Below are 102293 nucleotides of genomic sequence, written 5' to 3' on the forward strand. Positions count from 1 at the left end.
CAACGGTCCAGTCCTAAACTTGCCGTGTGTACCTGTGCTACCTCACCCACTCCTTCCTGCGAAAGCCCCAGTTAAGGCTCTGGGCCACGTTCTCTTCACTTCTGCTTCTGCCTCCTGACCCAAACCGATGCTCCTGACGTGGTGGCCCCTTCTCTTGAGAAATGTGAATAATAAATTCTTCCTTCAAGGCAGACGTAGAGAATGGACTTGAGGACACGGTGTGGGGGGGAGGGGAAGCTGGGAAGAAATGAGAGAGTGGCATGGACATATACGCACGACCAAATGTAAAAATAGGTAGCTAGTGGGAAGCAGCCGCATAGCACAGGGAGATCAGCTCGGTGCTCTGTGACCACCTAGAGGGGTGGGATGGGGAGTGTGGGAAGGAGACACAAGAGGGAGGGGATATGGGGATATATGTATATGTATAGCTGATTCACTTTGTCATGAAGCAGAAACTAACACACCATTGTAGAGCAATTATACTCCAATAAAGATGTAAAAATAAATAAATAAAAACTGAAAAAAAAAAGTTCTTCCTTCAAAGGCAGTTGTCTCCGTTTCTGTCATCTTACCATATCTGATTAAAACAAATCCTGGGCACAAATTTTATTTAATTTAATTAATTAATTTATTTTTTATAAATTCATTTATTTAGTTTTGGTTGCATTGCATCTTCGTTGCTGCGCGCGGGCTTTCTCTAGTTGCAGCGAGTGGGGGCTACCCTTCGTTGCAGTGCGCAGGCTTCTCATTGCAGTAGCTTCTCTTGTTGCGGAGCACGGGCTCTAGGCACACGGGCTTAGTTGCTCCACGGCACGTGGGATCTTCCCGGACCAGGGCTCGAACCCGTGTTCCCTGCATTGGCAGGTGGATTCTTAACCACTGTGCCACCAGGGAAGTCCCCTGGGCACAAATTTTAGAACAAAGGTGCAGTGCTGCTCAGGAATGCCAGGAACGTGGCTCTAGAAGCTGGAGGCCAGCAGCCCTCGTGGAGGGAATGTGGTCCCGCCCACACCTTGAACACGCGCAGGGGCTTCTTCTATGGAGACAGGGGCTATAACGCCAGAGCGGTGGGGACAGTGGGGCCCTGGGCACAGATGGACACAGGCACCACAGGGAGGCCATGGGTCCATGCAGTCGCCTGGGTTCACACAGGGCCTTCATCTGCCCAGAAGGTTTTGTAACATTTGCTAAATGAAGACAAAGTGACCACAGCAGTTCCCACACTCTCTCAGGTCCCCCATCACACTTCCCCTCTGGCGGGGGTGGTGCCGGGGGTGGCACTCTCGAGATCCGGCCAAGGGGAAGTTAAGTTGCGGGAACATGGGTTGGGGGTCAGTGGAGAACACCATGCCCTCCCCAGCCACTTGGTTAGGAAGTTACTGCCAAACATCCTGGCGTAGAAAACAGCTTGCAGGAACTCCCATGGCAACTAACCAGGAGGAAGGAGTGAATCACCCTAACTTGGAAAAGGATTAAACATCCGCTGATTTAACCGGAAACGCTGACATTGACAAGATAACGTGGACCCTAACAGCCAGTGTGACAAGGACATGATGTAAGAAGCTTCGTCAGATCAGCAGGGACATTTTAGATTAGTCATGGCCCAGGAAAAGCACACGACCCTGAGGCTTCCCAGCTTATGGAAGAAACTTGACGACGTTCTCTCCAGCTGTGACAGTAGTCCTAACAATGTATGTGATACAACCAGTAACTAGTTGTCAAGCAGAAAGTCTTGTAAAATAGCAGTGACAATTTTTTTCAATCAGTTATGCTGGAGGGACTAAATTATCTTTTTCTTTTCTCCCTGGACAATGATATTGCAAAATTGTTATAAAAAGAGACAACTTAAAATGTAGATGAGGGAATTCCCTGGCGGTCCAGTGGTTAGGACTCTGGGCTTTCACTGCCGAGGGCCCGGGTTCAATTCTTGGTTGGGGAAATAAGATCCCACAAGCCACGCAGCAGGGACAAAAAATTTTTTAAGAACGTGGATGAAAAAAGAATCACAGCGGAGTAGCAGGCAGTTATGAATAAAAGGTGTGGGCTTTTTCTAGATTTTGTGATGTTTGTGCCATTTATCGATATTTTTCATGCTTAATTTGTTGTGATTTTTTTCTCTCATTCTGAATAAGTGTGTTTCTAATTTTATCAAAATAATTCTGCATTTTTTCTTAAAGAGAGTCCCATTGACTTCAGGCTGCCCCACACCTGGGCAGGCCCAGCCCCACATTTACCTGGTGGTACATCGGACAAGTGGAGACGCGCCTGAGGCCGCACAGCACACCGCCCTCTTCCTGAGACTCGGGCATCTTCGCCGTCTCAGGGCGGCAGGTGCTCGTGGAGCAGGGCTCAAAGGCCCTCCCCAGAAGGGAAAGGGCTGCCCAGCTGGCCGAGAGGAAACAAAGGAGGCCTTCACCAAGAGCCACCGCTGAGCGGGTGGCAGGACCAGCCAGGTGTGGGGGGGATGCAGACACGGTCCCTCCCAATATTCACGGAGCCTGTCTTTGCGAGTCCGCCTGTTCGCGAAGACCCGCTTGTCCCACCGTCGTCAACGCTCGCAGCGCCTTCGAGGCTGTCCGCAGATGGACGTGCACGGAGCAGCGGCGACGGGCCCTGCCTTCTTGCTTCTGCTCACCCGTGAGCGAGCCCTCTTCCTGCCCCTTCGGTGCCGCGTTTCCGCTCTTGTGCTTTCGGTGGTGATTCTGCGGCTTCCGTGGCCCCCGGCCCAGGGCTCGTCACATCCAGAGTCCTGAGCGCGGGAGGCCGGGACGTGCCCTGTGGAGGAACCCGTGTGCCGGGCGAGCTCCGTCCAGGCCGAGGGACAGCGCTGTCGGCCGGGTCGGTGCTTAACGAGCCAACGACGGTGTCTGTTCACTAAGTGGTCTTTTTGTGTTGACTCATCGGGGAAAACGCCGTGACGAGAGGCTGGCAGGAAGCAGCCGTTGTTTCCCCAGGAGCCGTGGGTGAGAGTTTGCGGAGACCACATAGAGCATGACTTTGAGAATACTGACAATTGACTGTAACCAATAAAAGAATCACCTCCAGAATACATAAAGAACTCCTGCAAATCAATAAGAAAAAGACACTCAATAGAAAGGTGACCAAGGGCTTCCCTGGTGGTTCAATGGTTGAGAATCCGCCTGCCAATTCAGGGGACAGGGGTTCAAGCCCTGGTCTGGGAAGATCCCACATGCCGCGGAGCAACTGGGCCCGTGAGCCACAACTACTGACCCTGCGCGTCTGGAGCCTGTGCTCCGCAACAAGAGAGGCCGCGATAATGAGAGGCCCGCGCACCGCGATGAAGAGTGGCCCCCGCTTGCCACAACTAGAGAAAGCCCTCGCACAGAAACGAAGACCCAACACAGCCAAAAATAAATAAATTAAAAAAAAAAAAAAAAGAAAGGTGACCAAGACATCTAACCAAGCCTCACAGGAAGAGCTGCAGATGACAGACAGATCCAGGACGAGCTGCAGGCCTCTCTCCCCACCGCCGCTGGACAAGAGCCAAAGCCACACAGACATCTCTGCATCCTTACCAGAAAGGCTGAAATTGTGACACTGTTAGTGTCCAGGGTTGGCAAAAGTCTTCCGCATTGCTGGTGGAAGTATGAACTTTTATTTTTGTGTGGATTCTTGGAAAGCTGTTTGGCATTATCTTCTACAAGTGAACATAGCACGTCCTACTTCAGCAGACACAAGGACATGTATGTGTGGTATCCAAACACATGGACGAGAATGTTCCCAGAAGCATTTTCCATAACAGCCAAAGTCTGGCACCAACACCCAAGCCCGCTGGTGCAGAAGGACTGAGAGGCAGGACCCCAACAGCGGACCAGACCCTTACATGCCCGTGACCTGAGCAGCAACAAAAAGACCCTCAGTGGAACTCAAGACAAAACGTTGGGTAACACAGGCCAGTCACCAAATAATGCAAGACTGGCTGTTTCTGGGCCTTCCAGGCAGGCTGGCAGGTCTGTGTGTACATTAGTTTGCCTGGGTTCCCACACAAAGCACCACAAGCTGGGTGGCTTAAACAACATTGATTCTCCCACTGATTAATATGCTGAAACTCTAGCCCTCATGTAATGGCATTTGGAGGTGGGCCTTTGAGGATAATTAGGGTTGGATGAGGTCGTGAGGGTGGGGCCCCATGATGGGATTAGTGTCCCCACCCCCATGTGCCAGCACAGCCAAAACATGGTGTCTGCAGGCCAGGAAGCGGGCCCTCACCAGAACCAACCACACTAGCACCCTGATCTCCAACTTCCAGACTCCAGAACCAAGATAAATAAATGTCTGTTGTTTAAGCTGCCTGTCTGGAATTTTGTTATGTGTCCCAAGCAGAGGTTTAGATTTAAGCTTCATCTAGAAGCTGCTAATTATTTTAGAAGGTATTCCAAGGAGGTCAGGGGACGGTTTGGTGGAAGTATGTTTGCCATTTTAGTTACTATGCTGGATCAGAAAGCAGTTAAAGTCTGCGGAAATGGTCAGACGTGGATTTTTCTTTTCAAGATGTTTTTCCTGGACTCCACTTTCTCACAAATGGAGAAAGATATGTCCTGAAATCCTGCATCCTTAGAAGTCAGCTTGTTTGGATTATGGGGAGTGGGCTTCAATAGAAACCTCTGCTTCTTACAGGCACCATGGCTGGGTCACAACCCTCCCGGGGCCAAGAAGCAGGTTGGCCTGGGGCTGGTTGGGGGTTGCTGAGGAGAGGAGGAGGAGTGTGGGCAGTCAGGGCCCTGTGGCCTCAGGGCGTGGGGAGGAGGGAGGGGGCTGGCAGCGAGCTAAATGCTCCAGGGCGCAGGGGCCCATCTGGGGAGCCCCAGGCGAAGGGATGTCCTTGCCTTTCCAACATCACTGCCCCAGGGCTTTGCACCCCATTTCCCCTTTTTGGATGTTTGTCCTCCTGGTAGCTCAGTCCTGGCTCCTTCCGTCCACGGCCAGGCACTGAGATACCAAGTGGCGTTTCCCGCCTTATTTTTCAGTTTGCTCTTGTCTGTCTGCCCCAGAACTCAGCCCCAGGGTGGGCAAGGGTGCCAGCCCAGCGCCCCGGTGCACAGCCGGTGCTCCAACAGGATTGGGGGCTGAGTCCCCCCCACCCTCAGGGGTTGGCTCCGGTCTTTGGGCCCGGCCCCGGCCCCGCCCTCTCTCTCTCCTGCCTCCGCAGCTCCTCCCAGCAGGCCTAACACACTTCCAGGCATTTCCTCCCTACTACGCCCTCCCCAGGACAGTATCCTCCCCTGGTTGTGTCCCCTGCCCCGTTCTCCTCCTCCTCTGGGGCTCTGCAGCCCCTGCTCACCCTGCCGTGTCGGGGCCTGTCTCGAGGGAGGGCAGCCCACAACGACGCAGCAGGGATCAGGCAGGTCCCCCGGCAGCGCCTTGGCCCACGACGCCCGGCTCGGCGACGCGCATTACAATCCGCGGTCAGGCCCACAGGGGCGGGGACCCCGGAGCGCTGTCGGGCGATGGGGCAGGGTGACCTGCGTGGACGCGACCCCCACACGTCCTCGAGACAACGCTGGTGGGCAGGGCAAGGGCTGGATTCACTGCCTTCCCTGGGAGTGCGGTGGGGGCGGGTCTTTCACAGCGGGGAAGGGTCCGGGAGGCCCGGGGTGGGGTCGCTTTAGGTCGCCCACGAGGTCGGGGCCCGGAGGGAAGGATGCCAGCCCCTCGGGCTTCCCAAGTGAGAGATGATGGGAGGGAGCTCCTCCTGAAAGGAACCACCCCGTCTGTGGTGAGGACAGGGGCCGGGCGCCTGGGGTTGCTCGCGGCGGGGCAGGGTCCACGCGTCCGAAGACCCCGCAGACTGAGCCGCCCATGCACGGCTGGTGGGAGCACACAGGGCAGACAGGCCGTCCCAGCCCCAGAGCCATCTCCATCGCCTTCCTCCTCCACCATGGACGCCCAGACTGGGGCCCAGAGGGCCTGGCTCCTCCCCGGACCTCACCCTGGGACCCCCCCCACCCCGAGACCCCAAACCCTTCCCCGCCCCTCTGACTCCAGACGGGGGCTCCCGAGGGCAGGGCCTGGCCTCCAGACCCCACTCTGGGGACCTGGGGCAGTGCCGCACGTTTGCCGGGTCGCCCTGAGCAACCGCGGGCCGCGAACGGGATCCCGGTGCCGCGAAGGAGGCGTCCGTCTGCGCAGGCGCGTGCCCGGGCGCCGCAGGTGCAAACACTTCGCGTCGGTGTCTGCAGGTCGTGTGCCTGCCTTGTCTGGCCACCGGACCTCGTCGGGCCACCGGACCCATCCACCTGCCCGGGAGGCCGCGGAGCTCGGACCTCGGACCTCGGCCCACCCACTGCTCCGCAGGCCCGCCCCGCTCGTGCCCCGCCCCCACCCCGCAGGCCCCACCCCGGCCCCGCCCAAGGGCCGGGACCCCGCCCCAGACCCCGCCCCGCGGGTGCGCGCCTGCGCAGTGACGGTAGGCGCAGTCGGAAGCACGGCGCGGACCGCGGGGCACAGCTGGGGACGGCTGCCCCTCTTGCCCGCAGCGCTGATCCCGCAGTCGTCCTCCACTGGGGCTCGGGCTGCCCTGGCCGGGGATGGCGGCGGCGGCCGAGCCCGGGGCCCGCGCCTGGCTTGGCGGCGGCTCCCCGCGCCAGGGCAGCCCGACCTCCAGCCCGGAGCTGGGCGCCGGAAGCCGCTCGCGGTCGGGGCCGGGGTCCGGGCCAGGGTCGGGGCCGGGGTCCGGGCCAGGGTCGGGGCCGGAGCGGGCGGGCGCTAGGCCCCTGGGCCCCGCCGCGCCGAGTCACAGCTTCAGGAAGGTGACGCTCACCAAGCCCACCTTCTGCCACCTCTGCTCCGATTTCATCTGGGGGCTGGCCGGCATCCTGTGTGACGGTGAGCGCCCGCGACCCCATCGCAGACCCCAGTACCTGGGCCAGAACGGGCACCTCACCCCTGACCTCTGCACTTCCAGCAATGGCCTCCCCAGGATAGAGCCCCTTGCCCCTCGGGGCAGGGGTGTGCCAGGCCCAGACCTCCCCGTGGAGGTGATGTGGACCAGCTCCTGCGGGGGTCTGGGGGCGTCCAGTGGCCGCGGCCCCTCCCCCAGGACGGTGGAAAGATCTGCTCCCTAGACGCCCTCACCTGGCTTGGGATCCAGTGGGGAAAGAACGTCGCGGCTGCGCAGGGCAGGTGCAGTGACTGGGGATGAGGCCAGCCAACCCTGAGCAGGTGCAAGGGGCAGCAGTGTGGCCAGGCAGGGCTGGCCTCGGCCACTGGCTCCCCTGGGCTGGTGCTGGTCCATTCTCTCCTGGGTGCACACTGCTGCCCACAGGGTCTGCGTGCTGGCGCTGCCCAGGCTCAGACTCCCAGAGAGCTGGGCCAGGCCCGCCACCCCGAGTGTGACATGCCCCAACAGGGCTCACACCCCGCTGCCAAGCCGGCCTGGCTGGGTGAGGAGGCCCTCCCTCCTCTGGCTCCTGGGCAGCTGACACGTGTGCTTCCAGGGTCGGCTCTTCTAGTCCTGCTCATTTCCGCAGGGGACGGGGCGGGGAGCCTCTGCCCTGCTCAGGGAGACAGGCCTTTGGCTCTGGGGACAGAGGGAGCACTTAGGCTGGATCCTACAGAGGAGACCGGGCGCCTCACACAGGATGCCTTCTGCCAGGGGAAGTGGCAGGTCCCCCTCGTGGGTATGGCCTCTTGAAGGTGCGCACTAGGTCTGAGGGGCGAAGAAGCTCATGGAAGGGAAATGGGGGTGATGTGGAGGCCTTCACTGGGCACCTGTGCGGACATTCTCCCCAACTCTGGAGAATGAGCTGGTGACCTCGGCAAGCAGAGGGGCCTGACAAGGGCATGGGAGGAAGAGCCCCTTCCCCTGCCAGGGAGCACCCAGCATGTGGGGGGAGCAGGGACCATCTGCATGGGCCAGAGGAGGAAGCTGGGTGCCGCCTGCCCGCAGCCGAGCTGGGCTGGGTGCCTCACCCGGACCCATGCCTCCCCAGGATGGGTAGGGTGCCCCCTTGCTGCCCCTGTGGGCCTTGTGAGCATAGCTCACCACTGTTGGAGCCTCTGGGCTGTCTACTCCCTGGGCAGGGGCAGGTGCAGCCCTCACTGGGCCAGCCACCCTGCCTGCCTCGGGGGGCTGGGGGGATCCTGGTCTATCACAGACTGGCTGTGGTCTGGGCAGGCACATCGTACGTGGGAGGGGTAATTAGGGGTGTATGCAGTTGTGGGGAGTGAGGGAAGGGTGTCCCTGGTGAAGCTGGTGTAGGGGGTAGGTAGAGGTGCAGGAGCTGGCCAAGTGCCCGCCTGCGCCCCCCCCACCAGCAGAGACTTGAAAGAACTGGGCCTGTGTGTGCGTGTGTGTATAGGGCACTGGACGGGGGACTCTTGGGACACCAGAACACACCGTCATCCAGGACGGTCAGAGCCACCAGGGCCCTGCTCCCCGCTCTGGGCTCTCTGGGGTGGGACAGAGGGTCAGGTTGTCTCCATGCCCTCTCCCTACCCCTATGACTAGGGTTAAGGTTAGGAAGTTTTGGGAGGGTGGGCCCACTGTGATAGGCCATCTGCCCCATCACAGAATGCTGGCACCCTACCACGGCCCTTGGCGGTCCCACTGGCTGCGGCCTCCCTCCCGCGTGCCAAGACCTGGGGTCTTTTGATTCCTGGGCAGGACAGGGGCCAACTCACGGGGCTCTCATTCCCATAGTCTGCAACTTCATGTCACACGAGAAGTGCCTGAAGCACGTGAAGACCCCGTGTACGAGCGTGGCACCCAGCCTGGTCCGCGTACGTATGGAGCTTGGGCTACTGCACCTTCGGGGGGAGGGTGCGGAGGGTCAGGGAGGCCAGCTTTTGTGGTGGGGAGTCAGGCCGGCATGTCGGATGGGGTGGGCAGTGGCCCAAGCACTGGGGGGCTGGGGTGGGAGTGTTCCCTTGTGCTGGTCTGGGTCCCTGAGCTGCAGACTGCATCCCTGCCTGTGAGCCCCTCCCAGGGCAGCAGCTGGGCCTCACTTCCCGACGGTTCTGACCCTGTCTTCTCCAGGGTCCCTGATACCCAGCACTGCCCCTCCTGCCTGTTGGTGGGCCTCCTCCACCTGTACTTTATCCGGGTGGCCCGAAATGTATCACGGAGGGGAATAGGCCTGGGGGAGTGGTCAGCACCTGTGCAGCTGGATCGGGCCTGGGCAGGACCAGCTGGGGCCTGAGCTGCAGAGGGGGCTGTCTGAGATCACGGCCCAGGCGGCCCTGAGTTGGTCCTGCGCAGGGAATGGGGAGGTCAGCATGCAGGGCAGTCCCCAGCAGGACCCCTTGGGAGCACCGAGGGGCTGAGGCACACACAGCATCCTGTTAATCGTGCTCGGGAGGACTGAGGGGTGTATAGCGGTCAGGCAGGTGGCCAGGGCTGCTGATGGGAGCTCCCTGGGACAGAGAGGAAGTGGGGCTTGGGGACCCGGTTGCCAGGCCTTAGGGCCCAGGCTGAGGCCGAGCTCTGCTCCTTCCAGGTCCCGGTGGCCCACTGCTTCGGCCCCCGGGGGCTCTACAAGCGCAGGTTCTGCGCCGTGTGCCGAAAGGGCCTGGAGGCACCCGGGGTTCGCTGCGAAGGTACCGCCAGGAGCCTGCCTGGCTCCTCTGGGGTCTAACTCCCTCCTCACCAGGGACCTGGCCTCTGCTGCCCAGGGTGGCCCAGCCCTCCCTGCGGTCAGGCGGTAGCTCTAGGGTGGGGTTCGGGGATTCTGGAGCTGCCCGCGCGGGGAGGCGGGGAGGCGGGGAGGCGGGTGCAGGGGACCGCAGGGGCGCAGGCTGCGTGTTGAGGTGGGCCCGGAGGGGAGAGAAGCGGAGAAGCTGGTCCCCATCACGCCGAGGGAGGGGGGACTGCTCCTGTCTCGCACGTCGTACCCCAAAAGGTTAAAGAATGTGCGGTCAGGGGAGGGGCGGCCCCAGACGGGAGCAGAGAGGCCGGCGAGAAGGGGTCTGGCAGGGTCGGTGGGCAGCGGCGAGAGACCCCTAACCCTGCCCGCCCCCCAGTGTGTGAGCTGCACGTTCACCCCGACTGTGTGCCCTTCGCCTGCAGCGACTGCCGCCAGTGCCACCAGGACGGGCACCGGGACCACGTGAGTGCGCTGGGCCGGGGGCCAGAGGGCCGGGGAGGTGGGAGAGGCTGCGCCGAGCCTGCTGACAGCCCTCTCCGCAGGACACGCACCTCCACCACTGGCGCGAGGGAAATCTGCCCTCGGGCGCGCGCTGCGAGGTCTGCCGAAAGACTTGCGGCTCGTCCGACGTGCTGGCCGGCGTGCGCTGCGAGTGGTGCGGCGTCCAGGTGGGGCGGGGCGGAGGCTCTGGGGGCGGGGCGGGAGAGGCGCGGGTCCGCGTGAGGCGGGGGCGGGGGCGGGGGCGGGGGTCCTGGGGGCGGGGCGGGAGGGAGGTCGGGGCCAAGACCTGTGGGGCGTGCTGCATCGTCCAGTGGCAAAGCAGGATGGGGGGGCGGGGGTCCTGGGTCCTGGGGACAGCTCGTTTGGATCGGGATGTTTTCCGGCTTTTGGGGTGGGGTTCGGTTGTGCAGGGGAGGCTCAGGGCTCTCTGGTTGGGGGTGGCGCCACCGGCGCGTGGGAGCTAAGTGTGGGCCCCCGGGGAATCACTGAGGGCCGGCCTGGACCCAGGTCCTCTCCTGTACCAGGACCCCAGGCTCGAGCCCGTGCCCTCTCCCCCAGGCCCACTCGGTCTGCTCCGCGGCTCTCGCCCCCGAGTGCACTTTCGGGCGCCTGCGCACCATGGTCCTGCCGCCGGCGTGCGTGCGCCTGCTGTCCCGCAACTTCAGCAAGATGCACTGCTTTCGGATCTCCGAGAGCACGGCCCCAGAGCCGGGTGAGCAGGGCGGCGGGGAGCGGGCGTCTGGGGTGGGGGCCGGGCCTTGACTGAGGCCAGCTGTGACCGTCCCACAGGGGAGGGAGATGACAGCGTGGACGGAAGCACCCCCGCCGGCCCAGGTAGAGAGGTGATGGCACTAGAGTCCAGTAAGTGCCCCTTAGCTGTGGCCAGCCCCCCATCCCATGCCCCGTTCCCCCATCCCGTGCCTTGTTCCACGAATTTGCACCCACTTCCCTGTGGCCCAGGCAAGCAGACTCTGAAGATCTTTGACGGCAACGACGCAGTGCAGCGAAACTACTTTCGTGCCATCACCGTCTCCCGCCTGGCCAAGAGTCAGGAGGTGCTGGTAAGAGGGACCCCGCAGCCGCCTCGCAGGCCCGTCCCTGGGGGGCTGCGGGGACCCACGGTGGCCTGGCTCCGCTCACGCCCACCCCCACCCCCCCTCTAAGGAGGCGGCGCTGCGGGCCTACTACATCACGGAGGACCCTCAGGGCTTCCAGCTGCAGGCGCTCCCCGCACCCGCTCTGGCTGGCGACACCGGGGCCTCGGGAAAGGTCTGGAGTGGTGGGACCACCCAGGAGGAAGGCAGTAGAGGCCCAGGGGCCCGAGACGTTCCCAGCGCCGTTCGCATTCCCGAGGCCTGGATCATTTGCGCTCTGCCCCGCACCCAGGAGGTCCTGAAGATCTACCCTGCCTGGCTCAAGTGAGACCCAGGTCCCCGGTAGGGTCCGCGGCGGGAGGGAGGGGTGGGGGCTGTGCGACCCCAGCTCCTGAGCTTGTCCCCTGCAGGGTGGGTGTGGCCTACGTGTCCATCCGTGTGACGCCGCAGAGCACAGCCCGGACTGCGGTGCTGGAGGTCCTCCCGCTGCTGGGGCGCCAGGTATGTGTGCTGGGCCCGCCCTGCCTGGCGCGGTGGCCCCATGTGGGTCTTCGGGAGGCGGGGGTGGGGTGGGGTGGGGTGGGGGGGGCGTTAGGGCTGGTCCAGGCCTGATGCCCTGAACTCCACCCCAACAGGTTGAGGGGCGGAAGAGCTTCCAGCTGGTGGAGGTACTCATGGGCAGCAGGCAAGGTGAGCGGGCAGCCTGTAGTCAAAACCCTGACCAGTCCTACCCCTAGGCGCCCGGGGTCCCAGGGCAGGTGCTTTTGGAGGTGGCCGCAGGGCCTGGGGCTAATAGTGGTGTCTCTCAACTCTGCAGTCCAGCGCACGGTGCTGGCGGACGAGGAGCCCTTGCTTGACCGGCTTCGTGAGATCCGGCAGGTGAGTGGGTGTGGACACTGGCCCCTGGGGAACGGCTGGCCTTTGGATATGGCTTCTACATCGTAGAGAGGGAGTCTGTCTGCCCGTAGGACACAAGCCCATGCTGGCGGGCAGCTAAGCGTCCCGGCCAGCAGTGCCTCCCCTTTGCAAGTTCCCCGTGTGTCCTTCCTCTCCTCTCCTTTCCCATCTCGGTGGCGTTTAGCCCGGGTCGTCTTCCCTTCGGCCCCCTTTGTGGACGGGGGCGGGGGGTGGGGAGGCCCGTCCCCTGGTGCTCTGCTCAGCGGTCCCCCTCCCCGCAGACGTCCCTGCGGCAGATGAGCCAGACGCGGTTCTACGTGGCTGAGAGCAGAGTGGTGGCCCCACGTGTCTCTCTGTTCGTGGGTGGTCTGCCCCCCGGCCGGTCCCCCCAGGAGTATAGCAGTCTGCTGGACGAGGCTGTGGCCAGCAAAGGTGCGACTGCCTGGGCTGGTCCGGGCGCTTGGCCGGGTGGGGGGCAGGGCGGGCGTCCTGAGGGCGGGTGTGCGGGCTGGGCTGCGTGGTGCCCGGGCTGCGTCCCACTGCTCCCCCGCGCCCCCCAAGCCCTGGCTGAGCCTTTGCCGAGCTGGTTCCTGGCCCAGAGGGTCTCTGTCCTCACCTCTGGGGCCCAGCCCCCATCACCTCCTCTGGAGTGGGGGGGGCACTTCCTGGGAGAGCTGCGCTGTTGGGTGGTGTGAACTCATTCCTGGCCTGGGAGGCCGGGTGGGGCTGCCTGGGGTGGCGGCCCTGGGTCGGGGTCCTGGGGGGCAGGTCCCTGGCGTCCGACCGCAGCCTGCCGCCCCGACCCCCCGTCTTTGCAGCTGGCCTCGTGTCCGTGAGCCACGTCTACTCCACACAAGGTGAGCCGCCCACGGGCTGTGGTCAGGTTGGGTCCAAGGTCACTCCCTGGAGTAGGTGGGGCAGCTGTGCCCTCTTGCTCCGCCTTGTTTAGGACCCGTGGGCCGGGGAAACGGTGGTGTTTCGTTTCCTGGTTCACGGCTGTGATGCTTTTGCTAAAACGTGACTGAGGTGCAGAGAATGCTTTCTCCACAACCTCTTGTGCTCATGGGTTCCGTCTTTTATGGCGGGAAACGTCAGATCTCCCCAGTGGGAGAACAGTACCGTGAGGCCCGACTCCCCTCTGTGGGTCCATAGCAGTTACCAACGTGCTCCGTGCCTCTCGCGGGTCCTGGGGGGTGCGTGTCTGCTCCACCCTGCCTCCAGGTGGCCTTGCTCTGTTCAGCCGGCATCTCCTGTCTCCGAGCCCGGCTGTCCTTGGGGGCTCCCCCCGGGGGAGGGAGTCACGCACTGCGGGGACGCCTTGGGACGGGCTGGCCTGAGGTGGGCCGTGGCCACAACGGGGGCCATTCGGCCGCGGGAGGAGGCGAGGCCCCAGCCCAGACACCGTGTGGGTGGGGGCAGGACAGGTAACCGAGCTCACGGCCCACCTGCCACAGGTGCCGTGGTGCTGGACGTGGCCTGCTTTGCGGAGGCCGAGCGGCTGTACATGCTGGTCAGGGACACGGCTGTGCACGGCCGGCCGCTGACCGCCCTGGTGCTCCCGGACGTGCTGGTGAGTGGCGCCGGGGCGGGGCCTGGGGCCATAGCTTCCACGGCCAGATTGTCTAATACTTGGTCAGCTGGAGCAAAGTCCGAGTCTGTGTGCACGGCTGATTCACACCGAGGGAGGGGCCCGAGGTCCGATGGTGAGAGGCCTGCACGCTGGCTGACTGGCCCTGCAGCGGCCGCCTCTTAAGGGCTGGCCTGTGTTTGTGACTGTGTGTGCGGCCCTCGCAGGGTCGTGGGCCCTGGCCCCGCTTTTCCCGCCCTGGAGGCCTCCGGAGCCCTGCTCGCACCCTGGGCCTCCTCCGGCCAGTAGGTGATGCTCCCTGACCGTGGAGGCTGTCCCGAAGCCCCAGCAGTGCCCCAGGCCCCGCCCTGCGCTGTGTGCCCTAGTAGCAGCTTCTGCTCCTTGGCCCTGCTGGCCCCCCAGGAGCCCCCGAGGTGACTTGACCCCAGTTCAGGCCCAGCAGAATTAGAGCAGAATGAGTTCAGGGTCTGTGCCTGGGTGGGCCACGTCTTCGGGTTTCTGCTGCCCTGTGCTACCGTCCAGACAAGGAGGCGGCCACTGCAGGTCAGGGTCCCCCTCCGCCGGCTCCACGGGCAGAGACGGGTGGGTGATGCCGACACGCACTTTCTCTCTCCCGGCAGCTGCCTGCCCTGGGGTGAGCAGGTAAGTGGTGACCGCAGGCAGCTCGGCCCGGTGGCTCACACGTCACCCCAGTGTGTCCTCGGCCTTGAGCCACGGCCGAGCCCGTGTGCGGCCGCTGCCCGCTGTGTCTGCGCCTGTTTGTCTCCTGTCACCCAGCACCCCCCATCGCGGGGACCCCAGCCCCCGCCCTCCCCGCGTGGGGACCCTTGCTCCCTGCCCACTCTCGTGGGCGCTGTTTCTGCCGTTGTGTCTGGGGGCGGCTTTGTCCCGGGCCCAGGGGAGGCGTGGGGCTGCTCCTCCTGACTGCCGTGCGGGTGGGCGGGGGCCGGGCAGCGGGGGGCTCTGAGAGGGGCAGGCGGGGTCCTGCGTGGGCTTCCAGCCTAGGCTCGTGGGCCACGTGGGTCTGGCGGCGGGCGTGGCCTGAGGACACGTGGCGTGGCAGCTGCGGCGTGGCCGATGTGCTCAGAGCTCCAGGCTGGCCACTGGCTTCCTGCCCCACTGGCCAGGGGTCCGTGGGCGCCCCTCCTGCTGCGGGATGCAGCCCGAGCAGGCAGTGGGGAGGTGGGGTGGCCGTGTGGCCGTTCTCTGGAGGGGCCGGCCCCAGACTGGCTCAGGCAGGTGGGCTGAGGGTCAGGGGCTGCCACTGCCAGGCCGCGTGCTGGGGGAGGCCCGGCTCTGTCTCCGGGGGCCGGCCAGCCCACCCTAACGCAGCCCCATCTGTCAGCACCTGAAGCTGCCCCCAGACTGCCGCCCCCTGCTGGTGTTTGTGAACCCCAGAAGCGGAGGCCTCAAGGGCCGCGACCTGCTCTGCAGTTTCCGGAAGCTGCTCAACCCCCACCAGGTCTTTGAGCTGACCAACGGGGGGCCGCTGCCCGGGTGAGCCTGCCAGAAGGGGTGCCTGCCCGTGCCCGCACCCCGGCCAGCAGGAACAGGTTGGGGTTCGGTGGGTTGGAACCCTCGAGGGCACCCTGGGTGGGGATGAGCTGTGGCCCCTTCTGCCCCGGGGGTGACCTCCTGTCCCTGCTTGTTCGCGGCCGTGGCCAGTGCCAGGACACGTCCTGTCTCCCTGCCGCCAGGTTCCACGTGTTCTCCCAGGTGCCCTGCTTCCGGGTGCTGGTGTGTGGCGGGGACGGCACCGTGGGCTGGGTGCTCGCCGCCCTGGAGGAGATGCGGCACCGTCTGGCTTGCCCAGAGCCGGCCGTGGCCATCCTGCCCCTGGGCACAGGTGGGGCCAGCTGGCACGCTGGGGGATGGGGCCCCGGGCTTGGCGGGGCGTGGGGTGGCCGTGGAGAGTCAGCGTGTGTCTTGCCGGTGTCCAGGGAATGACCTTGGCCGGGTCCTCCGCTGGGGGGCGGGCTACAGTGGAGAGGACCCGTTCTCCGTGCTGGTGTCAGTGGACGAGGCGGACGCTGTGCTCGTGGACCGCTGGACCATCCTGCTGGACGCTCATGAGGCCGGCGGTGGGGAGAACAGCGTGTCAGACGCAGAGCCCCCCAAGGTACCGGTGTGCCCGGGAGGGGGTGTGGCACCCGGCGGGTGTCTCTCTACCACGTCCGTCCGGGTGTTCGTCCTCGTCCCAGCCATGCCTTGGCGTTGGCGCCAGCGCTGTCCCCTCGTGGACACGGGTGCCGGGCCTGAGGATGGCCGGCTCAGAACCTGAGTGTGGGGCAGTCACTGGGCAGAGCAGCTCTGTGACAGGAGGCCAGGCCCACTGCGGGGGCGGCGGGGAGCATCTGGTGGGGGCCGACCGGGGCCAAGGGAGAACGCGTCTTGTTCTCAGATCGTGCACATGAGTAACTACTGCGGGATTGGCATCGACGCGGAGCTAAGCCTGGACTTCCACCAGGCGCGAGAGGAAGAGCCCGGCAAGTTCACGAGCAGGTGCCATGGGGCAGGGGTGGGCGCGGGGCTGGCCCTGGCGACCCTGTACTTCCTGGGGGTTCACCAGCAGTGGCCGGGGGCTGGGGCGCCCCGTGACTGTAGGTCCCCCGCCAGGTTCCACAACAAGGGCGTGTACGTGCGGGCCGGGCTGCAGAAGCTCAGCCATCCCCGCGGCCTGCACAGGGCGCTCCGGCTGCAGGCCGAACAGCAGGAGGTGGAGCTGCCCAGCATCGAGGGGCTCATCTTCATCAACATCCCCAGGTGCCCGCATGCGGGGCTCCCGGGGCCCCGGCTCCCCTCCAGCCTCCCGCCCGGCCTCCCTCTGACCTGTGTGCCCCTCCCTCTTGGTGCAGCTGGGGCTCGGGGGCCGACCTGTGGGGCTCCGACAGTGACTCGAGATTCGAGAAGCCGCGCATGGATGACGGGCTGCTGGAGGTGGTGGGGGTGACGGGCGTCGTGCACATGGTGAGCGCGGGGGCGGGGGACTGGGGGGCTGGGCTGTGGCACCGCGGCCCGCTGAGCTTGGCTCCCCCTCTCCCCAACCAGGGTCAGGTCCAGGGTGGGCTGCGCTCCGGCATCCGCATTGCCCAGGGGTCCTACTTCCGTGTCACCCTCCTCAAGGCCACACCTGTGCAGGTGGACGGCGAGCCCTGGGTCCAGGCTCCCGGGCACATGATCATCTCGGCCGCGGGCCCGAAGGTACGCCCGGCGTGGGGTGGGCAGGGGGCTTGCTGCCGGCAGGCCTCGGCTGCGCAGAGCGGCTGGCATGGCCTTGGTGCCCGGCAGTCCTGCTGCGGCTGGTTCTTCCCTGACTCGGGGAGGTCATGGGGCTGGATGAGGCCAGCCAGCCCTTAGGGAGCCCCTTCCCCACAAGCCGCGGTCACAGCACGCCCCGCTCTTTCCCCTTCTGTAAGATGGGCTGAGATGGCAGCAGCCGTCCTAGGACCCGGCACCAGGTGGCCTGCAGTATTGCACAGCCCTCAGACCTTGCCTGTCTCGGGACAGGTCCACATGCTCAGGAAGGCCAAGCAGAAGCCCAGGAAGGCGGGGACCCCCAAGGATGTGCGAGCAGATGGGGCGCCTGCCCGAGGGGGACTCCAAGTAGAGGCGGGTCCTGGAGCAGCGCTCGCTGGTGGATGTACTCGCCCACAGCCCTGACCGTCCCCGTGCCACACAAACTGCTGGGTGGGCAGTGGGCACTTCCCCTCTGGCCTTCGTACCAGTGACGGGTGGGCACGGGGCTCTCCGGGGCCCAGGCCACTGTCCTGGAGGGCACGCACTCCTCCCCGGGCCCCTCGTGCTGCCCCTCGGGCTGCTCCTACAGGGCAGCTGGCTCCCTGGGCCCTGGGGTTGCCCGGCACAGACACGGGACACCCTGGCCACGAGCTCTTTGGCCTCCCCTCTCCGCTGAGGGCTGTCCTGGGGGACATGCCTCTCCAGGCCCGGGTGGTGTCTGGCCGGCCCAGCCGGAACCTGGCTGGTGGCCCCGGAGCGACAGGGCTGGGACGGGAGGGCCCCGAGGAGGCCAGGTGGTGCCCAGGAGGTAGCAGGAGCCTGGCTGGGAGCCCAGAGGAAGTGAGGAGAGCGTGCAGCGGGAGCGGCTTTCATCAGCAAGGTCGACGCGGCACACGATCATCGCGGCACTCGGCCTCCCACTCGCCGAGTCAGCACACGGGTGCCGTGTCCGCTGCTGGGCAGACGGGACTCGTATGGTCTCCGTGCTTCTCCACGTGGAGACTTGGCGACGCAGGATGCAGACGTGGCTGTCTGGCGGGCCACTCGCAGAGCCCCTACCACAGAGCCCCCGAGTTTAGCCGGCCCAGAGTCCCGACTGGGCCCCCTGAAGAGCCCGACCCCAGCTGCCTGGGAGCCCCCAAAGCCCCAGAGAAGGGTCCACAAGCCCCTCTCCTGATTGTCTGGTCTCTTTGCCTTTGGCGCTGTCTTGCCGCTGGGCTCTCGCACCCTGGGTGGTGGCCTTGCCCTGACATTCGGCCTCAACCTCGGACACGGCCCTGCCCAGCCTTGTACCTGCCAAGCTTGTGCCAAAACTGCCCAGACACGTGCATCGGAACAGCCGTGGGTGGCGGCCCGTCCTCGCCACGTGCCTCTAGTAGCTGGTGTGTGTCCCCCAGGTTTGCGTCCCCGGGGGCGGCATTAGCTTTTGCTTTGCGGGCCCCGTTGGTCGATAGGAACTGTCTTGTAAATTGTGGTTCAGGTGGACGTGTCCTCTGTGAGTAAGCGAGTGTGTGCGCCCGGAGGGGCTGTGCGCGCTCTGCACCCCCTCCCTCACGTGTAACTTATCACCTGAAGGTGACCGTAATTTATATCTGGGACAAATATAGTCTGGGCATCCTGTCCTGCTGCCGTCTCCTGCGTCTGTGCCTGAGGCCAGTGTGTTGGGGGAGGAGGGCTGGGATGTGGGGGCCGGTTGGGCAGCCCAGCAGCTGCCAGGGCCCTCTGCCCGCGGGACGTGGGCTGAGTCGCAGGACGTGCTGCCTGTTGAGGACCCGGGGCCACGTCGCACACCCACACCCACCACGGGGCTGCGGCCCCAGCTGCCACGGAACCACCCGCCGCCTGCGGCCCCCCGCGGCTCATCTCCACTTGGTCGAGGCAGACAACAGGCACGTGGGACACAGTGACGCTCCTGCGAGACGACTCTTTGCAACAGTGGAAGACAATCTGAGGGGCTGAAGTAGAGCATGAAACTTCACAAGGAAGACAAAACCCGAGGCCGGGCCACCCGCCGGACACTCGGACCTCAGGCGGGGGCCGGGGCTGCGCTAGCAGGGAGCAGGGAGGAGCGGGGACTGCGCGTCGTCCGCGGCCCCCGGCACCGGCCGGGCCAGACCCCGCAGGCCCCGCAGGCCGGCCAGCGCCAGGCGCACCAGCAGTCGCAACACGAGGAAGGCGAAGGGCACGGCGATCTGCATGGCGTGGAAGATGGCCGTGCTGAACCTGCTCAGCACGCAGGTGCAGGCGAAGGCCAGCAGGCTGGCGCAGGGGTACAGCACGAGCTTGGCGAACATGAACGCGTGCTCCCGGCCCCCGAACCGCGCCGACGGCTGCAGCGTCTCCCCCTCCTGCAGCAGCGCCGTGGTCCAGATGGCGAACTGGAAGATGCTGGCGAAGAAGATGATGGCGCAGCTGACTCGTACGCTCTCCAGCTCGTCGTGGGGCCGCCTCGCGAAGGCCGACGTCTGCTGGTAGGCCAGGGGCAGGCCGCCCACGAAGGCCAGTGAGAGCGTGTTGAGCAGCCCCATGGGCTGCGTGGCCTTGCGGATGTGCAGGAAGAGCGAGTGGTGGGCGAACCAGAGCAGGCCCACCGTGGCGAAGGAGCCGAAGTAGGCCAGGAAGTGCGGCCCGGACGCACCCAGCGCCGCCACTAGGCTGCCGCGGAACTTCTCCTTCACGTCCTTGGAGTCCGGGACGTTGTCCTCACTGAGGGGTGAGACACACAGCATCTGCAGCGGCCCCACCTCGGGCGTCCGTTCCGGGCTGCCTGCCCCCACCCTGTCCCAGCCCCTGCGCGGGCTGCTGGCCCCCCGCACACTTGAACTTCAAATGAACGAACGGCATACACTGAGATTCCGCGGATCTGTGTTCACACACACAGCGCCGTTCACCTGAAGTTCAAATTCAACTGCAGCCTGTGTCTTCTTGGCTGACCGCAGCCCTGCCCGCCGGACCCCGGGCTGGTGAGCGGCACGGGCCCTGAGCCCGCAGCCCCTCTGGCGCCCACGGGTGGGTGCTCCTGAGGCCTGCCCACCGTCCTGCAGCAGCCCGACCGCTTCGGGAGCGGTCCCACCGACCTGAAGGGCCTTTGCCTTCGAGGTCCTCAGATTCCTGGGCAGAGCTTTATCCTAAGGAGCGATTCTAAGGCACATCCGGCCCAGGCTTCTCCCCACTGAGGTCACAGGGCTGCCGCCCTGCAGCCACGCAGCCCAGACACACCTCTGTGCCCACGATGGCAGCTGCGTGCATGCTGGTGGGGCTGGGGGCAGGAGACAGAGCCTGGGGGCTTCCTGGGGATCCCCACCTGGGTTCTCGGGGCTGTGGCTCTGGGTGGAGCAAAGAACCCTGACCGCCCCCCCGCCCCGGGGGTTCCCAGCCATAGCTGGTCCTTGCTGCCACCCAGCAGGGGACCCAAGCCAACAGGGGACCCAAGCCAGCACGGCCCTGGCTGCAGGGCAGAAGCAAAGCCAGATCGCCGCAGAACCTTAGGTCTAGGTCTCAGAGATTGGTACCAATGGACATTTGCTCCCAATTTTTAAAAATTCACATATTACAGTAGGAAAAAGCTACTAAGAGAAATTTAGGAGCATCAAGACCTTAGGTGAGGGACTTCCCTGGTGGTGCAGTGGTTAAGAATCCGCCTGCCAACGCAGGGGACACGGGTTTGAACCCTGGTCTGGGAAGATCCCACATGCTGCAGAGCAACTAAACCCATGCGCCACAACTACTGAACCTGCGCTCTAGAGCCCGCGAGCCACAACTACTGAGCCCACGTGCCGCAACTACTGAAGCCTGTGCGCCTGGAGCCCGTGCTCTGCAAAAAGAGAAGCCACCGCAATGAGAAGCCCGCGCACCGCAATGAAGAGTGGCCCCCCGCTCGCCGCAACTAGAGAAAACCCGCGTGCAGCAACGAAGACCCAACGCAGCCATAAATAAATAAATAAATAAATAAATTTATATTAAAAAAAAAAAGACCTTAGGTGATCAGTTACAGAACATAAAATCAGAGCATTTTAACGTTAACGAAATAAGAATGTGCTGAAGTATGACCGAGGAATAAAAGGCTTTAGAAAAAAGATGGAAGACTCGAAAAAGCAGATAAAACACTGAGAAACAAAATGACAGCAACGAAGGCTGGAACTGTGACAGACTGCAGAGGCCGCCCGGCCGGGCAGAAGAGCAGCAGGGAAGGGAAGAGGCGGGCTCGGGGCAGGAGATGGACGCGGGGGGCTGGGGGCTGCCCGCCCTGCGTGGGCAGCCCTGGGAAGGAGGCGGACCGGGCCCTTCTCAGGTGGGTTCTCAGGTGGGAGCCCCTTGGGGAGGGTGGGCCGGGGGACCTTGGCGCCTTTGTGGGGCTGGCGGAGGAGTCTCGGCCCGGCGGGTCCTCACCAGATGTCCAGGATGAGCAGCGTGGCCACAATGGCGTAGACCCCGTCGCTGAAGGCCTCCACCCGCTCCTTGCTGAGCGGCTCGTGCAGGTCGAAGGTGAAGATCTCCAGGCTGCGAGCCGGGGGCTCCCTGGGGCCTGTGGGAGGGGCGGCCAAGCCCTCAGGGCCTCGGGCCAGCTAGGAGGCCCCGCGGGGACGCCGCCTGCCTGGCCCGTGCTCTGCGCCCCCCGCTCCAGCCCCGCCTGGCACCTACCCACAAGCCTGGCTCTGCACCAGCCGGCGGCCTTGCTGACGTAGGGCAGGAAGACGACTGTCGCCATCAGCAGGTACGACTGCACGAGACAGGGCACCGGGCACGTCAGGGCGCGTGGTGCCTCCACCGAGGGGCCCAGCCAGGAGTCCCACCCAAGCCACCCGCCCGGAAGGGACTGCGGCTCGAGCAAGAGGAGGCGAAACAGGTGAATCATCCGTCATCAAGACGGAAGCCTTCTGTGCACAGAAGGACGTCACCGGGGGATGAAGAGACATCGCACAGAACGGAGATGTTTGCAGGCCACACGCCTGATAAAGGGTTACTATCCAGGCTTCATAAGGAGCCCCGACAGCTCCACGACGGAGAGACAGGTAAGCCAACTGAGAAACGGGCCACGGACCTCGACTGACATTTCTCCGGAGAAGAGGGACGCGGCCCCGACACGTGTGGGCAGGCGCTCAGCACCACTAGCACTCGGGGAAACGCCAGTCACAACCACGAGGAGAGCAGCGCACACCGTGGGACGCTCCCAGCGGGAACAGGGAGCGGCTGTGCTGGGCCGGGGTGGGGGTGGAGGGGCGGGGAGGGGGGTTGGGTGGGTGGGGGGCGGGCGGCCGGAGCCCTGTGCGCCGTCGGTGGGAATGTAAATGGCGCAGCTGTTGGAGAAGTGTGGAGGTTCCTCAGAAACTAAACGGGGAATTGCCACAGGACCCGGCAAGTCCACCTCTGGGCACACACCCGAAAGCACGGAAAGCAGGGGCGCACCCACGCTCACGGCAGCCACCAAGTGTCCGTGGGGGGTGATGGGGGTGGGTGATGGGGCCCATCCACGCGGTGGGGCACTGCCGGCTAATGAAAGGGAAGGGAGTCCTGACACCGACGACGTGGATGCACCTTGAAAACATGCTGAGTGAAAGAAGCCAGACGTAGAAGCCTCCTATTTCATGATTCCATTTCTATGAAGGAACCAGGATAAGCAAATCCCTACAGACAGAAAGCAGACTCGCAGTTTCCCGGGACTGAGGGGTGGGGAGACAGGGAGTGGCTGCTCATGGGTTCAGGGTTCCTGTCTGGGGGGGATGAAAAGTCCCAGAACCAGCGGGAGGTGATGCACGGCGACGTCAGCGGTCAATGCCGCCGAGCTGCACACCACAGATAAAATGGTCACAACGGTCAATTTTTTGTTACGCGGATACCCAGTTATTTTAAACAGGGAGGCCGGCGGGCCAGGCATGCTCCCGGGCCCGAGGTGGCCGCAGAAGGCTCCTCGCCCAGCCCTGTCGCCTCGGCCGGTGGCCCCCCTCAGTGAAGGGCTTCCACCCCGTCCTTCACAGTCATGCTTCAAGGTCACCTGGCACCTGGCCTGGTGAGGGGACTCAGGAGACAACGGGCACCTCGGGGACAGACGGGGGCGGCCAGCATCACAGCTCTGCTTACGACCTCCGGTCTCCACACGTCAGAAGACCACACCATACACGTCACTCAACACACACATACCAAGGAGGGGGAGTGTCCCAGGTGCCTGGCAGGTGAGCGCAGAGGCCCCGGGGGGCGACGGTGGCCACACAGGATCGGCGCGTGTGGTGTGTGTGCACGTGCGCTGCGGGGTAGGAGGGGACAGAACAGCCCGAGGGGGAACCTGAGTCCCGGGGCGGGGGGAGATCTAACTGGCCGTGGGGACCTGCCCAGGTCCGGAGGAACAGCAGGCACAGGGTGCTGGCGTGGGAGGCCCTGGGCCCCGAGTGTCACCACGGGAGGAGGGCGGTCCAGAGGGAGGTCAGGACGGCCCGGGCCAGGGCAGCGAGCAGTGGCTGGCCCTGGAAGGTGGGCCCCACACGGCGTCCTGGGGTGGGCCCCACACAGATGAGGGAAGGGGCTGGTGAGGACGGCCGGAACGATGGCCGTGGGCTCGTGGGGAGGCTGCGGGGGGGGGGGGCCTGGGGGCCAGGAGGCTCTGACATGCCTTGTCTCACAGGGGACGAGGGGTCAGACCCCCACCGTGGGGAAGGAGGGGGAGGGATGGAGAGGAAGGGGCAAAAAACGCAGCACAGAGAAATGACCGACCGCCCCCTCTGAGGCCGCAGACCTCCCAGCCCCACCGAGGACCCTCCTCTCCCCAGTGTGGCGGCCCAGCGCCCGCCTCCCACTACTGCCACCCCGTGAGGGTGTGCCCACTGCCCAGGCTCGTCACTGCCCCCGGCAGCACGCTGGGCCCTGTCTGCCTGCTCCAGGCCCGGCCAGTGGGCACGGCCCCCGCGGGCCTCAGCTCTGCCTGCTTCTCCTGACCCAGGCCACACGCACCACATCCCAGCTGTGCCCTCCGTCCTCCATGCGACGACCCTCACCGCCCCTCAGCCCCTGACCTCGTCCCCAGAGCCAGCAGGGGCTGTCCCACCGGAAGCCCGGACGCAGCGGGCCCCTCAGTCCTGCCCTGCCGTCTCTCCGTGCCGCCCCCTCGCCAGCCCCACCCTGGGACACCCCGCCTGACCCCAAGGGGCCCCGCAGCATCCCTCCCGCCCGAGAGGAGCGGGGCCCACCCGAGAGGCGCAGCCACTGTACGGCGAGGGGACAGAGCAGAAGCCCGAGGCCAGCCCCCACCTCACACACCAGCGTCCACCCTCCCCTTTACCCACCCGTGGCCTGACCTGGGGTGCCCTGGATACTGGACCCCAGCCCCCAGCTCCACCCTCCAGGGCGCGGCTCTGCAGGCCTTGCCATCCTGTTTGTTTTAAACTTGGAATTCTCTTAAAACACTTACTAGGTGTTTAAAGTAACGTTAACCGTTCATTTTTTCACACGTCTTATGATGCTTTGGGTTTAAAGATTCACTTTACTTCACTAGCGCTCAAGTAAAGGCAGGAGCCGTGCATCAAGCTTCTACAACCAGCTCTGAGACGGCGGCTCGTTAGGATTTACCTTCCTTCCTGGATGATGGAAGCTCCACCAGAACAATATGCCTATCAAGTCAGCTGTGGGCTAAACACAGGGTGTCAGCCGGCTCAACGCCTGCAGCTCGGCTAGGACGGAACCCCCGTATACACTATTGATACCACGTATAAAATAGATAACTAACGAGAACCTACAGGGAACCCTACTCAATGCTCTGCGGTGACCTAAATGGGAAGAAAATCCAAAAAAGAGGGGATGCATGTGTATGCAGAGCTGATTCACTTTGCTGTACAGCAGGAACTAACACAACAGTGTAAAGCAACTACTCTCCAATAAAAAGGAGAAAATAAATAAGTAAATTTTTTAAAAAGAGCACAACCTGCAGGCTCGAGGGCGCCGTGGATGGAGTCCCGCCCGGCTCTGCCCGCGCGGCCGCCGTCTCTCCCTGGACGCTGGGGGTGCGTCTTCCCGGCCCTGGCCCAGCTCCACCCATGCCTGCACCTCCCTCTTCTCCACTCCAGTCTCTCCTGCTCTGGAGTTTCTCTCTTCACTTTCTCTCTCTTCCGGCGGCTCACGTTCCTACGCAGGCACGTCTTTAGAAGGCGCATGGCCTCCTGGGCCCACTGGGCGTGTGCCATGTTCACCCACGCGGGCTCCTCCCTGCAGAGCAGCCCCCCGGTGGGCCCCCCACCCCGACTCACCACTGGGTAGAAGAAGAGGGAGAAGCCGGCCGCAGCCAAGCACAGCGCCGGGCCCCGGAGAATGATGCCCACGATGTGCTGCCGGTAGAGGGCCCGGTGGGCCGAGCGCTCGATCTGGGGGCTCAGCAGGTGGGGGAAGTGGAAGGCGTAGACCACGATCAGCGCCTGCGGGAGAGGCGGGCTGCAGGGTGCGAGCAGGGTCTCGGGTGGGGCTCGCTGCACGATGTTCTGGGGGTGCAGAGTGGACGGGAGCCCTCGCTCTGCTCTGGGGGTCAGGTGTGGGTCTCAGAGAGCCCCGCCCGAGGGTGCCGGCGGCCCCATTTCACTCTCTCTCCACGTCGGCACAGGAAGCCCAGGCCCCGAGCGTCTCTGGCTTTGTCCTGCTGCAGCCCACGCGGGTGCCCCGTGGCAGGCGTCGCGTGGCGGGTGGCGTCTGCACAGCTCCCACCACGGGCGGCCCGGGCACGCGCTACAACTCCTGCTCCACGAGGACGGGGTGTGGGGGCGGGGAGCCGGTGTCCTACCTGCACGGCCCCGACGGCCATCACACACACACAGAACAGGAGAATGCCCAGAGGCACCTCGGGGAAGGCCACCATCAAGGAAAACTGCAGCCAGAAAACCCCCAGAATCAGGACCCGCAGGGCCGCAGGGCCCGTGAGCCCCGGGCGTCAGCTGGGCTCTGCCTGGTCAGCAGCAGAGCTGTCTTGGGTGGGAGCGGCCTGAGCCCTGGAGGCGTCTCTCTCACAAGAGCCATTCCACCCAACGCTTGAAGCCTTTAAAGCTGCAAGCTTATCAGATTCATAAAGACTCCCCAGACCCCAATTCTCTGCGATGTGCTCCGTACCCAGAGCCCCGCTCTCTGTCAGAATCAGAGGGAGCTGCGGGGTGAGGAGATGGAGGGGTCACATGCCGGGGACGAGCCCAGGTCGGCCAGGAGGCCATGGGCTCTGGGGTTCAGGCAGGAGCCGAGAGCCTTAGGGAGCACGGAGAGGGCGCCCCTCACTGCGCCCTCGGAGGCCAGGCTGGTGTCTCTGCCCCTGAGAGCCCTGCTTGGGGCCCTGGAAGCCTCCCCACTCCATCCAGCCCGGAAACCCAGGGTCGCCCCTTCCCCCGGAACCTTCTCTCCTCTCTGCAACCCCGTGGTCCAGGCCCTGGACCTCCCAGTGGTCTGAGAGCTTCTGAGAAGGGAGCATCTTAGGGTCAGAGCCCTCCTGCCCAGTGGAGGGCAGGCTGGACCCCCAGGTGGAAGTGGGAGCGGAAATCCCTGTGACTCACTGTGAACGGCAAGAAGGTGATGGTCATCATGCAGGCCTGGGAGGGAGGGAGGAAGAGGGGCTGAGGGCGGCGTGCGGGGCCCTGGGAGTGGGCGCGTCCCAGCCCGCACACCCAGGGGCACCGGGGAGCTGAGCACAGGCAGAAACCAAAGGAGAAACTCACCAGGTTAAGCAGGGCAAGCGTATCGTCTATTTTCCCAACAACTTGGAACAATCTCAACAATTTAAGGAAAACAGGAAAAGTCATGCTGTCAGTAAACATGGTTCTAACGGCATCAAATACAGACACTCATACAACAGAGCCGGTTTCACACCGAGACGGGAAGACGCGGACAGAAGCCTGAAAACGGAGTCAGGAAGCAGGCAGAGCTCCCGAGGCCCCAGCCCCTCCCTGGCCCCCACACGGTCCCCTCAGGGTTCTGACCCACGAGGACGTGGCCTTCTCCCCCCATTGGGGAGGTCTGCACCCGGCCAGGGGCCAAGGGCGGCCAGGAGGCGGCCTCAGGGGCCAGGCACTTCTCTAAAAGTCAGAGGTAGGGGCTGTGGCCCCGAGATGGCAGCCGAGCCCCAGACCCAGGGCGGGTCTGTGCCGCTCTCAGAAGGCGGGACCTCTGGCAGAGGGGGGTGGGCTCCGCTGAACAGCCCGCAAATGAGGCCCGTGCGGCCCTGTCCACTCTGCAGGGTGGGCGGGGCTAATGGCGAGCCGGCCACGCCAGCGGCCCGCACGGCCGCCGGCAGGACTGGACAGAGGTGGCTGTGGCCCCCCTGACTCTCGCCAGCCCTTGGGTCTCTTGCTTTCCGTGAACAAGGAGGCAGGAGAGGAAAGCCTTTAAAGAGGGTCACGTGTCCCCACCAGTAACAGCCACTTTGCTGAAAACAAGTACGTGGTGTATAAATGTTCAGAGACACTTTTAACCCGAGGGCCGCTGCCTTGTAGGCTCCTGGCTTCCTGCATCCCCAGCAACCCACTGGGGAGCATTTTGTAACCGAGATGTCAGCACCCCAGCCCATCCCCACCCATCTCCGGGGGCCCTCCTGGTCCTCCCACCCCATCGGGGGCTCAGGTGACGCCCACAGCTCTGGGGCCCTGTCCCCCTTGGGTCCTAAGGAACCTTTTCCTCATTAACAGAGAGCTCGGGCCCTGGAGCCTGTGTCCCGAAGCCTCACCCTCCTCACCAGAGTCCAGGGACCAGGACGGAGGGGCCGTGCACAGCATGTGCGTCACAGTGCAGCAGAGGTGGTCAGCCCACAGCCCTGCCCTTGCCCTGCCCGGGCTCACAGTGGCCCGAGCAGTGCTGCACCTGGCACCCCATTCATCGTCCTGGCCCTGGGGTGTAAGCCCTGTTGCTGCAGTGTGCAGAGGAGAAAGCAGAGGCTTGAGGGAGGACTCGGCAGGGAGGGCTGGGGAGGGGAGGGGAGGGGACGGGGAGGGAGGGGAGGGGAGGGGAGGGGGAGGGGGAGGGGAGGGAGGGGGGGGGGAGGGGAGGGGAGGGGAGGGGAGGGAAGGGGAGGGGAGGGGAGGGGAGGGGAGGGGAGGGGAGAGGAGGGGGAGGGGAGGGGAGAGGCAGCCCACTAACGTGACCCCTTGTGACTCAGCCCCGGAGGGCGGGGCTGCCATCCACCCCGAGGACAGCTCATCAGCACTGAGCGCACCCCCACTGCCACCCTGACCCTCAGCCAGGGCGAGGACACACCTGCTGGGCACACACCCAGCCAGCCACAGTGTGGCTGCCAGCCCGGAAACAGGCCCCAGCCTGCCCGTACCTCGTATGTGCCGCCCAGGCCGCGGTCACGATGAGGAAGGTCATCAGGTACACAGCGATCCTCGTGGCTAGAAGTTTCTGGACACTCTTGTCAAACTCCTGGAACAGAAGAGCATCAGCATCAGACGGAGATTCACCCACGGCAGCCGGCGGCCCCGCCCCCGGGCACCAGGCCCCGGGGGGCCGGAGAAGCACCTGGGAGCCCTCACCTCCCCCCACCAAGGCTCAGCCTCAGTCCCGGGCTGTCCCTGAGGCCCCTCCGGAGGCTCCCCATCTTCCCAACATGGCAGGCCCCCCGAAATGCCAGCTCTGGAGGCAGAGAGGATTCGTCGAGCCTCTCCCAGGATCCCGGCGGGGTGGCCACAGGCCATGCAGCCACACGAAGTCACGGCGTCGCCGGGTAAGTGATCCCAAAGCAACTGCGAGGCCTGGCGAGAGGGCCGTGGTGTCTGGACGCCAGGTGATGGGCTGCACAGGAAGCTGGGCCCCCAGGCCGGGGGAGGGTTTAAGCTTTGTCAGCAAAAACTCCAAATGCAAAACCGGTGCCTTGCCCGTGTCTGCTGGTCGTCTGAGACCACATGAGCAGCACCGTTTCCAGATCCCTGGGTCCTCTGGCCTTGATGAACCTTCTCCTTCGTGTCAGGAGGGTCCTCGGCGCCTTCCCTGAAGGAGTCTCCCTGCCACTGCGGAACCTTCTGGCTCAGAGCCCTCTCGTGGGTCAACGGAGGTCACGACCCCGACCGCAGAGAGGCAAGGAGCTCCAGGCCCGCGCATCCCATCACCCCCCGCATCTCACGTGCACACCCACCACCCTGTTCTGAGACTGGTGGCACCGAGGGCCCCAGAAGGTTCTGGAGCAGGCACAGCCAGGAGAGCGTCGAGGCCCCCGGCGGGCACACGGCTTTCCTGAGCTTGGCCGGAGTGCAGCCCCCAGGCCCCCTTTGGGGAGGGGGTGCCCCGGAGCAGAGGAAGCTGCACGGGGCCCTTTGCTCACCGCGCCAGGTGCCAGTTGCCAAGGTCAGGCTCGACCATCATTTCTGTTTAATTCTCATCCAAACCCTACGAGAAGTAGCGATATCACCTCCCGCAGATGACTCCCGGCAGTGTCCAGGCTAAGTGTGCTGGTTGGGCTGCAGCCAGACCACGGCCACACGTCCTGGGCCAGCACTGCGCATCCTGGAGCCCAGAGGTGACCCGTGCTCGACGTGAGGGGCCCAGAGAGCTGTGCTCGCACACACACACGCCCACGAACTCCGAACGTCTCCCGGAATCACGTCCGGTTTCTGAGGTGCTGCGACGTGTGGCTATTTTACTTATAAAATGGAAATATTCCAAACTGACTAGCAATGGAAAAACCTCGTTTCCCACTCACCTCCCTGCTCATGGCGCAGGCCCACGCCCGGCAGGCCGGCCACCCTCTGCTCCCCAAGCACCTGCTCTGAGGGGCACGCCAGCGTGACGGACAGACAGCCCAGGGAGCTTCCCCGCGACGCCTGCCGCCACAGTCCGCGCCAGCCTCCAGGCGCTCCTGCCTTTCTCAGGGCTCAGCGCGAGGGCACCGGGGCTGGATGGCATCGCTGGGGGACGCGGCGGACGGCCTGGCCCTCCCAGCCAGGTACGCCCGAGCGGAGCCCGGCCTCGAGCTCGGGGCCTGCGCCTCCTGGACCCTCGCCCGCACACCAGACACTGCAGACTGTCCCAAGTACCTGTTCCGGGGAGATCTCCGTGTGGGTCACAGGCAGGATCTAGGAGAACAGACACAACACGAACCCAGGAACACTTCTTGGGCTGGGCACTGACTGCTCCCTGGATGCCACGTGCCGGGGACTCAGGCCAGTCCTGGGCTGCTCCTCCCCACCCCCAGCAGCCTCGGGGCCCCGGGTCAGGGCCCGTGCTGGGTGGGGCCCCGCACGGACCATCACGGTGGCAATGATGGACAGAAGCGCGTCGCTGAAGCTGAGCATGCGATGTGAGTGCTGGGTCCCGTCGGCCATGTCCTCGTCCTGTGAGCCCGGGGGGGAGGCTCCCTGCCCATCCAGGGCCGGCTCTGGGGTCCGGGGCCCAGACATGGTGGAGCCTGGGAAGAAGCACAGGTCTGAGCCCGTGGGGTGCTCCTGGGGGCCATGACACAGGGCAGGGGGCCCTAGGAGGAGCCACCCGCTGGGCGGGGCTGGGCAGAGGGGCCCTGCCGCTGCTTCCTCTGCCCCGTTCTCCTCTCCCAGGCAGCCTTCTAGAAGAGGGGCCTGTGACCTGGGAGACACACCCTGTGACTGTGTCCCCTCTAGGGACAGGAGAGGCAGGCGAAGGCACACGGCACATATGGTGGGTGCTCCGGGGCTGGGCGTGACACTCTTGACCCCAACCAGACACCGCCGTGTCCCTGCTCCCATTGCACCCTGCATCACAGCCATGATGCGACCTTTGGGGGAATCAAGACCCTGCGTGGAAAGCCAGCTGCCCCAGCTGCCCCGGCTGCTGCCCCGCTGGAGGGCGCGCTCGCTCCTCCTGTTGGCAGGCGGCCTGGGGGACCGGTCGGGCACCCGCCAGCGAACCCCCCATGGCAGAGCTCCCTGGACAACTCAGTATCAGAGGTGGGCTGGGAAGACAAGTGAGGTGCCAGCTGGCGGGGCTCCGGGCGGAAGAGATGCCAGAGCCTCCTGGGAACGGAGTCGGGGCCCCGCAGCGGGAACTCCAGGGGGGCAGGCCGTGGCCCCGGTGAGGCACCAGGCTCCTTGCTGAAGGCGGAGCGCGTTCTCTGCCACGGAGCTGTGCCTGGGCAGAGGGACGGCATCGAGAGGTCGGGAAAGAGGTCGGGGCTGGAGTCACCCGCAAAGGCTCTCCGAGAGGACGAGACGCCCCGCGGTGGCGTGGGGGCAGGACTGCGCCGAGGCGCCCGGGAAGGAGCAGGAGGCGGGTCCAGAGCGCAGGACGCCAGGGCTCCTCCAGGACGGGTGGCCCGCGCGGTGAAGCCCCCGAGAGGGAAGACTGGAAGCGGAAGGGTGGCCCGGTCTCCCCCTGCAGAGGACACTGCTGACCCCGGCAACGCGGCAGGAACCCGAGCGAGAGCGAGAGCGAGGAGGCGCTCCGCGGTGCAGCCGGGCGTCGGAACTAAGAGCACGCGAGCCGCCCGGGACAGGACGAAGACAGAGCCCCGCCCCCCGGGCGGAGAAAGGAGGCTCACGGGGATTTCCGGGCAGGAAGAACGAAGTGCGGACGCACGTGTAAGACACTCGGCAGCCTGGGAAACGCAAAGGAAACCGACGCGAGGACAGTCGGCTTCGCACAAGTCAGGGAGTTAAGAGGCGGCGAGGGCGCAGGCGATGCAGAAGCTGGCAGGGAGTGCAGGGCACCTCAGCCACCGGGAGACCACTGAGCAGCCGGGCAGGGCTGCGGTGCCCACCGCCAGGCGGCCAGCCCCAGGGCGCACACGAGGTGGGGACTGCGGGCCTCGTGGAGCGGTTCACCTCGACGATGAAAGTCACACACGTTCTGACTGACTGACAGGCGGCACATTATTAACCACTAAGGGAGCTGCTACCAAGGGCTGTGGACTGTTTGTGCCCCAAATATGCACGTGTCGCATGTCGAGCCCCACCCCGGGGGATGGGACAGAAGGTGGGGCCTCTGGAGTTGACTAGGGTTAGAGGAGGCCGGGAGGGTGGGTCCCAGGGTGGGATGGGTGCCCTGATAGGAGGGGACCAGCGTGCTCCCTCCCTCTGGTGTGTGTCTGCAGGCCAGGACGTGGCCTCACGGGAAACTGAACTGGCTGCCACCCTGATCTGGGGCTTCCAGCCTCCAGGACTGTGAGAAATAAAGTTCTGTTGTCTAAGGTCCCAGTCTGTGGCATTTTGTTGTGGCAGCCAGAGCAGATTGAGACAGTAAATGACAACAGATGAAACAACTCACATGCAAAAACTCAGAGGCACAACGCTGAGAGGGATGGATCAAGTGCAGAAAGACACACATCGTGTCACACCACTGATGTACACACATACACCAGTAAGAAAGAGCACAGTAACACCAACAGGACAGCACTGCAGTGACCCAGGCAGGGCGGGGTGGAGGATGGGTGAAGATGGGGCTCTAGCTCTCATCTGCATCTCTAATTTATCTCTCACTGGATTCACTTTGTAAAGTTTACACACAGGAAGGATCACTCCTTCTGGTGCCCAGCACTGAGATTTAGACAAATGCACAAGGTGTGTAACCATGGCCCCAGTCACAAAGCAGTTCTGTCCCCGAGCAGTCCCTTTGTGGGCAGGCCTTCCTCCACCCAAACCCTGGCCACCGCTTGTGTTTTCTGTTACTGTCACTTTGCCTTTTCCAGATTGTCCCATAAATGGACTTGTACCCCAAAGAACCTCTTGAGTCTGGCTTCTTTTACTTAGCACAATGCATCTGAGATGTACCCATGTCTGGGGAGTATCAGTAACATGTTTTTTACTGCTGTGTAGTTAATTGTACTGCATGAATGTACCTGTTTATCCATCCACCAGTTGGGAAACAGGTCATTCACGGTTTTAGCAGTTAAGAATAAAGCCACTATAAAGATTTACACACAGGTATTTGTGTAAACCTGTTTCATTTCTCTTGGGCGAATACCTCAGAAGGGGTCTGCTGGGTCATTCAGTAAGTACGTGTCAACTCTACAAGAAACTGCCGAACGATTTACCGAAGTAGCTGCACCGCATCCCAGCCGCAGTGTGTGAGGGCTGCATCTGCTCCCCACCCTCGCCAGCACTTGGTTTGGAGGGTCTTTTTAAAATTTAATGAATTTTTAATTATAGCTGTGCTGAGAGATGCGCTACCTCACTGTGGTTTAATTTGCACTTTCGTATTGACCAGCTGGGTATTCTCACGTGCCTACTTTTTAACTGTACATCTTTTGTGGCAAAGTGTCTGCTAGAATCTTTTGTTCACTCTTTTGAGGGGTTATTTGTATTCTTACTGAATTTTGAGAGTTTCTTCCACATCGTGGTTAGAAGTCCGTTGTTAGATATGTAATTCGCAGGCATTTTCTCGCAGTTATGTGGCTTGTCTGTCCTTCTCTTACCAGTCTTCAGGAGAATGTCAGTTTTAAACTCTGACGGGACTTCCCTGGCGGTCCAGTGGTTGAGACTTCACCTTCCAATGCGAGGGGTGCGGGTTCAGTCCCTGGTTGGGGAGCTGGGATCCCGCGTGACTCAAGGCCAAGAAACCAAACGTAAAGCAGGGGCAGCATTGTGACAAATTCAGCGGAGACCTTGGAGATGGTCCACATCAAAAAAAATCTTTAAATCTGGATGAATTCCAACTCGCCACCTTTTCATTTACGGATCATTCTCTTGGTGTCATATCTAACATTGCTTTGCTTAACCCAAGAGCACAAAGATTTTCTGTTTTCTTTTAGAAGTTTTAAAGTTTGAGGTTTTACTTTTGGTCTATGATCAATTTTGAGTTAATTTTTATATAACATACAAAGTATAGTCAAGTTTCCCTTTCTTGCAGATGGACGTCTGGTTATTCCAACACTTCTTGTTGAAAAGACTGTCCCTTCTCCACTGAATTGCCTTTGCACACACCTTGGTCAAAAACTAACAGACCACATTTGTGTGGGTCTATCTGGGGAGTGTCCATTCTGTCCCACTGATTATGCATTTATCCTTTGCCAGTTTCACACTGCCTTGATTATAGCTTCATAGTAAGTCTTGATATCTGCTAGAGTCCTCCAACTTTGTTTTTTTTCCAAAACTGTTTGGATTATTCTAGTTCCTTTGCCTCTCACTCACATACTCCTGCTTGTTGGGGCCCCCTTCATAGTTGCTACAGGCAGAAAGACGGGGTACAGCAGCCCTCACTGCCCAGGCCCACAACTGGGAACTGGCCTAGGGTCAAAGCCACGAGGAGGAAGAGTGAAAAAATGGAAAATTCACACGTGTGGTCACTGATTCAAGTTTTGACTGCCCTTTCCAACCTATTGCCTTTTGCATACTTTCTCTTTTAATATTTTGTCCAGAGTTTTTACCTGTAATCAGCGGGAGAGGCAGCCGGAAGGGGGCTTCCTCATCTTGGCCAGCACTAAACTTAATACTTTTTTCTTTTAATTTTTTAAAAAATATTTATTTATTTATTTATTTGGCTGCGTCAGGTCTTAGCTGCGGCACGAGGGATCTCTCGTTGCAGCGTGCAGGCTCTCTAGTTGTGGCACGTGGGCTCAGTAGTTGTGGCACACAGGCTCTAGAGCGCTCCGGCTTCGTTGTCCCGTGGCATGTGGGATCTTAGTTCCCTGACCGGGGATCGAACCCGCGTCCCCTGCATTGGAAGGCAGATTCTTAACCACTGGAGCACCAGGGAAGTCCCTAAACTTAATACTTTACAGAAGGGAGGGAGAGAGAGGAGCCGAGAAGAGCAGGCGGAGGGGGCGAAGGGAAAAGAAGACCATCCTGACAAAAATAAGACAAAAGGTAATGTGTTTCTTTAGGCATGGGTTAATCTGGGGAAACAGATGTCCATTATATTGCTTTCTACACTTTTTGTATGTTTAAGTTTCTTTCAATTAAATTTTATTTTTAAAAAGTCAGTAAATATCAAATATAGACACAAAAATCCTCAACAAAATGTTAACAAATGGATTCTGCAACATATAAAAAGAATTATATACCATGCTAAGTGGGATTTATTCCAGGAACGCAAGGTTGGTTTAAAATTAAAAAATCAATTACTGGAACACACCATATCAATAGAAAAAAGACAAAAACTATCATCTTAATAAATGCAGAAAAAGCATTTGACAAAATCTAACACCTCTTCGTGATAAAAACTATTCAACAAAATAGGAATGGAAGGAAATTTCCTCAACCTGATAAAGGGCTAATATCACACTCAATGGTGAAAGACTGAAAACTACCCCCCTCAGATCAGTGACAAGACGAGGATGTCTGCTCTCAGCACATCTATTCAACACTGCTCGGGGTTCTACCCATGGCAACTATGCAAGACAATGAAACAGAAGGCATACAGCCTGGAAAGAAAGAAGTAAAACTATCTCTATTTGCAGATGATGTGATTCTGTATATAGAAAATCCTAAGGAATCCACACAAGAAAACTATTAGAACTAATAAATGAGTTAAGATCAATATACAAAACAACTGCATTGCTATTTACTAGCAATAACCAATCTGAGAATAAATTTAAGAAAACAATTACATTTATAATAGCATCAAAAATACTTAGGAACAAATTTAACAAAGGAGTACAGGGACTCCCCTGGTGGTCCAGTGAAAAAGAATCCGCCTTACAATGCAGGGGACGCGGGTTCGATCCCTGGTCAGGGAACTAAGATCCCACATGCCACGGGGCAACTAAGCTTGCGTGCCACAACTACTGAGCTCGCGCGCCTCAACTAGAGCCCGTGTGCCACAACTACAGAGCCCACGTGCCCTGGAGCCTGCACGCCACAACTAGAGAGGAGAAAACCCGCACGCCACAACTAGAGAGAAGCCCGTGCACCACAAGGAAATATCCTGCATGCCTCAACGAAGATCCCACATGCCGCAACTAAGACCTGATGCAGCCAAAAATAAATTAAATAAATAAATAAATAAATAACTAATAAATAATCTTTAAAAAAAGGAGTACAAAACATTGTTGAAAGAGTGAAAAGACATCCTCTATTCATGGATTAGAAAATTTAATATTGTTAACATGACAATACTTCCCAAATTGATCTACATATTCAATGCAATCCCTATTAAAATTCCAGCTGCCTTCCATGTAGAAATTTACAAGCTGACTCTAAAATTCATACGGAAATTTAAGGAACCCCTGGCTATTTAAGGAGTAGCCAAAATAGTCTTGAAAAAGAACAAAGCTGAGGACTCACACTTCTCAATTTCAAAACTTAGTGCAAAGCTATGGTAATCAAGTCAGTGCAGTATTGGCGTAAAGACAGATATATAGATCAATGGAAGACAATTGAGAGTTCAGAAGTAAACCACTATATTTACGGTTAACTGATTTGCAATAGGGTGTCAAAGCCATTCAATGGGGAAAGAATAGTCTTTTCAACAAATATTGCTGGGACAACTGGATATCCACATGCGAAAGAATGAATTTGGATATCACCTCATGCCACATACAAAAATTAACTAAAAATGGATCAAAGACCTAAATGTAAGAGCTAAAACATTGGAGAAAATCTTCGTGGCCTCACATTTGGCAAAGAGTTCTTAAATATGACACCAAAAGCACAAGCAACAACAAAAAATAAATTGGAGTTCGTCAAAATTTTAACTTTTGTGCTTCAAAGGATGCTATTAAGAAAGTGAAAGACAATCCACAGGATGGGAGAAAACATTTGCAAATCATGTATCTAGTAAGACTCTAGCGTCCAAAATATATACAGAACTCTCACAACTCAACAGTAAAAAGACAACCCAATTCAAAAAATGGGCAAAGGATGTGAAAAGACATTTCTCCAAAGAAGATATTCTAGTAGCCAATAAGCACATGAAAAGATGTTCAACATTATTGGGTTGCGTTAGGGAAAAGCAAATCAAAACCACGAGACAGTCACCCTCCAGGAACGCCATAATACAAATAAATGATGGACAACAGCAACTCTTGGTGAGGATGTGGAGAAAATGGAACCTTTGTGCACTGCTGGGCGGGAATGTAAATGGCACGGCTGCTGTGGAAAACAGTATGGAGGTTCCTCAAAAAATTAAGCAGAGAATTAACATAGGATCCAGCAATTCCACTTCTGGGTATATACTCAAAGGAATGGAAAGCAGAAACTCGAAGAGATATTTGTACACCAATGATCACAGCAGCATTGTCTGCAATAGCCAAGAGGTGGAAGCAACCCCAGTGCTCATCTACAGATGAACATCTGAACAAAATGTGGCATCTGCATCTACGATGGAATATTATCCAACCTTAAAAAGGAAAGAAATTCTCACATGTTATGACATGGTTGAATCTTGAGGACACTATGCTAAGTGAAATAAGCCAGTCACAAAAGGATAAATACTGTATGATCCCACTTACATGAGGTCCCTAGAGGAGTCAAATTCATAAAGAAAGAAAGTAGAAGGGTGGTTGGCAGGAGCTGGGGGAGAGGTGGGAGTTACTGCTTAATAGGACCAGAGTTTCAGCTTTGCAAGATGAAGAGTTCTGTGGACGGATGATGGTGACGGCTGCACAGCAATGTGAATGCACTTAATGCCACTGAACTGTGCACTCAAAAAGGGTTAAGATGGTAAATTTTGTTATGTGCATTTTACATGGCTAAAAAAAAAAGCACCTGGCACATAAGTGTTCAAAAACATGTCAGCTACACCTAACCTTCATCACACACAAGTTTTTAAGGCTCATGGTGATGAAGGAAAGAACATAAGACTGAAGGCAGAGGAGAGTGGAGTTGAGAAATGATTTTTCTTAAGATGGAAGAGACTGAAGAATTTTTAAATTCCGACGGCAGGAAGAGGGAGAAGTTGAAAATTCCTGTAACAGAGAGGAGGTAACTGAAGGCACGTGACCCTGCAGAGCATCACGCAGGGTGCTGGCTACGCCTCAGGGTGCGGTGGGGCAGAGGTGTCCTGGGCGGGCTCAGTCTGGGAAAGCTCAGAACGGGAAATGCCAGAGTGCTGTCTGGAGATATTTATGACAAAATGACAATAAGAACAATATGTGACATCTGTCCAACATTTACTAAGTACTAAGCATTGTTCCAAGTACTTTATATGTCCTGTTTCTTCTAATTCTCAAATAATGCTGTGAGGATTATTGAAAGACAAATAATGACTCTGTGTGTATGTGTGTGTGTCTAATAGTGAGAGCTCGGTGTGCATCAAAGTGCAAGGAGTTTGATAAGGCTGGAGCACAGGCTCAAATTGGGAGGTGTACCTGAAGTATAAGGCAGGACTAAATCACAAAGAGCCTTGTAAGCTCCTTCAGGAGTGTGGAAATCATTGGGAAGATTATGCAGGGATTGTGTACTTTTCTTTACATACATACATATATATAAATATATATTATGTATTATATTCCGTATACAAGTCCATTATCAGATATTTTCTCCCAGTATGGGCTGTCTTTTCATTCTCTCAACATGTAAAAAAAAAATATATGTTTATATATTTGTGTATATATATACACACACATATATATTTAAATCAACAGACTTTTTTTTAGCAGTTTTAGGTCTGCAGAATAATCGAAGGGAAAGTACAGAGAACTCCCATATACCCGTTCATTCCCCCCCCTTCCCCCACCATTAACATCTTACATTAGTGTGGCACAGTCAATGAGCCAACACCGACACACTGACACACCATTGTGTTGTAGTTCTATGGGTGTTGACAAATGCATGACTTGCATTCACCACTATAGTACCACACAAAACGATTTCACAGCCCTAAAAATCCCCTGTGCTCCCCCTATTCATCCCTCCCTCCCCCCCCGAAACCCCTAGCAACCATGGACCTTTCCACTGTCTCCAATCTTGCCTTTTCCAGAAGGTCATGCAGTTGGAATCTAACAGTATGTGTCGTTTTCAGACTGGCTCTTCTCACTTGGTGATGTGCTTCTAAGGTCCTCTGTGTCTTTTTGTGGCTTGTAGCTCATTTCTATTTATTACTGAATAATACTCCATTTTATAGATGCACCACAGTTTATCCATTCACCTACTGAAGCACATCTGCAACAATGTATTTTGAAGTTCTTAAGTTTGATGAAGTCCTGTTTATCTATATTTTTAAATTTATTTATTTTATTTATTTATTTTTGGCTGTGTTGGGTCTTTGTTGCTGTGCGCAGGCTTTCTCTAGTTGCGGCAAGCGGGGGCTACTCTTCGTTGCAGTGCGCAGGCTTCTCATTGCAGTGGCTTCTCTTGCTGCGGACCACGGGCGCACAGGCTTCAGTAGTTGCAGCATGCAGGCTCAGTAGCTGTGGCTCACAGCCTTAGTTGCTCCGCGGCACGTGGGATCTTCCTGGACCAGGGCTGGAACCCGTGTCCCCTGCATTGGCAGGTGGATTCTCAACCACTGTGCCACCAGGGAAGCCCGTTTATCTATTTTTTATGCATTGTACTTTGGTGCCATATTGGAAATTCTCAGATTGTTTTCTAGAAGTTTTATGGGTTTTTTCATATATGATGCAATGTATGGATTAACATTCTTTTTTTAAACATATGGGGCTTCCCTGGTGGCGCAGTGGTTGAGAATCTGCCTGCCAATGCAGGGGACATGGGTTCGAGCCCTGGTCTGGGAGGATCCCACATGCCGCGGAGCAACTGGGCCCGTGAGCCACAATTGCTGAGCCTGCGCGTCTGGAGCCTGTGCTCCGCAACAAGAGAGGCCGCGATAGTGAGAGGCCCGCGCACTGCAATGAAGAGTGGCCCCCACTTGCCGCAACTATAGAAAGCCCTCACACAGAAACGAAGACCCAACACAGCCATAAATAAATAAATAAAATAAATTAAAAAAAAAAAAAAAACAAAAAAAACATATGGATATCCAATTCTTCCAGCACCGTTTGTTGAAAAGACTATCCTTTCTCCAATTACCTTTATTCCTTATTCAGAATCAACTGAACATATTTATACTCATGGGCCAATTTCTGGACTTTTTATTCTGTTCCATTGATCTACTTATATATCTTTATACCAACACCACACTATTTGGAGCACTATTTGGAGTACTATTTGGATTACTGAAATTAGATAGTGTAAGTCATAAAAATCTGTCCTTGTTCAAACTTGCTTTGGCTATTCTCGCTCTTTTGCAGTTCCAAATGAATTTTAAAATCAGTGTGTCCATTAAAATAAAAGTCTGCTGGGATTTTAATTGGAATGGCATTGAATCTATAGATTAATTTGAGGCCCTAACGATCCTGAATTTTCTAAATTAATGAATACTGTGTATCTTTCCACTTATTAAGGTCTTTAGTGTCTCTGAGCAAACCTTTTTAGTTTTCAGTTATAATTCTTGCACGTCTATTTCAGATTTATCCCAAAGATTTGGTATCTTTTGATGCTCTTGTAAATAGTGTTTTTTTTCTAATTTCAACTTACAATATTTGTTGCTAGTTATTTAGAAACATGCAATAACTTTTAACTTATTTTGCATATTAACCTTGTATCCTGCAACCTTGCTAAAGTCACTAGTTCTAGTAGCTCTTTCTGTAGTTTCCATGGATTTTTTACCGAGAACAATGATTCTCAACTGAGGGCAATTTTGCCCCTCAAGGGACATTTGCAATGCCTGGAGACATTATTTTTCCTAAGATTTTTTTGATGTGGACCATTTTTAAAGTCTATTAAATTTGTTCCAATATTGCTTCTGTTTTATGTTTTGGTTTTTTGGCTGCGAGTCATGTGGGATCTTAGCTCCCCGACCAGGGATCGAACCCTCACCCCCTGCATTGGAAGGCGACGTCTTAACCACTGAACCACCAGGGGAGTCCCTCCTGGAGACATTTTTGGTTGTGACAAGTGGTGTGTGTACTAGTATCCAGGGGGCAGAGGTAGGGGTGCTGCTAAACATCCTACAGTGCACTGGAAACACCACCCCTCCACTCCAATGAGGAATTATCTGGTCCACAATGTCAGTAGTGCCAAGGTTGGGAAACTCTGACATGGATGATCATGTGATCTTCAAATAAACAATCTTCCTTATTCCTTTTCAATATGGAAGCTTTTAATTTCTTTTTCTTGCCTCATTACATTGGCTAGAATTTCTAGTACAATGTTGAATAGAAATGGTGAGACCAGATACTTGTTCCCAATCTTGGAGGGAAAAAAAACATACAGTCTTTTATCATTCCATAGGTCAGCTATAGGTTTTTCATAGATGCCCTTATTATGTTGAGGACGTTTTCATTTTATTCCTAGTTTGCCGACAGTTTTTTGTTTTTGTTTTTTTAATCAGGGAATGGATGCTGGATTTTGTCAAATGCTTTTTCTTTTTTTAAATTTTTTTTTTCCAGCTGTGCCATGCGGCATGTGGGATCTTAGTTACCCCATCAGGGATCAAACCCGTGCTCCCTGGAGTGGTAGTGTGGAGTCAACCACTGGACCACCAGGGACGTCCCCATCAAATGCTTTTTCTATGTCTATTGAGATGACCCATTTGGTTTTCTTTTTCACTGTAATACTGTAAATTACATTGACCCATTTTTTAATACTAAGCCAACTTGCATTCCTAAGACGAACCTCACTTGGTTATGTTGTATTATCCTTTTTATATAGTATTGGATTCAGTTTGCTAAAAAATGTTTTAAAAGAATTTTTATATCTTTGTCATGAGGAACATTAGTCTGCAGTTTTCTTTTCTTGTAATGCCTATGTCAACGTTCGGCATTAGAATAATGCTATCCTTATAGAATGAGCTGGCATTCATATTTCCTTCTTTCAATTTTAAGAATCTATATAGAATTGGTATTATTTCTTCTTTAGTTTGGTAGAATTCCCAGTAAAGCCATCTAGGTATGGAATTTTCTTTTAGGAAAAGTTTTTAACTACAAATTCAATGCTTTAATAGTTATAGAGCTATCTAGGTTATCTACTTCTTCTGGACCGAGTTTTGGTATTGTCTTCCAAGGAATTTGTTCCTTTAGTACAAGTCGTTGTATTGGCATAAAGTTGTTCATGTTTTCCGATTACCCTTTTAGCAATGATGTCATCACCTTCATTCATGATATTGTTAACCTTTTTTTTCCTTGTTCAACCTGGCCAGAAATTTCTCTATTTTATTTATCTTCTCAAAGACTCAGCTTTTGGTTTCATTGATTTTCTCTATTGTTTTTGTCTTCTATTTCATTGATTTCTGCTGATATTTATTATTTCCCTTTTTGTACTTAGAGTTTCATTTGCTCTTATTTTTCTAGTTTATTAAGATGAATGATTTGAGACCTATCTTCTAGTAGTGTTTTAGCCACAAATTGTGAAATGCTGCATTTTCATTTAGTTCAAAATTTTAATTTCCCTTTTGATTTCTCCTTTGACCTATGGGTAATTTAAAAGTGAGTCAGTCAGTTTTCAAATATTTGGATGATTTTCCAGATATATGCTATTGCTATCTAGCTTAATTCCATTGTGGTCAGAAAACATATTTGCCCAGAATATGATTCATCTTGGTAAATGTTGTTTATATATTTGATAACGTGTATTCTACAAATGTCCATTAAATCAAGTTGCTGGTGTCACTCAACTCTACCATACGCTTGGTCATTTTCTGGGTATTTGTTCTATCATTATCTGAGAAAGAAGTATTGAAATCTCCAACTACAATTGTGGGTTTGTCTATCTCTCCTTGCACTACTGCTAGTTTTTGCTTCATGTATTTAAAAGCTTTATTACCAGGGGCAGAACTGTTTAGGACTGTTATGTCTTTTCATGAATTTACGCTTTCATCATTATAAAATAATCTTCTTAACTTCTGACTATAGTCTTTTGTTATGAAATTTACTACAAAGGGACAGGTTTGGCGATGAAGACTATAAATTCAGTTTTAGACATGTATATATGGCGATGAAGACTATAAATTCAGTTTTAGACATATATATATGACATGTATACATGAGCTATCTCATGTATATGAGAGATACCTAAGAACTAATACCTCAGAGTTCAGGAGGGAAGTGTGTTCTGGAGACACAGATCTGGATTAAGATGGTGTTATTATAACACCTAGTGCAGTGTCAGTATAAAAAGTGCTCCATCAGTACGAAATACAAAGTCTGAATAGACTCTTGTCTCCAAAGTAATTACACTATTAAAAATCTCCACCCAACTGTAGGTCATACCAGAATAAATCCATAGCCTCCAAACTCAAATGAGCCCTGGACTACATCATGCTTTCTAGTGAGTTATTCACTAGGTTTTCCACAAAAGCTATTTTAGATCTTTTCCACACTGCTCAAATCTTAGCTTTCTTACCTCCCTTCCCATTTTCGGGAGGTGTTTTCTTCTCCTTATTCACAGTGAAAACAGAAGAAAACAGAGAATTCCTTTGCTTTCAGTCCAATAAACACATAAAGTTACAACTACAACCCACCTACCTCCGTTCCTTTTACAATGAAAAGTGATTTTCTTACATCCAAAGTGAACACTTCCCTATGCTCTGGATGGCATTCCCTCCTACCTTCTAGGGGACCACTTTGCACCTGTCCCTTCTTTCCCAGCAGACACTGACTGGCCCCCTCCCATCAGCTGGAGGCTGCTCAGCCATCTCCCATCCTGCAACCTCTCGACATCCATCGTAACTCTAGCTCCCACACTTTCTTCTCCATAGCCAAACTCACTGAGTTACCTCCACTTACCATCTCTCTCTCCATTTCTTTATTCTTCCACTCAGAGTAATGGAGAGTTTTCAATGAAACAATTTATTCTTGGCAAGGTCACCGAAGATCTCTTTGTTGCTAAATCCAACATACATCTTTTACTACTTTTCCTACTTTTAAATGACATTTGACACTTTTAATTACCACCCCCCCCAACATCTTTCTTTGGCCCGGTGACACAAAACTCTCTTAGTTTTATTCCTGCTTCCCTGGCTGCTCCTCGCCTCTGAAGACTGTACCCTCTTTCTAACTACGGTGTCCCCTTGGTGCGCTCTTCAAGTCAACTGCCACCTACATGCTAGGGACAACCAAATACAGCCTGGGCTCTTTCCTGAGCCCCCAGTCCTTGTATTCCATTTACCAGACGAACACACCGGCTGAAAAAGCCACGTAACTTGTGTGGACTTCTAGCTGTATCACTAGCTATATCAACAAGACCCTGGCCACCTGGCCAGGTAATGACACTGCTGAGCACATTTTGCACCCAAAGGCGGGGTGTGGGGTGCGGGATTAACTATACTGTGCGTTCTCCAAGATAATCTAGGATCATTAAGGCGAACACTTATAAAAGGATACGGCAAGCAGTAAAGCACTGCATGAACGAAGCTGCTTTATTATAAGGATAACGCACGTTAGCCCGTCTGGAAAGAGATTTTTAGTAGCTTGAAATTCTAGGCGGGTTAAGATGCTGCCTAGGGCTTTCAGCTCCAGTTCTCAGTTTGGGGATGAACGCTCTACACCAGGACCTACAGGAAGCAGCCGGGCACACAAGCGAGCCAAGGGGTCAGGCGAGTGGTGATATCTTACCTGAGGGGGCAGCTCTAGGTGATGGGTGACACGCGGTATTCTGGGTCCAATGCTGCCAGATCTGACTTTTCTACAGAAGCTACAAAACTCGGTTTCTAAAATTAAGCTCTTCAGTCTTTTAGTAGCAACCAACTCGTTAAAAAGACGGATACTGCGGGACCCCCGGCGCTCCGCGGCCCGCTCCTCCCGCCGTGCGGCCCAGCCCCGGGAGCCCCCGAGCACCAGCCTCCGCGGAAACGGCCACGTGGGGACGGTTGAGCGCCGCACCGGGGGCCAGACCACCCGTGGGCAGCCCTCTGCTAGCGCGACACCCGAAAACCGTTCCGAGGCCGGCAGCACCGCGCACGCGCACCAACCCCCCCACCCCCGCACCCCGCCCTGCGCATGCGTGGCCGCTGGCGCGGCGGAAGTGAGGCGCCGGCGCTCTTCCGGGCGGCGACGCGCTCCCGCCCCTGCGTCGCGGCGTCGGGCGGAAGTTGGTCCGGTTCGCGGCCGGCGGTTGCCGAGTGGACCCGGACGCGGCTGGACCCCGAGCCCTCTGTCCGGCGCCCGTCGCGGGCTGCCACCATGTCGCTGCTGCAGTCTGCGCTCGACTTCCTGGCCGGCCCGGGCTCCCTGGGTGGTGCTGCCGGCCGCGACCAGACTGATTTCGTGGGGCAGACGGTGGAGATGGGCGAGCTGCGGCTGCGGGTGCGGCGGGTCCTGGCCGAAGGTGAAGCCGGGGCCGGTGGCATGGACCCGGCCGGGGGAGGGTCAGGGCCGGGGGAGGATGGCCGCGGCGGCGAGGGTCACGGCCGGCCGGGAGGCCACTGCTGAGGGTGAGGCCGGCCTAGGTTTGGGCACTTCCTTGTCGGAGGCTTGGGGTCAGGCCGGGGCAAGGTAGTCTTGGCGGCAGGTGTGGGCTGACGCGCGGCCGGAGCGGAGGCTGTGGCGGCGGGAAGGAATGGTGGGCAGGCGGGGCCTGGCGCGAGGGGCCACAGTAGGGGCGGAGCGAGGGGGCCCCGCACGGCTGAAGGCTGGAGTCCGGAGGCGGGCGGTGCGGCGGCGTGGGTCTAAGTCGTGGCCCTTCCCTCGCATGGAGGGCGGTAGTGGGGCAGTGGACGTAGGGCTGGCCCTCCTCGGGTGACAGGAACTCCGGCGTGGGTGACCGCAGTCCTCCCCTCCTTGGGTGTTGGGACAGACAGCGCAGTGTCCGGTAGCCGGGCTTCCCTCTCTTACCACCTGAGCGTCCCGCTCCCCGACCTCTGTGTGAGATCCCACGGAAGTTACTGCAAGCTGAGCCAACAGGTGTGATCGGAACAGAACCTTGCAGGCTGGGCTGGTCCATCTTTAGTCGGCTGTGTTTCCGCGTGCTCTCTCTAGCTTCCTGAACGTCCTCTCCCTTCTTCACCCAGAATTTATCACCAGTGTTGGCGCAGTCCTAGTTCCTCATCTGGGTTTTTCTGTTTTTTTCTGGCATGGCAGATTTCCCTAGCCTTGGTGCTTACCAGCTGAACACAGTTGGCTTTGGGGCTGGTGCTGAGGCAGAGCTGTGTCCCCTGCATTAGCACTCGTGCTGCTCTTTGTGCTCCGTTGGAGGTGGGAAACTGGCTGACTGTTCTGGTGCCCTCATTCCTAAAGGCCTGAGGTGATGTTCTGGCCTCAGCATCATAACACTTTTCCTCCACTGTCAGCAACAAAGAGATTTGGGGTGTGATTTAGTGAGAAAACCTCAGGCTCTTCTTTCAGAGGTAGGGGCCAGTATCTCTAGTAATGAGAGTTCCCCCAGATCAATTCATTTATTCTAAAAATACCAGGCAAGTATTTTGATTCTTTTAAGAAATTCACAGTGGACGGTACATGGTTTCTGCCTCGTGGAAGTTCAAGTAAGACACAGGCTTTGATGACCAAAGGACAACGCAGCGCAGGGGATCCTCTGGATGGACAGACAGCGGGCCCAGCTGAGGTGGGAGGGTGAGGACGCACCCCTGCTGGGTGCAGTGGCAGGGCCAGGGGGAGGAGGGGTGGGATGGGAGTGGGTCACGGAGAGAAGGCAGCTCTTGCCTGTGGCTTAACACCCAGGATGAAGAACAAGGAGAGGGGAGCAGCCACTGTGGCTGTGCAGAGCACCTGTTACCTTTGCTCTCCAGGCACGTCAGGAGCTGAAAGTCACCACTGCGATTAGGAACTGTAGATTTCCTCCCCTTAAACTGAACTGGCGGCTCACAGCTTCTAAAGCTCGTGAAGCCTTTTTCTGAACTGGAATGGTAAGAAACCTGTATGAAGTCGTTCACATAAAATAGCAGCCTTAGAACATAGGCTGTGGGAAATCAGGCTGTCTTGCATAAATATGGGGAAGGTCCCAAACCCAAAACCCTTGGGTGCCTATGTTGACAATTCCGGAATTCTTCACGTTTTAGAAAGCTAGTGTGTATCCTGTGTGTCCTGGGATACTGCCGCAGGAGTTGGGAAAGCGTCGCATAATCAAGTGTGTTACTATATCTGTAATTAAGTAAGTAAGCATCCTCACTGTGGGATAATTAAGTCTTCAAATAGCCTCCCATCAGTTCATGTCAGGTGTTGCCCCAGATGAGTTTATAATAGATCAGGTTTTGCTATCAAATGATTTAGGGAAAAAACATTGGTTTTCATAGCTTTTTGGAATTTGCACTTGTCTGAAATGGGTTGTTGGGCAGAACTGTGGGTTGGGTGATCCAGATAGCTTTCTAATCTTTTCAAAATTTGTTCTAAATTTTCACTTTTTTAAAGCAAATTACTGGGAGTCCCCACAACGTCAGAGATGCCCAGTCCAAGTGGACTTCAGGATGCGTTCTGCGTTTCTTCTTGTTTTGGATTCTGCATGCTCATGCTTCCTTCTGCCAGAAAGGATAACGGGGATGGATCGCTACTGCTTAGGAGCATTTGGTCCCTCGGGCAGCCCAGCTCTGTAGGGCTGCTTTGCTCGCTGGACTCACTCTCGTGAGGTGCGCTCTTCTCTGCCAGGGAGGGTTCCGAGGGGACCTTTCCTCTTCGGACACTGCAGAGCACGGCTAACCAGGATCTCTGCAGTGGGGGCTTAGGCTCGGTGGTGGGTTGTGGCCGTCGGGACGAGGTGGCCCACGTCTTGTGCCTGAGTGATCGCCCTCTCAGCTGGCCCACCCGACCCTTCACTGGCACATTGGCAGCTTTAAGGTCAGCCTTTAACCGTGGTGACAGCACCCAGCATAAAGCAGTAGTAATCACCAGAGCAGTACTTATGGGGTCCTGGCTACTTGCGGGGCACAGTCCCTGGTGCTTCATGTGGATTGTGGTCGTGGCGGTGCTGAGGTCGGGGCCGTCGGGAGCTTGCCAGTGCCCCCAGGGGGTGATGGTGGAGTCGGGCGGGAGCTCCAGGGAGGCTATGGTCCCAGGAACGGCCTGGGTCGTCTTAGGTGTGTCCCGGAGGGATAGGTGTCCAGAGGAAATCAAGGTAAAAGAAGCTGCTGGAGCGGTGCCGCTGGGGGGCCAGGTGGGAGCCGAGTGCGGAGGCCGCCACTGGCTTTGCCCTGCCCGCTGGGCACCTGTGGTGCCAGGCCTGCGGTACTTCTCCAGTGCACGTCTGTCTGCTGGCGCATGAGCGCCTGGAGCGGGACACTGGGGAGGTGGCCCTGGGGACGGACACTTAGGGGGTGTCTTCCGGGGAGGGTCCTGGGGAGGGGACATCTCCCTGCGGGGGGGCGCTCTCCTTCCTTCCTCTGCCAGGCCTGCTCGTCTCCAGAGACACCGCCTGCCGTCTGCATGGGCAGGCGTCTCTGTGTAGGGTAGGTAGTGATCACGTGTGTGCAGTGGAGCTCCTGGAATTCTGCTCCGTAGGAGTGTCTGCTTCTTACCAACAATGCTGAGAGAAAACGTGTTAAGATCAGCCGACCTGCTTCCCATGCTGCTGCACCCCCTGGCCTGTGCTCGCTGTCCTGCCCGCCACGCCCCACCTCACCCCGCCCCTGTCTGCGACCCTGCGCCGTGGGAGGGGCCGTCACCGGCCCCCTCGGACGCCCTGCCGGACTCCAGCCTCCCCACATCGTCCTCACTGTAGTGGATAAAAGTGGTGTCTGGTTCTGTTGGTTTGCGCTGCTCTGATGGGTGAGGTTGAGCTTGTTTCAGTGCCTCTCAGCCGTGCTGGCTGCCTTCAGGAATTGCATGGTCACATGCTGTGCCTGTTTTCTTTTATTAAAAATAATGTGAATTGCATCATTCACCTGGGGTGAAGCAGACTTTAGGTGCTTTGACAAGTGCACGCACCTGTGTAGCAGATGCCTGTGCAGAAGGCTGTCAGCCCAGAAAGCCTCTGGGTCCCAGTCACCCTCCCGGCCAGGCGCTCGCTGGCTCTGAGTCCCCTCTTCTGGGACAGCGTGTCTCTGGTGTCGCGCCCGGGTGCTCTCACCGGCGGCTTCATGGTTTTGAAGTGCGGTTCCCTTTTCTGCTGCAGTTTGCTGTGCCTCGCCTGCCACGGACCTTTGGGTGTTCCCATTTGGGGCTATTGTGAATAAAGCTGCCAGCAACATTTTTTATGAGGTTTCTGTATGTTTTCCTTTCTCTTGGGTAAAATGCCCAGGAGTGGAGTGCGGGCTTTTAGGTTGGATGTAGGGTTAGCTTCAGATGAAACGGCCAAACCCTCTCCACTGTGGCTGCACCAGCTTCCGCCCCACCAGCTCGTGAGTGCCTATTATCGTTGTGGTTATACCCGTTCTCGAGAGGGTGCAGTGGTCGAATCTGCATTTTCCCCGTGATACTGTCCAACACCTTTTCACCCGCTTGTTAGCCAGTCGTGTATCTTTCCTGTGTGTGAAATGTTTGTTAAAATCTTTTTTCCATTTTTTATTGGGCAGGAGTTGTGGGAGTTTCTTATTATTCTGGATCTGAGTCCTGTTTTTATATAATACACGCACACGCACACACACGCGCGCACACACACACACGTGCGCGCACCCCCCCCATATGTGGGGAAGAGGAGGTCAGCCATTTCCCGATTCCAGAACATTCACGGTAATGACTGCGTAGGGCACTGTCTTAGCAGTGCCCAACATGGCATTCCTTCGTGCGTTTTATACACTAGTGTTACTATTTTTACGTAAACTTTTAATTTTGAGGTCATCGTAGACTTGTGCAGTTGTAAGAAAAGATGCAGAGAGGTCTGCGTACACTGCCCGTTCCCCCTGTGGCAGCATCTGGAAAAACTGGAGTTGTCATCACAACCAGGATTGGATGTGTCCATCCCCACAAGGATCCCTCGTGCCTTTCACAGCCAGATGCCCCTCCTGGACCCCTGGAAAGCACTAATCTGTCCTCCTCTCTAATTTGTCCTTTGAAGAATGCTGTATAAATGAAATCACACGTCGTGTAGCCTCTTGGAATTGGCTTTTTTCGCTCCGCATGGTTGTCTGGGGATCCATCCAGGTTGTTGTGTCTGTAACTAGTTCATTTTTATTTCTGCAGAGCACTCCGTGGTGTGGACGTTCCATGGTTGGCTCAGCCATTCACCCGCTGAGGGACATCTGGGTTGTTCCAGGTTTTTTGGTTATTTGAAATAAAGCTGCTATAAACATTCGTGTACAGGTTTTTGTGTGGCTGTGTTTTCATTTTTCTGGAATAAATGCCCAGGTGCTGGGTCACATGGCAGTTGCATGTTTTGTTTTTTAGAAAACTACCAACCTGTTTTCTAGAGCGGCTGTGCTATTTTCACATTCCCATCAGCAGTTGGTGAGTGTCTTAGTCTGCTCGGGCTGCTGTACAAACTGCAGACAAGGTGGTGTAAACAACAAATTCATTTTCATGATTTTGGAGGCTTGGCGTCTGAGATCAACGTGCTGACAGGGTCTCTGGTGAGGTCTTTTCCCTCAGCTGTTCTGGTGTCTCTTCTTCTAAGGACTCTAGTCCTGTTGGGTCAGGGCTTTAACTTTATTTATCTCCCTAAATGCCCTCTCTCCAGATACAGTCACATTGGGGGTTAGAGCTTCAACACGTGACTTCTGGGGAGACAAAGCTGAGTCCATTACAAAGCGTGATGAGTTTCTCTGAGTCTTTGCCAGCATTTTGTGTTGTGTTTTCATTTGATCATTCAGCAGGTGTGTAGTGATAGCTCATTGGGGTTTTCATTTGTGTTTCCCTAAAGGCTAACACCGTGCTTATTTCCACCTGCCCATCCCCGTAGGAGAAACGTCTCTTTGTGCCTTCTGCCTATTTTTGAATCGTCTTTTGTTGCTGAGTTTTGAGAGCTCGTTGTATATTGTAGATATGAGTCCACTGTCAGATGTGGTTTGCAAGTGTTTTCTCTCAGGCTGCAGCTTGTCTTCCAGCCTCTGAACAGGGTCTGTTGTGGATCCAAAGTTTTAACCTTCAGGAAGTCTATTCTATCACTTTTCCTTCCTGAATCCTGCTTTTGCTGTCAAGTCTGAGAACTCGTTGCCAAGCTCTGCATCTCCAGGATTTCTCTCCTATGCTGTCTCTTGGTTTTGCGTTTGTATGCTCCGAGTTGACTGTCGTGTAAGGTGTAAAGTTTAGATTGAAGTTCTTTGTTTTGCCTGGAGCTGTCCAATTGCTCCAGCACCATTTATTGAAAAAACAGTGCTTCCAACATGGAATTGCTTTTGCATCTTTGTCAGAAATCATTTGGGCATATTTGTGTGGCTCTATTTCTGGGGTTTTTCTCTTTTGTTCTGTTGCTCTGTCCCTCCACCAGTGCCACATGGTCTTGATTACTGTAGCTATACAACAAACTTTGAAATTGGGTTTCTTTTTTAAATAAGAAAAATTTGAAAAATGCAGAAAAGTAGAAAGAATAAGAACAGAACAGACACCTTTGTCCCTGCTATCCAGAATTAATAAATGTTAGCTTTTTTAAAAAAAGAGTCGTATTTGGTTCCAGACTTTTTCTGAACAGTGGAGCATCACAGATGTTGTTAAAGGTTCTGTTGACCCCCTGCCCCCTGGTTGCGTTTCTCTGCTTCTCTTCAGAGGCAGCTACCACCATGAATTCAGTGCGTGTACTTCCTGCTCATCTGTTGTTTCCTCTGCATGTGCTGTGTTCACAGACAGTGCATAGCCCTGCTTTTGGGGGTGTTAAATATAATACAAGTGACTGTGTTGTTGTTTTTAATTTCTTTATTTTTGGCTGTGTTGGGTCTTCGTTGCTGTGCGTGGGCTTTCTCTAGTCACGGTGAGCGGGGGCTACTCTTCGTTGCAGTGCGCGGACTTCTCATTGCAGTGGCTTCTCTTGTTGCAGAGCACGGGCTCTAGGCGTACGGGCTTCAGTAGTTGTGGCTCGCGGGCTCTAGAGCGCAGGCTCAGTAGTTGTGGCGCACGGGCTTAGTTGCTCCACAGCATGTGGGATTTTCACGGACCAGGGCTTGAACCCGTGTCCCCTGCATTGGCAGGCGGATTCTTAACCACTGCGCCACCAGTGAAGCCCGTGACTGTTTTAATAGCTGAAGAGTTTGTCGTCGTGATCTCATTTGCTCAGCACACATTTCTGATTGCCCACTATATGTCAGACTCTGTCCTAAGTGCTGGTGACACGAACAAGCTGGATGACATTTTTGCCTACTGAGCTTGCAGCCTAGTGGGAGAGACAGTAAACAGGTATCCAAATGAATGTGTAATAGAGCGTCAGGTATTGGAAAGTGCTGGGAAGAAGGAAGAGCGTTGGGGATAGGGCGTGGCTGGGACAGGACTGAGCCAGGAAGGTGATGGGGAGCAGAGCCTGAGTGGCGAGAGGGGGAGTTGGGCCAGCATCCGGGGCGAGGGTGCCCGTGAGGCGAGGGTGCCCGTGCAGGGCTGTGGCGAGTGGAATGGCCCTGGGTAGCAGTGGGCTTGGTGTGCTCGAGGAAGCACGGTAGTGTGGGTGCGGCTGCAGCCGAGAGGACCAGTGCTGGGGCTGGGCAGAGGCCAGGAGATGTTCCAGAGGACCTGTAGCCTTGCTGCGGTGGCCCTTTGGTCCTGGAGTTTTTGGTAGTGTCCTTAGGATTGTTTGCTTTACGGTCTTAGCATCTGCAAGCAAGACCAGCTTTAGTTCTTCCTTTCTGACCTTTCTGCTCTTTATTTTTCTAGCCTTCTTTAACTGATTAGGCTCTCCAATAGAATGTTGTATTATGCTCTGAGAGCAGCAGACATCCTCGTGTTGTTCTTGATCTTAGAAAGAAAACACTTTTAAGTCTCGTGTTAGCTGTCGGTTTTTTGTAGTTGCCGCTTCTCAGATTGAAGAAGTTTCCTTCAATTCCTAGTTTGCTGAACTTTTTTTTTAAATTTTACTGTTTTAAAAAATCATGAATGGATTTTGCATGTGGACAAATACTTTCTCTGTGTCTGTTGAGGTCATCTGCCCTCACTGTCTGTTAATAGTGTGTACTACAGTGATTGCTTTTTCAGTGTTGAACCAACCTTGCATCCCTGGGGTAAATCCCACGTGGTCATAATGTACTATCCTTACCATGCATTGTCAGAATCACTGCTGGTATTTTCTGATGATGTTTGATTTCTTTGTTAATGAGTGATTTTGATCTGTAATTGTATGTTTATTGTCTTCTCTGCCTCAAAAAATATGCCGGGAACTATGTTCTCCTCTTATCTTAGCAGGGATTTTGTACGAGGTGGTTGTACTTTCTTCACTTAACTATTTGATAGAATTCACCAGTGAAGCCATCTGTTTTTCTATTTCTGTTTTCTGGATTTCCATTTCCTTTCATCTATTTTTTTATATTGACTTATTATTTAATTTTTTAACTGCTACATTGAGATAAAAGTGACGTACAGTAACTCTGCATATATGTCAAAACACTTTAAATATGTCCCGTGTGTGTATATATATATATACATATATGTGTGTGTATGTATATGTCTACATAGCTGTCACTGTCATCAAGGTGGTGAACAAACCCATCACCTCCACAGTTTTCCTCCTTCCCTTACAGTCCTCTCCTCCCATCCTCAACCTCCAGGCCACCGCTGATCTGCTTTTTGTTACTGTAGATTAGTCTATATTTTCTAGGGTCTCCTATAAGTGAAATCATGTGTACATATACATATACTCTTTTTTCCTGATTTTTGTCCTTCAGCATAATTGTTTTGAGAGTCATCCTGTTGCTGCATGTTAGCAATAGTTCCATCCTATTTGTTGATGAGTCGTGTTCTGTGCGGGGATGATTGGTTTATCCATTCACTATTGATGGACATGTGGGTTGTTTCCAGTTTGAGCAATTACAGATGGGGCTGCTATGAACATTCGTGCACAAGTCCTTGTGTGGATGTGTGCTTTTATTTTTCCCGGATAAATACTAGCAGTGTAATGACAGGGCTGTAGAGTTGGCGTATGTTTAACTTTTAAAGAAATCTCCAAACTGTTTTCCAAAATGATGATACCATTCTGCGTTCCCATGAGTGGTGTATAAGCATGCAGTTGCTCCACACCTTAATCACTATTTGGTAGGTCGGTTTAAGAATTTTTAGGTGCTCTAATAGGTGTATAGTAGTATCCTTGTTTACATGTGCATTTCCCTGGTGGATAATGACATAATATTTTTTCATATGCTTACTTGCTAGCTGTTTATCTTGGTTGAGTGTCTTTTCATATATTTTGCTCATTAAAATGTTGTTGAACTGAACTTTGGATTTTCTTTATATTTTCTGGATAGAGGTCCTTTGCCAGGTGTGTGATTTGCAAAGTCCAGTTAGGGGCTTGTCTTTTCACCCTCTCAACAGTGTACTCCAGAAATCAGTAAAACCATCTTTAATGAAGTACATTTATCATATTTTTCATTTATGGATCATACTTTTTTTTTATATCTAAGAAATCTTTGCCTAACTTAGGGTTTATAGAAATAAAGTTGATTTTTTTGTATGTTGCTCTTGCATCCCACAACCTTTCTATACTCATTTATTACTGATAGTAGCTTTTGGGGTGTAGGTATAAGCTTGTCTACATTGACGATCCTTTGTCTGCAGAGGAAAACATTTTACTTCTTTTCAATCTGGATGCCTTTTATTTCTTTTCTTGCCTGATTGCACTGGCCAGCACTTCCAGTGTGATACTGAATGGCAGTGGTGAGAACAGACGCGTTTGCCTGTCCCTGATCTTAGAGGGAAGCATCTGGTCTTCCACCGCCGAGTGATGTTTGCTGTGGGTCTTTCAGAGATGCCCTTCATCAGGTTGAGCAAGTTTCCTTCTGTTCCTAGTTTGCTGAGAGTTTTAAATTTCATGATGAAATTTTCCACTGTAGGAAGCTAGAAAAAAGTAAGCAAATTAAACTAAAAATAATTGAATTACATTGATTAAACCAGCTCTGCTTAGTTGTGATGTATTATCCTTTTTTACATGTTGTTGAGTTTGATTTGTTAACATTTTATTTTATTTAGAATTAATGATTTGTTAAGAATTCTTTCATCCACATTCATGTGTGGTACTAGTCTTTTATTTGTTTTCATAGAACTGGCCTCAGTTGTGTTGATCTTCCCGCATTGATCTCACTCCTATGTTCATTCTCTTCCTTCCTGTGAAGCAGGGTATTTAGAAGGCAGTATTATATAAATCGGGGCCATCATTGTTGCAGAAAACAAACTGCTATCCACAAGTCCAGTTTGTATTTTACTTAGTAAAGATATTTTTAAAGCTTAATGTTAAATAAAATCACAGCACTGAACTGACGTATATTTTTCTAATTTTCAGGAGGGTTTGCATTTGTGTATGAAGCTCAAGATCTGGGAAGTGGCAGAGAGTATGCATTGAAGGTAATAAGGGGTGACAAACGTTTTTGTGGGTGTTGGTGTATTTTAAAGGAAATAAGTCTCTAAGTGACAGTGTTTTCAGAGATTTATCCCTGTTCTTTAGTTTGTTTCTTTTTTGCAGTCTGTATCTATTTGTTTTACTTGTTTCTTCTGATGGTGAAGCCTCAGCAGTTTTAGAGGACTGTAAAGCTGTGGTTTCCAACTTTGGGGCAGAGACTCAGCAGGCGGCCAGGGGGAGGGGAGTCAGAACTGCCAAAGTAAGGGTTCCACGAATACCAGGAGTTTGAAGGCCACTCGTGTAAAACAGCGTTCACAGTGTATCTATAAATAAGGGTCACGGGGGTGGGGTGGGAGGGGGCGTCTGGGCCACTTGGGGTGCTGGGCACACGTGCTAGCTTGTCCTGAGACTCGCAGAGGGCCTGTCTGCTGTGGTGGCAGTGGCCTGTCTCGGGTGCGGCCGAGCTGGCGGTGTGCACTTGGACTCTGGCATCCAGAACTGGACCCACATCTCTCATTTTCCTCTAGCCTGTTTGGAGAAAAGCCTCCTATTTTTGGTTTTCCTTATGTCCTTGGATCATAAAGGACCATTTCCAAGGGTCTGTAACCTTCTGTCAAGTTTCTCTGCGGGTCAGATGTTAAAACATAGGCGGGGGAGCCCTTAGATGCGTTGTGTTTGTTCTCTTGGGTACAGAGCACAAAGATAAAGCCTCTACTCTTTGCTCGTATGTTATTTCCTGATACAGAGATTACTGTCCAACGAAGAGGAGAAGAACAGAGCCATCATTCAGGAAGTGTGTTTCATGGTATCCTTTTCCTGGTCACGTGGGGAGGCCTGCGTCTAGCTGTGGTTGACCGCGGCCGAGAGGCTGCTCAGTGATGCCCTCTCCGTGTTTGCTTCACTGGACTTAGCTGTAGCACGTGTCTAGTAGGAAGGAGTTTTCTTCCTTCTTCTTCACTCTCAGGGTGATGATAAGAGATTTGTAGCCTTGGGAGCGTTGTCATTCCTGCTGAGAGGTCTCCAAGCCGGGGATGGGCAGCCCCCTGCCTCTGCCCTTCTGCCTGTCCTTCGTGACCTGTTGTGGCCCACGGTGCCCTCGCCAGGCCTGGTTCCCATGGGCCTCTGTGTCGCTTCTGATCAGCCCCCCGAGTCCCGCTCGCCCTGCCCGGAGCACTCGGGCCCTGGGCGTCCGTGCGTGGAGCGTCGGTCTGTGGGGCTGGTGCTGGTCTGCTCTCCACTCCCGCACGTGTTCTCCTGGAACTGGGGTCTTGCCCTTGGCTGTCAGAATCTGTTCTCTTCCGTCTCGAAGCTCTGTCCACTGCGAGCCTGCCGGCCGCCTGGGCCCAAGCGTCCTCACCTCGCGGGGTTTCCAGTAGCCTCGTTCACCTCTCGCAGCCTCACACGTGCCACGCCCTCCGCCTGCTGTCCCGCCCGGCCTGTGGTCAGGTGCGTGGCCAGCGTGGTGGGGGTCTTCGTCCCCACCTTCCCCGCCCCTTCCCTCTCCTTCCTGCGTCTTCCTGCCGTCCTGGCTGCCCCCCACCTGCTCCCTGTCCTCTGCCTGCTCTGACGCGGTAAGATTGTAAGCTGATTGGATTCAGTGTTCTGACCTTAGTGTCTTAATAGTATGTATATATTTGTTTTTAAACGTGCAGACTTACGCATTCTCCTTTAACAAGACACCTGCAGAAAAAACTTTCAGGCCACCCAAATATTGTCCAGTTTTGTTCTGCAGCGTCAATCGGAAGAGAGGAGTCGGACACCGGGCAGGCCGAGTTCCTGCTGCTCATGGAGCTCTGCAGAGGTGAGGTTCCAGCGGCTCGGGACCGCCCAGCAGTCGAGAGATGCTCCCGGGGTCTTCTCTCCCGGAGACACGGTGGCTGTCACGGAGAGAGCGTGGCTCCCTGTCCGGTGGGAGCTCTTCGAGAGGCTGCGTCCCCCCCTCGTCCCCGCGCTGGGCCTGAGGGCAGAGCTGGGTCCAAGAAAGGGGTGGAGGCATGCTGTCAGGGCTCTTGGGCAGCAGGAAGCCGCCTCAGTCGGGAAGCGGTCAGATGAGGCCGGGGAGGTGGGATTGAGCGGCTGCACCGGCCCCGAGGCTGCGACCTCACCCGCGTCGAGGCGGTCACACTTGCACTTGCTGTGTTCTCAAAGGAGGACTCCCATGTCCACTGACGGCAGCGGGGAGCCCATGCCTTCCGGAGAGTTCTAGGGGCAGAGCGGGAGAGTGAGTGGGCTCAGCCTCTGTCTGCGGCGGAAGCAGGCCCCCCGCCTGGAGGGTCGGGCTCGGCTCGTCCTGCACTGAGCGTCTGCCCCATGCTGGACCCGTGTGGGCAAAACAGCGGGAGTGAGGTGGCCGGAGCCCGTCCCGGGGCTCGTGGATGGAAGGGGCAGGGCAGGACTTGTGAGGCCCGGCGGGCGTAGAGGATTGGCTGCGGGGCCTGGAGTCGGGGCAGGGGCCACCAGACGTCCTGCTTGTCCATCGGTCACAGGCAGCGCGTGTGGGGCCGCCACGACGCCAGGGGAGAGTGGGGGAGACTGAGGCAGGCGGCTACCCAGGAGGGAAGCAACCCAAGGGGTCACTGCCCCCAAGGAGTGTCCCAGGAGGAGGGGTGGGGGGCCGTGAGCGCAGTAGTCATGCCGCGAAGAAGAGCAGAGACGGGGTGTCAGGGCTGCTAGGGGAGGGGGTGCTGCGGACTGCAGCCGGGAACCAGGGTGCACAGGATCCCCGCCCCGAGCGGAGGGGGACCGGGGGTCTCGCCGCCCAGAGTGGAGGGGGACAGGGGTCCCCATCCTGAGCGGATAAGACAGAACCTGGGGCGCACAGCGCTTTCCGACAGGGTGGCATGGGAGCTCCGGGCTCCGGCAGGGAGCGGTGTTCGGGATCCAGTCACGTGCTGGCTCCTCGGTTCCCACAGCTGGCGAGTGCCGACTCGCCCAGCTCAGGTCTGGCGCCCGGTTCTCCCACTTGATGGATGGTTGGCGTCGCTGGTTTTTACCTGCAAGAGGACTCGTGCTCGCTGAAGACAGCTCTACGTGGGAGCTTGTGAAGCAGGGTCCGTTCCTGTGAGCCTGCTGCGCCCGCGCTGGTGCCCCACACGTTCACACGCGCTCTCTGGAAGGCTCTCGGTGCGCGGGGCGGCGGGGGCCGCGTGGGTCCCACAGGGCCCTCTCTGGGCCCTTGGTGTCTCCAGAGAACCGAGGTTCATGTACAGCGTTCCCCGCCTGTCGTTCAGCTGCTCGCTGCGCTTTGGCGTCGCTTTGATCTTGGGTTTGGAGGCCGTGGGTGCCTTTCAGGAGTGCGGGCCTGTGGGTGGTGCCTGAGGCGGGGGCGGCCCCGATGCAGCGACCTCGGCGAGTGTGCCAGTCATGGCGGTGCTGCCGGGACCACCCGTCTGGGCCAGCGCACGAGGCCCAGGTTGAACGCTAGGCACGGTGGTCGGTGCCAGCACCAGGCGCCGCAGGGTCTTTGGGAGTGGTGGGGGAGGGGCACGTGGGCACCAGTTCCGCTGAGGGTTGGTCTGGCTGTGGCCACCCTGGATACACGCCCCAGGAGCCCCCGCCCCTTTCTGGGACCCCCGCCTTGTCCTCCGCGGTGCCCTCTCAGCCACTGTGCCACCTACAAAATTATCCTTAGAAAGACCGCTCTTGAATTCTCATTGAACGTCAGAGGCCAGTGAACCCTGACCTCGTGCATGCACCGTCTCGTCCCCGCTCCTCCAGACAGCCTGGCGGTCGCTCTGTCATCCCTGCTCCAGACCCCTCGGCAGCACCTCGTGGGGCCTGTGCCCTGTCTGCATCTTGGGGGGCTGGCGGTCTGTTCCTGAGGGCCCATCACCCCTTGGGGCCCCATCGCTACTGTGGGCCCCCTGCCCCCGCTGAGGGTTAGGGTTAGGGTTAGGGCACGGCACAGACAGAGCCCAGCCCGAGACCAGAGTCGGGGTGGGGAAGGGCTGCGCGGTTGTGCTGGGAGCTGCAGGAGGGTGTGGCAGGGGCTTGGGAGCTGGCGGGTCGGCAGGAGGCAGGGTCGCAGGGCGAGGGGCCGAGCGCCAGTTGACTGTGGGGCCTGTAGGTGTGGTGGCGCCCTTGGAGCTGCATCGAGTGCGACCGCGGGCCCCAGCGTGCGAAGCTGAGCTGCGGAGCATGGCAGCCGAGGCAGCCTGAGGCCTGGACCAGGGAGGGGGCGGCCGTGGAGGCCGGCCCTGCAGAGACGGCACGCGGCACACGGTCGTGGAGGGAGCTGCCGCGGAGGGGGCCGGCTGGCTTCACTGGTTTGGGCTGCGGCCAGTTACAGCAGGACTGGGGCCTGGGCCTCAGAGACAGGAAGGAGCAACCTTGAGGTGGGGAGCCCTGATGGTGGCGTCCTGGGGCCTGGGATGGGGGCCCAGAGCCTCGCTCTCCACTTCTGTGCTTTCCCCACGCCGCACTCCTTGTTGTCTGCGTGTTCAGTGTGGAGATTTCTCCTTAACAGCGGAGGACCGTTGTTACCTAAGGAAACACGGTGATTATTTCCTTAGAGACATGCGCAAAGACATACGCACTCGTGGTGGGTTTTCTTGTAGCTGCCGCGTCACGATGGGCTCCCTGGGTAAGAGGCCTCTGCTGGTGTCTGGGCAGGCGCTCCCACGCGGGGCTCTGTGACTCGCTGTGGCCCTGACGGAGGTCGCACTCTCCTCTGCGGGGCTTGGTGACCGCCGGAGGGAGGGGCAGCGCCCCCCCCCACCCCCGCGGTGGGCTCAGGACGGCAGCGGGCCTGGGGCGGGCGTAGCATTTACGGCTCCGTGGTGATGTGAATTTAATTGTCTCTTTTAGGGCAGCTGGTGGAATTTTTAAAGAAAATTGAATCTAAAGGTCCGCTCTCGTGTGATACCGTCCTGAAGATATTCTATCAGACGTGCAGGGCGGTGCAGCACATGCACAGACAAAAGCCGCCCATCATCCATAGAGACCTCAAGGTACCGCCTTCACGCTCCCGTTGCGGGACAAGAGCCCTCCGTCCAGATGAAGCCCCTTTGCTCTGCTGGGTGTTGTCGCCTGCGTGGGTGTGGCCATGGGCACCGGGACCCAGAGTGGAGCCAGGAGTGGGTGACCGCTCCCCTGGGCTGCGCTCGCCGCCGCCTTTGCCGCACCCGCCTTGGGGCAGGAGCCCTGCTGCCTGGTGCGGGGGCGGGGTGCTGGCATGCCCATCCCAGTGCACACGCGGGATCTGTGCGCGTGGAGCTGCCCTTTGTCACGTTGCCGCCTGGTCGGGGGGCTTCTTCCTGGTTTTGTCTTTTCCTGATTAATGATGTTGAATGCTTTTGCCGTGTTTATAGTCATCAGTGCCCTTATTCCCCTTATTCTTCAGTTAAGGGGCTGTTTTTTTGCCATTTTTCTGTCATCTGTTGGTTTTATTTATTTATTTATTTACGTTTGGCTGCGCTGGGTCTTCGTTGTTGCTGCGCGGGCTTTCTCTAGTTGTGGCGAGCGGGGGCTACTCTTCGTTGCGGTGCGCGGGCTTCTCACTGTGGTGGCTTCTCTTGTTGTGGAGCACGGGCTCTAGGCGCGCGGGCTTCAGTAGTTGTGGCGCGCGGGCTCTAGAGCACAGGCTCGGTAGTTGTGGTGCACGGGCTTAGTTGCTCCGTGGCACGTGGGATCTTCCCGGACCAGGGCTCAAACCCGTGTCCCCTGCGTTGACAGGCGGATTCTTAACCACTGCACCACCAGGGAAGTCCTGTTGGTTGGTTTTTGTACATTCTTACAACAGCCTTTTTTAAGTTACATGTGCTGCAAGTATCTTCTCCTGGTCTGTGGCCTGATTTTAACAGTAATCCAACATCCACAAAGCTAGTGCCCCAACTCTGACCATGGCTCAGGGTAGCAGCACACCAACCCCTTTCCCCACCTTCCCCGCCCTTCCCCAGTCCTACTTGCTAAAAACACTGTAAAGCAGACCCCAGACATGCCATTTCCCTCCCAGAAACCTCTGTACTACTTCCCTCATGTCCCGTCGGTAGCCAGCCTTCCCGGTGTCCTTGCTGGTCTGGAACAGTGCCGTCCTCAGGTGGGGGCGGGGCAGCTGTCTTTCTTCTCTGTCTCAGGAAAGTGAAAAACTAGAAGGAGGACACTAAAGAATCCGTGTCCGAGAGCTCAGCCTGGGTCGGACTCCTCAGTGCCCGGGTCCACGGCAGCCGGCCCCGCTGGGGGGCTCCCTGCAAGTGCTCCCCGAGGATGGGAGTCCTCAAGTGGCGCCCTGTGGAGGGGCAGGAAGGACACAGGGATGTAGCAGACATGCGTGTCACACCCAGGGCTGCATGTCACCCGCTGGTAGCAGTTGCGCGCTTGCGTCCTCTTCAGTGGGACTTGCCTTTTGCTCTTTGGGGCGTCGTGGGAGTGGAACCCCACAGTCCATTTGCTCGGCGTCAAGGCTTTGAGGCTCGTCCATCTCAGGAGCCCACACCAAGCAGGGCCACGGCGCTGTGCCTGGCCGTCCCTGCGTCCGTGCTCCTGGTGAGAGCGCCGCTCTGCACCCCGGGTGGCCCTTGTCCCAGGACACTGTTGTCCCTGGGTGCTGAAGGGTGCGTGTCTTTGCTATGGATGTTCCCACTGCAGCTCAAGGCGGCCCCCATGCCCGCGCTTGGTCGGCCCTTGGTGTTTGGTCTCAGCAGTTGTGTGGGTTCCACTGGGCTTTCTTTCTGATGACGGGCTTTGTCCTGTCTTGTCCTGTTCCTGGGGACCTGGTGTCCTGTGGTGCAGCCCCGTGTCAGTGCAGGTGGGGCAGACCTCGCTCCTCCGGCTGCATTTTCACCCTGTTGGTCATTCCTTTGTGTTTGGGGGTGAGTCGTCCTGGGCTTGTCGTGGGGGTCTTCAGCACCCTGGCCGGGTGGCATCCAAGGCCCCTTCCCACAGCGCCGCCTCGTGGGGGGGCTGTCGGTGGGTCCTGGCCCTGGTGCTCCTTGGCCTCTGTACCAGAGCTCACGATGGGCAGGCGCCTGGTCGCCTGGGACCGTGGGGCTCTTGTCAGCTCCTGGTGTCTCCACCCAGGCGCCAAGGAGACACTGCGGGCTCAGCTCCAGCCCTGTGCAGTGAAGCGGGGACTGCGGCGAAGGGGCCACTTGGACATTTTGGTTCCTAGCGCATCTAAACGTTACGTTTACGTGACACTGTGGTCTATTAACGTGCAACAGAGTTATGCCCAAAAGACAGTGTCCATCCCTTTAACTAAAAATGTTTTGTTGTTAAGAAATGCTAACCATTGTCTGAGCCTTCAGCGAGTCTCAGCAGTAACATCAAAGACCACTTGACCACAGATACCATAACAAATACAATAATGAGGAAAAGTTTGAAGTATTTCAAGAATTACCAAAACGGGACCCAGAGACCCAAAGTGAGCAGATGCTGTTGGAAAAAGGCGTCGACAGACTCGCTTGGCGCGGGGCAGCCACAGACCCTTCTGCGTAAGAAGCTCAGTAAAGCGGGGTCGGCCTGTAAAGTTTTGAATCAGTTTGTCAGCTTCTGACTGGAATTGCCTTGACCCTGCCCAGAGTGGGGCTGGTAGACTGCGCACATCCTGGCTGCTGGGTTGAGCAGGTGTGGCTGGGTCAGTAAAGCTGCTCCTCACCTGGGTCACGGAATCCCGATCTTCTGAATTTTCTTGACCATTCAAAAAATAAAGCCACGCGTAGCGTGTGGGCTGGTGGTGGGACCTGGCTTACGGAGCCGTGGGTGGGTCTGTGCCTTCCTGTTAGGAGTGCAGTCTGGGTCCCTGTTTGTTTTGGATTTAAAAATTCGTCTCATTTATTCACAGTTTCTGAATAAGAGGTCTTTTGTGTATCTTTAGTTAGATTTCTTCTTTAGTTATTGATGTGTTTGATTACTTTTAAATGCTATGTTCATTTTTTTCATGTTCTAAGTTTTTTAAAGGCTTTCATTGTATATCCTACGTTACTAGGTCAAGTTATCTTTGATTTGTCGTGGATTTTAACTTCCGTTTGTTTCTCTGAGCATCCCATTTCGAGGTACATGCACCGACTTTGCTCAGAAAGAAGTGTCCCCAGGCCCGGGAGGCCTCCTGGCCTCTCTGCCTTCAGGGCCTCTCCCCACCGGGCGCCACGCCCCATGCGTGTCCACGGTCCAGCCTGCACCCCGAGTTCATAAAGACCGTCTTTGGAACTTCGCAGGTTGAAAATTTACTGCTCAGTAACCAGGGGACCATTAAGCTGTGCGACTTCGGCAGTGCCACAACCATATCGCACTACCCGGACTACAGCTGGAGCGCCCAGCGCCGGGCCCTGGTGGAGGAGGAGGTGAGCGCGGGCCCGGGCCGGGGGGCTCGGGAGGCCCGGGAAGCACCCTCACTCACCGCACCCCACCCCTGGCTGTTTCTGCCTTGCCTTTTCTTGTTGTAGCAAAAAATGTAACATGAAATTTACCACCTTAGCCACTTTTAAGCACGCGGTTCAGTGGCCTTCAGTGCTTTCACGTCTCCACAGCACCTCTGTCCTCTCCAGGACTTTTTCATTATCCCAAACGCAGCAATTTAAAAAATCATGTAAAAACCTACCTTCAAGGGACATTGGGCAGCTCCCACAGGAGCCGCAGGGGAGACGGGTGGGCCGTGGCCGGGGTGGGGAGGGTGCCACCGTCAGCCCATGCACGTAAGCAGCCCACGGGGGCCGCACAAGCAGAGAGAGCGATCCGAGATGGAGCCGGGTCCTGAAGCGGAGCGCTGGGTGGAGGCTCCGCCAGGCAGGTGTCTATTCCTGGCCGCCCGCGCCCTGCTGTCCCTCGGGACCTGCGCTCCCAGTGACGCGCCCACGTCTCGGGGCTGCAGACGCGTTCCCTGCCAGGTGGTGGGCAGAATTGAGGGGGCGGAAAGCCTTGGCCGCGTGAGCGGGGGCCGGGCTGGAACCGCCTGGTGGGGCTCTGAGTCACGTTTCCCAGGGCGGATCCGCAGAGCTGCGCGGCCCCGCCCCCGTCCCGCTCCCGCACCTGGTGCCCTGAGCCCCACCTGTTTGTTGTTGACGAGGACTCGTGGGCGCCGTTCTCTTCACGGGTCACGGTTCTGTGTGTCCCTGGTTGCTGTGGCGCGGAAATGCCCCAGACATGCTTCGTGCTGGCCCCCATGTTCCTTGACCCCCTCCCGGCGGGGCCCAGCCACAGAGCCGCTCGTGGGACCGCCCCGGGCCAGGGCTCTTGGCGGGCGCCGACTGCCGTGGTGCAGGGACCACCGTGCAACGTAGCGGCTATCGCTCGCCTGTGACTTTTCCTCTGATACGTTTGTGTCCTTTCTTTAGATCACCAGGAACACGACTCCCATGTACAGGACGCCGGAGATCGTGGACTTGTACTCGAACTTTCCAATTGGCGAGAAGCAGGACATCTGGGTAAGCCACTTGCCCGCAGTGCGTGGGCAGCCCCGCCACAGCTGGCACAAGGCCCTGGGGCGCAGGCTCCAGCGTGCTGGTCCCCTCAGCCTCCCTTCTCTTTTCCTCTTTGCTTGTTCTTCCTTTTTTTCAACGGCGCTTGTGATGCTGTTAGCGGAGATGTGCTGATGGGGGTGGGGTGGGGTCGGGGGGTGGGTAGCAGAATGGGTGCAGGTGCTGCGCGGGCTCTGGGCCTGAGACAGGTCGCTCCTGCACCCTTGGGCCTGAGCTCTACTGGTCGGAGCCCCTTCACGGGGCCGGGGGTTCATGAAGCCACAGTTCACGTGGCCAGATAGAGGACCTCCCAGATGGCCTTGCAGCTATATGCTGACCTGGTGATGGCCGGAGCGATGGCCGGGCCTGATGCCTTGCAGGGGGTCTCAAAGTGAGGTCAGGCCACACACTTGGGGTGGCCCTTCACGTCTCCTGGAACAGGTCCCATCGATGGAGGGCAGTCCTTGTATGCGGTGAGTGTGGGGCCTGGCTGAGCGGGTATCTGCTGACCTCTTGGTTCAGAGTCAGGTACAGAGCTCGGGGAGCATAGCGCCGAGCACAGGGCACTGCTCCTGCCCGTCTGAGGTGTCCTGCGGCCTCCCTGGTGTCCCTAAGAGCAGGAACAGATGGCCCTGAACCCCCGCGCCTCGAGGCTTATGGTCTAGGCCCATCAGGCCCGAGTCCGGCCTCAGCCCCGCCGTGGATATGAGTCCCTGTCCTGGGGGTAGGTGGAGACTCTTTGACACACATGAGCTGGTCAACCCCAGGTGGGCGCCCTCAGCCTGTCCCAGCCCAAGAACCACGTGCACGCACACACGCGGGAGTTGGAAAGCGGGTCTGGAGTCGGCGCCGGGGCTTGGCCTGGTCTGGGCCCAGAATGGGCTGCTCCCCCAACACACTGGTCGGGTTTGGTTCCCCACCATGCTCCCGTGGCTGGTGCTGTGGTGGAAACATGGCGGGGACACTGACGTTTGGGTTCAGGGCCGACGCCGTGGAGCCTCGCCAGCCCCCAGATTCATCCCCAGCGCTCACGTTAGCCCAGAGAAGCATGGCGGGGACACCTTCCTTGCAGTCGCCCGGCCACGTGCCCCTCCGCACAGCCGGCCGGCCGGTAGATCCCCACACTGGGTTGTAGGAACTTTGCATCTTGGAAGGACCTTTTGATCAGAGCGAAGGGTTGGAGTTTGTTGGCCGCTCTGACCGGGATAGTCTCTGTGCCTGGCAAGCGTGGACTGCAGCCAGATGGGCGGGGGCACAGATCAGACCCGGCAGGCCTTGCCCATCTCCCGCAGGCCCTGGGCTGCATCCTGTACCTGCTCTGCTTCGGGCAGCACCCGTTTGAGGACGGGGCGAAGCTTCGCATCGTCAACGGGAAGTACGCGATCCCTGCCGACGACACACGCTACTCCGTGTTCCACGGCCTCATCCGTAAGTCCCACCTGCCGGCGTCCCCGGCACCCCTGTGAACACTCGTCCCGAGTGGCTGCTTCCGGCGATTTTGTTCCTCACGTTGTCATCCCTCGCTTGCTTTTAAAATCAGTAACGTAAGCAAAACGCGGGGCCTCCGGGGTCCCTAGCCCCTGCAGAGCAGGTGGTGCTTGCCGCCCAGGACCCCGGCCTCGGCGCCCACGGGACGAGCACACGCTGCCTCTGCCCTAGGTGCCATGCTCAGGGTCAACCCCGAGGAGCGGCTATCCATCACGGAGCTGGTGAACCAGCTCCAGGAGATCGCGGCCGCCCGCAGCGTGAACCCCAAGTCGCCCATCACCGAGGTAGGCCTCCGCGTGCAGCTTGCGGTCCCACTGTCTCGACGCCGCTTTAGAGCCGGGTGACCCAGCTCCACGGGGCTCGCGGCCCTCGCACATGGAGGAGCCCCCAGGCCGCGGGATCGCCTGAGGAGAAGTGTGCCGCCATGTGGGGTCTCCGGAGTTCGAAGCAGAGCCGGGGGAAGGGCTGGAAGGCAGGGGCTGGAAGCGGACCCAGATGTCCAGTAGGTGCGGTTCATAGAGGCCGGTAGCCGTCACAGGTCAGCCTGGGCTGCCGAGTGGCCTTTACAGAAAACGTGTGCCCCTGGTGGGTGGCAGAGGCTCTGGTGGCGTAGGGGGGGCCATAATCTGGGGGCAGCCAGTCTGCACGTGTGCCGCTGGCCCTGCTCCGCGGTGTGGGTGGAGATGCCCATGGAACGACACAGGCCAGTGGGCAGTGGGGCTCGTGAGCACGTTGTGCTCTTAGCACTTCTAGAACCCAGGGCCTGCGGGTCAGACGTTAAACCCCTTCTGTAGGGTTCTTCTGCCCGGGGCCTCGCGGGGAGAGAAGCCAGCCGCCCACGGGGCAGCACGGGCACACAGGCCCCAATAGACTCTGAAACCAGGAGAGCACCGCATGGGAGATGGGGCTGAATCCATAAACGGGCGTGTGGGGAAGGACTCAGGAGAGCCCGAGGCAGCAACGCGTCCTCCGACGAGCCTCGGGGCGCGTTCGTTCCCTGGAACTTCGGAGGAGGTGTGGCGGCCTGCAGTCGCTTTGGGAGAGGCTGTGTGCTGTCACGTAGCTGATGAAACCACAGAACTGGGGGTCTGTGAGGAAAAGACACGGTCGGTCTAGCAGACACACCTGCTTCACGCCAGCCTGTGTGTTGCTTGTAAGACCCTGTGGAGCGTTCCTATTAACACTGGTCGCCTCCAATGCACCACAGGGCACAGAAGCCACACCACGTATATCTTGTTGCTGAGCCTAACGTGGTAAAACGTTAACCTGGTGAAAAGAACGTTTTTTAAAACCCCACGAGAAACCGCAAAGCGACTTCTATATAACTTATAAACAGAGCAGCTGTGGAGCTACACGTACCTAAAGTGGGACGAGTGTGAGGCCGGCACTCGAGTGGGGCTCAGCGCAGCACCGACGTCCCAGGGTCGGCCTAGCCCATCGCCAGGGGCGCCACAAGTCTCCGCAAAGGTTTTGGTGTCGTTGCAGCAGCCGGCGCCGGCCTCGGGCTTGGCCCGTGGGAGATGGCGCCTCGCTGTGCAGCCTGCGGCCCCGCTGCATGGTGGCACCCCACCCGGCTCCTGTGTCGACGGCAGAGCCTGTGGCCTTGGCGGGTGGCGGCGTTCACGGCTGCCGCCTCTGTTAAGGCGATGGAGCCGTGCGCCCGGGCGACCCCGAGGATCGGCCCTGGGGTCCAAGATTTGTCGAGACACTGGGAGGTTCCTTCGTGGCTTTTGTAGTAAATCAGGTGGAGGAGGGTGGACTCGGGGAGCGATGTGCCCCAAACGCGTGGCGCCGTGCGCTGTGCCTGACCTGCGCTGGGATCCTTACAGCTCCTGGAGCAGAATGGAGGCTACGGGCACGCGGCCCCTCCTGCGGGCTCCACAGGCAGCGGCTGCGGTGGAGGTGAGTACTCCTCGTGCCTGCCGCGCGCCGGGCACCCAGTCTTGCTCTTGCGGGCTGGGGCCTGGCAGCGCGAGGCAGGCTGCACGTTTGGGGTCCCCAGGACCAGTCTCAGGTTCATGGCTCCCTAGCACCCCCAGAACTCAGCGGGGCTGCCACTCAGGCTGCGGTTTAGAACAAGGAAGGAGGACAGAGACCAAGGGCTGGCTGTTGCCTCCCTGTGCTGTCAGGGCAGCCCGGGTCCTCCGAGCCCCGGCACCTGGCCCACAGGGCTATGGGGTGCCTGCCTGTGTGGCCGCCTCGGCCTCTGGCCCCTTGGGCCCAGCTGCCCCTACAAGTCACTGGTGAGCACGGCCCCTGCCCAGGTAGTGGGGGTGCGCCTTCCACGGCCAGCCCACAGCGACCGTGAGGGCGGCACATCGGGAGGGGGTATGTGAGAAAATAGAGCGGCCGTGCGGGGGGCCGGGGACCAGAGGGTCCGAGTGCGCTGGTTGAGAAGAGGGGCTCAGATGGGGAGACAGTTGTGGCAGCAGGACAAGTGGGGCTGGTGGGCTTTTCTCACGACTCGGGCGTGTTTGCTGAGAGGTTCGCGCTCCGATCGTCCGGCGTGCTGGGCGGGTCTGGGCGCCCAGTGCTGGTGCGACGCGGTGTGTCCCGGGAGGTGGGCTGCAGCCAGGGCTTAGCGCCCCGGCCCGGGAAACTTCCGGGAGTCCTGCCAGGACCTGCCTCTGCCCTGTGCCCCCGGGGCCGCTGCCCACCTCGCCGTTGGGGCACGGAGTCCACCTCCCAGGTCCTCCCGCAGCTCTCGGCCCCGGGGGTCACTCGTCAGCTGGCCAGCCCGTGTCCTGGCCCCTTGCCCACCAGCGCTATGGGGCCACCTCGAGGCGCCGAGACGAGACCATGCCGCGCACGCGCGTGGGGCGCCCGGCGAAGGCGTCGCACAGGCAGGGCCCGGGTGGCGGAGAGGCCGCAGACCGCCCCCGCTCTCTGCGCCTCCACAGCCACCGCTCCAGTCTCATCAGGGCGGCGGCCAGGAGCCCGCTCCGCCGCAGACCCACTGAGCTGCGGCTCCCGTGGCCTTCCTGTGCCCGGCCGGGGCCGCCCGCACGGCCCTGCTCCCACACTCTCCCCTCCGCCGTGCGTCTGCGGCCTCTGTGTGTGCCGTGTCCGTACCTCGGGGGCGGGCTGGTGGCCCTGGCTGGGCCCTGGCACGTGTCTGTCAGTGGTGAGGTCCCTGCTGGTGTCCAGCAAGCGCTCAGAGTGAGTGGGGTGAACGTCCTGGAGCCAGGGACGCCCGCGTGCGCCCAGAGGCTCCAGCCCGCCGATGGTGTCCAGGTCCTGCCCTTGCGAGAGGGCCCGGGGTGCCTGGCTGCACGCTCCGCGGGCGCTGCGCCCGGATGTGGAGCGCTGGTGGCTGGGTCAGGGGACGCGTGGCCGCTGCAGGTGCTGGTGGCTCTGGCGGGCCCTGCCACATCCTAAGGCTCGTCTCTGCTTGCAGGCCTGGTGGTCGCCGAGTACGACCAGCCCTATGGCGGGCTCCTGGACATCCTGCGGGGCAGCACCGAGCGCCTCTTCACCAACATCAAGGACACCTCCTCCAAGGTCATCCAGTCCGTTGCCAAGTGAGTTGAGGGCGTACCGGCTCGTGGGTTCTCTGCAGTGAACTTTCGGAACCCTGGGTGCGGCCCTGCCTCCAAGCCTGGCCGAACCCGCCCTTGGGGCCGTGGGTGAGCGGCCCGTGCTCAGCGCCAGCCCGGCCCCCCCGCGTGGGCTCAGCCATCGGTCCCCGGCTGCGCTTCTTCCTCCTCAGTGGAGGGAGCACGGTGGGAAAGCAGACACGCTGGCTCCGGCCGTATCCCTTCCCTGAGGGGGGCCCTGTCCACGGAGACCGTGGCCACAGTACACGACCTGTTCGTGCCGTCCTCTGAGCGGTCTCGGCTTTGACCAGGGAGTTTCCGGGAGCGTTGGGGGTTACCTCTGACGTGTCACCTGCCTCGTCCAGGGGCAGGGGCAGTGGTTTGTCGTGTCTGTGAGCCCCGTGGTCCTCCACAAGTCGTGCGGGCCTTGGCCTCATTTTCTTTGTGCCGTGATCATTGTTTTGTGTCCACAACTGTTGGCGACACAGGCAACAGCCCACGGGTTTGTGCACGAGTGTGCCCACGTGTGAGCACGTGCGTGCATGGGAGCACACGTGTGTTGTGTGTGAGAGCGTGTGCGTGCACACGTGTGTGTGCTGCTGTCGGTGGGCTCCGTGGCCCCCGTGTGCTTTGCCTCTGATGTGACCTTACGTGACGAGAAGAAACGCAGTTCCCACTGAGCGCAGGGGTCCGGCAGTGCAGGGTGCCTGCTCGCACCTGCGTCTGTGGCCCTTTGCAACATCCCGGGCTGCACCTCGTAGCTGATGGAAGGGTCAGATGTACGATTGTGCATTCATGGTGCCCGGCTCTCCGGAGTCTTGTCCACGGAGATGGGAGCGTCATGTGGGCTGAGGCTCTGGGTGCGAAGGCCAGAGGGTCCCGGACGGGGCGGTGTTCCTGCAGCCGCGCTCCCAGGGCGGGGTGATCTCACGTGACGGCGCTGAGCAGGCCGCTCTGCGTGCGTGTGGCCGCACCCCGGCCCGCGGCCGTCCCCATACTTTCTGCCGACAGGGGAGGCGTCAGGGCAGCGGGTCCCACGGCCCCACTCTTGTCCTCCCATCTTCCTCCCAGTGGGGTTCATCCTGGGGTCTCGGGGCTGACCCGGGCTGGAATGGCAGACCCGACGACAATGAACGGGACGTGAGAGAAGCCACTCGGCCTCGCCCAAGGAAAGAAACCAAGTCCCCACACGGCTGAGACGCCGTCTCCCCGCCCCCGCAGGTCTCTAGTGGGCCCAGCGTCCCTGGCCTCGGGGGGGGCTGCTGGGAGAATGGACGCTGCCCCGGCCTCTGCACCCAGGAACCATGATGACGGGCACGTGGGGGGGGGCGGCGCGCTGGGCGTCACGTACCTGCTCGCGTTCTGAAAAGCAGAGTTTCGGGTGAATGGTCGGGCCTGAGAGTTGCCTGTGAGGGTGGGGGTGACGGTCCTCTGCCCGGATTTAGCTGCCTTCACGCCCGACTTGACTCACAGCCACGTTAGTGAGCCTGATGTGCCTCAGGCTGGTGGCACAACCAGGCCACATGGTGGCATGGTGCCGCACACACCCGAGGGCAGGTCCTCGTAGGGGTAGGAACGGGGGTTTCCTAGAGTAAGGGGAAAGGTGCGTGCGTCGGGTCCCAAGACCACCCCCAGGGTCCCGAATCTCCGGAGGACACATGAGACCCACTGACGAGCGGTCCTCGTAGCTGCGAGTTGTTTCAGAGAAAGGGCACAGCTCAGCTCCCCATGGAGTCACGGACAGACTGACGGACCCACTGAATTCCCAGCCGAGCTGCGAGGACGGGCCCCAGAGACCGGGGCCCGTGGGGCTGCTCATGGGGCACTTGAGCCCTCGGCTCCCCAGGCTGCAGGTCTCCGTATGGACCACGTTTTCTACAGGCATTTGGGGCGCATGGCCACTCCTGTCAGTCGTGAGAACGGGGAGAGCCCTCCTGCTCTCGCCGGACGCCTGCCGGGGCTAGCCTTGCCTGCAGCCCTCTGAGGACCAGGGGCAGGCTGGGTACCGCCTTTCGCCCAGGACGCCTGCCGGCAGTGAAAGAAGTCTGGGAGCCCCTGTGTTTGTGAAGTTGGTTTAGAAATACAGTGTGAGCTCATTTGTTTGGGGACTCCCCACTGAGAAGGCCCAGGGCCGGTGACAGCCCCGGCCCTGGACTGTGGCCTGTAACTGCCCTTCCCACAGAAGGGACGGCCTCCGCGAGGCCAGGAGGCGGTGGGCTGGACCCCGGGGCTTCCCGGAAGGCAGGGAGGCCACCCCACCCTGCCCCTGTCCCCGTCACAGGGAAGGAGCCAGGCACGGGGACCTGGTCTCGAAGGATGCTGGCTGCAGCCGGGGGGCATCCCAGCAGTGACAGGCTTGCACGTTTGCAGTGAACGCCTCCTGGTTCTTTGTTCGCCAAACCCACAAACAAGCAGAGGATCCGCACGGAAACGGCCTTCACCCTGCAGGGTCAGACAGGCGCAGCGGCCACGGTGCTTGAGCTCACTGAGGGGGTCCTCCAGGCGGAGCCCCGTGTGCTGGGCTTCAGGCCTGCCACAGGAAGGTCCAGTTAGGGCCTGGTGATGGAGACCCTCCAGGGCCACTGCCAGCCCCTCGGCCGCAGGCAGGCCCTTCATCTCAGGGTATGTGGACCCAGGAGTCCCGGGGTCTATCCGGAGGAGGACCGTCCCCGCGTGTGCAGCCTGTCCCGTGTGGCCTCCAAGAGGCATGGCTGGCTTGTGGGCCTGACCCTGAGCCCTCACCTGCCTGTGGTCTCATTTGTTTCTCACCAGTTTTAGGTCAGACCCTACACGTCCACACGTCCTAGAGCCCCCGTGCCAGGTCCTCACAGACGCCCCCACCAGGCACCCCGAGTTCCCAGCCCGGCGGTGTCTGCACTCTGTGTTGACCTGCCCCTCCCCACTGCCACGGGTGCCCCGGCCCCTCCTCGGGGACAGTGGGGTGGGTGGCCGGGCCCCGCCAGCTTCCCCAGCACTAGGTATCCCACGTGGAGCCCCGTGGGCCTGGGGGCGCGAACCTCTGGCCGCGTGTCCCCGTGAACTGCTGCTCTTACCCTGCTCTCTTTTTCATGTTGGGTTTTTGTTTTTCTTAACTGATTTTACATTACATTCTATAGACCAGCTTTTTCGTACAGGGTAAGCACGGCAAATGCTTTCTTCTTGTCTGTTGCTCGTTTTAATTAAAACACAAGTTTTTCACAGTTCCCTTTCCGTCTTTTGTCTTCTCGTTTAGGAAGCCTTTCGTGCCCCAAGTTGTAAATAGATCAGACCTGATTTAAAACACATCCCAGGGACTTCCCTGGCGGTCCAGTGGTTAGGACTTGGTGCTTTCACTGCCGAGGGCCCGGGTTCGATCCCTGGTCAGGGAACTAAGATCCCACAAGCCACGCGGTGTGGTGGAAAAAAAACACACACACATTTTAAATGTCTGAATTTATTATAAATGTACCTTTTAATAGCTTTGTTGTTGCACATTTGGCTTTTTAATCCACCTGGACCTCCCTCTGGGGACTTTTCTCGATTCTTGCTCACTCCCCCCTGACAGGCGCAGCCCCTCTGCCGACGACCAAGCCGGGCGCTGTCCCGGGTCGTCCTGCGAGCCCCTCTCGGCCCCGCGGCCCGCGCTCTGTTGTCTGGACGACAGGCCTTCCTCCCTCCCCCCAAGCACATTGGCCGTTCTCACTCATCTGTTTCTTCACGTGAATTCTGGAATAAACCTGTCAAGTTGCCTGCGCCGTCACTGAGGGTGTAGCATTTTATCTACTTCATGGTCAGTTTGGGGACAGTTGGTCTCCGTGGTGCTGACTCTCCTGCTGGCTGCACAGGGCGGCGGGGGGCTTCCCGTGGCAGCGCGACTGACCCCTGCCCAGGCCCGGCCTGCGGAGGGCACCGCGTGCTGCCGCCGCACCCTGCTGACACTGACGACCGAAACATTAGACGGGAGTGGGGACGTGCGCCGTCTTTACGTGTAGGCGAATTCATATCGTAAAGGTCGTGTTGCTCCTCAGTTAATCTGTAAGTTCTTTGCCATAAAAATAAAAATCCTGATGTCGTTTCCACAGATCTCAATCTCAAAATTCACATGTAAGTTATCCAAAATTGCCGGCAATGTTTTTAAAAATAAGAAGAGACAAACCCTGTTCTTTATCAATTTTTTTCAAACATCTGTTGTGTTGTTACAAGTGTTTAGACTCACGCTTGACATGTACTTGGGTGGGGATAGTATAAAACATGAAATGTGAGTCTAAAAGAAAATAACAGATGAATGGGTCTGTGTTGCTGAGACCACGGGTAGCCGTGCAGAAGAAGAAAGAATTGGGTCCCGTCTAATAACAGCCAGATACAGTAGTTCTGATTTGTTAAAAGATCTAATTGTGAAAGGCAATTTCTTAGGAAAAACTAATAAAATATAGAGGAACATTTTTATAACACCAGAGTAAGGAAGATATCTTAAATGGGACAAAAAATATATAAGCCATGGAGAAAATGGTTAATAAATTTAACTAACTTAAAAATTCTCTGTTCCTTGAAAAAACACATTTCTTTAACAAAAAGATGTGGCACTGATTGGGAGTAAATACGTTCAAACTATGTAACTCACAAACAAATAGTATCCATTATATACAGTGGATTATGAAAATTAATAGGAAAATGAAAAAATGCCTAAAGGAAATTAACAGAGGACAAACTCTGAATAAACTACAAGGAGATGCTCAGCTTCATATTACTTTGTAGATGGCATAGTTGGGTCATATATTTTGAGCCACTCTGACAGGCTCTGTGTTGATTGGTGTATTTAGACCATTGGTGTTTAAAGTGTTTATTGGTACACAGGCTGACCCCGCTTTACTGCGCTTCTTATGCAGTGAGGGTCTGTGGCCGCCCTGCGTCAAGCGAGTCTGTCGGCACCTTTTTCCAAGAGCATCTGCTCACTTTGTGTCTCTGTGTCCCGTTTTGGTAATTCTCGAAGTACTTCAAACATTTCCTCATTATTGTATTTGTTATGGTATCTGTGATCAGTGGTCTTTGATGTTACTGCTGAGACTCACTGAAGGCTCAGACAATGGTTAGCATTTCTTAACAATAAAGCATTTTTAATTACAGGGATGGGCACTGTCTTTTGGGCATAACACTGTTGCACATTAATAGACCACAGTGTTGCGTAAACGTGACGTTTAGACGCGCTGGGAACCAAAACGTCCATCCGCGTGGCCCCTTTGCTTCACTGCACGGGGCTGCAGCCGAGCCCGCAGTGTCTCCGCGGCACCTGGGGTTGGATTAATAGCCACCCTATTTGTTACTGTTTTCTAGTCTTCGCCGTTGTTCTTTGGTGCTTTTTTGTCTTCCACTCTTTTTCTGTCTTCTGTGGTTTTAATTGAGCATTTTATACGATCCCTTTTCTCTCCTTTCGACCTTATCAGTTATATTTCTTTTTTCTGCTGTTTTCAGTGGTCGCCCTAGAGTGTGCCCACTTACCAGCTAACCCAAGTTCACTTTCAAATAGCATATTATCACTTCCCAGGCAGTGGGTGTGCTTCATAATGCTACAGAAATCCTAATTCCTCTCTCCTGGCTCTTGCATCATTGTTCATTTCACTTGTACACAGGCATGTTTGAGTATGTGTGTCTATACGTGAAATATGTACATAGGCATACCTATCTGGGTGTATTGTTGCCGTTATTATTTTGAACAAACTTATCAGATAAATTAACAATAAGAAAAATAAACATCTTTATTTTACTTTCCCTTATTTCTTCTTTGATGCTCTTCCTTTCTTCAGTAGATCTGAGTTTCCGACCTTTATCATTTTCCTTCTTTCTAAGGAACTTTTTTTTTTTTTTAACATTTCTAGAAGGCAGATCTACTGGCAACAAACTCCCCCAATTTCTGTCTGAGAAAGTCTTTACTTCTCCTCACTTCTGGAGGATAATTTCTCAGCGTACAGAATCCTGGGCTGCTGGTTTTTCTCTCAATGCTGTAAATATCTTGCTTCACTCTTTGCTTGCATGGTTTCTAAGGAGAGGTCAGATGTAATTCTTATCTCAGTTTCCCTATAGGTAAAGTGTCCCCCTCCCCTCCCACCCCCCCAGCTCCTTTGGGATTCTTTTCTTTATCTTTGATTTTCTCTAAGTTGAAACTGACATGCCCAGGTGTAGTTTTTCCAGCATTTGTCCTGCTGGGTGTTCTCTGGGCTTCCTGGATCTGTGGTTTGGTGTCTGACATCGATTTGGGGAAATTCTCAGTTAAAATGTTTCAGTATTTCTTCTGTTCTTCTCTGTCTTTTCCTTCTGGATTCTCCATTATGTTACACCTTCTAACCCCACAGGCCTTAGATGTTTTGTTCTGTTCTTTTCAGCCTTTTCTCTTTGCTTTTGGGTTTTCAGGGACTCTGTTGAGATGTCCTTTTGCTCAGAGGTTCCTTCCTCAGCCGTGTCCAGTCTAATCAGCCCATCAAAGGCAACCTTCATTTCTGCTGCAGGGCTCTGATCTCTGGTGTTTCTTTTTGGTTCTTCCTTAGGATTTCCACCTCTCTGCTCACATTCCCCATATGTCCTGCATGCTGTCTACTTTATCATTAGAGCCCTCAGCACGTTGACCACAGTTGTCTTAAGTCCCGGTCTGATAATCCCAACATCCCTGCCACGTCTGGTTCTGATGTGTGTTCTGTCTCTTCAGATTCTGCTTTTTGCCATTCCATGTGCCTTGTAATTTTTTCGCATTAGCCAGACATTTTGTACTGGGTCAGAAAACTCTGTCTTCCATTTTTGTTGTCATCTCTCTCCCAAACCAGCTCCTTATGTCCCACCTTCTGGTAGTAAGAGAATTAAAGACCCTTCCTATCGGGACCCCTGCCTCTCCACCCCTTGCAGTTTATAATTTCTCATCCAACTCTTAGGTAGATGTCAGCTCCACACATGCCCACACATGCGTGCACACAGTCACCCAGGTACACACGTGCACACTGACACGTGCACATACAGTGTCCCCGGGAGCTGCAGCCTGAACGGTGAGGGCCACCCCCACCCACCCCGGCCTCTCAAGGACTTGCTTCAGTTTAAGCTCTTGTGAATTAACCGTAGAAATTTCCTATAATAACCAAGTGCCCTTTTTTTCTTTTAATTCCAGTTATGCAAAGGGAGATTTGGATATTTCTTACATCACATCCAGAATTGCAGGTACGTTTGCCAGCTTTAACCATAAGGATGAACTTCTGGTTCTTTCCTGTCTGAGGACGGTGTGTGGGATTCTGGCCTCTTGGGCAGCCACTCACTCGCCCGAGATGTAGCCTAGGGTGTCCATCCCTGCATCCAGTGTGCCTCTAGGCCCTGCGGTGGATAATGCCAGTGTCAACCCAGCTTCTCCCCCTGGTCTGGAACCTTCTGAAACACTGAGGTCATGAGGGAAATAATGCGAGGCCACGCGTATTAAAATGTGGGTCTCCAGGCAAAAACCACAGTCTAGATGCTTGGGGAGATCCTGTGGTGCTTCAGGCTCTGCGGCAGAAGCTGCGTCTCAGGAGGGTCTCGGGGCACCGTCTGGGGATCCCAGAGGATGCGACGGGTGGTGGGGCGGGGCTTGTAGGCCGCTGCTCCGCCCCTTCTCAGGACTCACCGTACCTCCGGTCAGCGGCCGCGAGGAGCAGGCCCCCGTGCGTGCCCGACCGCCCGGCCTGCGGTTGTGGAGGTTGCAGGGGCTCCTCTCTTGCAGTGATGTCGTTCCCGGCGGAAGGCGTGGAGTCGACCATCAAGAACAGCGTCGAAGACGTGCGGTTGTTTCTGGACTCGAAGCACCCGGGCCGCTATGCTGTCTACAACCTGTCCCCGAGGACGTACCGGGCCTCCAGGTTCCACAACCGGGTGAGCGCGGGCTCTGGCGGATGCTCAGCCTAGTGTGGCCCGCCCGTGACACGGCGTGGAAGGGGCGGGGTCTTATCAGGGGTCCCCGAGGATCGCTGAGCCTGAGGTGCCTCCAGAGGGAACGTGAGGCCACGCGGTTTGCTTGGCGGCTAAACGCTCGGGACGTGGACGCTTTTTACAGTGTTTATACTGACCCTGAGCGCAGACAGGGCAGGTGCTATGCTCCTTCTGCCACGTCTGCCGGAGCCTGGCTCCCGAGTCCTGTCGCGCGCCTGGGGGCCGGGGGGCGGCGCGTGGTGTGGGCGTGGTGGGGTGCTTTGGGTGGGGCCCGTGGGTCTGCGCCCCGGCTGGCGAGCTGCCCTCCCTGCAGGTCTCCGAGTGTGGCTGGGCAGCCCGGCGGGCCCCGAGCCTCCGTAGCCTGTACAGCCTCTGCAGGAACATGCACGCCTGGCTGCGCCAGGACCCCGGGAACGTCTGCGTGGTGCACTGCATGGTGAGCACGCTGCCCCGCCCTGGGACACTCAAGGGACGGAGGGGACATCCAGAGGGTCAGGCGGGGGCGGCCGGGTGTCCCGAGTGGTGACCCCGGCGCCCACCACTCCCGGGAGCAGCAGTTCTGCCCTGGGGTCTGCGGCTGGCGGCCCAGGCCCGGTGCCCCCAGGCGGCTCCTGGCACCTTCTGTGGGTCACAGCCGGGTCCCCGGCAGCAGGGCCTTCTGGCAGAAGACTGCCCTCACTGAGGGTCCCCCCCCGACCCCTTTTATGGAAGGTGCGGGCCCCCTCGTGGCAGCACCCACGTACAGAGGCCAGCCTGCCTCCTGGGACCCTGTCTCTGAGCCCAGGGGCTGAGGGTTTGTGGGTATCACACCCAGTGGGGCACCTGCCAGAACCCGCCCTCGAAGGTCAGTACTGCCGTCCTGGTGTGGGTGACCGTCACACCAGGGGTGGCACTGCAGAGGGTTCGTGAGGGTGAGCATGGGCGTGCCGCGCACGGGGGTCGGGTGGGGACCCTGACACAGAGCGGCACGCGTTCGGCCGCCTCGTGTGTTCTGCTGTGGAGCCCGTGTTCTCTCCGCTCCCTGAATGCTCACCTCATCAGGTGGGTTTTCCTGAGTCCCCTGATGAGCCCCGGCCGCAGGCGCAGGCCCTGACTGTCCTGGGGGAGTGAGTGCCGCCTGAGCCTGCCCCGTGCCTCTGTCCTAGGACGGGAGGGCCGCGTCTGCCGTGGCCGTCTGCTCTTTCCTGTGCTTCTGCCGGCTCTTCAGCACCGCGGAGGCCGCCGTGTACATGTTCAGCATGAAGCGCTGCCCGCCGGGCATCTGGCCGTCCCACAAAAGGTATGGCGTCCGCCGTGGGGCCTGGGTGCGGCGTCACCGTGGCCAGGTCGTAGCTGTGGGCGCTGGGAGACGGCAGGGTTTCACGCGAGTGTGGACCTTGGCGTTGGGTGGAGCGCGGGCCTGCGTGCGCAGTCGGGGCAGCCGCATCTCTGCCCCGTCGGGGCTCCCAAGCAGCGGGGCTGCGCCTCTGTCCGGCGCCTGGGCGCCAGCTTTCCTAGCACGTGAGGTCACTTGCTCGCTGGCGCTGGGGCCGCCCCTGCACACGTGGCCTGGTGGCTCCGTTCGGTAGGGGAAGTGGCATCTGGGAGCTGTGTGGCAGCACCGCCGTGTGTCCTCCACGTCAGGGCCCGTGAGACACACAGCTTCTAGGCTGTCTCTGCTGACGACTCACAGGAGATGGTTCCCCGGGGCTGCAGCTGGCCACCGCCCGGCCCCTGCCCGCTGGGGCCACTGCCTGCTCCCAGACCGCCTTCCCCACCTCCACCCACCTTGCAGCGAGAGGGGAGCCTCACGCTGAGGCCTGAGGAGTTGCTCACTGCCCTCGGGTACTGGGGGAACACCTCCTTCCCCTGTGGGGAGGGCCTTGGCGTGAACAGCACAGGGCCCAGGAGTGGGGAGAGCCGGGGCCTCCTCGGCCCTGCTGCCTCCCTCCCCCGCCCTGGCAGGGAGATCGGGAAGGCGTCCAGGCCAGTGAGGGGCCGCTGTGGTCACTCCTCCCGCTCGGGGTGGCTGCACTGCCTTGATGGCGGCGTGGGGTGGTTGACCCACTCCTGCTTGTGAGGCCCACCCCATGGCTCGCTGCCCGGGGGCAGGGCGTACTCCGAGACAGCCGGCCCGCGGTCGTGTCTTCCGTGTGGCTCGGGGGGCAGGGGCGGGCCTGTCCATCATGCAGAAGGCGTGGCGGAGCAAGGGCTGCGCCGCGGAGCATGGGTGACAGGCTGCCGACCCTTTCAGCGTGTCACCTTCCCGTAATCTGGGCACATCCGGGGTTCCCCAACAGCTTGGGGTGCCGCTCAGGAGCGCTCAGAGTCGGGGGTCAGAGCCAGGAGAGTATCGTTGTTGCCGGTGTGTGCCTGGCCCCGGGGCCCCAGCAGACCCCAGGCTGCTTCCTTGGAGACGTGCAGGTGTAGAGAGTGTCATCCCCCACCCGCCCCAACAGCTTAAAAAAGAGCGGCGCCTGCTTCAGATGCACGACTTTTTCAAACCTGTTGGAGAAGAGCCATCCTGGAGCCATCGGCTCACCCCCAATCCAAGGAGGGACAGGCACCCACCCACAGGGCACTCGGCGGGGGGTGGTCTGTGCCCTGCAGGACAGGTCAGAGAGGGAGGCTGCTGCTCAGGGGGCACAAGGTCATCTCCTGGGGACAGACGGACGAAGCAGCCTTCGCTTGAGACCCGGAACCGTGACGGGACGTTTGGAGTCACTGGTCGCTGGTCTGTGCGTTCAAGACTCTGATGACGGGGGTGGGGGCGGGGAGGAGCAAGGAAGACCCAAACGGAGAGGGCCGCGACCTCGGAGGGGTCTGTAGATGTCATTCACCGAAACACCCGTCAAGCCATCTCAGATGGTCTGACAGACGCACCACTGGGGCCCCCAGGGGAGACGGAGCAGGAAGGGGGAGCACGGAGGAGGCGTTGCTGAGAATTTCCCCAAATTAACGGCAGACGTCGAACCCAGGAAGCTCAGAGGACACCAAGTGGGACTCAGAACAAAATACACACGTGGAAAACCCACTTCGGCTTCTGGCGTTCACACTGCCGAGAGCCACACACAGGAGCTCCGGAAGGTGGGCGGCGGGAGTGGAGGTGCAAACAGTGAAGATTCTTCTCAAGGGCCATCATTACGTCAGCAGAGGATGCGAGCGGAGGCCTGGGACGTGCTCGGGTGACCCAGGAGATCAGGAAGGAGAAGTCGAGGCTGGAGAGGCAGGCAGGCGGCCGGCTGGCCGGGAAGCCGGTTCAGTGTCCCCTGTGTCGGGCCCCTCGCCGAGCACACGCTGCCTGCGGGCCTGCACCGTAGCACTGACGGCGGGGGTGGAGGAGGGTTGGGTGCAGGGCACGTGCGACAGGCTCCGCTGCTGAAACACCCGTGTTGTGCCCTCCGTCCCTGCGGGTCAGGCGTCCAGCTCAGCGCCGGCCAGGCTGCCTTCTCAGCTCAGCCTTGACTCAGGGGCATCTCCTTCTTCTTCAGTTTTGAATCTGCTTCCAAGCTCACTCAGGTTGTGGTCTGTGGACGTGGGTCGTGGTGTCCTGGCTTCTTGCTGTCGGCGAGAGGCACCCGGGTCTCCTGCCACGCGGCCGTCTCCACCGCGGCCGTCGGGAGCGGCCAGAGTGCTCTGGCGAGACGGAGTGTCGACTGCTGTCAGTTTGAAGCCAGTCACGGCTCCTGCCCCTCCCCGGGAGACGGGTTAGACCCGTGCAGGAGACGGACGCCCTGCGGCGGTACCACGGAGAGGAGCCGCGGAACCCCCGAAGGGAGCCGGAGGAGCCGATTCCAAGTCCACAGAGCAGGACGTGGACGGTCACAGCGTCCCTGGCAGTGACCAGTGGGACAAGCCGGCAGGTCGCTTCAGAGCCACAGAGGGCACCCACGACAGAAACGTGCATGCAGAGCCCTTGGGAAGAAGTGTCATGTTTCAGGCTCTTAAACCGCAACGGATGGGGAAGAACAGAAATCATACCAGATATGTTCCCAGGCCATCGTGGAATTAACCCAGAAATCGGTGACAGCAAGGTGGCTTTGGAAAGCCTTAAATATCTCAAAGTGAAACAATCTACCTATGAGTAGCCCGTGAGTCAGAGAGGAAGTCTCAAGGGAAATTTAAAGATATTTTGAACTGAAGGAAAATTACAACATAAGGTTCATGAGATGACACTGGAACGTCGCTTTTAGTGAAATTTATAGCATGAGATGCTTACGTGTGATTGAAAAAAGACTGACGACCTGATGGGCTCCAGAGCCATGGAGCACGGGTGCGCCGTGGCACGTGGGCACATATGGAGCACACGTGTGGTGTGTGGGCTGCACAGAGCAAGTGTGTGACGCGGTGCGCGGGCCGAGCACGGAGCACACGTGAGACGCCCGTTTCCTGCACAGAACACGCGTGTGACATGGTGTGCCTCCTGCCCTCCAGGTACATCGAGTACATGTGCGACATGGTGGCAGAGGAGCCCATCACGCCCCACAGCAAGCCCATCCTGGTGAGGGCCGTGGTCATGACGCCTGTGCCCCTGTTCAGCAAGCAGCGGAGCGGCTGCCGGCCCTTCTGCGAGGTCTACGTGGGGGATGAGCGTATGACCACCACGTCCCAGGAGTACGACAAGCTGAGGTGGGCTCAGGGCTCAGGCCCTTCCTTGCCCCGTGGCCTCATGCTCTGGGGGCCGTCGAGGAGGGAATTGTGCTCTGGGGCTGCGGCTGGGCGGGGGGCATGGAGGCGGGGCCGGCGGGGCCTGTGGGGGAGTTCTCGGGGTCTTCGTGCTGGGTGGCTCCTTGGAAGTCCTCTCCTGGACCATCCTCCCCCCACGCCTGACGTCATTTGGCAGAAAAACCCGCGACGCAAGAAGAAACTGGCGCTGTGGGTCGCAGTTCATCAGAACGGTGCACCTCGTACCCAAGTGCACTGTTTTTCTTGGTTCTGTTCTCCAGGGATTTTAAAATCGAGGACGGCAAAGCGGTCATTCCCCTGGGCATAACGGTCCAGGGGGACGTGCTTATCATCATCTATCACGCGAGGTCCACCCTGGGAGGAAGGCTGCAGGCTAAGGTGAGCGGGCGCCGGGCGGCCCCGGGCTCGTGGGCGAGCTTGGTTCTCTAAGCGCAGTGAGAGCTCTGTGTCCCCACCTGTGTGGCAGGGGCAGAGGGGACTGCAGCCAGAGCCTGCCCGGCTGTGGCCCTGGGGCCTCCCCACGGGCCCAAGGAGCCGCTTGTTGGGGAGGGCGCTGCCCCAGCCTCTGTGTGTCCCCGGCCCTGGAGCCCGGCGTGGGGCTCTCAGCTGGTCACCCGTGAAGGGCCTGGCATCGCGCTCCTGGCCTGAGGACCTTCTGTTCGCTTTCTCCCTGCAGATGGCGTCCATGAAGATGTTCCAGATCCAGTTCCACACAGGGTTTGTGCCTCGGAATGCAGCTACTGTGAAATTTGCAAAGTATGTTGGCGTCACACTGAGGGGGGCGGACGAGAGGGGTCGGGGTGCACAAGCACCCCCAGCCGTGGCTGGTGTGCAGACAAGTGCGGCATGATTGATACTGGCCGGGGTCCCAGGAGCGCTGAGCTCTGACGCCCGGGGTCCCGGGCGGGCCGTGAGCTCTGACGCCCGGGGTCCCGGGCGGGCCGTGAGCTCTGACGCCCCGGGTCCCGGGCGGGCCGTGAGCTCTGACGCCCGGGGTCCCGGGAGGGCCGTGAGCTCTGACGCCCGGGGTCCCGGGCGGGCCGTGAGCTCTGACGCCCGGGGTCCCGGGAGGGCCGTGAGCTCTGACGCCCCGGGTCCCGGGCGGGCCGTGAGCTCTGACGCCCCGGGTCCCGGGCGGGCCGTGAGCTCTGACGCCCGGGGTCCCGGGAGGGCCGTGAGCTCTGACGCCCCGGGTCCCGGGCGGGCCGTGAGCTCTGACGCCCGGGGTCCCGGGAGGGCTCACACAGGGCAGTGCCGCGCCAGGGCTGCCCGTGGTAAGGGCTCAGGGAGAGCCGCCCAGCCGCCCTCACAGCGTCAGCGTCGTGGGCTGTGGGCACGTCTGTGTTTCTGCCCGTTGTTGCTCCTTTAAGAGTCTCCGTGTTCTTGTCTTTTAGTGTGTTTTCCACATTGGCACCTCATGCTTTTTTTTTACGTGCCAACGTGACAAAGACGAGGAATGCCACACTTTAAGGTTTCGGGTATTTTCTCCTTTGGAGGAAGGTAGTCCCAGAGCTTCAGGTGTCCTTGTGTCCTCAGACATTTCTCTTCAGAGACCAGATGACTGAAGACCAAGCGGAAGAGCTGGGCGAGAGGCCCGTAGGTGAACCTGATGCTGGAGCTGGGAGACGGCATTGACGACCATCTCGTGTGTTCAGGGAAGTGCAAGGGGGAATTCACCGCAGAGCTGGAACGTGTAAAACGGAGGCAGGTGTGACTCTCGGACTGAGAAACGTCACAGCTAGAACTGAGAATTGAGCCGTGTGCCCGGTAGCAGAGTAGACAGAGGAACAATGGTGAGAGAGAGAGGTGGATACAGAGGGGGTCGCAGGGATGTTGGGGGCTGGGAAACGGTCAGGCGTGCCTTTGTTTGGAGTCCAAGGAGAAGAGGACACAACAGAAACAATGTTGGAAAAATCACTGGCCAAAAATTTCCTTACGCTGATGAAAAACATCAAACCATAGAATCAAAAACTCTGAAAACAGCAAACAGGAGTTTATATAAAAGAAGGAAGGAAACCCCTTCCTCAGCATGTTGCAAATTGCTGAAAACCAAAGACGACCATTTCAGAGCCCCCAGGGGAGGGGCCTTCAAAGTAAGGAGACCGGCAGCTGCCTTTTAACCAAGGGGTGGGAGCCGGAGTCGGGGGCGTCTTCAGGAAGTGCCTGAGGAGAACGTTGCCAACTTGAAATTCTGTCCCCTGTGAAGTCATCCTTCAGAAGCGAAAGCCAATCAAAGACGTTTTCAGGCAGACGAGATGTTTGCAGCGTGTGTGTCAGATGCGGACACGTGGAGAAGCACAGCACGAAAAGAGGACGACACCCACTAACAGCAGGCAGGAGGCTTGACTGGCTCATCCACACGGCCATCAAGCACCTGGGCCGTCCTGCACGTCCCTCGTCTCCAGGGAAGCAGGTTAGAGCCGCGAGGGCAGGGCAACGGGGGGAGCCCCGTGGGAGCCCCGCGGAGTTAGATGTTTTCCTGTGATGAGAACTGTGAAGAGCTCCTGCCTCAGCGCTCCCCACGTGCACGGGGCGTCATTAGCCACGTACCCAGGGCCTTAGGCTTGACGGCTCCAGACTGAGAAGAGGCCCCCGTGGCGTCGGCAGTCGGATGGAGAGTGAGCTGTGATGTCATGTCCGTGACCCTGTTACGTCCGCTCGGGCCTCCCGTGGGGCCCCACCCGGAGGCCCGAGGAGTGGCCGCCTCTGGGGGCGTGGCCCTTCTTGGGGTCTGGAAAGAGGCAGTGTTTTATTCTGAACGGCCTGCTGACACGAGGATGACCTTTCCTGAGGCGCGTGCGTAGCCTCCTGCTTCGCTGTGCGTGTCGCGCCTCCAGAAGTGGACGCGTCGGTTTAATAGGAGAAAGGCAAGGGGTGCCCCGCGGGTGGTTGAAAGAGGACGCTTGGCAGAAGAATTGTGGAACTCCTCGGGTGCCTCCTGGGAGTGCGGAGGGGGTGCCGAGCGGGTGTGAGTGGGCAGGGTGACAGTCAGGACGAAAGCCGATGCATTTGTTTCCCGGCCAAGCGTGGCAGGCTCCCCCCTCAGGGCCTGCCCAGCGGGGCCTGGCCCTCTGCCCTCTGAGACCCCGGGCCCTTGGGGGCAGCGGGGCTGCGCCTCTGCTCACAGACCTCATTGTTTCCTCACTGGCCTGCTGGGCGGGTGGGCAGACCCCAGCCTGGGGGGGCTGTCTCTGGGGCTGGGCCGGGCAGGGAGGCGGGGGTGGGCGGCCACCAGCATGGTGCCCGGAGTGGCCCCGAGGCCCTGCTGCCCTGGAGCTGAGCTTGTAGAGGCGGCGCGCCTTCTCCCCGCCTTGCTTCTGGGCCTCCGCTCCTCGTGGGTGGGCCCCTCCCCGGGCCCTCGCTGGTCACCGGATCCCCTTGGCCAGCAGCGCTGTCCGGGCTCTCCACCTGCGGCCCCCGTGCCAGCTGTTCCTGCCCGGCTGAGCCGTCGCCTGTGTCGTCGTCTTCTCGTGGGCACCTGGCCTGCTCAGGAAGGAAGCCCGTGGCGGCCTCTGGGCCGGGAGCCTGAGAGGGCCACACGGCAGTGCGGCCACTGTCCCTGCGCCCACGTGGGCCCGGCCTCGCCCCTGCAGAGACCCCTCATTCCCCTCCTTGCGCAGAGGCGGCCGTGTCCGTGAGGAGTGGGAAGGATTTGGGGTCACGCGTGCTCGCTCGTCCCATTTTGTTGAATCCAGGGAAGTAAGAACTAAAATTTGCTGTGGCCTCACCACCACCCCTGACCACTCCTGCGGCCCCTCCTCTGCCTGGAGGCCCTTCTTGGACATTGCAGAGGACGGCAGGGCCCCTCCCTCGACTCCTCAGACCTTCAGGGCCCCAGCGTTCTTTTTTGTGTTTCTCTTTTTGTTGCTTTACTCTTCTTAGAGGCACAAAGCAGTAAGTAGTGCAAACAGACGTTAGCATAAAATAGGAACAGCTGGGAGCCTGTTGTCTAGCTGAGGAACTAGGGTTTATTGATGCTGTCAGCAGAGGTGATCTTAGGAGTCCCCTCGAAAGGTGCGGAGCCACAGGACGAGGGCAGTTCAGTGACATGGCAGCCACAGTCACCACTGGCGGGCTGCCCTGTTACCAGTGTCCTGCCCGGGCCCGGGCCCCCCCGGCCGCCGCCCCAGGTAGCCTCCCTCCCCGTCCCACCCAGTGGGAACAGGTTGGTGCCTCTCCACCCCTGCAGCCAGATTCCAGAGGCACTGGTTTGTGGGCATCTGTTAATAGTTGGGGGATTTTGCCAGCATGGCTGGCATTGTTTTTGTGGGAACGTGCATTTAAGCTCTGAGGACCTGATTTGAACTCCAGAACCTGAGGAGTGAGGGCTGAGCGCTCCCCTGACAGAGGAGCGGGGGTCCTGCTCTGCGGGTGTGGATGGGCCCCACTGCGCACAGACCCCTGCAGGTCCCTCTGACCATTTGCTCAGTGGCGGCTTGAACGTCCCGAGCATGAAGTGCAGGGGCCGGGGTGCCTGTGGAGCACGCGGCCCTGCCCCGCACTCGTTTCCCAGTGAACATTGGGGTGATACCCAAAGTGCCCATGGTCGTGCCTAACCTGCATCTCGCCTCCCAAATGCAGGTATGACCTGGACGCTTGTGACATTCAGGAGAAATATCCCGATTTATTTCAAGTGAACCTGGAGGTGGAGGTGGAACCCAGAGATAGGCCCGGCCACGAGGCCCCACCCTGGGAGAGTGCGAGCATGCGGGGGCTGAACCCCAAGATCCTGTTTTCCAGCCGGGAGGAGCAGCAAGACATTCTATCTAAATTTGGTGAGACCCTTGTTTTCTGGGCATGCCTGCGGGTGGCCCAGTGTCTGTTTTTGGATCCCAAGCCACGTGGTCCTGCCGGGGTCGTCATGGGGCGGGGCTGGGACCCCCGGGAGGGTCAGGTTTGAGTCATTCGCTGTTTCGGAGGGGTGCATTTTCTGGACATGTGTCAACTTTGAACATGACCTGGAAGAAGTCGAGGCTTCGATTGGGACCAGCTGGCGGGGCCGCCTCACAGCAGAGTTTGTTCCTGGCCAACCCCCTCCTCCCCCCACCGCCCCGATTCAGCAGGGTTGTGTCGGCTTATTTCATAGCATTTACTGAAAGTAGCATCAGAAGCACGCTGGTGGGTGGGACTTGGGACTTCCTTTGCCACATAACAATTTTCTTCATGTTCTTGGTTTGCATTTTTTTCTGTTTTCTTGTGTGAGGACAGCTAAGTGTCCCTGAATAGCGTGTGTGCACGTGTGTGCGTGCGTGTGTGCTTTCCGGGGTACGCGTGTGCCCCCGGGGCAGCGTCTGGGTGACGCTGGGATCCATTCACTGATGGTTGGTTGTCGTGTGGGTTTCTGGCGGTGGTGAGCCCTTCCTGGCTCTGGGCCTGGGCCCCGGAGCCCCACACCGGCTGCTGCCCTGGGCCGGGTGGCCTGACATCCCCCTCCTGCAGGAAAACCAGAGCTCCCCAGGCAGCCGGGCTCCTCTGCGCAGTATGACGCCGAGGCCGGGCCTGCGGACGCCGAGCCCCCGGAGTTGGACTCGCCGCACAGCAACGAGAACGCCGACCGCTTTCTGCACACGCTGGACTGGCGGGGTGGGTAGGCGGGCCTGGCGCTGCCCCCGGGCCTCCCCGTGCCGACCCCTCGCACTGAGCCGCAGCCGCCCCACCCTTGTCTTCTTTTCAGAGGACGGGGACTGCGCGACAGGCCCAGAGGGTCACCTTGCCGAGGAGGGTCCGTCTGCCGCGGCCGAGGACGGACGTGTGAGCGAGCCGTCTGACGAGGAAGCCCCGACGCTCTCGGCTGAGAGCGGGGACGTGGCCGACGAGGACACGCCGGGCCCGGACCTGCCACAGGAGGACGGTGTGGACCTCCTGGGGCTGCACTCCGAGGCAGGGCCGGCGCCCCCCACGCAGGCCCGCGGGGGCCCCCCCAGCAACGCGGACCTGCTCAGCCGCCTCCTGGGGGCCCCGGCGGCTGCTCCAGAGGGTGCCGCAGGCGGTCTGCTCGGTGGGGACGCGGCCCTGCTCTTCACCAGCCCAGCCTCTGCCCCGAGCGCACGGACCACGGTCCCGGCCGGTAGGTGCCGCCGGCAGGAGTGGGCCCAGAGGTCACGGCAGTTTGCCGCTCAGGGAGACCGCGAGCCCCCAGAGGACCTCCTGAGACAGGCGGGGGTCAGCGCCTTGCCCCTCCCTCTCGGGGCCATGGGGTCGTGGGAGGGCCGTCCCGGAGCCGATCCTCTGGGCTGAGGGCGTGCGCTGTGGTGCCTGCGCTCATGTCCGCCTGCTTCCTGGTGTCCTGCCACAGCGGACCCGTTTGACCCTCTCCTGCCATCTGACCCGGACACCCAGCCCCACTCCCAGCCCGACCTCTTTGGTGAATTTCTTAATTCGGACTCTCCAGCCACCCTGCCTGCATCCTTCCCTGCCACCCACAGCGCTCCACCCCTGGCCCGCGGCACCGACTTCCTGCATCTGGGTAAGTGCGGTCTCCACACCGGGGATGGGGCCACAGGGCCGGGGGAGATGGGCAGTGCGATCCTCCCTCCCCCAGAAAGGGGACGCAGCCAGTGTCCACTCTGTATGCCCTGCTGGGTTTCAGGGCAGGTGGGAAGGCAGGCTCTGGGGCACCGGCGTGTGGCCAGCCATGGCGGGAGGAGACTTCTCTGAAGACCCTTTCAGATGAGGGACCGCGGACGCTAGTCTCAGCATCGCCCTGTGGGCTTCTCTTGCTGACCCCCTGCATCCACTTGGTCAGTGCAGTGACCGTGTGATGTGTCCTCCCCCCGTGCGGAGGGAGGCCGGTTGGAGGCCCCAGAGGTGCGTGAGCACAGCCCTGCCTGGGTCCTCGCTAGGCCAGGAGCGCCGCAGGGGCTGCTGCCCGGCACCTCGGCCCCCCGCCTCCCGCACAGGCGGCCGTCAGGTGTGCCTCCTGCCCACACGTGGAGGGCGGTACGGAGGGCGCCCCCGGGGCTGCCGCAGATGGGGCTTGCGGCCAGCCTGTCCCCTAGGGCCCCCAGGAGGCCATGTGAAGGCCATGTGCCCGCCCCACCGGGGACACACCGGATAGCGCTGCTGTCTTCCCAGGTGACCTGCCAGCGGAGCCCAGCAAGATGACAGCCTCTACCAGCCACCCGGACCTGCTGGGAGGATGGGACGCCTGGGCTGAGGCCCCGGCCGCTGCACCAGCTGCAGAAGGTACGGCACGTGGCGTAACTGTGACCCCGGCCCCCAGAAGAGGAGGAGGCAGGAGCAGCGCCCCAGGGGCGCTCTGGCCGGGCCTCCTGCCACTGTCCCGAGTCCCTTCGCGCGGCTCCTGTGGGCGCTCATTCGGCTTGTTCTGAACTTTTCACCCAGAATGTTCCTTAGCGCTTCCTTGTGCCCTGCAGGGCCCTTGAGAGGCTGCAGGCTATCCTGGTCTGTCCCCTGTCTGTGGGGACAAGAGTGCTTCTGGCGTCTCACTTTTGTCATGTCTGTCCTTCTTTCCATACATCGGGATTCTCTCCCGTGGGGAAGTTTCTGGTAGTGGTTTGCTTTCAAAGGCAGTGGTGTTTGTGACGCCTGTGACATGCTTCTCTCTTAAGTCCTGTTTGTTAATTTATGGGCTGTAACTGTAAACATACTACTCTGCCAGTTTGATAGGCTGTCAGTTCTTTCAATTTGCTTTTCTTCATTATGCGTGAGGTTGTTTATTATTTTGTATGTTTTTGGTTATATTTCTTTTGAGAACTGTTTCACATTTTCTAATCATTTTTTTGCACGGGAAATTCACCTTTTTTGTATTAACTCGTAAGAGCTCTTTATATATGAGTTGCCATCATTTGTAATGACCTTACAGTTGACTCTTGAATGACACGGGAATTAGGAGCAGGACAGTGATTTACTTAGACGTTTCAGTACCTTGTACTTAGAATGAACGGATGTCGTAAAGTGCACTCACACTTTAGGTGGATTCTGGGAGGTGGTAGGACAAACCCAGGACAGTTTATACGAGCTGTCAGGTGACCTCCCACACGGAGCCATGTGGGCAGCTCGGGCTGCGAGTGTGGCCACGTCCCAGGTGCAGTGACAACGCTGAGCAAGGCCTTCAGGAGCGTGAGATGGGAGGGCAGAGGCCGCATCTACTCCAGTGTGCTGGATCTAATGCCCCTGCCCTCCTCCAGGCCCCTTCGTCTCTCCTAGAGGCCAGCCGGCCCCTCCTGGCCCCCCAGCCAGCCAGACCAAGTCTCAGAGCCAGGACCCATTTGCGGACCTCAGCGATCTCAGTTCCGGCCTCCAAGGTAAACTGAGGGCCGTGTCGGGCACGTGGAAAGCACCAGGCCTCTCTCTGGGGTGTTGTGTCCGCCTACCCGAGGTGGGGCCTCACCCTGTCCACCAAGGCCCAGGGCACAGCGACACCAGGAAAGGCCCAATCTGCTTCATCCCAGGAGCTTGTTACCAAGATAACACCAGGAATTGCCAAAACTGGTGCTGGGGTCTGGCCCTCCGCGGGCATAGCGGTGTTTGGGGGGCCATCTGGGAGCAGTCTCAGCACAGGAGCGTGGAGAGGGCCTGCCCCGCTCCCCAGGGAGCAGAATTCACTGCCAGTAACTTTTCTGAGAAAACTTTTAGGGACGTTAATTGTTTGGAGGCCAGGAGTGCCTCTCGTCCCTTGGCAGTCGGGAGGCATGTGGAATTTTAGGTGAAAATAACATCTCCCCAGACGCTTCCTGGCATTTCAGGTTTCGGTATCTCCCTGAGAGCATTCCTGGAAGTTTGGGTTTGCCCTGGGCTTTCTGCCTCTGTCTTGGGCTGTCTGAGCACAGTGTGGGGTCACTCGGAGCCTCTCGGGGGCTGCCTGTGGTGAAAAGGACTTCTCGGGATCCGGGGCGCCCGTTCTCAGGATGGAGCCCAGCCCTCAGCTCTGCACTGTGACCCCAGCCCTCCGTCACACCCCCTCAGAAAACAGAGTCCTGCATGAAGCTGATGGAGCCGAAAGGAGAAACAAACTCACATCCTAGTTGGAGACCTCAGCATCCCTTCTGTCAACAAAGATAGAGCCACCAGACAGAAAGTCAGCAAAGCTGTGGGACATTTACAGGACACTGCCTGACAGCAGCAGGACACACATCCTCCTGCACCCAAGCAACCACCAAAAGGCCATGTATTGGGCCATAAACTGTCGTCAACAAACTTAAAAGAACTGAAATCATACAGACCGTATCATTCCATGATCAAATGGAATCAAACTAGAAATTGGTAACAGCGAGATAACTGAAAAATCTTCAAACTCTTGGAAATTGACACACTTTTTTTTTTTTTTTTTAACTTATTTTTGGCTGCATTAGGTCTTCATGGCTGCACTTGGGCTTTTCTCTGGTTGCGGCGAGCGGGCTTCTTATTGTGGTGGCTTCTCTCGTTGTGGAGCACAGGCTCTAGGCACACAGGCTTCGGTAGTTGTGGCACGCAGGCTCAGTAGTTATGGCTCGTGGGCTCTAGAGCACAGGCTCAGTAGTTGTGGCACATGGGCTTAGTTGTTCCGTGGCATGTGGGATCTTCCTGGACCAGGGCTTGAACCCGTGTCCCCTGCATTGGCAGGCAGATTCTTAACCACTGCGCCACCAGGGAAGTCCTGAATGACACAGTTTTAAATAACACGGGTTATTTAGGAAGTCTCAAGGAAAATAAAACAGCGTGTCAAAGAGAATGAAAATGAAGACACGACATATCTAAACTTGGGTTATGCAGCTAAAGCAGTGCCAAGAGGGAAACACATAGCATTAAGCGTGTAGTTTGGAAAAGAGGAAACGTCTCGTCAGTATTGTGAGTTATCACCTGAAGACGTTTGAAAAGAAAAGCAAAATAAGCTCAAAGCAAATGGAAGGAAATGATAAAGAGCCCAAATCAATGAAATAGAAAATGAGAACTAGAGAAAATGGGTTGATCAAAAAGTTAGTTCTCTGAGAAGATCAGTAAAGTTGACAAATCTCTGCTAAGATGGATTAAAAAAGAGAGGTTAACCCAAGATGTCCACAGACCCCAAAGGCTCTGAAGGGAAATGGACTTAAGGCTTCAGCACCAGTCCTGGGACTGAGGTGAGGTGGACAAGTTCTTCAGATGTGCCCCGTGTGAGGTAGAGCATTTGAGTGGGTCTGTAATCATAAAGAAAATGAATTCATAGTTAGAAACCTCCCATAAAGGAAATCTCCAGTCCCATCTGGGTTCACTGGAGAATTTTACCAAATGTTTAAAGAATTCATACCAATTCCACACAGTCTTTTCCAAGAAATAGGAAGAGGAGGAAATATTTTCCAGTTGATTTTATGAATCTGGTGTTACTCTGATACCAAAACCAGATGGAGACGATACAAAAGGAAACTACAGACCACAGGGCGGCATCCCTCATGAACACAGACACAAAAATCAAAGCCAGTCGTCAGCACAGAGAGCTCATCAGTGTATAAAAAGAATCACACAGGGGACTCCCCTGGCAGTCCAGTGGTTAAGACTTTGCCTTCCAATGCAGGGGGTGAGGGTTCGATCCCTGATCAGGGAGCTAAGATCCCACAGGCCTCGTGTCCAAAGAAGCAATATTGTAACATATTCAGTAGAGACTTCAAAAATGGTTCACATCAAAAAAAAATCATTAAAAAAAAAAACAATCACACACACCACAACCAAGTAGGGTTTATTCTAGGAAGCAAGGCTGGTTCAACATCTCCAAACCTATGAACAGAATGCAACATGTTGGGACTTCCCTGGTGGCCCAGTGGTTAAGAATCTGCCATCCAATGCAGGGGACGTGGGTTTAATCCCTGGTCGGGCAACTAAGATCCCACATGCCGCGGGGCAACTAAGCCCACCCACCACAACTGCTGAGCCCGCACGTGCTCTGGAGCCCACGCGCCACAACTAGAAAGCCCACACGCCACACCTAGAGAGCCCACATGCTCTGGAGCCCAAGCACCACAACTAGAGAAGATTCCGTGTGCTGCAACTAAGACCCGACGCAGTCAAAATAAATAAATAATTTTTTAAAAAATTATATATATTTACATATATATATATGTATACACAACGTTAACTGGCCTAGGAAGGGAAGTCACGTGATCACATCGATGGTGCAGAAGAGGCATTCCCCGGAGTTCAGCACCTACTTGTGATAAACACTCAACAAACCAGTAACGTGAAGCCCGTGGACTTGATAGGGAGCATGTGCAGAGTCCTGCCGCCAGGCTTGCGCTGGATTTCAGAAGACCACACACTCCCCCGGGTCGGCCCAGGTGCTGCAGGCAGGCAAGAAAGGGACAGAAGGGACACAGGCAGTGTTGTCATGTGCAGACGACGTGCTGTCTGTGTGGGAAATCTCAGGGGTTCTATGAAAGCATTTCAGGTCCCAGAGTGAGTTCAGGAGGGTCTCAGGACACAGGATCAACAAACAGACACCAAGGGTATTTCTGTTCACTAGCAACACGCACAAGGAACCCAAAATTTAGAACAGCACCGTTTGCAATCCCTGCAAAAGAAGAAAAAAAGAAATATATAACATATTACTCTTACAAAGCACGTACAGGACTCCTGAAGCTACAAAACCAAACGAGGAAAGAAGTCAGGGAAGACCTCAGTAAACAGACGCGCTCACAGCCCGGCGACCCACATCGGGAAGGTTCTCTTGCAGCGGTCAATGGGGTCAGCACAGTCCTCGCCAGAAGTGCCAGTGAGGGTTCCTGCAGCCACAGACGAGCTTATTGTAGACGTCATTTGGAGAGTCACGCGAAGTGGGATGGTTAAGACTCAGCCCACGAGGCCTCCGGCCTCCTCCGTGCCTGCGTGCTGTGGGCAGGACAGACACGTAGATCACCGACCTGGAAGTAGCCCCACACCAGTAAGACCAACTGACTTTTGCCAGAGGTGCAAAACCATTCATGACGGTGCTGGGGCAGCAAGAAAGTGGCCTCACCCTGAACTTCACACCTTAAACAGCAGGTAGATGACCATTACTCAGAATTGGCCATAGATTTATAAAGCCTTTAGAAGAAAAGAGAAAATGGTGGGGACGTAGCCTTTAGTGTCACCTGGACCATGATCCGTCAGCAAAAAATGGATAAATTGGACTTGAGCAAAAAGAAATCTTTTGCCCTGCTAAAGACTCTCAACAGAATGAAAAGCTACAGGGTGGGAAAAATATCTTTGAACCACGTATCTGACAACTATCTAGGATATGTAAGAACAGTAAAAACAGAGCAAAACACATCAAACTTGAAAACGGGTGAGCGGTGAAGAGAACGGCAGCCTGGGGAGAGGTCTAGTGTCACTGGCGGCCCTGGAGGCGCGGGGGGTCCTCGATGGGGTGCAGCGCCGGGCGCAGAGCTGGCGGGCGTGCGGGACGGCTACTCGAGGCGGGCGTCGGTTCTCACAGAACTGAACCCGCAACCGCCGTCTATCCCAGAGGCGCGCGTGGGCTGAGCAGGGAGTGTCCGCGGCAGTGCTCAGGGCTGCCCTGTGGGTAATCGCCACAGACTGGAACCCACCGGCGTCCTTCTGTGGCGCGTCCGCCTGCCAGGCTGCTGGCGACAAGCGGGCAGGTGGGTGGGTCCTGAGTGAGAAGAGCCCATCGCAAAGGCCGCCTGCCCTGTGATTCCACGTCTAGAATGTTCTTGAGGTGAAGGTCACAGGACGGAGAACGGGGGCATCTTGACGCAGTGCTTGTGTGGATCTGTGCGCATGTGAAGTGGCCCAGAACCACGCACACGTGACACGCCACGTGCCTGCGTTCACGGAGCAGCCGCCTGCATGGTGCTGGTCGGGGGCCCTGTGGGCTCCGGGTGCTGGTTTTGAGCTTCCTGGACTCAGCCCTGCATTTGAGCGAGTGGGGAGGGGAGCCCGCCCGGCCCAGCCCCTGCAGACAGGCCAGCTGTGGGCTACCTAGAGGCCGCCCGTCCTGGCGGCTGACCTGAAACATTCATTTCGCGAGGGTGTGTCCTCTGCCCGCGAGGGCTGAGTACCCGCCGGGGCAGCGTACCGTCAGTGACACTCCCCACGTGAACTGTCTCCCCAGGCTCGCCCGCTGCACCTGCTCCTGGGGGCTTCGGTCCCAAAACAGTCCCCCCTCCCAAGGCCAGTGGCTCCTGGCAGATGAGTCGGCCCCCAGCCCAGGGCACCCCGTGGCCCCCCCAGGCCAAGCCAACCCCCAGAGCCAGCGTACAGCCACGGCCAAACTACACCTCCAGCTTCAGTGTGATCGGCAGCCGGGAGGAGAGGGGGGTCCGTGCCCCCGGCTTCGGTGAGTTCTTCCTCTCCTGCCGCCTGTGTGGTTTCTCGAGCTGGCCGTGAAGCGGTTGCGGTGAAATCCCGTTTTGCCTCGTGCAGTTCAGAGCCCAGTCCCGGGAAAGGGTGTTTAAAGAGACCCAGCGGGAGCCCCTTTGGATGGAAGTTAATGATTTCAGACGCATGTCTGTGGGTGACCCTCTTGCCCCCAGTGGGCCAGGCCACACTGTCCGGGAACCTTCTCGGCCTCTGCTGGCCGGGCAGCTGGGTGGTCCGCCCAGGCCTGGCTGCCTCGCTTGTCACGGGGGTGGTGGTCCCGATGCCTGCCGTGACCCCGCCCGCACTCGTGCGCTCCTGCCTCGGGCAGCTCTTTTGGACGTTTCCCGTCTTCTCGGCTGCCCTGCTGTCCCCGAGGGTGCTCGAGCTGGCCATGCGGCAGAGGCAGCAGGCAGGCGGTCGGGCGGGCACTTAGCGCGGCCCCTGAAGCCTCTGCTCTCCTCCAGGTCCAAAGCCAAGGGTGTCGGAGAACGATTTCGAAGACCTGTTGTCCAACCAGGGCTTCTCCTCCCGGGCCGACAGGAAGGGGCCGAGGACGATCGCCGAGATGAGGAGGCAGGACCAGGCGCGGGACTCAGACCCGCTCAAGCTGAAGGTGCAGGGCGCTCGGGCCGGGGCAGGGTGGGGGGCACCCTGGGCAGGAGCGTGGGGAGAGGGACACAGCCGACGCGGCCCCGACTCTCACACACGAGGACCTCTGTCCGACATGCTTGCAGGGACAGTGGCTTCCATCTACACTTATTTGCTCTTAAAGTTTTGGGGTGAAAGATCCACTGTCCCCACGTGGCTGGGACGTGTGGCTTCACGCTCGTTAAGCTCCTTGCTCCTCTGGAGACCAGCCAGGCGTGACCCCGGTCGGGGGGCGTGGGCCGCAGAGACCCCGGGGGTGACAAGGACCCCAGGATGGACAGGGCAAGGCTGTGACGGCGGGTCATCTGTGAATGTCCCACTGAGGAAAGGGTCCCTGGGTTCCACGCACCGTCTAGTCTGTGTCCCGTCCGGCCAGACCTAGGGAATGGAATTGGCCATGCCTGGGTGGGGTCAGTGCAGAACCTGGGGCGGGGGTCCACGCCGGGGCCACACATCTCACAGTCAGATCCCTGCTCGGTGGGGCGACCGCTGGCCGCTCGGTGGGTAGAGGCCGGGGCCTGGCGCGCCCTCAGCAGCGTGGCGTCTCCTCAGCTCCTGGACTGGACGGAGGGCAAGGAGAGGAACATCCGCGCTCTGCTGTCGACGCTGCACACGGCGCTGTGGGACGACGAGCGCCGCTGGACGCCCGTGGGCATGGCCGACCTGGTGACGCCGGCGCAGGTGAAGAAGCACTACCGCCGCGCCGTGCTGGTGGTCCACCCGGACAAGGTGGGCACGGGCTGCGGGCTCCGCGCCGGGGCTGGGGCAGGGTCCTGGGAGCGGGCCGGGCCCTCACCACCGCCGTCCTGCCTGCCCGCAGGCCCGGGGGCAGCCCTACGAGCAGTACGCCCGGATGATCTTCATGGAGCTCAACGACGCCTGGGCCGAGTTCGAGAGCCAGGGCTCCCGGCCGCTCTTCTGAGCCCACGGGTCGTGGCTGCAGGTGCGGCTCGTGGAGCTGGAAGCTGCTGGCTGGCCTGGAGGGCTGCGCGGGGGCCGGGGCGGCATGGGCTGGCGCGGCTGCAGCTGGCATCACGTCGCGCCCGCCACGCTCAGCGGATCCAGAGCCAGCGCTACTCCCTTCGCAGGAAGAGAAAGCATTCCAAAGCCTCCGAGTTCTTTCTTTTTCTCTTCTGGTCCTGAAGGAAAGGTGACGATTTGCACTCCTCCCACACGTGTCACAGTCTGTGATTTGTTTTATCCGTGGCGTGTCCACTGGGTAGATCGCGCTGCTCAGCTGTCCTCCAGAATCTGTTCGTGAATGTTCACGTCTCCCCTCATAATCAGCCTGGTGACCACCTGTACATAATTAAACTATTTTCTGACGACCCTCGTCTCCGGGGCTGCACACCACCTCCCTGCACTTTTGCTGTCACCTGGTTGACCTTGGCTCTGACCGTGAAGATGAATCGCAGGGACCCCCGCCCGGCAAGCTGGGCTCCTCACCGCTGCTGGCCTGAGGCCCTGCGGGCCCCCGGTCTGGCCTCGGCCAGCAGCCCAGGCTGGGTGGTCGGGCGTGACAGGAAGGCAGGAGGGCCGGGAGGTGTGGGGACTGATGAGACGAGCTGCGGCTTGGGCCTGGGGGCTGGCCCTCGTCGGGTGCTGGCCATGCCCTGCGGTCACTGCAGCGTGGCAGAGGCACATGGTCTTGGTGCAGGTGCACAGAGGCTGGCCCTCCCCCGGGTCCCCCGGGTCCCTCCTCCTCACAGCGGGAGGGTGTGGGGGGCTTTGGATTCTCTCGTTCCGGGAATTCAAAGCAAAAGCAATGGCCTTGAGTCACGGCCTGTTAGAGAATCCCCAGCTGCCCCGTGCTCCGGGGGACAACTCGTCAGGACAAACGACAGCAGTTACATGACTCGAGGTTTTGGTCAGAAGTGACGTTCCCAGCCTCCTGCGGGTCTGTCCACCGTCCGCAGGGCGCGTCCTACTCCTGGCTGCCTGGCACTGCTGGCCGGGCCCTGGAGACGGGGCGGACAGACCTCGACCCTCATCCCTGTGGTGACAGCAGGCTTGGCCAGGCCCTGCCGAAGCTGCCCCTCAGCCCAGTCAGCACTGTGGGCTGGTCTCTGAGAACTCTGTGCGGTCTCTTCTTTAGCCAAAATGTGAGTTATTGAGTCAGATGTGATGCCAAGTTAGGGATTCAAGAGGGCGCCACCTGCCCCTCAGGTGGGCTTGCGAGTTGGGTCACCCGGGTCAGGACCCTCCCTGTGCCGGGCTCCTAGGCGCCCATCCTCACATCAAGGCCTCACCTGGGAGACAGGGCAGCGGTTAGCTGAACACTCTGACTTGAAGCTCGGAGCCCCGCCTTCCACCTCCAGTGACCTCGTTGGTCTGGCAGAGGGTGGGCCTGCACCTCCTGACAGTTCAGAGGAGGAAGGGGCTCTGGCTTTGTGTCCTGAGGCCCCAGGACCCTACGGCCTCTGCCCCTAGGGCTGCTCCCCAGCCCCGCCCCAGCCGGGGGTCTGAGCAGAGAGCAGGAGAGGAGGCCGAGGGCCGCCTGGACCTCTGCACTGTCCCCTCACTGAGGTGACCCACCCACCTGGGTTGGGGCTGCTGCTGCGGGTGGGCAGGAGGGTTAAACCCGGCTCTTCCCAGGCTGAGGCCTCTTTTCAAAGAATACTCTTTTAAGTAACAATGGGACTTCCCTGGTGGCGCAGTCGTTAAGAATCCGCCTGCCGATGCAGGGGACACGGGTTTGAGCCCTGGTCCGGGAGGATCCCACATGCCGTGGAGCATCTGGGCCCGTGTGCCACAACTACCGAGCCCGCGTGCCGCAACTACTGAGCCCGCACACCTGGAGGCCGTGCTCCGCAACAAGAGGAGCCACCGCAATGAGAAGCCCGCGCACCGCAATGAAGAGTAGCCCCCGCTCACCGCAACTAGAGAAAGCCCGCGCGCAGCAACGAAGATCCAATGCAGCCAAAAATAAATTTATTAAAAAACAAAACAAAACAATGAACGACCTAAATAGGCCCAAGATTGCACCTCAAAGTTGCTCTGGATCACGGCTCAGGGCCAGGTGGCCCTGGGGCACTGGCCAGAAGCCCTCGCAGGTCCTGCAGGGCCCGCCTGCCCCTGGGTCTCTGGTGTGGCGCTCCCTCCGCTGTCGCTACTGGCTCTGATTTACTGTCTTGGTGAGGTGATGGCCCCGGTGGCTCTATCCCTACAGGCCACAGACCCCGAGCAGGGCTGCTCCAAGGACCACGTGTGTCCCCTCCAGTGAGCCCCTCGGGGCCCAGGGAATGACCCTAACCCTAACCCTGGGCTGGGCCACTGCTGGCCCCGTCCCCACTCGAAGTGGGCCTGGTCCTGGGGGGGTTTGCTCCTCAGCAGAGGTCGGGTCTGGAGATGGGCTCAGACCAGGGACCCAGCACAGTACGCGCCTCCCGGTGCTGCCCACCCATCAGTTACCCCAGGACCCCCTAGTCCGGCCGCCCCCTGTTCCGTAGAGGACCCCACCCAGCACGTGCCGGACAGCCTGGGTGACTGGTGTCACCCAGGGACATGACCCTGGTCCCAGCAGTACATCCCTCCGGCCCACCTCCCTCGGCCCCCCGCCCCTCCCCTCCTGCTCCCAGAGGCAGTGAGCGTGCCCCTCCCTGGAGTCCCGGCCCGGGTATCGAGTCCTGTGTCTCCGTGAATCCTCGCCATCAAGCCGTGTCCCTGTGGTCAGGAAGCACTCTGACAGCGGGTCCTTGCTGCGTGGTTCTCGTCGTTCTCGTGGCTCCGGGGGGCGGTCCCCTCCCCCCAGGGCGGCGCGGGTCTGAGGAAGCTTCCGCGTCTCCCTGCCGCAGGGGCCCCTTCGTGGGCTGGGGGTCCTCGGGCAGTGTGGGAAGTGCAGGAGGCCCGTGCGCTTGGCTCCAGCGCCGGAGACGGACTGAACTCCCGCCCCCGCCGGATTCCCGGCAAAGGCCCCTTTGTGGGAAGGACTCATCCGCTCAGTGAGTATTTCCCGGCGCCCACTGAGCAGGCCCAGGAAGGCTCCCGGGGAGCGGCCAGCTCGGCCTCGAACCTCCATGGGCTCTCTCGCCTGCACTGGTCACTCTTTCTGAGTCCTCAGAAACAAATTGCTGCTCCGGGCCCTGGTCCAGGCTCTGCCTTGGGGGGACCCAGGGTTAGATCCCCTCAGGCCATGCGGGGCACTGGAGTGATGTGGGACCCCTGCTCTGTGGCAGTTCCACCCAGGCCTCCCTTCCTGCCCAGTTTGGGGCCAAGCCCGCTCCCTGCAGGGCCGAGCCCCAGGCAGCCTGGCAGGTGCAGGTCCCCACAGAGACCCTCAGGAATCACCCTGTCCCAGCACCGTGGGGTGAGTGTAGGGGACTTGGGCCAGCTCTGGGTCACCAGGCCTGTGAACGATCCTGGGAGATGCGCCTCTGCCCAGGGTGGGGGGGTCAAGCTGGAGTGCGGGGGTGGGAATCCTGGCCCAAGAGAGACCCTCTGTCCAGTACGAAGCCGGCTCAGACCCCCAGAGGGGTTGGGCAGACCCCCGGGCGCCTTGCTCTGCAGCCACCCAGCCCCCAGGTGCTCTGGGCCCCCCCAGGAGCCGGCCAAGCCCCGCCCTGTGCCCGGTGGTCCAGCCCGGGCCTGCCTTGGTGATGGTGGCTGTCCGGGCTGCGGTGCTGTGACGGATCTCTCCCCAGTGTGGCGGTTTCTGTGCCAGAGTGACGGGCTGTGGGAGTGGGGGGCCCTCGGCTGCCAGGAGGGCACAGAGAGGACACAGACAGACAGACACACGCATCTGCTGTTTTCTCGTTACAGATGCGGCCCCTGTCCAGCCGGAGTAGCTGCTGGGCGATGGATGAGACCTGGGCACAGTGTCTCATATGAAGGGAACCCTGGGGCCTGACGTCGCCCTGCCTGCTTGCGCTGGGCAGGGCCCTTCCTGGCCTGGTGTGAGGGCAGGACAGCAGCCCCTGGGCAGGGCGGGGGCGCGGGGATCCCTAGAGTAAGGAGAGGTTTGGGGCGGGGGAGGGTGCTGCTTTCATTTGGCAGGAGGTTTTCAAGGCTCATCCATGCAGAGCTGCCTCAGGACTCGCTGGGTGACATCCACGGTTTGGAGAAACATCTGTGTCTCTGTGGCTGCCGTGGATGTGCTGCCCCTCCCCCCACCTGCCTTCACCCACCTGCCCTCGTGCCCCCAGGACGCACCCTCGTCCCTGAGAGCGACGTTTCAGGACCAGGAAGCCCCCCTCAGGCCCCACGGGCCAATTTTGGGGTCAGAACCTACCCCTGCTCCCGGGGGCCAGCCTTGACTTTCCCAGGAGCCTTTAGAACACGGCTACCAGGGAGGGGCGGGCCTGGGTCTGCCAGACTGGGGAGCAGCTGGCCTGAGGGCAGGGACACAGCTGTGGCCATTTATAGACCTGCTCCAACCAGCAGAGTCCGGGGACACCCCTGGGGGTCCCCCGTGGGCAACCTGGCGGGGGGTGTCAGGAGGAGAAAGCGACATCAGGAGAGGGGTAGGAGAGAGGGGGACAGGAAGGGGACGTTACGGGGGCAGGAGGGGCCCCTTGGGTGGCATGAGAAGGCCAGCAGGTGTGTTGCTTGTGGGTGAGCGTGTGGGGGGACTTGGGCTGGGGGCCTCCAGGAGTCTCATCAGGGGGAGGGTACGTAGGTGTGGCGGGCAGAGCCCGGGCACGGGGCGGGGCACCGGGCAGCTAAAGGGCCACTGGTGGAGGGTCCTGCTTCTCATGGAGGACACCTGGCCCTGAACTGGGATTGTGTCCACTGGCCACCTCGGGTTCGGGCAGGGCCTGTGTCAGAGAATCTTCCACACCCAGGCCCCTAGGACAGGAAGGAGGGGTAGGAGGGCTGGCTCCCCGATGCCCGGGGGAGGGGAGGAGGTGGTTCCAGACCCTTAGCCAGGCCTGGGCAGACAGCCCACCAGGCACCAGGCCCAGGGCCGGCCCCAAGGCTGCCAGGCCATCCCACTGGCCAAGACAAGGCGCCGACCGTCTATGGCACAACCCGGATCAAGGGAGACCCCCCCCTTCGCCTTTTCCACGGCGTCTGGGGGAGCAGCCCAATCCCCCGAACATGTGATCCGCCCCGGTGCCCCTGCTTATCTGGCCCGAGAAGCACCAGCCTGGAATGGCGCAGCCCGGCTCCCCGGCTGACAGTCGTCTTTATTCAGCAACTGCCTGGGCTCCTCTGGGGGCGGGGGGCGGGGAACTCCTCCCTGTGGTCTGAGACGCCTTCCATTTCTATCATTTTTCCTTTTCTGCATGCGATGCTGTAATTCCGATGTGATGCCTGGCACTACCTCATCCTTCAGGGATGGAATCTTTTACCCAGCCTCTTCCTTCTCCTGGGGAGGGGCATGCCCCC

General features: G+C 58.3%; 3 protein-coding genes across 19 annotated transcripts; 2 read left to right on the plus strand and 1 right to left on the minus strand.

Annotated features, from left to right (window-relative positions):
- The first annotated feature begins 6438 nt into the window (after positions 1–6438).
- DGKQ (diacylglycerol kinase theta) lies at positions 6439–18542 on the plus strand. 3 transcript variants are annotated; one of them, XM_036852308.1, is made up of 23 exons: positions 6439–6846; positions 8663–8742; positions 9459–9558; positions 9982–10067; positions 10148–10273; positions 10665–10818; positions 10896–10967; positions 11067–11167; positions 11271–11524; positions 11611–11701; positions 11836–11890; positions 12018–12079; positions 12379–12529; positions 12916–12954; positions 13552–13667; positions 15031–15182; positions 15383–15531; positions 15626–15804; positions 16087–16187; positions 16302–16448; positions 16541–16652; positions 16734–16886; positions 17193–18542. In XM_036852308.1, the coding sequence occupies exons 1-23, from the start codon at positions 6549–6551 to the stop codon at positions 17343–17345; spliced, it is 2931 nt and encodes a 976-aa protein (XP_036708203.1). In that variant the 5' UTR covers positions 6439–6548; the 3' UTR covers positions 17346–18542. The 3 variants fall into 3 exon arrangements, with proteins under 3 accessions (XP_036708203.1, XP_036708206.1, XP_036708205.1); XM_036852311.1 differs by having other exon boundaries at positions 17102–17242; XM_036852310.1 differs by lacking the exon at positions 10896–10967.
- A 284-nt stretch (positions 18543–18826) lies between these two features.
- On the minus strand, positions 18827–44672 carry TMEM175 (transmembrane protein 175). 9 transcript variants are annotated; one of them, XM_036852313.1, is made up of 12 exons: positions 44545–44672; positions 44323–44401; positions 30110–30270; positions 29900–29938; positions 28195–28292; positions 26594–26645; positions 26432–26467; positions 25678–25761; positions 25154–25318; positions 21564–21642; positions 21312–21447; positions 18827–19628 (listed from the first exon to the last, which is right to left on the minus strand). In XM_036852313.1, exons 3-12 carry the CDS (start codon positions 30260–30262, stop codon positions 18971–18973), a joined length of 1500 nt encoding a protein of 499 aa, XP_036708208.1. In that variant the 5' UTR covers positions 30263–30270; positions 44323–44401; positions 44545–44672; the 3' UTR covers positions 18827–18970. The 9 variants fall into 9 exon arrangements, with proteins under 9 accessions (XP_036708208.1, XP_036708209.1, XP_036708207.1 ...); XM_036852314.1 differs by lacking the exon at positions 44323–44401; XM_036852312.1 differs by having other exon boundaries at positions 44323–44672.
- Positions 44673–44783: 111 nt separating this feature from the next.
- Positions 44784–98390, plus strand: GAK (cyclin G associated kinase). Of its 7 annotated transcripts, XM_036852862.1 has the most exons (28): positions 44784–45034; positions 54995–55056; positions 55797–55856; positions 56738–56852; positions 59858–60000; positions 63205–63330; positions 64321–64410; positions 65736–65871; positions 66103–66215; positions 67761–67833; positions 69329–69452; positions 76594–76643; positions 77176–77324; positions 77695–77817; positions 78527–78660; positions 81795–81989; positions 82307–82424; positions 82723–82802; positions 86628–86821; positions 87486–87629; positions 87721–88113; positions 88342–88512; positions 89121–89231; positions 90197–90313; positions 95071–95295; positions 95783–95931; positions 96519–96695; positions 96787–98052. In XM_036852862.1, exons 1-28 carry the CDS (start codon positions 44890–44892, stop codon positions 96886–96888), a joined length of 3819 nt encoding a protein of 1272 aa, XP_036708757.1. In that variant the 5' UTR covers positions 44784–44889; the 3' UTR covers positions 96889–98052. The 7 variants fall into 7 exon arrangements, with proteins under 7 accessions (XP_036708757.1, XP_036708756.1, XP_036708755.1 ...); XM_036852861.1 differs by lacking the exons at positions 44784–45034; positions 54995–55056; positions 55797–55856 and adding an exon at positions 55884–56497 and having other exon boundaries at positions 56704–56852; positions 88438–88512; positions 96787–98390; XM_036852860.1 differs by lacking the exons at positions 44784–45034; positions 54995–55056; positions 55797–55856 and adding an exon at positions 55884–56497 and having other exon boundaries at positions 56704–56852; positions 96811–98061.
- The last annotated feature ends 3903 nt before the right edge of the window (positions 98391–102293 follow it).

The sequence above is a fragment of the Balaenoptera musculus genome, chromosome 5 (genome assembly GCF_009873245.2).
Source record: "Balaenoptera musculus isolate JJ_BM4_2016_0621 chromosome 5, mBalMus1.pri.v3, whole genome shotgun sequence".
NCBI classification, from domain to species: Eukaryota; Metazoa; Chordata; class Mammalia; order Artiodactyla; family Balaenopteridae; genus Balaenoptera; species Balaenoptera musculus.

Excerpts from the sequence above, each read along its gene's own strand:
- DGKQ (XM_036852308.1), top strand. The coding sequence starts at position 6,549 with ATGGCGGCGGCGGCCGAGCCCGGGGCCCGCGCCTGGCTTGGCGGCGGC. Across the intron at positions 13,668-15,030 it reads TGGTGCTCCCGGACGTGCTG|CACCTGAAGCTGCCCCCAGA; the intron begins GTGAGTGGCGCC and ends CCCATCTGTCAG. Across the intron at positions 16,887-17,192 it reads TCTCGGCCGCGGGCCCGAAG|GTCCACATGCTCAGGAAGGC; the intron begins GTACGCCCGGCG and ends GTCTCGGGACAG.
- TMEM175 (XM_036852314.1), bottom strand. The coding sequence starts at position 30,262 with ATGTCTGGGCCCCGGACCCCAGAGCCGGCCCTGGATGGGCAGGGAGCC. Across the intron at positions 26,646-28,194 it reads GCCTGGGCGGCACATACGAG|ATTGTTCCAAGTTGTTGGGA; the intron begins GTACGGGCAGGC and ends TAAATTGTTGAG. Across the intron at positions 25,762-26,431 it reads TCACCTTCTTGCCGTTCACA|TTTTCCTTGATGGTGGCCTT; the intron begins GTGAGTCACAGG and ends TTCTGGCTGCAG.
- GAK (XM_036852859.1), top strand. The coding sequence starts at position 56,166 with ATGGGCCTCTGTGTCGCTTCTGATCAGCCCCCCGAGTCCCGCTCGCCC. Across the intron at positions 86,822-87,485 it reads AGACATTCTATCTAAATTTG|GAAAACCAGAGCTCCCCAGG; the intron begins GTGAGACCCTTG and ends CCCCTCCTGCAG. Across the intron at positions 88,513-89,120 it reads CACCGACTTCCTGCATCTGG|GTGACCTGCCAGCGGAGCCC; the intron begins GTAAGTGCGGTC and ends CTGTCTTCCCAG.